This window comes from Clarias gariepinus, chromosome 15 (genome assembly GCF_024256425.1).
Source record: "Clarias gariepinus isolate MV-2021 ecotype Netherlands chromosome 15, CGAR_prim_01v2, whole genome shotgun sequence".
NCBI lineage: Eukaryota > Metazoa > Chordata > Actinopteri > Siluriformes > Clariidae > Clarias > Clarias gariepinus.
Window position 1 is genome coordinate 3323438 of NC_071114.1, and position 144179 is coordinate 3467616.

Here is a 144179-nt window from a genome sequence, read left to right on the forward strand (position 1 = left end):
CAGATGTACACCAGCACTGTGTGGAAATATAAAGGAACAATAAAATGGGAAGTGAGGTGGTAATACACAACTGCTTCTGTAACACACAGTTAAACCTCACAGCGACTCCATCAGCGCCTCACGCTGGCAGACATGTTCACACTCACATTAGTGAAGACAGAGTGCGGTGCAGAATGACATTAGCCATAACTGCCTCAGGGATTTACCCCGGGTGGCAAAAGCCTCAGTGCAAATCTCTTCGTCTACTAATAAAACTAATGTCCACAAGGAATGCTGGGAAATAAATATCATATAAACTCAGTGATAATCTCGCATAGGGGCAAATGTGATTTGGTTACAGAGAGAGAGAGAGTGTGCGTGTGTGTGTGTGTGTGTGTGTGTGTGGGAGAGGCTTTAGTGTTTATTGGAAGCTGGTTGGGATTACATGTTTCAGTATATCCTCTCCTCACGTCACCATGTGAATAAATAACTTCCTCTAGGAAGACAGAATAAGGCCAGGACAACAACCTTAACACTGTGTGCTGCGGGTGAAGGTTTTTAAACTTCTACTTCTTCATCGAACAAAATGCTCATGTCTTACTTTAGGATCAGAGCTTTATTCAATTTAAGTGCTAGATATACAAAGATGTTGTACAATATATAACCAAAAGAGCATTCTCCTTGGAGATGTTCTAAATTAAACATGTATGTATGTATGAATGTCTGCACCAACTCTGAGCTCTGTATGAAACCACAGGAACGACAGATGGAAGATGTTTCTCCACCACATACAGCGGTCATTTTATGTGAATTTTGCAGTTTACAGTCACAGATTAAATAAGTGTTTTATTATTTCCTTAAGGTCACACCACATGACACTCATATCCAGCAACTCCTGTACATAGCAGTACTGAAAGGTTTTATGTTTCAAAGTCTAATAAATCCCGATGCTTGCAAGGATGTTGCTGTTTGTTGTTTTCAAAGCTGCACTAATGTTCAGTCACACCACATGCGTCTGGACTCAAATAAATAAATCATAACCAGCATGTAAAACAGAAGGGGGCCATATAAATTAAAGATAGTCTTTAGATTAAAGATATGTTTCATATTACATTATGTGCTTTACTTAAACAGAAAAAAAGTTGGGAACAGGAGAAACTCCCTTATGGAAAAATAATGCAATATATTTAATAATAAATTTCCATATATGGGAAACTAGTGCTTAGATTTATTAATATATTAAACATTATATTTATATTTATAATTGTTTTATTTAAACATTATTAAAACTTAAATAATAATGAATTTATTAAAATTAAACTCGCAAATGTCAAACTTACTTTTTTATTCTGTACAAATGTCATTACCAATAAAGAACTAAAATACAATATACAGAATATTTTTTTTATCAAGAAGTGAAGCATCGAGATAGTGTTTATGTTCAGTGATTTCTGTCTACACTTTTTTTTTTTTGATTATACATTTAATCAAAGCATCACAAAACCTCCGTATGTTATGTACAGGAAACAGAATTGAGCGATTCTTTCTCAACGACTCTTCTACTCTGAGTTGTTCATTCTTTTGTCACGTGACTCCCATAGACGCTACGCGGTGCAATAGATTCAAAAGAACGAACGACTCAGAATAGAAGATACGAGAGGTGAGCTACTCATTCTGTTTATTATATATATATATGCTTATATATTTATTCTATAAATAAGAACCAGTATTTTGTTGATCTTGGTAATTATATACACTTTACTTTAAAAGCCACCTCAGAACCTTCAAGAAGAACAACAATCTCAACAAAGAAACTGCAGGAGAACGCTCCGGAGTCTCCATCAGCACCACATCATCAGTCAGGTGAGCAACAGCTGACGAGCAAGCTCAAGCCCACCTCTCAACCTTCAGACAGTTGGGAATGGAGGAACTGAATGGAGTATGGAATAAATCCATTAGGTAAATCTCAAATGTTTTAATACATTTTCATGTTCCATTAGATACTAAGCAGCTTTAGGAGTTGCAGACTTTGGACAAACTTGTTGGACATCCACCAAAAGAGAAAGCTGATGTAGCCGGTGAAGAAAAACTTTTCCAGCTCTGCTCCTGTAACGCTTACATACAGAAACCAACCAATTTTCCCTTTTAAAAAATTTCATCTCCTTTCTGACTGATTTGTTTCACTAGAAGATCGTCACAATGCTGTAGACTTTGTGTAACTCCTGTATAAATCATACTTTGAGTTGAGAGAAATTTTGTATCACTTAATGTCTTGATTTGCCAGATTTTGCTGGTGTCTGTTATATTATGTAAATTAAAAATTTATTACACAATAAAAACTGTATATTGTATTTTGCACAAGTTTTTCATTAATTTTTTTTTTTTTTTTTGTATGGGCTCGGTTTACAAATTAGTGGTACTCGTAAACTGTAATATTTGATAATATTATTAACCTGCTGGTTTTAATGTTGTGGGAGACAGAGGACAGTATGGACACTGACGGATCTCAGGTGGTGTTTTTTGTGGCTCATTACTGTATGCTGTTAATTGAGAATTTTTTGATATGTTCAATAAAACTATAATGTTTCTCATTTGTGTTTCATGCATCTCATTTATATCTGGCTTTAATCTCATTATAGTCATGTATATGGCTCATTTGCATAAGCATATTATAAAGAAATAGATACATTTAATCAAATTCAATATATTGTTGAGTATATTGTTAAATATAAAATTACTTACTTTAAAATATATATTTAAATATAGAGAAGGATGGGGCGGGTGTTGCTGTCTCCGACAACTTTCACGCGCACATACCAGTTGACACAAGCATGCAGGTAATTTTCACACACACAAACACACACACACACATATACAAACACAAAATAAAAGATGCTTTACGCACGGATGTTTACTAAAAGTGACACGTGCGCACTGAGACCGGGCAGGGGAGGCGATCTGCCTAAAGTTTAACCTGCACCATAGGTGTGATGTTATGAACAGTTATGTGCTGGATTTAATCAACTACTTTAAAATAAGCTAAAGCTCACTAACTCACTTCATCATCAGGGTCACGGGGTCCTGGAGCCTATCCATCGTAGAGCACACACATACACTCATTCACACACTATGGGCAATTTGGGAACGCCAATTAGCTAATCTGCAGGTCTTTGGACTGTGGGAGGAAACCGAAGTACCCGGAGGAAACCTAAGCTAAAGCTGACCAGATTATTTTTAGCTCTAACGGCGTACTAATCTAGTATACACTCTTATACTTAATAATGGTAAAAAAACAATGCTATAATATTTCCTGAATTGATGCATTGATGCAACAGAAAACAGTCCAGACCAGGAAAATACACACGTACGAATTCAAGCGTTTTTACACACCGAGCTCACAGGCACTGAGAGTTTAGTACGTGTGGTCAGGTGTGGGCGACATGCCACGTTACTTCTAAGGTTCATTTTTACGACAGAAGAGGAGGACATGCTGTGTGCAGGACACACACTGCTGTTTCGGTCCTCGGAGAAAGCAAAGAAAACACTTTACTACAAGCGGCTGTAAATTAATAAAACGCCTCATTTTCTTTTTGTTTAGGGATTCAATTAAAATGCCTCATAGCCCTCTGAGAATCAATACTAACAATATCACATCACATCTGAAAACATGCAAAAGTGCCACACACACACACACACACACACACAGCCAACGATGCACAGTCTTTATGTGAAAACACTTGTAGTGACTATAACCTCAACAACAGATTCTGGATATAAACCTGTGTGTTCAGAGTGAAAACGCTTTTACACACTACAAACACACCTCGACATCTCTGTGACAGAAACATTAATATAAACAGTATTAACACACCTGAAGTGAACACACACGGTCCTGCGCAGGTGAAGCTCTCAGATCAGGAAAGGCAACTGTTGCACATCTGCAGCTAATGGCTTAAACACACACACACACACACACGCACACACACGCACGCACACACACACACAGCCACATGGGTGTGTGTTTATGTTTGAATGTAGACAATCAGAGAAGCAGGAAGTGCACTATGTGAAAGTGAACTATGAACTGTACATTCATGTGCACTTCCTGTTAACTGATCGAACCACTGCAGGTTTAATGATACACACATTTCTGATGTACAGTGAGTGACCTCAGGTGATACACACACACAAACACACTTGTGTACTGGGCTTGTGAGGACGTCCCAATGACACAGCGGGACTATATTTCTGTCCTCTCCTAGGTGACACCTGACACTGTGATTATCAGAACTCGGATTTTCTCTCGTGTCCGTCATGATCCTATAACACTGTACGCTTAAAATGTAAATAAAATGTACATGTAGCTTGTTGAAAGAATGACAAAAGACTTAAATCCAATCGACGAGTAACAGTGAACAATAATAATAGAGCAAAACCTTTATATATCTTGTTACATTTATAAAAATCAGTAGCCCATTAAAAACGTCTAATCCAACACGCCATCAGATGGAGTGTTTAGGTTCCCAGGAAACGTTTTAATTACCGTGACCTGAAAAAGTATTTATATCCCTTGAATTTTTTCGCATTTTGTCACAATTACAAGCACAAACGTAAATGTATTTTATTGGGATTTTATGTGATAGACCAACAGGAAGTGGCACATAATTGAAGTGGAAGGAAAATGACAAATGCACACTACACTTTTCACATTTTTATTTGTAAAAAAATTTGAAAAACACTTCATCATTTTCCTTCCACTTCACTTTGCGTTGGTTTGCCATATAAAATTCCAATAAAATACATTTGACGATTGTGGCTGTAACAAGACAAAATGTGGAAAAGTTCAAGGGGTGTGAATACTTCTGCAAGGCACTGCACGTCTTTTTACAGTGCTGTTAACACTTCTGTTGCAGGCCAGAAATTAAACATTTTAAAAGTGTCTTTGCAGCTTCACTGCACATAAGGTGCGTCCCTCTGTCCCTCTGTCCCTCTGTCCCCCTCCGAATAACTTCACAGCAGTGTCTGCGGTAAGGAAGCCCGTCTCTGCTGGCACGCTGGGCAAAACACAGGCGACTTATGGCAACACAGCCTAGTCAGGGTACAGCTCGCAGAACTCAACATTATCACGTTATATCACGGTACATCATCATCATCATCATCATCATCATCACGGCCACTGCTCTCAGCCTCAGTGAGAGGTGAAGCTGCTCATTCAGTCGTCACTTCATCATCAAAAATGACCTTTTTAATGGCACCTTTGTTTATTTCTAAAACTCTAGTAGTACTAGGCTGTTTCGCTATCAAAACTAACGTCCTGTTAAGGGATACTCTGCGTTCTAGCTGCGCGTTATAGGAGCATTATTACTGAAACGCCTGACCTTGTACTGTGGTTTTTTACACATTTTACCCAGAAATAATTGGTAACTCTTGGCTAATGGAAACCCTGATATACACTGCCTGGTCAAAAATGTCACACACACACACACACACACACACACACACACACACTATGATTTCATTCATTGACCTTTAGCTTCGATTTAGCCTTCCCAAGCATGCATAGTTTTTTCTGACCATATTTCTCCAAAGTTGAAAGAAAGTTGACTGGTGAGCGCTGTCCTTCTATAACGCTTTAACACGTTTTGATAACGTGTTAAAGGGTTATCGTGTAAAATAAAAGGGGATGTTTGCTTCAAAAATCTCCCAAGTAAAATGTGAAGCAGAATAAACTGTAATATTCTGTTTCATTTCAGCAACACAGTCAGCAGACTAGACATGCGGTGTGTGAGGTGACGAACAGGGATCTTCTGTAAACGGTATGTGACTGTGCATGTGTGTCCTTCTTTACCTCCTAAACATACAGTAGTGCCAGTGAAAGGATGCGACTGAATTATTGCTTGGACTTTCAATTAAAACTAAACAGTTTTAAAAAAAGTTGTGAAAGTTGTGTCAATTTTCACACAAGCCTGTTTACGGCTGCAGCTGAACCATTAAAACAAACCTTGGAGCCAAAAAGTGGTGAAGAATATGAACAAATGAAGGCTGTGATAGTAGAGCCAGCGTCCTGTAAATCTCTCCTCCCCGTCATTCCGTCCGACACAAGCTTACTGTTTGTGCATACAAAAATACAGCATGTTTCACTACTGCCCCGCCCATAAATCTGTTCTACTGCTGCCACTGACATGTCAGATAGTGCTACCACTGGTTAAACTACAGGGATTATATTCTGCTAACAATAAAGATGTTAAAAAAAGTTACCTGTGATAAAACTGTATTATATTTTTGCAGTTCACTTCTGAATCTATTTCCGAATCTCTTATTACCAAACCTATTTTTTCAGAGTGAGCTAGCAAGAGAGCGCATGTTCATACCAATTCACCTGCAGGCATCAGGGAGCCAACATCAGTACACAGGAGGCGTCCCGGATCTTCCAGGTGACATAAACTGGGTAAGAAATTTAGCCAGTGTTCGCTACGCTGTGCTGTAGTTATAATATCAGAATAATCTGATAGCTTTGAGGAATTCTCCAGTAATCGTCTGTTAAAACAGTTTAACAGACGATCTTTGTTAACACAGCAGCACATGTTTTTGGCCTTTGGTCTGACATGGGCAGGGTTAAAAACTGTACCACAGTCAGCCACTAGAGGGCCTCCGAAACATTTTAACTTCATTTTTTTTCTCCTGTGTTTAAACCCACCCATACACCCAGCCACTGGTACATACTGACAGCACGGTTCCCCGCCCTGGCGCATGTAGTGTCACTGACAATTACCAGGGTTGCTGCTGTTATTAAAATTAATGCATGACACTTTATGATGTAGTTTATTTAGTATCTTAAACTGGAGCACACAGTGTCATGCACAGTTAACTCAGGAGGCAATCATGGCAGGGGCTTATCTCCATAATTAACACTGTTAGCTCAGCACACACCTCCGATGTTATAAGGATGATGTAAGGTGTGAGTGAGTCAGCACCGGCAGCTCCGCACCACACCAGAGTGAAAGTGCTCGAGCAACCAGCGACACTCTGCTATAGTAAGACACGATCTTAAACGGACAGCTAGTGAACATTACGGCCAATCACAGTGCAGAAGACTGAAAAAGCATAACACTGTCTTTTATAAAGAGACTGTAATGTCATAAACTTACTGTGACCTTGTGCACTACACACTGTAGAGTGTGACTTCACCCCGTTAAACAAACCGTGTTTAAATAAAGGCAGTTACGTGTCAATATGAGCGCGGAGCAGAATGTCCTTATTAGGAACGGAAACACAGCAGACATCCACATGGGTTTTCGTCTCATGATGACACACACACACACACACACACACACACACACACACACACACACTTCAATTCAATTCAATTTTATTTGTATAGCGCTTTTAACGATTTACATCATCACAAAGCAGCTTCACACAATCAAAAGAACACACACACACACACACACACACACACACAATTCGTAAGAATTGTGACTATGTTTAAAGGTGTGTGTAAGTGTGTGTGTGCATGAGTAAAACACTCTTCAACCTCTACACACCCTGAGGATAGCCACCTGCCTCTGACTGCAGCTGGGTCCAGCACACACACACACACACACACACACACAGGGATCAAAGACACAGATAACCATACAGTCAGTCAAAACAATCACATACATTCTCTCTCTCTCTCTCTTATACACGCACGCACGCACGCACGCACACACACACACACACACTAACAATTGCACACATTAGCTGCCAGTCAGTGAATGTGAGAGAATCATACTAATTTACATCAGAAGTCTGTATTTCTTCATACACATACAGTCTTATGAAGACTTCCTTCACTACTATAATCATACAGATCACTAACCTGGTGCTGTACCTGACCCTAACCCCAGCCTTAATCTCGCTAACCAAGAGGAAATCATGGAGCCACAGGCTCGTCCTCACATGTCCCTGTCCTTGTAAGGACATTTTATCTGAATCAAGATATAAAATACCCCTACACACACACACACACACATTTATGTGCTCATCAGTGACCACTGTGAGAATGTGCTAGGCTGTATGTTCATGTGTATCAGCTCTAATATGCTATTTATGATTATTATGTTAATTATCACGATCAAAAAAAAGGATTGTGTTCGTTCTGAGCTTTCTGAGGTTTTTATTTATAAAACACCATTAACACACTCATTTCTGTTCCCTTAATATTTACATTGTATGCTAATGTTTGAAATACTTTATGTCCCAGGGTTCCTCGTGTCTGTGTTCATTTCTGACTCCTTGTTCCTTCTGCTGTCATATCGAGCCCTTCTGGAGACCCTGCCTGCACTTACACACTTGCACAATGTACCTGTACAGTAGAGCCTCTTACAGCAATAAGGGATCCCTATTAACTTTATGTAACAGGTACAACACGAATCCCCTAAAGACAGCTGTGGATGGTCTCACCTGGTCAGCCTAATAATCGTATTTTCAGTCTCATTCGTCATTCAGTAGATAACTTCTCTGGATAATTGACAAATTGGCTTCTATAGACATAAGCTTTAAATGCTTAAATAAACCAGGGTCGTTCAAGTCAATGAGGGACTTTTGATTGTACAGAATAAAAGAGCAATTCACCAAAGCCATGATCAACTGCCTGCTTTACATCTGAAACTCCGGCCCCCCAGGAACTCCTTCAATGGTCCGAAGATGTGTAAATATCTAAGTAGATTTTCAAGGATCAGGCTTTCCCCTCGCTGAATGTTCATGGGAACGACTGCAGTGGGCTCTGATCCAGCTTAGCCGGGATTCTTCATTCATGGACCTACAGCCTTCTTTAAAATGTTCAGATGTTCAAATGTTTAACTGCAGATAAGAATCTCATCACCATACTGTGCTTAAAGTCTTCTGTAAATGTCAATCATCCTTATGCCTTTATTCACCAGAAATTTCCTCACAAGTTCCAGTTTGATTTAAACGCCCCTCACACACACACACACACACACACACACACACACACACACACACACACACACACACACACACACACACACAGCTTAAGGCTAAAAGCTCTAATGAATTTAAACATTCCCTCAATCACCATGCTAAAGGTCTTTTCCACAGGCCCGGTACTGTTTGTAGAATGTATAATTACACTATCTGGTGTCACTACGATAAGAACGGGTCGCTTTAGAGTCTGGTTCCTCTGGAGGGTTCCTCCTCTTCCGTCAGCACAGGGAGAGTCTCCTCAGGTTTTATTCTGGCCTCTGGCTTCGTTCATTAGGATCTAAATCTAAATGTGTTAAATCTCACGCTGGAAGTCTTTACAGCTGCTTTGTGATAATGTCCATTGTTAAAAGAGTTATAAATTAAACTGAACTGAACTGAAAACACACACACACACACACACACACACAGTGCCTCATTAGCATACAGGCTGTGTCAGCTCCCTGGAGTGTGTGTAGTGCCCTGACTGCACTATCTCTGTTTAGCCACGCAGATCAGCTGCTCTGAGATCAGTCAGGTTAGTCTGGGCTTCTTCCCCCTGATTATAACTCCATGATGGTTAATGTGATAACACACACACGATCACTCGTCACTCACAACACACACAGGAACGGCTACACACAGGGGACTGAACTAAACTGTAGTGTGTGTGTACTGATGAAAAACCATGCTAAGTTACTTTTAGTGATTATGTGCTTGATGTACGGTGTGTGTGTGTGTGTGTGTGTGTGTGTGTAGGGATGTTTGGGTTGCCAGGTTTTACATTTTACATTTTACACAAAACCAGAGGAAAGAGAAGTCCTTACAAAGCATGTACAGGAGCAGCGTGCCCTTAATGTTATATATACAAGTGTGTGTGTGTGTGTGTGTGTGTGTGTGTGTGTGTGTGTGTGTGTGTGTGTTTTCATCATTCCATTATCTTCTTTTATGTTGGTTCTTGTTCCCTCAGTGCAGCTCTAAGGGAGCAGAGTGAGTTTAATTATGGAGAACCTGAGCTTCCCAAGGGTTTCTCTCTCTCTCTCTGTCTTTGTTGTGTGTGTGTGTGTGTGTGTGTGTGTGTGTGTGTGTGTGTGTGTGTGTGTGTGTGTTTAGAAGGAATATCTTAATCTCATTCTAATGCCACTGTAACTCAAGCTCCTGAGTATTACTGATAAACAGGGTGCATACACACAAACACACACACACACACACACACACACACACACACACACACACACACACACACAAAAGGAATAAAGGAATATAATGTCGAACCAACTAAAGTGAAGCAAACAGGATATGCAGACAAAAAACAACATATAAACACATTTAGTTATTGTGGACTCCATCTCACTCCCTCCCTCACACACACACACACACACACACACACACACACACACACACACACACACACAGCATTCTGTGCATTTTATGGCTCATTAATGGAGGTCCAGATTAAAGGCGGATATGTACAGTTTTTCATCACACAGTAATGGATAATTAAAATCCTTATCACAGCAGCTGCAGGAGACAGACACACACACACACACACACACACACACACAATACTGCAGGCCTCAGTGTGTATAACTCCACTACATGTCTGGCACTGCACATTCTACACAGAGTTGATCTAAAACCGAGCTGTTCAGTGATTAGTGTGAGCTCAAGCCGGCTGTGTTTCAATCCACAGACGTCTGAGAGAGAGACAAAACACCAAACATGCACTCACGAACAGTATAAGTGTGTAGATTATTTTGTGTATAAATAGTAAGAGTGTGTTGGTTAGTATGTCTGTGCATATTATAGCGTGTAGGTTATTATTTATACGTACAGAACATCATGTAGGTTTATATAAATATCTACGTAAATAAAAGAAGGTTTTATCTGTACATTGGGTCGGAACTCACTCTTTCCAGGATATCTTTACATTTCATACATCGGAGGACCAGAAACCAGTCTCAGAAAATTGTATGTCTGTCAGCATCACGTAAAACTGTCCGAACAGTGAGCGACTGTGCCAGTGTTTCAGGATTTGCCTCAAGTTAAACCTGCGCTGTAAATGAAATCAAAATGTTGAGTAGAAGTAAGTAATCAGCAGTTATGTGCCAGACTACATCACAGCATCAAGTACAAATATAGCACTTTTGCCCTCGGGTGGGCGTGGCTCTACCCATCACTCAACAGAGCCGATCAACACGGTAGTTTAGTGTGTATACACAGAGTCACAAAAATAACAGCAAATCACCTACAATCTGACAAAATACTCAAACAAATGCACAACACAGCATGGCTTCCTCCAACAACATGAGATGTACACTATGAAAACTCAAGCTTTCGTCATAAATTAAATTATAATGTTGAGTAGGAAGGAAGTTATGAGGCACAAACTCAACGCGGGTGCTAACGCTAGTATACAATATAGTAAGATACAGTACATTACTGTGTGTGTGTGTACAGTAGGAGTGTGTGGATGGTCTACAGAACATGACCAGAACACACATGATAACCATCACGTCGAGCGTTACTTTTTTCTGGTAATATTATCTTGTGTACAACTTTATAATACAGCCAAATAAATCGAGTTACTTCAAATAAATACAAAAATAAAATGAGATCTTTCTCTTTAAAACCTCCCTGACTTTGACACTAAACTATGTGTTTTACATCTCAACACAGTCGTGTGTAAATGTGTGCAGGTGATAAAAGGTCCCTGAGACGTCCCGGCTGAATGACTGCACTGGGGATAAACCCACGGTGTGGGATCGTTCAACACACTGCTAAGGTTTCAAAATGCGAGGCTGACCAATTTTTTTAAGCTGAAAAAGACAAGGTCACAATGCAGCATCTTGGTGAGGCTAACTAGCACTAGCCTTTAAGCTCCGTTAGTTATGTTAGTGTTTGTGGATCCTTAATTATTTCCTGTAATGAAGCTGAATGTTGGTTGAAGAGGTTCATTATGATTCTCCCAGGTGTGTTATGGCTCAGTGGGAACTCACTTAAAGCTTATTTACTGTTCCCCCGTGTCTGTCTATGTGTGTGTGTGTGTGTGTGTGTGTGTGTGTGTGTCTGTCTGTCTGTCTGTGTGTGTGTGTTATTTTCTGTTCTCCGTTAGCTAACATGCTGACCTAAATAACTAAGTAGCTAGCCATACCCGAGGAATCCAATACCAGTCTATACAGACATAGAAAAGAAAAGAAAAATACGGAGCAAAACAATGCATTTAATACAGTTACAACGTTCCCCAAGTGATCCAGAGAGAAAGGAGAAGTGTAACACAATGCCAAGAACTGTGTGTGTTTACTATCTGCATTCAGATTTAGCCGTTGTCCTTTTTTCCCACTGACCTTAGCACCATGCTCCATTAAACAGCCTACGGCAGCACATCCACACCCCCGGCAGCTTCATCACCCCGAGTCTATTCCTCTAGACCACGACTGTTGTCCATCCCGTATGCGCCGTCGTTATTTTGTTAGTACCTGCTCAAAATAATTTCTAATAATTAATATAATTATAATACTATTATGTATTTATTATACATTAATATTTAATTAATTTTGAATAATCTAGTAGTAAATTTAGTAGCCGAATTTAAAGCACCATGACCGTGACCAGGCAGGTAATAGAGGTACTTAATGAACACGGTCTTTGTTTGTCAAGCTTCACATCTGACCACTGGCTCAGAAAAAATTCTCAATTTTGCTGTTTCCCACATGATTCCAGTTCCTGGTTCCCTGGTCAGATGTGCAGCGAAGCCGTGGAGGTTCTTACACTCCAAATCCAAGCTACAAAACTGAAATTGTGTTTTTGTTTGGAAAACTCCTAGAGTATAATGCATACTTATATTTTTAAACACAGAGATGCAATAAGATAAAATCTTAACTTGTATAGTGAAAGTTTTACTCAGAAAAAAATCATTATAAATAAAAAAAAATTATAAATAAACTCACAAATACAAAGGATTAAATGCTTATGCTAAGATGCATATAAATATATATATATTTGCACATAAATAATATATATATATATATATATAAATAATAAATACAAATTGAAATAAAACAAGTTTTTGATTGAAACATGATGAAAATAGTTTGAGTCAATTTATTTTTTACGGAAACTCGTGATGACGTCATGCTTGCATGATCGGCACAGTAGTATGAGTAACAATTCTATAATTTTATACTCTAATTAGAGATGGGAATCATCAGACATGTCTCAATATGATATTCATACGATACCTCTGTGCCAAATACTTATTAAAATAAGTATGCAATTCCAAGTATGATTTTATAAATTTCCCGATTCAATATTACATTTTCCCCTGGTTTTATTACAATATTAAACCTTCAAAAAGGTTTAATAAGTAATTAAATGTTGCCCAAGTGCAGCATTTAAACACTACACACTAACGTCATATACAAGAGTTTACTCAACTGCCAATTAAACTAAAAGCTACTGAGCAGCGTGTATCTCTGTCATCCAACATAATTATGATTTCTAAACTAATTATTTCACTCCTACTGTACCACCACACGGGAAGAAAATGTGTGAATAGTTTAAAGTGCCGCACCTGTAGGATTATAAAGAAACTGCAACGTTTTACACGGGTGTGTGTGGCTTCAAATGCGGGCACGCGGGGCTTTTAATGCACGTGACTTTCAACTAATTAGGTGTTTTGGGGCTGGTCTAGGTGTGTGTAATGAGTGGGTTTGAGACGAATCCTGAGAAGCTTCTGCGCTCAGTAAAGAATGGTTTATATATCTGAGGCTGACCACCGGTCACGGCCAATCACACTGAAAACCAGACAATAAAAGTTCCTGTAACTTAAATGTTCCAGTAAGGGTTCTGTGTAGATTGACAGAACACACTCACACACACACCAGTTATTGATTAGTGAAGGTACTACAACCACATAAATGCAACACACGTCTCGCAAGAACAAAGGACTCAACACAAATCTTATAACAGACACAGCCCTGACATCAGACCAGACGTCTGCGTGTCCTCCAAGGTCTTCCTCACAAGGCATGAAGTCACTGACGCCTGTATAATGAAACAGCTGTGTTATATCACAACAACCTTAAAACAGAAAAAAAACTAAAATACAGTGAAAATAAACGTGTGTGTATGTTTGTGTGCACACGTGTGAGGTGTGTCTATGTGTGGGGTGTGTGTGTCTGTGAATCTGTGTGTATGAATACGGGACTACTACATAAGTATTTGAATGTGTGAATATGGAAATATGTAAATGTATGCAAATTGTGAATAGGCAATTTCTCACTGCATGTGTTTCTTTTTGTTTTCTGTGTGTGTGTGCGTGTGTGTGTGCGTGTGTGTGTGTGTGTGTGTGTGCGTGCATGCTCGCATGTGCCTGTGTGTGTGTGTGTGTGTGTGCGCATGCTCGCATGTGCCTGGGTGTGTGCGTGTGTGTGTGCATGTGTGTGGAGTCAATGTGGGGGCTGGGCTGTTTTGTGTGTTCACACACATTTATCACACCCTCTGTTCTGGAACCTTCGGCGAGGTCGTCTACAGTGATGCTGCGTTAGAGACGGTTCTCTCAGCCAATTAGAGCGCGAGCCTTAGAGTGAGCCAATCAGAGAGCTGGTGGTGGGAGCAGGACTGATGAGGGAGTGAAGCAGCAGTGACACTTCAGCACTCTCACACACACACACACACTCTTCAACACCCCTCATAACAGTGGATCTGAGATTAGATCTTTCTCCACAATGTGACTCTATAGATTTCCTTTTTTATAGAAAAGGAGAGATGATTTCTGCTACGTATTTAGCATTGACTTTTATAATGTTTAAATTCTTTTTAAAAAGCTTCAGCATTCTTCGTTTATTAAAGAATGGCCTGCTGCGTTCCAGGTGGAGGCTTCATGTACATGTTGTGGTTATTAAAGTCATGAAGATCTTTTCTTGGAGAGTAGAGGAGTGTGATAATTACCCGTTTGTGTGTGTGTGTGTGTGTGTGTGTGTGTGTGTGTGTGTGTGATGAGCTGATGGCAGCAATAATCTGCCTTTGCAGTCATCTCCAGGAGGTTTTCACAATATTTAATGGACAGAGACAGAAAAAGAGAATACGAGTGTCAGGTACTGAGAGGAGGGGGTGGGTGTGGGTTTTCAGAAATGCAAAGTCAGTGGGGAAAAGGCGGTGAAATGGGCAATGGGAAGGGCAATTAGTGGGGATCATGTCCTCGTCCCTGAGGCAGGTGTATATTATTAATTCATACCTCTGTGAAAGCACTGCTCATGCACTCGTCCACACTGTGAGCTTCTCTCCTGTTTAAACCTTTGGGATGCAACCGGAACACAGATTTTTTTTTTCTCAATTGTGAAATGTGTAAATTTATTATAAAATGCTGCAGCAGGCCACAAACATGGAACAGAATTTTATTACACACTATTTAAAAAAAAAAATGTTGTTTAATTGTCTTTCTATTCTCACTTTCCACTTCACTTATTTGTTCTTCTTAATCCTCGTTGAACTGATCCAGTCCCAGCTGAGTTAACGCTTTATGTGTTTTGACATGAGAGGCTTCAGAATTAAACTCCTCGTTCAGTTCTGTGTTTAATGGCTGTATAATTGATCATTTCCACCATTGTACAGTTGTTCTTAAAGTGGAACCTGCTCCTCACACACAACTGACAGGATAACTTTACACAAGAACATTTCTTGCAATAAACCATAGTCTTAAACGTCCATGTCAAGTTAACAGGAGTCTAAGAGCTCCCCCAAAGTGTGTGTGTGTGTGTGTGTGTGTGTGTGTGTGTGTGTGTTAATGCCCCTGCTGAAATACCCCCACACATAATATACTTTCCATCTCCCTCTGTTTCACTCCTTCTCCAAATGTACCATTTCAGTGTTTATGTAAATGAGCTCCTGCTGGGCCACGCCCCTCCAGGGAACAGCAGAGCCCAGCAACAAGCCTGGGGAGTGGCTCTTCTTATATTTTATGACTAAAAATCACGAGTGAGGGCCTGTCCACACGGAGACGCGTTTCGCTGTATACGTATACATTTTTTATCGTATTGGCGTTTCATCCACACGGATCCGGCGTCCCAAAGTGGATAAATCTGAAAACGACACCCTCGCGTCTTCGTGTGTACGGCCAATCCGTATATTTTGTGAAACGATGATGTCATCACATCACGTGTCGGCTGCGTCCCACGTAACAGCAACAACAATAATGGCGGACTACATGATTGTGTTCGTGTTGCTACAAAGCCTACTAGCTTTATTACAGCAAAATCTATTGCTTCTATGCAACTGTTATGAGCAACAAGCGATAATGGACAACACCATCTTGGTTCGTATACAGCGCGAAGGTTATGCGCATGCTCAAAGTCTTCTTCTCCGTGTATAGTGTATCTCTATGGCAGAATTACAGCGCCCCATACTGGTCTGGCATATATACTACACCGTTTTCAGTGGTTTCGTGTGTACGCAGATATTTCTTGAGACGACGCCGTGTTCACGAAAAAAAATGATCGGATAGGGAACGCACCGGCTTCGTGTGGACGGAGTCTAAAATGCCTCCGATTTGCCTTTTTTTTTCTAAACTCTGTGAGAAAGTTATTCTCAAACCCACTCATTACACACACTTACACCAGGCTCACAACACCACGAGCGCTAACTAGTTGAAAATCGTGTGCATTAGAAACCCCTGCAGCCACTCGCTCTACGCGCTCACTGTTGAGTTTCGAGATTTTGGAGGGTAAAACAACATTTACCGAGAGGGTAAAACATCTCCGTTTCTTTATAATCCTACAGGGAAACTATTTACACATTTTCATTCTGTGTGGTAGAAGTGAATTATTTGCTAAGTTTTATTTATTGTTAGAAATAATAATTATGGTGGATGACAGAGATACCTGCCAGTCAATCATTAACTCTTTCATTTTAAGTTATTTTTTTTATTGTTTAAAAATGCTTCACTTGGCATTTAAAAAAAAAAAAAAACTAGTGTTACTGTATAAGGGCTCATTAATTAATTAATAAACTTTTTTTTAATCTTTAAAACTGTAATAAAATCAGGTGAAAACGTTAGATCAAACATACTTATAAAATAGAAATTTTATTTGAAAAAGCCACTGAGAATCGTGATAATATCGTATCAGGACGTGACTGGTGATGCCCATCCCTACTGGAGACTCACCTGCACGTCTAAAGATGACAAAGTCACTGGCTCGATCAGTGGGGGGGGGTCGACCAGGGAAGGGTCTTTTAGGGCAGGGGCAATCAAGGTCGGACAAAAAAAAGTTATACACATGGGTATTGTATTACTTTCCACCTGCATATTAGTTGCACTGACAAGAATGTTAAAGGTCTTAAATTTTGCTCTATAGCTTTATACAATCAAAAACTTTAGCAAATCCTTCAGAACTTTTAAGAATTTAATTTATTCTCTTCACGATTGTCATTTGTTGTAGGAATTGGTAAAACTAATAAAACACTAGATTTAATTTTAATTTTTAAGAACATTTTTTTTTCAGAACTTATTCTCAGAAATCTATTTGGTTAAGCATTGTAAATGGTTGTAAATACATACAGTTTGTATTAATAATACTGTATTAATACCTGTAATAATCAGCACAAAGCAAGAAGACATTATAATTTGATAGCTGATGGACGCACGTCCTGTTTGACATTCCCGTGTGACTGCAGTTCCCAGAAACCTAAATGTGACCGTGCTCACTGATGAATTATTAAAGATGAGAGAGGAGGGGGTCCATGTGCAGCTCTTTCTGTGGTTTTAAGAGGATTAAGCTCAAGGTTGTTTCTTCTACGCCAGAAGGCTACACTTTCCATCCACTTTAATAGAAACACCTCTACACCAGGTCCTTAAGGGTTATCTAAGTCCTTAAGCATGTGGTATCACGCTGGTTCAGGTCAACAGCTTCAGTTAATGTTCACAATAAACATCAGAATGTCTTTTCACACACAGCACTGTAGACTGTAGGGCTTAAACATAATGGTGCAGAAAAAAAACATTGTGTGTGCAGAAGGTTTTACAGACAAAGACTTTGCAGATGAGAGAGATCAGATGGGAATGACCAGACTGGTCTGAGTGTACAGGAAGTCAATATTAAATCAAATTATCAAATGCTGACTCTTTATTACTATGATAAAGAAAATCATATCAGAACACAACGCATCAAAGCTTGAAGTTGATGGGCTACAACAGCAGAAGATCACTTTGAGTTCCACTGCAGTCAGCCAAGAACAAAATCTGAAGCTACTGTGGGCAGATGTGTCCATGCCCGTGATGATCTCAGATTCCAGTGGCTGGCTTCCAGAAGAGAAACTCAATATGATCTTCTACTGATGTAGCTTATTCACCTCAAGGTCTAACCTTCTGTGCATGCTGAGAGGCTTTCCTGCTCACTACAGTCATTAGAGTTACTATCCTGGCTTGAGCAGGTCAGATACAGTGTGTGTGTGACCTGTTCCTGTTAAAATAGACGGTGAGTGCAGATGTTGAACCTCTTGGTGAAGAAACCAAAGACACTATCATCAACATCTTCACAGATACATGTGTGTTTAGTGAATATACTTAGGATGAGAGGACACACCCTTGTGGCACTCCAGTAGCTTTTTATTGGAACTGAGATGATGACAGATGTCTTGAAGCCTGACAGAACAGCGTTCAGCTCCAGTGAGCAGATGAATTTGTCAAAAGATGGCAGACAGCTGAAAGGCAGTGTTTGAAATATGTTACTTGGAATTCTATGTTTATTACTAGAGTACACCTCACCTTATGAGGTGTACTCTTATAATGCTGCAGTGTTTAAAAATGTGATTACTGATGACTGTGCAATCCAAACTGTGTTGCAGCACTGCAGCACCCTACTGCAGTCATCCTGAAAAGTGTGAGTCTGGCCAAAATAACTAGGCCTAAGCTTTGTGCACTGCGTCCCAGACGTCTCCAGAGAAAGGGCTACCGGCACCACTCTGCTTGTGCCTTCACCAGTGGAGCTTCAGCAACATCCATTTCTAGGTTATTCGAAATATCTGTAGTATTTTTAGATTTGTTTATAAGTTTGGCATATATAAGGTGTAAGGGTACACTTATATGTGTGACACAGACACACTTATTTCAGCTGGACAAACACTCATCCCCACTCAGGCCTCCTGCAGCAACAGGAATGATGCCGTATATGACAGTGTCTGTAGTAACAATAGTGTGTGTGTATGTGTGTGTTTTTGATAACATTATATTATGATACTATATTATGTAACTGAACATCACCCAGGCTTCAGCATCTAAACCAACACGCTGCCCCTTGGCGCCTCCATAAATAATTGAATAGAGGAAAAAGCCGAGGCCGAGGTTCATCGATCAAGGCCATTATCCTATCACGTTATGTTCCTCAAGGGCAGAGACGAGTTGAGATGGGTGGAGTCAGAGCTGTCAATCACAATCCACTGCCGAGGATGACAGTCGGAGCTAAAAGTCGTTCTCTCAATGTACGTTAGAAAAAGAACGAGACTGTCTTTGTGGAGAAATATTATCTAATACTGGTGACTGTGTCCTCTACGCATCAAGGTCGTGGCAGTGCTGTAATGTTAACCATTAAAAAGTCCCATGAGAGGAAAGACGACTAAAATAAAACAGGAGATAGGAAGTCCAGAAATGTGATACATGCACATAATACACTTCTCTCCCACACACACACACATACAGAGAGAGAGAGAGAGAGAAAGCCTTTGCAGATAAAATACAACTCAAAATTCAATTAATCACTTCAGCTTTTAATTTGGATTTTTCCAAAGCACACGGCTATATAATATCATTATATTTAATACCCACAAACATGTAGTTCTCCCAATCTGGGTGAATAGAGATTCTAAATAAGACCCAAAATGTACTCTCTAGCATGCTGTCTGCTATCATTCTTTCCTGAATCCATCAGAAGACAGTAACATGAGCTCAGGATCAAACCGGTGAGCGTGGAGCAGTGAGGCAGCGACGCCAGCCACCGTTAGTCTTCAGCTCTTATAATGTCATCTGGTTTTGATCTTCGCTGAATCAAACACAGTTAATTCACAATCAGGATGTATGCAGTGGACATACATCTCTATTCAAAACACACTGAGTTTAATTTAAATTTCATGTAAAATAGTAGTTTTCCATTTATCTGTCTGTCCATGTAGCTGTTCATCTGTTTATCAGTTCGTCAGTCATGCACATACACATTAATCCACCATACATCCATCCAGACATTTATGCTTTCCTCTGTTCGGACCACCTGTCCCCCGATAAACAGAATGTGGGGTGGATGTGTGTGTGTGTGTGTGTGTGTGTGTGTTTGTGACAGATGGTGTTTGGGGCCTACAAGAATTAGAGACCTGGTGGTTTACTCCCTGACCCCGCCCACCTGTCCTCCCACCCTTCAGACCCACACATACACATATGTTTGTCTTACTGTATGTAATCTGCCTTACTTATTGCCATCATTATTAATATAGTTAATGAATGCTATATTACATAACCCCAGTAACCGAAGCCAGCTTACCTTGAGAGGACCAGAGACATCTCTGTCCTTGTGGGGACATTTGAGTAAGAAGGACACAACTAATAATGTATGAGTGGAGTATTTGCAGGTCAGCTGAAAAAAAGGTGGGTCTGTCTACAACCTCACTCCTTCACAACCTCCAGAACAGCCTCCACAGGAACAACCGGCCAGTTTACAGCCTCGGCCCCGCTGCCTCCGATACGCACAGCAGCATATCCGTCGGGTTCTTACGGGGCACTTCCCCACTGTGGACACACTATATGTGGTCGGGACTGCAGATATCTAGTAACACTTATCCTAGTGGCACTGCTTACTGAGCTGTTCATACACATTTTAAAATGTAATTATATAGATATCAAGGAGGCAACAAGCTAACTTACATTTAATGGCCACTGAGTGACTGAAAACACACCAAAGATCAATACAGACAAATAGACAGTTCCATCAGCACAGGAAACATACACTAATTAACCGTCTGGAGTGATTTAAAGGCCAATAAGCAGTTTTGAACACAGATGCTAAGGATGTAAAGTGCTGAAATTCAATAGGGATTGATGACCTTACTGACCTTTACCATATGGCAGGGTACAGAGAAATGGCAACACATATTTTATTTGCCACCACACGTCTATAAATCATTTTATTTATGATAGATATAACAGCCGTTTTATAAGCTATAATGTGGATAAATAAAATAAATAAAATTGTATAAATAAATAAATAAAAAGGACAGCTATCTCAAATTATGGCATCTAAAAAAAACAGCTAACTGTACATCAGCATCTATAACATTGAAACAAGTTTTAATTAAAAGTGCAAAACCCTTGTGTAAAATTATTATTTAATAATACAACCCTGGCACTCCTCCTGTGCAGGAAAAACTCATAAAAACCCCTGGGGTAGAAATACCAACACTGCGCACACGTCATGTATGAAAAGGTGGGTCACTCTAAAACCTCACACCTTTACAAGAGGCCAGTTTACAGCCTCGGCCCTGCTGCCTCCGATATGCACAGCAGTAGCTGCCCTGAGTACCCTGGTCTTTGTTTGTTCAGCTTCATAGCTGGTCTGATGTAGGTCTAAATAAGATATTAAAAGCGTTCCATAGCATGGCTGGTGATTAGTAACTGCTGATGCTGAATTCTCAGTGTTTGGAACAGACGAGAGGGGAAATGAGGTCGCTGCCGAGGTTTTCACTAAAACAACCAGTTTATAAACTGGCGAAGTGTATCTTTCGGCACTTCGCAGCCTGTCGCAGTAAAAAAATAATTTTCTTAATTGTTTTAGTTAATCAACATAATTTTTTTTATTTACTACTGTAAGAATATATGAGGGGGTCAAGGCTTTTGCACAGTACACCAAATTAACTTCATAATATGACCTTTGCCTATATTTTTTATGAGTTTATGCTGAGTTTAACTTTGTGTAGTTAAGCAATGTCCAAACTACTAGAGCTCCACTGTCCTAATCACAACTAATACTACAATTCTGTGGTAACAATATTTAATAAAACACAATGTGCATGCTTCACTTATTCACTCATTTACACTCACTGATTCATTTATTCACTTACCCACTCATTCACTCACCCATTACACTTACTCATACACTAACTCACTTATACACTTACTCGCTCACTCACTTACTTACTCAATCACATATTTACTCATTCACTCATTCACTCACCCATTCACTCAGCCCCACACTCACTCATTTACTTAATCATTCATTAACTTATTTACTTTGCACACCCACATGTTCACTTCATTTAGTCACACAACCTCTCACTCTTTCATTCACTCATTCAGTCACTTATTCACTCCTTCCCTTCTCTCATTTTCAGTCACTGAGTCTATTCCTGGCCAGTGGCTATGAGGCAGGAAGAACCCTGGATGGAACGCCAGTCTGAATGCACACACACCTTCACACAGGGGCGAGCTCTCTTAGCCAGAACACCAACTGGCATGTTTAAACTCACTGTTTTTAAGATTTTGTTATCATATAAGAAGAATGATAAGATTAATATAACCATACTTATAGGCTTAGAATAGTATACATTACTATAACTGTAATCTTGTTCCAATTATGTTACAGATAAAACCATACATTCTGACCAGGGGTGCAATATAAGGTATAACTCACATATCCTTCCTGTTTTTTCGTAGTATATGCTATATATAAGGATTTTTAAAAGGATTTGCACAGCATGATGTGATGAATGGGTTGTGTTCTGAGCCCCCTGCTGTACTCTTTCTACACGTATTACTGCATGACCACTACCAAGTCCACCACCGTCATCAAGCTTGCTGACGACACTGCAGTGGTGGGCCTGATCACCAACAACGATGAGACGATTGCCAATCCGGAGAACTGGTGCCAAATGAACAATCTCCTCCTGAACGTCAGCAAGACAAAGGAGTTGATAGTGGACTTCATTACAAAGCAGGAGAGGAACTTCCAGACCCCAGTCATCAACAGGAGCCCAGTGGAGAGAGTGGACAGCTTTCGATACCTCGGTGTTCACATCACGCAGGACCTGTCACGGTCCTGTCACATCAACACCGTGGTAAAAAAAGGCCCGGCAGCGTCTCTACCACCTCAGACGCTTGAGAGACTTCAGACTGCTCTCCAAGGTGCTCAGGAATTTCTACTCCTGTACCATAGAGAGCATCCTGACGGGAAACATCACAACCTGGTTTGGGAACAGCACCATGCAGGACAGACGAGCTCTACAGAGGGTGGTGCGATCAGATGTGCATATTTGCACACACCCCCAGTCATTTTTTTCTTCATTTACACTAAATTTCTATATTTTACACAAAATTTCAATTTTTTTCTATTATTTCTATATTTTGCTATATTTTAATTTCCTTATTTGTACAAAATATTTAATTTTTTTTCCTAGTTACATTTATTTTCTATTGTATTTCTTTTTATTCATATTTATTTCTTATCTATAAGCTTTTATTTTTTAAGGTCACAGCCGTATAAGCATTTCACTGCATATTGTACTGTCTATGACTGTGAATTTGAATCACATTAACAAGCATGACTATCTGCTGTAGTTGTTAAATGTAAAGAGCTCACAAAGACTGGATTAGAAATGATTTACATTCTCATCATAGTGTCATCTCAGCTCCCTATTCTGCTCTAATGCATTCCCATCAAACTCAAGCCCCTGGGAACGTGTCAGTAATCAGTTTTATGATTAAACAGTTGTTTGATAATCAGTCATGCCCGTAGCTCTGCTCTCGCTGCACTGACTGCCCATTAAACTCACACACAGGTGCTACAAGAAATGTAGTAGAAATATGAAAGTGGGAAAATAGAAAGTGTACAACGTCTCTTTTTTTACACCTGAGGAGGTCACTCAGCCAAGTCATCCATCCACCAATCTCCCTCTCCTCCGCTTCCACTCTCTAAAGCAAAATGTCATTAGTGTAAATCCTCTTACCTTCTTCTGCTCCTCTGGTCCATGAATCACCTGTTTCTTCCGATGCTGCTGAGCTGGCAGCGTCTTTGATCCTGAGTCTGACATCTTCCTAGAAATTCTTCAGTTATAAAAATCCAACTGCAGAATTCGATAATACTGTCATTCGACCATCAAAGCCACTCGGTTCGACCCCTCACCATTGCCATGCCAAGGCACAGTGTCATTTATTCATGTAAACTGTTGCCCTGTGGCTAAAGTTCAGCTCAGCCTCTCTGTCTTCTACTGGTCCGGACATCCAAACTTCGTCCTTATGCATTTTTTCCGTAATTGTTTGGAAGCCTGACACTTGGTTAATCCACGTACAGATCAGGACAACACACTCCGGTATTAACGTCCCTGAGCGGCATCTTGGGAGTCCCAAGAGAAAAAGAGACAAGAGAGACTGTGATAAATTAAGAGATAAGAAACATAAGTAAAGGCATTGTGCTTGTGTGCGTGTGTGGTAGGTGGTATATAATCAGTTGTACCATATTCACATTATCACATAATGTTATAAAGGAACATTTCAAGAAATCAAGAATAGCTCTGAATTTTTGTTGGAAAGAAAAAAAGACTGAGACAGAGAGCCAGAGTCATGCTGGTACTGTCTATGGTTTTACACAAAATTTACATCAGTTCGATGGTGCCTGATGGATTACGTTAGCGCTTGCAGTGTTGTCGTTTTTTTTTAATACAATGCGTTCGTTTTTTTCTATACAGTTATGGACACTCAGCAGTCATTGAGAATAGTGTGAAAACAATGTGATGTGGAGCGCATAGACACATGTTTTATCACTACAATAACATCACCACATCATAACTCCATTTAAACCAGGACAAACAGTTAGATATGAAAACACATTATCTAAATATAACGTAACTACAGGAGCTTGAAAACATTATGAATGATTATTACGAGCAGCCCGAGTTCACTTAGAGACAAGTACGGAGGTCTGACTGAGGGTTTTATATTACATTACACACTTATACACACACACACACACACACACTTCTATGACTTGGAGATATTTCTATTGACTTCTGTTACTGTAACTCCAGCACATTACCTGAAAGAGAGAGAGAGAGAGGGAGAGAGAGAGAGAGAGAGGGAAAGAGAGAGAGAGAGAGAGAGAGGGAAAGAGAGAGAGAGAGAGAGAGAGGAGAGAGAGGGAAAGAGAGAGAGAGAGAGAGAGAGGAGAGAGCTTCTGTGAGGCTTCAGGTCAGCCCAGGCCAGTGACGTCACTGACACAGGTTAGTTTAATTTGTCATCATCATGAAACCTTATGCAACCCGAAGCCCGTTACACACACACACACACACACACACGGAGAGAGAGAGAGAGACCGCAGTAAATCAGAAAGATGCATCATGTCTAAAAACTTGGTAATAAAACAAATCACAAATAAACCTCTGACTCTCACACACACACACACACACACACACACACCGCGTTAAACTTACCCCGATCAGGGTGTGATACACACTCGGCTGTTAGTCGAGGCTTAAATCCCCCTAGAACCCCTCAGACCCCATACACAGGGATTTACACTAAAGATCTCACCCGTGTTCGTGTCAGGCGCGCGCCCTGGGCTCATCACGCTGGGTGTGTGTGTGAGTGTGTGTGTGTGTGTGTGTGTTAGTTCCAGGTCTGTCGGAGGATGCGCTGCTACGGCACAAGCAGCATCACACACTCTCCATCACACACACACACACACACACACACTGGGAGGAGGAGGAGGAGGAACCCCGCCATACCCACCCAAGGACCCGCTCATGTGTCTCTGCGTCGCCGCGTTACGTCACTGCGTTCTCCCTGTTCGACTCTGTTCCCATGGCAACTGGCAACCAGAACGCGCGTGTCGCCATCTAGCGGAGAAGTAGGAGGTGGTGCAGTGAGGTATTCTTCTGGTGTTCATACAGTGTGTACCAATCACGTCACTGTCACACCCATAGGAGCTTCCTACCCAGACGTTGTGTGTGTGTGTGTGTGTGTGTGTGTGTGGCATACACACCCTTTACTGGAATTCCTTATTCAGTCCCATCTTCATGCTGGAGGTTGGAGGTTGTGAGCCACCATCGTACCCGGTTCAGTGCATTGTTCATATGAGGTGTCATTCCAGCTAAAAATATTATCAAGACATTATTTTCTAGGTCATTATTTTCTCTGCTTCTTTTTCCTTAATTTTTTCTTCTAGTAGTTCTGTTTGAATAGAACTATTCTATTGGCATAGTGATAAGCACTGTCACCTGGAGAGAGGGCTTCTGTGAGGCTCCATGTTACCCCGGAGTGCGACATCATCGCTACCAGGCCAGTGACATCACTAGTTAGTTTCATTTGTCAAGCCTTGTCCTGGGTTTGATTCCCATGTTGCGTCTGTGTTGCATGTTCTCTCCATACTTGGTGGAGTTCCTCCAGATACACCAGTTTCCTCCTACAGTCCAAAATCATGCAGATTATTCTACTTGCCGTTCCCAAATTGCCTGTAGTGTGTGAATGTTGACCGGATGTTGCTCCATAGTACAAAATGAGCATAAAATACAATGGTCACTTTCATTCCACTAAGGAACTAAGAGGGTCAAACCCTTATCCAGCATGACAGTGGTCCTATGCGCAAAGCCCAGCTCCATAAAGACGTGGTCTGACCTGGGTTGCATCACTATGCTTGTGTTACTCGACCTCAGTGCAGCTTTTGACACCACTGGTCATAGTATTCTCCTTCACAGATTAGAAAACATGGTAGGAATTAAGGGTACAGCCCTCTCCAGGCTCAGATCCTATTTGACCAATTGTTATCAGTATGTAGATTTAAATGGTAATTATTCTGCATGTTCTCCAGTGGAGTTTGGTGTTCCACAGTGCTCTGTTTTAGGGCCACTGCTTTTTTTCCCTTTAATGCTTCCTTTGGGCAACATAATCCGTAAGCATGGTATTAGTTTTTATTGTTATACTGATGACACACAGTTATATGTCTCAGCAAAACCTGATGAGATAAACCAGCTTACTAAAGTTGAGCAATGTGTGCAGGATATGGATGCTAAATAACTTCCTTCTGCTTAATCCTGATAGGACAAAAGTTCTAGTCATAGGACCACATACAGCTAGAAGCAAGATTTTAGATCACACTGTAACTTTAGATGGCCTTTCTGTTCCATCGAGTGCAACAGTAAAAGACCTCGGTGTGATTAAAGATTCCAGCCTTTCATTTGAAGCTCATGTAGATAATATTACCAGGATAGCATTCTTTCACCTACAAGTTAAGGAATATATTGTCACTAAACGATGCAGAAACACTAGTTCATGCTTTTATCACCTCTAGGTTGGACTATTGTAAAGCCTTACTGTCTGTTTGTTCAACAAGATGCATAAACAAGTTTCAGTTAGTCCAGAATGCAGCAGCACTAGAACCAGAAGATACGAGCACATCTGCTAGTGTCTTACGATCCGCCACGCCTACTTCGATCAAAGGATGCAGGCTGCTTGTCAGTACCACGTATTATGAAAATTACAGCAGGGGACAGAGCTTTTTCTTACAAAGCCCCAAAGTTATGATGCTTGTCTGCTGCTACAGGTATGCTCAAAGATATCTCCCGAGTTCTTGGACAGTCCGCTCTGCCTGCCCATTTGACTCGGGGTGGTACGGGATAATAACGGGCCAGGGCATCTGCCTTTTTATTTTTTTAACCTTGAGTCTTCTATTCGTCGGCCTTACGCACACGAACGAGGTTGTAAGCGCTGCGGAAATTGAGTTTTGTAAAAAGGGAAGCGCCTCGAAGTTGGTCAATAGCGGCCAGAACCAGCGGCAGCGGGTGCTTATACTGTGCACTGCTTATACTGTGACTGCATTGAGACCTCGGTAATCAATACAGGGCCTTAAGCCTCCGCCTTTTTTTCCATAAAAAAGAAACCTGCCGATGCGGGAGACGTGGACCTGCTAATGAGTGCCTGCCGAAGAGCCTCATCCACGTATTCCTCCATCGCTCTGGTCTCCTCCTGGGACAACTCCTGGTGTTTTCCCCGGCAAGAGCTCGATCGCGCAGTCCCACGGACGGTGGGGAGGAAGTCTCGCTGCTGCCCTAACACTAAACACATCTTTAAAAGTCGCATACTCTGGCAGCACGTTAAGTGATACTTGGTTATTCTGGCTTTCAATGGTGGTAGTTTGGACCATCAATGGTAACGGTTTACACGATTTAGCGCATCTATAAGACCAGGATCGGATGCAAGAATTTGTCCAATCAAAATTGGGATTATGAAAGCTGAGCCAGAGTAGACCCAGCATGACCGACTAGTCCAACCGAGGAAGCACAAAAAATTTATCTCTTCGGAATGGACGGGAAAAGTTAAACAAAGGGGCGCGGAGATTAATTTAAGTGGCGACTGTTCTAGTAGACTGTCGTCCAGAGCTTTAATAGATATTGGGTACGAGAGCTTCGACACTGGAGCTTGCAGCAAGGAAAGGACAGGAGATGAAATAAAGTTACCAGCCGACCTGGAATCTATTAAAGGAAAAACAGACAAGGTACAGTATTATTAATAAATGAAAGTTGTGCATTTAAACAAAAAAGGTGAGTGCGTGCGAGGTGGGGTGAGGTGAGTTACTTTAAGTAATGGGCATGAGCTGACTTGATGTTTCTCTCCCCCACAGTACAAGCATAGCCCCGATGTCATTCTTCTTGCTCTCCCCGTGGCAGAGAGGCGGAATGTGCCCACATCCATAGGCTCGGTGGGAGACCCTTCATGCTCGGCGTGCAGCATCTGATGAGGGCTCACCTTACGGCGGGACTCGGGGTGTCTGGATGGTCGTTGCTGATTTCGCAGGTGCTGATCAAGCTTAATGGCTAAAGCAATGCACTCTTCGAGAGTTAAGTCAGTATCCCTGCAAGCGAGTTTCAGTTGGATCTCCGGGTTCAAGCCATCCCGGAATCTAGCTAACAAGCTCCTCACGTTGTAATCCGCCACAGGAGTGTTCCCTTGTCGGATCCTCATCAGTTGCTGCTCTCCGTATTTTCCTTGGTTGGGGTGATCGAAGACCGCGCAAAGGGCCTCGATGAAGTGATGGTATCTGGAGATTAGGGCACCTCCGGTGCTCCAAACAGCCGTGGCCCTGTACAGCGCTCGACCTGTCACTTGCTGGGTGACGAAGCTCACTTTCTGTAGCGCCGTTCTGTTCAGAAAGTCCGCAAGATACAACTCACAGGCGAGCAGGAAGCGTTAACATCCCTCTGGATCTCTCAGGTAGTGCAGGACGTGGGAGTGATGGCACTACAGGTAAATGCGGAGCGGCCGGAGGTGGTCTTGCCGTTACCAGATGACTGACGCTGCTTGCCGGGTCATGGATGGCTCATGCCAGGCTTTCAATCTCCCGTTGCTGATTGCGCAAGTAGTTGCACAGCCGCGCATTGTCCACCGGCAGGGGAATTCCTGCTGCGTCCTGAATGGTCCGTTCATCTGTCATGATCTGTGTTGTAAGAAGTGGACAAAAATGCAGGTTATTTTGTGAAGCACTCGTTTTCTACTTTATTTTTCTTATTTTGAAAGTCATTTAATCCTTAACACAGCGGCCGAACGCGGCCTCCTCAGGCTGGGTCTGCAGACGGGCCTTGAACAAATACAGAAGATTATTCACAGAACACAATAGAAGTCAGGAGAGTTTCTCACACGAGTGGCTTAAGTCTCAGTAAACCTTGACATAGATCAGCCTTCATTAGCTTACCCTGACCCTGCAGACTCTGCTCAGTCCTGAGGAGGAAATAAGAGAACACAGTGATTTAACGTGAGACATGGACAAACGTGAGGACAACAGTGAACGGACAAACTATTACGGGTTCGGCTGATTTAAATAGTGATACACAGGGAAGAGACATAGGTGCAAACAATCTATTACTGGGAGACATACGGACGTAGAGACACTAGGGGGAGACAAAGCGATGGCTCAGTAATCCGAAGAACCAAATCTTATTCCCCAGGACTGTGGTGGCAGGTGTGACAGCCACTGTCGCCCTCGGCTTGCTTACCAGGGACTATCTGACCATTTTGATTCATACACACTCACATTCCATACAAACTTAAATAATTCTTTCGATTGTGTAAAGCTGCTTTGCGACAATGACAATTGTTAAAATCGCTATACAAATAAAATTGAATTAAAATGAAATAGAATTGAATTAAGGTTGGAGTAGTTGAACTCGAGTGTCCTGCACATTTCGTCTCAAAGCAAAGAGTATAACCCAGAACATCTATGTGACACCATTCTCACCATCAGGACAATGCTAGAAGCATCAATGCTCTGGGGTCACCTTTCAGCTTAGAGGAAAGTCATGAAAATGCAGCAGTGGAACTAAATACACTTAAATTCTTTAAAAAAAAAACATTGTTTCAGTGAAAAGAGCGTGAAAACTCAACATTTCAACAGGACACACACTACAGAGGAATGGCTTTGAAAAAATTGTAATGATACAACCAAAGTCAAAGCCAGACTTGTTATAAATGAAAATCTGTGGTCAATGATCTGATACCTGATACACTCAAAATGATTATGGCTGTAAGTAGCTTTTACATGTTTTTCTGTTTTAGAAATTCGGTCCATAATTTTAATGTTGATACAAATAATTTTCAGTGTAACCAGCAACATTAACCAGCATCCCATTAACATGGGAGAGATGGAGAGCATCAGTTTATCTGAATACTGAATAAATTAAGTTTTTCTACATTCTGGAATAAAATTTAGGTATGTAAATAATCCCATACTAATATATTTATGTTTGATAAGAGATAAATTCTAGGTTTAACACTTTAAATCATGTTGGTAATCAACCCAGGGCCGCTGCTTTTCCACTGCTTGTTTATCTTCAACTGCCCTGTTTAGTGTTAAAGCTAACTCATCTATAACTGTCTCGGACAGGAAAGAAAGGTTCAGGTTATTTATATAAGAATTTTATTTATATAAATTTATATTTATATAAGTATTTTTTACTAAATAACCTTATGTTAAGCTTTTCTCCTTACAGTAATGAATTCAATAAAATCCACAGCCATTCTCCTGTAAGATTTCATTTAATGCATATGAAGCTGTTCTTTTCCTGAGAGGGAGGGAGGGAGAAAAATTATACAGTGCTCTTGTTAAATCTGTATGAACCTGGATCTCAGTAGAACCTTTTACCGCTGTGACATCGAGAGCATCCTCACAACCTGGAACGACAACAGCACCGCCTACAACCGCAAAGCTCTGCAGAGAGTGGTGCGGTGTGCCGAGAGGATAATTGGAGGTAAGCTTCCCTCCCCCCAGGACATCTACAGGAAGCGGTGCCTGAGGAAAGCGAGGAGGATCATCAAAGACTCCGGTCACAACCTTTTCAAACTACTTCCATCAGGCAGGAGGTACGGCAGTATCCGGTCCCGAACCAGCAGGCTAAGAGACAGCTTCTTCCACCAGGCCAGACTGCTGAACACTGACCAATAAGACTTCATATAGACACTACACTGTCACACTGTCACTTTATAGTCACTAAGACACTTTATGCACTCCATACTGCACATAATTGTCTTTTGCACAACATTCATTGCGGACATTCTTTATACATTCATATATATAAATAAATATATATTATTTTTGAATATATACTTGCATACTATTACTGTACATATTTATTTTCATGCATATCTTATAATTGTATACCACTATTGCTTGTGTAGCTTGCACACAAGAATTTCACTCTCATGTACTGTACCATGTAAATGTGATATGAACATCTTCAGTGTGACAGACACATCTGTTTCTCCTGTGGCCCACAAGGCTCACATTTATTTATTTAAAACAAACACACACAATAGTTCTTTATACATTTCCAATACAACACTGTATTTTTACAAAGCTAACCAGAGAATGCTAGCACCTCAATGCTAAGGTCAAGTTTATCAGTTTATTCAGACATCCATTCATGCACATACACCCACACACATACACACGTGGCTCTGTTTTTCCAAGGCAGTCCAAGTTAAAAATCAGAACCAGAAGGTCATAAAGGTAAAGCCAAAGCTACAAAACATTCAGATAATAAAAGTGATGTTGATGTTGGTCATTAGTGGTCATGGCCGTGATCTGAGGATGAGCTCAGTGCTCTTCAGAGCTCACATCCAGCTTTCTCTGAGGGATGTACAGGCTCTTACTCGCAGTGGGCGTGACCATGGTCGACACTGGCGTGTGGAAAAAGCACTGCTGAGGGGCGGGGCCACTTTTGGGTGTGGTCAGGGTCGGCTAAAGACACAAAGTTTATGAAATACCTTTTATTATATAGAATTCGTAATATAAAATTAAATGCCACAATAACACACTCTTTATGTGGAGCACAGTGTGCGTGAGTGTGTGTGTACCGTGCTCACCTGCTGCAGGCTGATGAGTGTAAGTGGCGAGACGGGTTTGATGAAGATCATGCCATGTGATGTGTGGAGCGGTGTGTGAGCGTGTGTGTGTGCGCACTGTATGGGGCTAGGCTGCTCCGCTGCTGGTGCGGCGCTGTGCGTGTTGTGGATCAGAGCAAGGTTCTGGAGAGTGAAGTTAAGGATGGAAGGGTTGGGGCTGACGCGCTGGGCGGGCCGCTGGACACGTAGAGGGGATGGGGTGAACTCCTGAGGAGGAGGAGCTATCGAACCTGCAAACCACAACACAAGGACACTCATAACACTGCACAGTGATAGAGTCAGGCAGAAGGTGTGTCTAAATCCTACGTGATACAGGGTTTCAATATTAAACAGTAATATCACTCAATACAGCAAGCCTTGAACACAGGAAACATCTGGAGCAAACACGCTCTGATCAACTGACTGCCACACACTCCACTCCACCGCCTCTCAGCGTCTCCAGGGGTACAATAGATTAAGAATTTGTACATTTTATGATTACATTACCAATCAGTAACTAAGTGTGTGTGAATGTGTGTGTGAGAAGGAGATTTACCTGCAGTTGGTGTGCGATAGATGTATGTCGGTGTTTTATTTGTCTCCCCGCTGGAGGTCGGAATCTCTTTAAAGCTAAGCAGAGGCTGTTGGGAAATTGGGATCAAATACCCTGTGGGGAGCAGAGTCTGACACACACACAAAAATTAAAAGCAGATCCATAAGAGGCATAATTAGTCAATCGCAGTAAGTCATGTGCTGTATTGTGTTTATTGTTTAGTGTTTTAGAGCTGTGTAAAGAAAAAAGGGCAGACTAGTTATATCTGTACAAGTTTTCTACACCTGCATGCGGCAGTTTCTCCCATTTTTCTGCCCTAAAGCTCAATCAGACCTTAGGGTGGATTTTCACAACTCTTGACACCCTGATCAGGCCCCGGGGGTTCCAGCGGGTATTTATAATGAGGTCACATGACACTCTCCATTCAGCTAATAATGTGAATTTTGATGGCACCTCATTGAACCGGAACTATTTTAAGAGTTTCACAACTGGGCTGAATCCTGGTGCAATTTAGGATCTATATCCACTAACAGGCTAGTTTATGTCTCATGCAGGGATTTTATATATTTTATGTAAGTAGGTTTGAAAGTAACTGTGAAAGAGAGACTCTCTCTACCTCTGTGCTGGCGTGTCCAGTTGAGTCGTGCGGAGTCGGCGTGGCCTGGCTCTGTATTTTCTCTTCCCGCTCCTCTGTCTCCAGGAAGTGCTGCAGCTCCATGCTGTGCACCACAGTGTCGAGATTATTATGGGGTGTTTTGTTGAATTCCGGCTCGAGGTGCAGAGCTCTGGCTGAGGCACGGCTGGAGTTCAGCGCTCCTCTACGATCTTTCAGACGAGCCTGAAGAATCTCACATAGCTTAGGTGAAGAGCTCTGGAACACACACGCACACACACCCACACTGTTATTCATAGGTAATTAGGTAATTCATGCTTAATGCATACAGTATATGTTCTTAGAGTGAGGAAGGCCGAAGGTTTTAGTTTATTATAACCTTTTAAACAGACACAGTTATGTCTAATTGTGTGTAATTGAGTTCTGAGGGTGGAAAGGTCAGAGTCGTGCTATTGTTTTATATTTGAGAGATAATGTACATACATACACACACAAACACACACACTCACCTTTGAATTCGTCTCAGTCCGTTGAATCTTAATTGGACTTTTTTCTAAACTCTCTAAACAGCTCCTTTTCAGAGCAGGACTTGCCGACTCGTACCCGTGCAGCTTCCTGTGGCCAGGCATTGTTACGGACGCAGGTGAAACCGTTGCATTCGGGCCTCTGGGGCTTTCGAAGGTCATGGAGCGCACTGCGGTGCTGGAGGGCAGAGGCCTGGCAACAGGGCGAGGACGGACAGGGGTGTGGCTGACATACACGGCATGGGGAACAAGGACAGGAACCAGGGAGCAACACGGAGGAGGTGCAAATGATAACTGCACCGTCCGGGGACATGCCTCTGTCCCTGGTGTAACCGCGGGGGGAATGGGGGACAGCACTGAGTCCTTCTGTTGCAGCTGAGCAGTCTCTTTCACATCACTCTGCTTCTGGACATTACTGAAATTTACAGCAGTAAGATGCAGTTTTAGTTAATTATATCCTTTACCAGCATTTTTTCACTTTACCTAAATTAGTAATGACCAGGATTAGTAAAAGCAATCAAATGTATATTTACAGGAATAATTTATAGGATTCATAATAATACCAACAACAATAATAACAATAATTGCATGATATAAATAATAGCATTAGAAATAATAATAAAAAAACATAAGGCTACACTATCCATAAAATAACTAATCTATTTAATAAATTATAATAATAATTTAAAATAAAACGCCACAGGCTCTACGGTTTTATTCCCAACATTTCTTATTGGAGAGAAATGATTAAAGGTTTTTACCCAGCCTGCTGGTCCAGCTGCATTTTACAAATCTCAGCGAGGTGGTCCATTTTACTCGGATAGAAAACTCCGTTAACTGCATCACCTGAAACAACAAGAGAACATAACAGAGCTATGAGCACTCTGGAGACAAACCTCTGTACTCAAGCTGGAAATTAGATCATGACATCACGCACTCACTTGTGATTTTAATGGGACTTGTCGGAGCAGAGTTAATCTTCCTCCGATCTTCCTGAATGCTTTTGGCCAGTTTGACCAGAGAATGATGTCGTGTGAAGCCACGCTTAGTGCTGGGAGAGCAAAAAAGATTTTTAGTACAGTTATCTACAGACGAGCGGGACTCCAGGGGTCGGGGGCCAGAAGGAGCTTCAACCTGAAAACCTAAAGAAAAGCAAAAGGGAAGGACAAGTCAGCAAATTATCTACAGCTGGAGTGTTTTGTATGAAGGTATAAGCTCTGTAACCCCACTAGGTGGCGCTGACCTTGTAAGGACAGATCATCTGGTCCAGTCCATTTAAACGCAGGTTTTCTTCCTCGTTCTTCCGTCACATGCACTTTCTTAATAAGCTTAAGACTGCTGAGGACGTTAGAGATGTCATATAGACGACGAATCTTAGCTAAAAACACAAAATGAAAAAGAATTCAATATATCCATAAGATGTTTTTCAAGCATTTCGTTCCTGACAGACATTATTAAAGCTCATGTAAACTGTATTTGACAGGATTTTAATATTTGTCAGAATACCCAAATACTCACTCTCACTCTGAACTGCTATGTTCAATTAAACTAATTTCATGTTGAATAATAATCTTATGTTTATTCTATACTGTATTTATCCAGAAGTGATGTAGTAATAGTATCTGCTGATGAAAGCGCTAATAAACTAAACCAAATCATGTGCACGAACTGGGGATATTACTGATTAACCATTAACCAATTAATCACAGTAAAGAAATTCATCAATTGAAAAATAACTTATCTAATAACTCTGGTTGCAGTTCAGCCCATACACAGTACTAGACATTGAGTGAGAACACAAAGACTAGAGAAGTGCTTCCAAAAGCCTCACTGCTGTTTTTTTATTCTGTTTATTTAAACTTTATTAATTTGTCTCATGTTACTAATTAGGTGGGATTGTGCTGCTAGAATTGTTTAAATAACAGTCAACCCCCCACAAAAGTGGATCTTGTTATCATTAATTATTAGTGATCATACAGTTACTGAATGTTTTTAACGATCAGTGAAATGAATAAGTGCTAAATGTAAAATCCTAACAGCAAAAGTTCCTGTTGTAAACTATTTTAAGTCAAAATGAACACAGTGTCTCAGTGTTGGCAGTGCGCATCCACTGTCAGGAGCTCTTCTTGAGGCATACACCTGAAATCCTCTCAACACAAGGTGGAAACATTTTCAAATAGTGGAACAGTTCCTGTTCCAAAAAAAACAGAATGAACTCTTGTACCTGTTACAACGAGAATTCCATACAAAACCATTTAGTCCCTGGATCCTGGGATATCGCACTAACCATAAGGACACACAAGGTGAAAACATGAAGACTTCCGCCACCTAGTGGCAGAGGCTTAAACATGAAGGAGTTCTACTGTAGGTGTTCACCTGGGGGCCTCATGTATCAACGCTGCCTACGCACAAAAACTTTGCTTACGCCAGTTTTCACGCTCACGGTCGGATTTACTAACAGTGAAATTAACGTGAGAATGTGCGTTCTTCCACGCCAACTTCATGTCTGGCGTACGTGTATTTCTTGTGTGTGTTTGTTTTATTTCCGTTGGCGACTCCTAGAGGCAATTATGTTAAATTGCGCACTACAAAGTATCGCACCAACACATGTAAAAAACATTGCTATTAATTTATAATTGATAAAATGAATTAATTGACACAATTTTTTTTTTTACCAATTATGTAATTTAGAACATATAAATGCATTTGCAAATGTATACATGGCATATACTTAGTCTATGGCAATGGCAGTGTTGGCCTTATTAGAGGACATTGTCAATGGCCAAATCCAAAGGGAACACGTTTTTAGGGATTACAGTGATTTTCTGGGCCACGATGATGACTGGCCGTTTCAGATTTCCAAGAGCTATCCTCTGGGAGCTCTGTGCTGAGTTGGGTCCAAATTTGGAAAGAGAGACAGCGAGGAGCCACGCATTACCCGTTCCCTTACAGGTGCTGACAACGCTTGGTTTCCTGGCAACTAGTTCTTTCCAAAGGGAACTAGCAGACCGCTTGGGGTTAAGCCAGTCGTCTTTGAGCCGTGCAATGCCAGTTGTATGGGACGGGATCATCCGCATGTCTAGCAGGTACCCTATATAAGGTTTCCATACCATGCAGATGACCAGCCAAACATTAAAGCGCAATTTGCAGCGATCGCCGGTTTTCCTAATGTAATCGGAGCGAACGCCTGCACGCACACTGCTATAAAGGCGCCATCTGAAGACGAATTTGCATACATGAATTGGAAACATTTCCAATTAATAAATGTGCTAATAATATGTGATGCTTAAATGCGCCTAACAAATATTGTGGCAAGGTGGCCTGGGACAACCCATGATTCATTCATCCTCACAAACAGCATGGTTGGGATGAGACTCCAGGGTGGCAGGGTGCGCGATGGGTGGCTTCTTGGTGAGTGATGTATTTAAAGATATTATTCAGATAAAGATATATATTATAAAAGTTTTTTTTTTATTTTGTTATTAATTCCGGAGGACAAACTTGCAAATACGTTTTTTTTTCGGTCTATCTCCGATCGGAGCACCTCCAATTCACATTCTGTGAAGTTTCTCTTCTTGCTTGCTTTTGCTATTGCTTTTTCGTTTGGTTTTGCCAAAGTGGAGTCATTACCATATTTATACGGAGGAGGAGGCAGGGAGGGGTTTTGCGCTCATGCATGTGCGGATTCGGATCAATTCGGATGTACAAAGAGAATATGCGTACTGCGTAATTTCACGTACGCAGTGTTTCATACATCAGATTTTTTTACTGCGTACGCCCATTTACAGCTTTGTCCGTATGCAATCTTTTAGTATGAATTCAACGCAAGTCTTACATGAGGCCCCTGGTGTATCTGACCTTAAGTCGCTGACCTTTGTGCTTTCTGACTGTCAGGTCAGGGGTTTTAAAACAATAATTATTTTTTGTGTGAGGAATATTGTATGGAACACATCCCTACTTAGGACTGATGTCTTTGTTTAAGATCCTTAGGTGGCTTGCCTGTGGTTTGAATTTGGACGTTTAGTGTATCGTGGTGTCCCTGCCTAGGTGAAGCACTTACTCGGGGATTAAGAAGGTAAACATGAAGTTTTTCTATAATTAGTAGAGACAATACTACACATGTAATAAACAAACCCTTATTTGAGCCAGGCCTCAGCACTACCCCTCTCTAACGATTCTGTGAGGAGCAATGAACACATTGGTGTTGAAGTGTGGTGTGTTACTCACTCTTAAACTTGCTCTTGTCTTGGTCCACCACCTGGTCTTCTCCGATCAGGATCTTGGCAGCGATTTCCAGGCTCACCACACGGGGACTCGACACGAGGAAGAGCATGACAAACTTTTGGCTCATCACACGCAGGGACTTGTCCTTACGGCTCGCTGTTCACAAGAAAGTGCAGTATAAGTACCGTCATACACGTATCGCTCTAAATGACAATAAAATCAGACTCGCTCAAGCGCTCTATCTAAAACAACACACTATAAGACATTATAGAGCGATTCTGTGAGGAGAGACAGTACAGTGTGCAGTTAATTATAATAAGTGTGTATGTGCTCCAGGCTTTTAATGGGAGAGATTTAGCTGCACACTCACCCCCTTTAGCATCGATGGAGGTTTCGCTAAGGCTCGCCTCCCTCTGTGTGATTTCTCCATCGGTGTCCTCGTTCTCTTTCTCCTCTCCCTCCATCTCCAGCATGTCCTCTGCGTGTCTTTGACGTATGTGCTGGATCTGCTGGTTATAGTGGTGTTTCTCTCCCTCTCTTTGTAGCAATGCTAAAGTGTGTGCTAGCTGAGCACGGCCGTGCCACGTGTAGCGGTTCTTAGCCAAACGGCTGACCATGTTCAGGCTCTCCAGGACATTCATGATGTCATAAATACGCCGCCGTTCCACATCTGAAAGAGGAAGCGAGAGAGAGAACATACAGTTTAACCCGATATCCACACAACTGCCATTGCTATTGATAATGTAATAACCTCAAGTATCACACTGTTAGGTGTCGCTTAAAAGCCCAAACCAGTTAATGTTAACAGGCTGCACGTGTGTGTGTTTAAAACATAAGCAAACACAACAGACTGTACACACTTTATGCAAGACTGTATGCCAGACATCAACCTGCAAATGTCTTTAAAGACACAGAGAATGTGTTGAAATACCCAAAACCCATATTATTATATTATTTATCCTGTTTTTAAGAGACTCACTCAGTTCAAGAGCAACGTCATCCAGACAAATGTCGTTGTTCACAGCTGGATTTGGATAATCTGGATATCGAGCTAAAAATTTGTGACACAGCAACCCCAGGCTCTTCTCTTTACGGCTGAGCTGCAGCCTCTCTGATTCTTCTCCTTGTTCTGCATCCTGTAAAAAAATTCAATAAAAAAATTCAAATTACACGTCAGAACAGACAGACAGTCGGGTTACATACACACACATACACCCGGCCCAGCATGCCTCAGTCAATGCATGTGGACATGTTAATGTGAAGTTTCCCAGACAGCACTATTCAGTATCACATTATTAATCTGTGTAAACACACCTAAAGTTATAAGATCTCTACCGGAGGCTCTTTAGTTAGGCTTTAACAACAGCAAGTAGTATAGCTATGTGGCAATATTACAGTGGAAGGCTTTTAATTTACTCATTTTGAAGAATTTTGTAAGATTTCTGAGTAAATTCTTCTGTGTAAGTTATATTTTATTCTGTGTTTTTCAGTCTCAGTTTGTTTTACAGAAGCATTGCTCAAAAGATGAAAAGTTGCTTTACATAGCTAAAGGGTCAGACCTTACAGACAGAAGTGTGTGTATGTGAACCCAGACTGGCTCTGATTCATCAAAATATTAATCAACTCCATAAGGGGTGGCACAAGTTTAAACCACAGAACAGTAATAAAGCATGAAGACCTTCAGGGAAAACACCAGCAGTGTGTTCGGACTATTTGTGTGTTACCAGCTCAGGGGTTGTCACACTAGGAGTTGTGACCTCAACTGATTTCAAATTGAAACGTAAACCTGAAACTTACCTAAGAATATTTAAGCTAAAAATACAGAGGATAACAAGACCTTTATGGGTTTGAAGGTTACATGAGAAGTTCTTGAATTTAAACACTAGCTATAATAAAACATCAGGTTAGTGTTAATGTTCAATAATATTCTAAAATCACACACAAAATCATGTGGTTTAGGAAACAACACTAATGGGATGTGTACACTGCTACTGTAATGAAGTGTGACATTTCTAGCAAAAAATGTATACAATAGTGTCACAACCATAAATATTTTTACCATGATAATGTTGATAATTTAGAGTACATTTGAGCTAAAATGAACTAATATAATTCATATAAAAAATAGATAATAAAGTTAATTTTAATGCTACATATCAGTGTTCACCCAATCTGTAGCAATCTACCCTTAAACTACAGCTGAAAGTCTGTTATTTTCATTTTCATTATTCATCTCCATGGTACACAGCTCAAACTAAAAAAGAATAAAACAAAAGAAAATCAGTCGAGCCCTAATACGGAACCCTGCAGTACACCTTTGCTAAAAACATACACACATGATACAATATTAATAAATGTGAACAGTTCTTAATCACCATCATTTCTTTTATAAGAAACTCAAAATAAATGTTTGCTATATTTAAATATGATTAGTGTGAGCATGACTTATTAATGCACACATACAGCGGAAAATAAACTACACATGAAGGGTGCCTGCAGTGTTTAATTCTTTACTCGTCACATTCTGAATCCTACATCAAGTGAGTTATTTTGGCCTCTAGCAAAACAACCACACAACAATCTGATTGAGGTGCGTAATAAAAAATATTATTTCTAACAATTAATAAAAAATGAGACATCTGCTAGGGAATCCTTTATATTCTTTATAACACTTTGTACACAGTACATAAATACAGCCAGTAAAACAAACCCTGGATGAATTAGCTTTCAGCATCTCAGTACCTGAGAGGAGTTTAAAGTTTCCTCCGTGCTGTTCTTCTCTTTCTCTCGGTTGCGTATCTCTGGACTTGCAGCACTGATCAGCATTTTTAGGTTGGATGTGGGTGTCCACGGCTCGCCTGTTGGCGTCTCTGAGCCCTTTGTGGGTGTGGATAGAGGTCCCATGACCTTCTGTGCTTCCAGAGATTTTCCTGAGATTTTCACCTGCGGCTCCACAAACACCACGTTCTTCTGTTAAAGAGGATGGACATTCACATCACTGGCACAATCAATAACTCATGCAGTGAGCTTGTTAGTCCTGGACAGGGGTTTAATCGTAAGTACAGTCTGGACATGCAGGTTAATTTAGATGCTGAACAGACAGACACTAACCCTCTCATGAGCTGCTTCTGAACTGCTGGGGTTGGTCTCAAGTTTATGGTTCAACTGCTGGACATCCAGTAAAGTGCTGCCCATTTTCCACCTGCAGTGTGGGGTAAAAGCACGGGTATTAGTTAGAATAGTCAGAGATGGGTTAGTCCCCTAGAGAGATTAGCTTTTCATTACGGCATTATACATTCTGTTAGAGATCATCACAGTGCTGTAATCAGTGTGTAATGCACACAGGTTTAGTGCTGCGGTACTAGCGCAGTACTAGCGCGCTCTCTCTCTCACACACACACACACACACACACACGCACGCACAGAAAGTTATTTTGACTTCAAATGGCCGCGGGCTGGTCAGCAGGGCGCCTGGCGCTAACTGACATCCGCTCTGCCGAAGCCTACGTGTACGGTACACGCCCACTTTACGAACACAACCCAATGAGCGCAAAGGACCAGTGTGTCGTCACACACGTAGCAGCCAATGAGCGTGCAGCGGGAAACGGAATTCCACAGGGGCGCGCGCTGGTGCGCACTTTTTTGAAATGTTGGCGCGGAATTTCCTGCGCGAGAGCCCGAAGTTTGGAGCTCGCACTTCTACCTGAGATAACGTTTAAGGCGCGAGGGTCTAAATCCTCAGGAACAACGGCGGCAACTATACAGGATTACGTCATCCTTTAATTCTCACAGACAATCAGTCCAGACTAACCAGACACCCTCTCTCTCACACACAAATTTGCCTGTGTAGCCGGGCTGGTTAAACCTCCAGCTAATTAACACACACACACACAGACAGTCAGGTATGTGTTTAAATGAAACCCTAGCTGTATGATTAGCTCATCTGCTCCAGCTGTGGTCCTGAACACTGACACCAGGTCCACATCTGCACTGAGAGCCGAATCAGTCCTAGTGTTAGCTGCTTCACTTGTTAGCATGTTTGCTAGTCCTGTTCACACAGCTGTAACGCACTGCAAATGTGATCTGTTATGGATCTGTAGTGTGTGTGTGATAAAGCTGGGTTAAAAAACACGCACACAACAAAAACAGATTAACACAGACACACACTCCTGCCCCGGGGCGACCCGAGCAACGGCGGCAGTCCGGATCAGGCCGGGGGGCAGAGCAGTGAGGTTCAGGATCCTACTGCGGTGTGTTCGGTTCTGTATAAATCTATAAGCACTACTTACCCGGGTCGGAACATCTTGTCTTCGGTTCGGTTAAAATCTGCCCCAGGGGTTCGACAGGTCCATGGAGAGGGCAGATCCCGCCTCGGTTCAACTGCTACACTGTTAGCACGCTAGCTAACTTGTAATAAAGCTGTAACAAGCAGCTGTAAAAATACACACACACACTTACAAACCCTAACTAACATTAAAGAAAAGTCCTAAGCACAGCTGAGACTAACAGGATGATAATTCCAGGACAGAAAGTGTTAATGCAGCTGAAACTCCCGCCTGTAAAGTGAACACTGCGCGCTTTATCCCGCCTATTACACACACACACACACACACACGCGCACGCACGCACACACATAGTCGGGGAGGAGGGGTGTGTGTGTGTGTGTGTGTGTGTGTGTGAGAAAGAGAGAGGGGGGGACTTTACACTATAGTAAAGGACTGAATTGTAATAACAGACACATCCCCTGTGTGTTATTTATCAAAATATTTATTATTATTATTATTGCTATAATTATTAATTACTTTTGTGCTGAATGTAAATAGAACAGAAGGTGTGCTGTGCGTACTGGGTGGGCGGAGCTTACAGAAATGTTCTGCTTACCTGAGAGTCGTGTTAAAATGGCTCACTGTGGCCCCGTCCCTTATGACGTCATCGAGGTGCCTGAGCGTGTAGTGGGCTTGGTCGAGTGAGTAATAGTGATCAGAGGAGACTTAAACATTGCAATGAAATAATGCTGATAGTTAGGGCTGCTCGATTATGGAAAACATCATAATCACGATTATTTTGGTCATGATTGAAATCACGATTATTTTACACAATTACTTATTCACTTTGGAAATATGTTGCATTTATTAAACAGAACAGTGAATTCTCATTTAAAACAGCTTAAGACACATAAAACAGATAAAGGCAAACAATATCAATGTAGTGCACGTCCACAATCTTTTGAAAACAAGTAATAAATAAAATATAAATATTAAATAAAATAATAAATAAATTATATATAATAAATTATTATGTCGAGATGGCAAAGCATAACGCTTGTCCAGAGTATTTATCATTTTCCTGAATCCTTCGTTCTCAACCGTACTAATAGGGCACATGTCTTTGGCTAAAAAGTATGTAACGGCATCTGTTATTTGTTTGTGCCTTTTTGAACTGGATGGATACGGAGTTGCACTGAAGAGCGTCTCTTTAATGGATGACTGTGTTGCCGAGGATGTTGTGGGGGTTGTTCGTCGTTCTTTCTGTTTCTTTATTAGTTGGTCATATGTCGGTCTGTGTTTAAATTTTAAATGGTTAAAAAGATTTGTGATGTTACCAACCGGTACCGACACAACCGCGTAGAAAATCTTGCACCTAATATGTTTTTGATCCACGTCCGCTTCCTCGAATCCAAACTGTCCCAAACAACAGAATTGCTTCTACCTCTTTTGTTGACCAAAGACTTCTGTGGCTGCTGTTTTTCTCTTCTTTTTTTAACCATCTTCACTCGCGCTGATTTTTAAATTCAATTCAATTCAATTTTATTTGTATAGCGCTTTTAGCAATTTTCATTGCCGCAAAGCAGCTTTACACAGTCAAAAGAATTATTTAAGTTTGTATGAAATGTGAATTTGTATGAATCAAAATGGTCAGCTTGTCCCTGGTGAGCAAGCCGAGGGCGACAGTGGCAAGGAAAAACTCCCTGAGATGATAATAGGAAGAAACCTTGAGAGGAACCAGACTCAACAGGGAACCCATCCTCATCTGGGTGCAACAGAAAGCAGTAAATGATCTGCATTTATACAGTGTGTAGGGTGGGAGGCAGTTCAGCTATAATAGATATAAATGCGATCAGATACCACATACGCAACTTCTCCGCTGACGGTATAGAGTGAGAGAGTTCGGGCTTCTGGAAGGGTGAAGGTGCGGATGCGCGCGCGCGTCAGAACGCAGGTCAAAATAACAAAAAAAAAACAAAAAGTGAATAATCGTTTTTCTTGATAACACCATTTTTGTGATCGTTGAGACCCGAAATCGAAATTCGATTAATTGCACAGCCCTACTGATAGTTATGGCACCCTGCTCTCTTAATACAAGTAAGGCGTGGCCATGAGTTAATGAGTGAGACTGTTACTCCCACAAGGGGTTTATCTGACTAGAGATTATGTAGATTGTTCTGCTCCTCTTGAGGATTACTCTTACTGTCAACGCCCCGCCTCACCTGTGGGACTGAGGAGCTAGTTGGATTCAACCTACCTCCAGGCCGCTTCCAGGCTTTCCAGTAGGTTCCCCTGGGCCAGAAGGCGTAGAGAGCAAGGGGAGGTGTTAGGCAGCACTAGTCCTGATTGGAGGTTATCTACTGTCCATGACACTGCTTGAGGTCTAAAGTCCTTTTGGCTAATAACTGACACTATCAACACTATTTGTATGTTTGACTTGTGGAACTAAAGCCCATCTTTCCAAACTAATGCACGTTTGAAATGAAAATTATTTGGTACATCAGAATGTAATTTTTTTTTACGGCTACTTAAATATTACTGCTTTTGGCTTTTTCAGCAGCGCTGAATTATTCTACCTTACTCATATATATATATACTGATATTTAAAAATGAATGCCATAATTTCTTGTGGGGCTTATCAATTATAAACTGGGGTGTTTAAATTGTTTAATGCTAAAATGGCTATTTTATATAATAAATATTTGTCTATTTTATATAGTAAATATTTTATATATGAATGGTAAACAGTTTAAGGAACCAAATCAATCTTTAGACAATTTGTGGTGTGAGTGATCAAATCTTAATCTGATCAGAGGATGTCTTGAGTCCACTGACGCTGGCCTTTGATGCAGTCAAGTGAAATCCAATCATGATCCAATCACTGTAAGCACACACTGACTCAAGTTGCCGAGTGGCCTCTTATTCAACTGCTAATAATAAGACCCCCATCAGGATCGCTGCCTCATGGATTTACTTGACTCGGTCATCCCATATATAACAATTAGCTGATCAGAGCCCACAGATTTTTTCAGTACGTTCTCAGAGGTCAACCATTTTACTTATTAATATTACTCTGTGCAAAGTTTTATATTGTACAATTAAAGACCATCATGCAGGGGTGTGCTTTCCAAAAGCGTTACCAACATAGTTCAACAATTCAGTGTTTATCGGAACCATAGTTCAAATGAACATTCGCAAACAGCGTCGCAAACTTACGTGGTTGGAACTACAGCCTTCGACCTGTGGTTAGAAGCATAGTTCCCTGCCGTGGCTGGGTGTGTTCTATTCACAGTTCACGACCCTACGCACTATTAGTTTCTAAAAATTTTTCCAACCACTTTGAGCGATTTAGAAAACTTAATGTTTGGGTGCTCAGATATTAGGTTATTTATTTTCCGGTTATTTTGATTACAAATTCACTTTGAAACAATATAACAGCGATACCATCGCAATTATTCTCCCTTCGAACGGCCCTATGGAAGCATTATTTATGCCGGTTGGAGCACAGCCTTGGTTTTGTTTGTGTGAAGAATAGGTGAGTTTTCAAGTAACTATCTTTGTTAAAACACCCCCAAAGAGAAATTTCTCATAACAATATTTGTAGTGTTAGAGGTTTTCACTTATAATGAATGTTATCCGTACTGTTCACGTATTCAACATATACAGTGCACAAAGTGTTAAGCACTAAGAAAAAAAAAATTTATACACTACCATAGTGTAAGCCTATTTAAAATATTACCCAAAATATATTCAACAACAATGGTATAAATAAGCATGTGGTTTTGTGTTGTGCTCTCAGAAGTAGAAGTAGAATATGGATTATTCATAGGTTTAAAAAAAATTATATATATATATATATATATATATATATATATATATATATATATAAACAAAATATTTATTAACACAAGTTCATTTGAGATTCATTTAAACAAAAAAATACAGGATACATTCTGCCTTGATGTGTGTTTGAAGGATCATCATTATCATCATCCTTCTCATCAGAAGTGTCATCTTCCTCATCCACAGCAGCACCAGAAAGACCCCCTCTTCTTCACCAAAAAGCAGGACATTTTCCTTGACTGCATTGTTGTGAATAATTGCAGTAACTACAATTACATAGCAGCTTTTGGAGGGGTTCAGTTTCAGGCCACCACTGGACTTGCTTGTTTGATCACACTTGCAAAGTCCCTCCACAGACTTCCTCTGGGCTTCTCTCATACCCATTTCCAGAAAAAAAAAATTTTTTGTGCGATTTCATTCCATGTTTTTTTTGTCAGAATTTGTAACTTTTTTAATTTGGAGAAAAGCCAGATTTGAGTGATCAAATCTTAATCTGATTACCCTTCAGTAAGCACAGTGAGTTTTCTTAAAAATCCTTAAGGCACATATTAACTAATAATTCAGTATTCCCTGCACAACTCTTGTTTTTTGTGTATGATAAATAAACTGTATTTGCTTTGACTTGTATTAGTATATCTAACTCATTTTGATAATTTATTACGTTACATTTATTACATTTATAAAATGTTAATGTATGCAAAAGTCTAAATAGTTTTAAGCCAATAATGTGATATCTCTGATTCCTCCAAGTAAATGTTCTTCATGCACGTACAGAAAATTCTATTCTGACATTGTTTACAGTTTGATATCAACCATCCACTTTTATTAAAGTAAGATTTGATGTACACACAATCTTATATGTTAAGGTATAATATATGCTATATTTTGCATTAAGATATTAAGATTATCATCATGTAATGCCGTGCAGTTTTATAGATCCTGTCTGCTCAACCTCACCCACAGTGTGGCACCTGAGATGAAGTCATCATTTATCACAGTCAATAAGTTTAAGACACACTCACAGTCCTAAATATAAGTTTATTTAAAAATATGTGATAGAGAGATCATTCGGGGCGCAAAATCCGTCCTGCATTCGGGCTGTCGTTTAGCACGCCGACGCTCTGTGGAGGCCACAGCTGCAACAAAACCCCACTGCATGTCAGTTTACAGGTTATATGCTATAGAAATTATTTGGATAAATAGAGTAGTTAATTTCACATTCCCTTTGTGTTTAGTTGAATGTACTGCTTGGCAAAAAATTTACAAGATAATTGAAATAATGTTAGCTAGGCTAATCAGCTACAAAAACACATTACTTTTACCAAGTGACTAATTGACTTAGTTTAACATTGTCTCTACAACAGTAGCTATCTAAAGCAGTGGTTTTCATCCCCGGTTCGGAAGGAACCCCTGTCCTATACAGTTAGTGATTTTTTTTTTTTTTGCTTAGAGAAATTTTTATTTAGAGAAGGCTGTTAATGACCTGATTACATAAAGCATGTGTGCTGAGAGCAGGAAAAACACGAAAATGTGCAGGACCAGAGGTTCTTTAGGACCAGGGTTGGAAACCACTGATCTAGGGTACCTAGGAACATTTTGATAGCAAGCTGTGTGTAACACTGTATTAATAATTTAGAGACATCTTCTGATAGAACAATGTTACATGTTAACATTTAAACAAGTTAAAGAGAAAAACTGATTTGAGTTGGGTAGTCACAGGTACACAGTGTTTAAGGCTGCACCCTAGAATAGTATGCTCTGTACCAAAAGTTAATGCCAGTGACTTAATATGAAATGATTTTAGGAAGCAAATCATCTGACTGTCCTAAGGAAATGTTGTTGTTGTTTTTTTTTGCCTTCCACCGGAGCATAAGCTCCAGCAAGCTTTCTTCCATTAGCAGGTAAGTTTGCTGATGAAGCTCCGGCTTAAATAAAGATCTGATATAAACATGCTGAAAAAAGCTCTGCAGGTCAGGTGGCCCTAAGCAAAAGGTTAAAAAAAAAAATCATAAATGCTGTGGGTAAATAGTGCAATCTGTTGTCCTGCGTTTTACCTTTACACACACTCGTCCCTGTATAAGTCCATAAGGTACAGGGCCGTAAGATCGCGAATCTGTAGAGTTCTGCAAATTATCACCTTCCAGCCATACATGACCTCTTGGTACCTAACACACACACACACACACACAGAGTCATAAATTGGCAAAATGTAATACTTATCCAATCTGCACCATTAATATGGATATACAGTATGTTCGAACAACACTTATCTCCATTGTTTAATCAAAGTTAAAGTCAATGCACTCCAATACTGGAGTGTCTCAGAACAACACACACATTAATCATTTAACATTATTACTTTTAAAACACTGTACTTTTGTAATGACACAATATGTGTGTGATCTTTCTCTCCTTCCTTCCAGCATGTTATAACAACAATCTGTGCATTAGAGTGTAAAAATATTAAACATGGCTAATAAGACCCTGTATGAGAGCTAATGTGCTCTGGTGTGAAGGGTTTGTCAGATCTCACAAACGTTCCACTCCAAATCTATGTCCCAGGAGACACACTATGAACTGATGTATGTATAATTCTCTGCTTTACTCCTATACAAAGCTGATGTGAAGTCCCGTGAGTGCAAACCAGTCACATCTGATTCACGCAGGCGCACAAATACACAGTCAAGAACACAGAACACAGTGACACACAGAGCTTATACTTACAAAAGAGTGTGTTTTAAATGTATCCATTGGTCCACTAGTACACACTTTATCTCCTTCCAGTCCAATAACTCGTTTACAGATGTTCATGTTTGGGTCGAATGGGCTTTTAGCAATCACAACGTCCCCCCTGAAAGTTTAAACACCCCCAACACACACAGTTTTGGTCTTTTTGTGTACATCACCTGAATGGATTTGAAATGAAGCACTTTAGATGTGACCACACTTCACTATAACAAAACAAACTGCACTCACTTCTCTATGCGGTACAAGTGCCTGCTGAAACGCTCGGAAAACACCACGTCACGATTTGTGATTGTCGGCTCCATTGATGGTCCTGAACACTGAAGGCAAACCAGAATTAGATTTTATAAACATCACACAGCACAAACCTCACAATCAGGCATGGTCATATCACTTCAACAAAAAATATCACTCTAGGGAAATCGATGTTCTGTGAACTTACCACGACAAACTCTCCGATGTACTCAAAGGTGCAGTGTGCGATGCATCCATACTGAACAGCATAGCCAAAAAAACCCAACACTTTGCTGAACAAACGCTGTGACATCACGCATTCCTGCAGAACATCTGCATCACACTCTGTAGGATCAACCACCACTGTAACACTTTACACTCACTTTCATGCACAGACACAACATCAGCAACATTCTTATTATTATTGTAGTACAAAGTTGTAGCTAGAACATCTTTTATGCATGTAAAATGTATGTTTGTGTACCTTAAAGTTCTTTAAAAAGAAATGGAAAATAAAGCCTAAGAAATCATCAGACTCCAGTAGGAGAAATGGAAGTTTAATTGTTATGACATTGTAAGCTGCTATTGTGTACAAGGCATATAAAAACTCTACAAAGCGCTGATAAAATACCAAGATTTCATTCAGCGTTAAAAGTGAAACCAAAGTGAAACCAAGATCATGACAAAATGTTTTCTATCATTAATGTAAAATTAGAATGTAAAACAAAAAAGTAAAAAAAAACTAGATTTTAGAGGAAAAAAATCCTTCAATAAACTGCTTTAATAACTTGAACTAATCACATTAAATCTCATGTAACTATTATACAGTGATCATTAATATAAATATTCTGGAAAATGAAAGCAAGTTTCTGTAGGACTTTCTTGCCATCTTTGTTTAGTATGATGCTGCAGCCACACACACACACACACACACACAGTTTCTGAGCATGTATACTCTCTCACTGTTCACACACAATATAGATCAGGAGAAAGGTAAAACATGAGATCTAGGTTAAAGGCAGAATGACGTCATCAGGGGGTTCCCACCAAAATATATATCTCCCCTCCCCCCGTTAATCTCTTTGTTTTAAGTATTTGCATTAGGTTTAATTTAAACATCTAAAACTTTATATAATATGAGAGATGGTTACGGTCAGGTCATTTTATATATTTTTATAAATATTTTTTATAGAGGTTAAGTCCCTTAAAACACGAGTGTGTGCATGAGAAGCAATAATTGTGTAATAATCTTACCTCAGGGTTACAGTAGTAAAATATTATTTACTTCCGTCCCTGTGACCTTTGACCTCGCGAATGTGAAGCTCTGATTGGCAGTGCGATTATACGTCATCCGCGGTCCTCTCTCAGACATGGCGGCGCACGGGGAGAGCGCGTCTAAAGGCACCCGTTTACCGGGAAGCGCTACCAGTTTCCAGAAGAAGTCTCGCAGTAAACTCATTCAGATTCCCGGAGCGAAAGCGTCCGTACACACGGGGCAGCTCACCGTCTCCTCCGGTGTCCCGTCACTGGACTGCGCTCTCGGTCAGTGTGTGTGTGTGTGTGTGTGTGTGTGAGAGAGAGAGAGAGAGTAGTGCAGGAGAAATGCAGATAATGTGTGTCTGTGTTAGACAGAGGTGTCAAGTAACGAAGTACAAATACTCCGTTATCTCACTTAAGTAGAAATTTTGGGTATCTATACTTTACTGCAGTAATTATTTTTCAGCCGACTTATTACTTCTACTCCTTACATTTTAAAAATAGCCTCGTTATTCCTATTTTATTTTAGCTTGTTATTTAAAAACAAACAACAACAACAACAACAAAAACATCCGGATAAACCGCGCCATCCGGACGGAGGGAATTTGATTGTGGTTGGATGAGAAGTATAAACACACCATTCCGACTCCCTATTGGTTGGTACGCGATCCATCATCACCTGCACATGACGTCACGTCACACACTCCAGCAAGGACATTTGAATAAAATAGCATTTTGGGTTGATAAGGTTGTGATAAGTAGATGAAGATGTCCGTGATAGAGACTCAAGATTCTAACAAAATGTCACAACCAAGCACCAGCGAGGAAGGGAACAGGAATGAGATAGATCGATATAATTTTTTTGGATTAATCACTTGGATTAATCCTTCATTCGGACAGCACTAATGTTTATTATAGACAACCATACAAGGGTAATTGTTACTAAGCCTGCCCTGGGTGCACTAATTTTCCTGTATGTTGCCCTCACAGATTCCTGCAGCTAAGCTTGGATGTACATTTACATTCCAATAAAGGTTACCGATGACACGCCTCTGAAGTTTGACTTTTTGCACCATTAAAATACTTATAGGCAACTAGTTATCATATCTTCTTCTCCATGAAACATGTTAATGCTCAGTAGTACACATATACGGTTCTTTAATGTATTTGCATTGTACTAAAATGCATTCTTTTTCAATTGCCATATACCTTATCCCAAATCACTATGGTCGTTAAAAATACAACAAAAAAACCAACACATTTTTCTTCTTTTTTTTATTAGGTGTTAGTGGAGTATATAGGCCCGTGGCACAGCCTAAGCTTTTATCCCTAATGCTTTTTTACCCCTCACATTACTTTTACTTTTATGCTTTAAGTAGTTTTAAAACCAGTACTTTTACACTTTTAATTGAGTAAAAAGCTTGAGTTGATACTTTAACTTCTAAAGAAGTCTTTTTAAACCCTAGTATCTATACTTCTACTCAAGTAATGAATGTGAATACCTTTTGACAACACTGGTGTTAGAGTAACTTTGTGAGAGACTTCGTGATTTTTAGAGGAAATGAGTGTGCGAGAGAGTACACAAGAGAGTGAAGATGCGAGTGAAGAGGTGTGTAAAGCAGTGAACAGCCTCAAAATAAATTTAGTATAAATAACCTGACTACCCGAAGTTTAGTTGTGATTGTGATAGCTGGTGACCTGCACAGCTCCTGTGTGATGTACAGAGACTCAGAGATCCAGAGAGGACAGAACTTGTAGTTTGTTTAATGTTTTTATTCGTAGTTCCAGAAGCACTGAGTTGTTGTTTTGTGTGTCATTAGGAGGAGGACTGGCAGTGGGAAGCCTGCTGCTTATCGGTAAGATCTTACTCAGACACCTTACAGTCTCCACATGACACACACATACACAGGCATCCAGTGTTCTTAGCAGCAGAGCGTATGAACAGATCCTTACCTGGGGCAGTCTGTGTTTCTGCAAGTGCGTTTATCACAGTCCTGTTACATACCTGTACAATTGGGATGTTTTGTGGATTTCCTCAAAGTACACTTCTACACAGATCAGGCATAACATTAAAACCACTGACTGGTGACAGAAATAATATTAATATGTGGCATTGGCACGTGACCTTTAGCGGGAGATATTAGGAAGTGAATAAATGGTCAGGTCTCATACTTGATGTGTTGCAAGCAGGGAAAATTGGTGGGTGTAAGGATCTGGGTGACCTAGACAAGGACCGGATTATGATGTCTAGACGACAGGATCAGAGTGTCTCTGTAACTCCAACTTTTGTCCTGCCCTTCACGGATCAGGACCTACGAAAAAGTTCTCCAAGAAAGGAGAAACAGTCCATAGGCAGCCTGGGGTCACTGATCACAAGGGGAGTAAAGACTGGCCTTTGTCATCTGATTCAACTGTACTTCAAACTGCTGCCTCTGTTAGAGAGGAATCAGGACACGGAATTGTGTCGCATATAAAGTATATAAGAACGCCCCCTGACATTCTACGTGTACCCCGGAAATTGTTGAAGGGGGTTTGGGTTAAACAAACAATACCTAAGGCATGGCGTAGGGCAGGAGGCATATGGATTCCAAAAGAGAAGGAATCCTGTAGCATCAGCAAATTTCAGCCTATAAGTCTCCTCAATGTTGAAGGCAAAATCTTTTACAGCGTCGTAGCCCAAAGGATGACCAGCTACCTGATGAAAAACAAGTTGGTGGATACAACAGTTAAAAAAGCTGGAATTCCAGGGATTTTAGTAAGTCTGGAGCACACCAGCATGATTTGGCACCAAATCCAAATGGCCAAGAGGAAGAAGAGTGACCTGCTTGTTGTTTTCCTCGATCTTGCAAATGCATTTGGCTCAGTTCCCCACAGTATCATATGGACAGCCTTCAACTTCTTTAGAATCCCGGAACCCATTACAAGTTTGATCAAGGCCTATTTTCATGACCTGCAGTTCTGCTTCACTACACCTGACTTTACCACCACATGGCAGAGACTTGAAATGGGTATCATGGCAGGATGCGCGATATCTCTACTAGCTTTCACCATGGCAATGGAAGTGACCATAAGAGCTTCAAAATGGGTAGTGGGTGGAAAACGGAGCTCAGTTGACACCTATTAGGGCTTTTATGGATGATATAACAGCATTGACAACAATGATACCGTGTACCAGACGCCTGCTAGAGAAGCTTAACGAAAACATCACCTGGGCTAGAATGAAGATCAAGCCATCAAAATCTAGAAGTATTTCGATCATTAAAGGGAAGATGGTAAATCTGAGGTTTCTCATTGATAGCGAGCCAATACCAACGGTATCTGAGAAACCTAAAAGCCTAGGAAGATACTATGATGCCAGTCTCACAGACCGAGATTAGGTCAATCAGTTTAAGCAAGATTTAAACAGGGACCTTGAGAAAATAGATTGCTCTATGCTGCCTGGCAAATTTAAGCTCTGGTGTCTCCAATTTGGCTCACTTCCGAGACTGTTGTGGCCATTGACAGTAACTGACGTTCCTATCACAGCGGTCGAAAAGATGGAAAGAAATGTCAGCTCCTTTGCGAAAAAAATGGCTAGGTGTCCCAAAATGCCTGAGCAGCATTAGTCTGTACGGGCACGGCATTCTCGATCTGCCACTCTCAAGCCATGTGGAAGAGTTTAAATGCTTCAAAGCAAGACTGGAGATGACACTCTCAGAGTCCAACTATCCAGCGATCCAACTATAAGAGGAGTTTCACCATCATTAACTACAGGCCGTAAATGGACACCCAAAGAAGCTGTACTACTGGCAAAGTCAGCCCTACAGCATGCTGAGATCATGAGTCAGGTACAAGAAGGAAGAGGAGGACTGGGCTTTGCTCAGAACAGACCCCGATGGAACAAGGCAACTCCATCAGAACGACGAAGATTGGTAGTCCGTTAAGTTCGACGGCAGGAGGTGGCAGCAAGATATACTAAGGCTTTGTCACAAGCCAAACAGGGGCAGTGGACGAACTGGGACGTAATAAAAAAAAAAAAGGGAAGATCAGCTGGAAGGACATGTGGGAATTGAAAGCAAGTAGAATCAGCTTCCTACTCAGAGCAACATATCACGTCCTCCCCTCACCCAAAAATCTCCATCAGTGGAGGGATGAAAATCCCGCATGCCCTCTGTGCTCAACGCCAGCCTCCCTCAGACACATTCTTACCGCCTGTAAAGTAAGCCTCTACCAAGGCAGATACACTTGGAGACATAACCAAGTTCTCAAATCATTAGCCGTAGCGATCGAATCTAAGAGAATGGCCAACAATGACACGCCCCTTAGAAAAATCACAGGTTGCACAAAAGATACCATTTGTCCGTGAAGGGGAACAAGGACAACAAAAAAAAACCTTCACTGACAAGGGTTGGATCATTAGAAGGGGCACGAGACTGGGTATTGAGGGCAGATTTGGGCCATCAGCTGTCCATTCCATTGGAAATAGTCACCTCAACCTTAAAACCAGACCTGGTACTATGGTCCAAATCTATACACAATGTATATTTTATAGAGCTGACAGTGCCATGGGAGGATACAATAGACGAGGCAAATGAAAGAAAGAGGTTGCGATATACTGAGCTGAAGCTTAAGGCAGAACAACGGGGCTGGAAAGCAATAGTGTAGGAGGTTGGTTGCCATGGCTTTATAGCTACATCCACCATTAGGCTTTTGAAAGAACTGGGGATCTGTGGCCAAGCTCTGCACCACACCATCAAAGAGACTTCAGAGGCTGCTGAGCGCAGTAGTTTAATGGCTGTGGATTAGAAGGAAAGATCATAGCTGGGCCCCAAGGCGTTAGGGACACACACCCAGGTCAGCCTGGATGGGCCTGCCTTAGCAGAGGGTGTATTGTGAGTAAAAGGCCGAAACACCCTATGATGCTTTGGAACACAACTGATGATGTGCCCCTATTGCCTGTTGGTGGCCTGGCAAAACATCATTATTCTTGTATGTAAAGGGACCATTTCCATCTTGTCCTATATTTGAAAGTGAAAATTTAAATCCCCAATATAATAATTCTCTCTAATTCTCTCTCAGGGAACCGACGCACGCCTTGAAGAGAGTCTTTATAAGTGCACTTGTAGATTAAATATTTGTCATCCACCAACAAGTTTTGTTACAGTACAGGTAGGTCAATGGCACGTGTGTAAATTATGGCTGTTGCGCAAATAATTATAAAAAGCAGGGGGTTGTTAGAATATTAACTGACAACTGACCTCATGCTTAATAATGTAGAGATGTGGACATGGCAGATGTAAGTTCTCAGTAAAACAATATATTAAAAAAGATGAGTCAAGGTATGTGTGTGTGTGTGTGTGTGTGTGTTTTGCAGAGGAGGATGAGTATGGCAGTTACTCGCGTACACTGTTGCAGTATTTCTTGGCAGAAGGGGTGATGTGTGGACATGAACTCTTCATTGCTTCTGCCCAAGATCATCCTGATGACATCATAAAGGTATAGACAGGTGTTTACTGACACTGTGCACTATCAGAGGTTACTCTAAGGGGCTGGGGAGATTTTTCTTTTCATTAGAAAACTTCAAAATATACTGTGGAACCTTGGATTGCAAGCATAATTCATTCCAGAAGCGTGATTGTATGTCAAACAAGCGAGCACACACATGCTCACACAAATACACAAATAGCAATGATCGGGCCCAAGCAATAAGGGGGACCGAGCTTCACCAAGTGGACATTGTTTAGTACTGCTTAGTACGGAAGTCACATCAAAACCATGTCAAGTCAAAGGGCTGATGAATTAAAAAATTTGTGGGAAGCTGCATAAGCGTCACACAGTCATAAAAATAAGGGAACATCCTCAAAAGCTATTACTCTGTATTTACTATGTGTAAACAATTTTGAAACATTAGGACTTTTCACTCTTAAGATATAAGTGTTAATCTTCTTCTATTATGTTCTTACTTTAAATCGTCGCCATGCAACACCATTCAAGATAACACAAATTTATTTACAGATTCACATCAGTCATATGTCACAATAGTCATATCCATTCTCATAACATAAACTTAAGGTTTGATGTACATTAATTAATGTACACAGAAGTTATTAGCCACATGCTTTTTTTCTTTTAATAGCCATAAGTTTAAGGGTTTCATCACGGCACCATTTAAGATATGAAACAACCCTTCACATTTGTGTATCCTCAGCTTGCATTAATTTTTTATATGAAATGCACAGATCTAAAAGTCTAACAACACTGAATCTATGTAAAATAGAGCCTATTGCAAAACATTATGAGTGGAAATGAAAAATTAGTGTATTTATTTTGTATTTTGCATGATGAAAATGCAACTGTTACTAAAATGTTTTACAAATCTATGTATTAATCATGTAATCACATAATTAATTTAATAGCAAATCCTGTATTTTTTTATTTTACGTTTAATTAGTTAATAACCAATAAAAAAACAACATCTCTTCATATATTGGTCAGACAAAACAAATAGAAATTACAAACTAAAAATAAATTATTTTATATAAAGGCCAAATTTAATCATAAAATACAAATATAAAACAATTTTAAGTGGCCGTTATCTATCATCCAATCACTTAAAAAAATCTTCAGTATGGCCATTTTTTTTCAGAACGAATTGAAAACAATTTATTCTAGTCACAAATGCGTAACGCATCGGACGGCTTCACATTATTTTCAAACGAATGAAAATCTGCACCATGTGTAAAGCATTTCCAACCGTTATTTTAGCATTTTTAGCACGTTAATGACAAGCTAATGACTAAAAATTTTAATGAATTAAACTAAACTGATATAAATGTAAACACACACACACTATATATATATATATATATATATATATATATATAATAGCAATAATAATAGCCTAATACTTGTACAATAAAACAAGATATTGTCAAATGTGTGTGCATAGACTTTTAGCCCACCTGTCTTTGTACCGTGGGTCAAGTAAAGTGGCAGCGGAGTGAAGCAGTTCATCTTTGATGTAACTAAAGCGTGTGTTAACTTCTTGAACTAGTGTACTTTTCATTGTTTTAATTCCTGTGTATGTGTCTCTCTCCTGAGACAGCAAACGTTTCAGAAATGAAACTTTTGGAATGAAATTCGCTGTGGTTGAACTGGTCGAGCATCACATCTTTAAATGATGACAGTACGCACAATGGTTTTTCCAGTAATGCCCACTGGTATGCAGTCAGCATTGCAGGTAGCTCATGGTCGGGAGCATATGCGCATAAGGTTCGCTTCTGTTCAAGGATGCTCTGAATCATATAGTATGTATTGTTCCATCTGGTTTTGACGTCTTGCTGAAGACGTTTCAGGGGCATTTGAAATTCGCACTGAATGTCCTCCGAGTATGTGAATGGTGAATGTTTGAAGTGCCCCGCAATTTTTCTGCCACTTGCAATTGCGCCGGTCACGCTCCGTTGAGACAAAAATCCCTCGTTAACAATAAGCTGTAATGAGTGAGCTATACAACGAAACTAGGGACTCCCAAATCATCCATCCTTTTTTCATATTGCTGGCATTGTCCCGCAAAATCACGTGTACTTTGGATATAGGAATTTTTCATCCATCAAGCATTTCTTTGATTGATTCTGAAATCGTCCTGCTGGTGTGTGACCCTCTCATTTCCTTTTTACATCAACATCTTCAGCTCTGCTACCTCTGCCTCCTGTCTTTTCTTCAGTGCCATTGTCTCTAAGCCGTAGAGCATTGCTGGGCTTACCACTGTCCTGTACACCTTTCCTTTCATTCTCGCTGATGATCTTTTATCGCACAACTCACCTGACACTTTTCTTCACCCATTCCAACCTGCCAGCCCGCCTTTTCACCTCCTTTGAACACTCTCCGTTGCTCTGGCCCGTTGATCCTTAAGATCCTGCACCTTCTTTACCTCTGCTCCCTGTATCCTCACCGTTCCTCTTGGGTCCCTCTGATTCACACACATGTATTCCGTCTCGCTGTGGCTAACCTTCATTCCTCTGCTTTCCAGAGCATACCTCCACCTTTTCAAAGTTTCCTCCACCTGTTCCCTGCTCTCTCTACAAAGCACAATGCCATCTGCAAACATCATAGTCCATGGAGACTCCTGTCTTACCTCATTTCAGAATAACTCCTACTCCATTTCTTCTCCTATCCACACCATGGTAAAACAATTTGAACCCTGATCCTAAGCTTCTAGCCTTGCTACCTTTCCACCTGGTCTCCTGGACACACAGTATATCCACCTTCCTTCTCTGCATCATATCAACCAACTCTCTTCCCTTCCCTGTCATGGTCTCAACATTCAAAGTCCCTACTATCACTCCTAAACTCTTGCCTTTCCTCTTCTCTCTCTGCTTTCAAACACACCTTCCTCCTCTCCTTCTTCGACCAACAGTAGCCCAATTTCCACTGGCACCCTGTAGGTCAACAGCACCAAACGGGGCACGACCGATGTGGTATGGGAATTATATTTGTGATTCGTATCATTGATTTGGTCATTGACATTAAAATGTTTTACGTCGGATGCCCTTCCTGACACAACCCTCTGTATTTATCCAGACTTGGGACTGACACAACAAGCCGCCCCCAAGTTGCATTAATTTTTAATTCAACCAATGTGCCGTTAAATTTAGAAAAGACATGGAGCACACATCAGAGTCCAGATATCTGTGGTGAGACTGAAGGACCAAACATCTTTTAATTGGTCTGCAAAATGTGTGGACACTCTGGAATACAGTTTAGGCAAAGCGGTCTCAGAAACGTATGTTCGAGATGGCAAACTATCACCAATATCCGATACATTCAAGAAGCTCAAAAATAAATAAATGATAATCCTTAGCAGAACAAAGGAGCCTTTCGCACTACCTGTGCTTGTACAGTACAGACAAAAGGTTAAGGTCCAAATGCCTGAAACGCCACAGAAAACCATTGTGTTGGCTAAAAAAAAAAAAAAAAAGTCCCAGTTAAAGAAAGAAAAATCACAAAACCTAATAAACACTCTTCTGGAGGAAGCTGCACATGATTAATATACCTATTTAGGACAAAATACAGTGGGAGAATGACCAGGTTACAGTTGGTCACAAACAACATCTTAAAAAGCTCTATACAATTTTGGAAGAACATTTTACAGACAGATAGATCAAAGATCAACTTGTATCAGAAGAAAAGAGAATAGAGAAGGAAAGGAAAGTCGCAAGAATCTTATGGTGTGAGTGTGTACAGCACCAGTGGAACTACTTATCATGTATTTACTGATGATGTGCCTGTTGAGAAAAGCCTTATATAATGACCTGTAAAACCTGTTATAATGTGGTCTTATGTACAGTGTAGATGGACAACAAGCTGAAGCTTTCTCCAATAGTAACCAAAGATGTTTTTAAGGCAAAGAAGTGAAATGTTCTGCAATGACCAGGGGTGCGTTTCCCGTACAACGATGTAGCTCTTTGCTTAACCACCGTTGTACGATGCAACGTTGAGGAAAATAACTAACCAGTCACGACTGTTTCCCAACACCATAGTACCTGTGTCGCACTTCCATCGTTAAAACCATGTTGGTTTAATCTGTCGTTCTTCTTCTTCTTCTTCGATACTATGGCGGAGTAGTGCCATAAGCACATATCGCCCCCTACTGTAAAGTGTTTTTTCTCTCTCTTCGGCTCGCATTCAATGCGCTTTCGCAGTGACGTTACGTAGAAGTGGTGTAATGATGTCACGAACGCAACATTCATTATTTGTACAATAAAACATACATAGGCATACACAGTTTAAATGTGCTCTTTTCAAATAACAAAGTCTATAACTTTTAGTTATATTTCATTTAAACTCATTTTTATTTGTTATTGATACATAAGTACAATTAAAATAAAAAGAAATTATGGGTTTTGAAAATGCTGGGATTGTGTTGTGAACACCTGTTACCTATTTTGCTCAAGATCATTTCCTATATAAGTCCCTTTACATGAAGCCATGTTTTAATGAGAGTTGATCTGAAAAAATGACACGGAAACCGCAATTTACTAAAAAAGAGCTTGCAGTTCTTTTGGAGGGGGTGGGAAACAATCAAATCTTGCTTTTCTCCAAGTTAAAAAACACAGTTACAAATTCTGGAAAAAAAAAAAAACATGGAATGAAATCGCACAAAAAATGAATGCTTCTGGAAATGGGTATGAGAGAAGCCCAGAGAAAGTCAGAAACAAGTGGAGGGACTTAGCAAGTGTGACCAAATAAACAAGTCCAGTGGTGGCCTGAAACCGAACCCCTCCAAAAGCTAAATGTAATAGTTACTGCAATTCTCCACAACATTGCAGTCGAGGAAAATTTCCCGCTTTTTGATAAGGAAGAGGGGGTCTTTCTGGTGCTGCTGTGAATGAGGAAGATGACACTTCTGATGAGGATATATATATATATATATATTTTTTTTACCTATGAATAGTCCATATTCTACTTCTACTTCTGAGAGCACAACAAAGATACTCATTTAAAAACTCACCTTTTCTTCGCACAAACGAAACCAAGGCTGTAACGAAACCAACCGGCATAAATAATGCTTTCGTAGGGCACTTCGAAGGGAGAATAATTGCAATGGTATCGCTGTTATATCGTTTCAAACTGAATTTGTTATCAAAATAACTGAAAAATTAATAGCCTAATATCTGAGCACCAAAACATTAAGTTTTCCAAATCGCTCAAAGTGGTTATAAGAACCTAATAGAGCGTAGGGTCGTGAACTGTGAATAGAACACACCCAGCCGCGGCAGTGAACTATGCTTCTAACCACAGGTCGAAGGCTGTAGTTCCAACTACGTAAGTTTGCGACGCTGTTTCCGAATGTTCGTTTGAACTATGGTTTCGAGAAACACCGAATTGTTGAACTATGTTGGTAACGACGGAACTTGCGGCCATAGTTGGCTAACGATGCTTTTGGGAAACGCACCCCAGATCAGTCACCAAAACTGAAGGCAGACCTCTTAGGCACAACCAATGACATGTTGTTGGTGTATGGCTTCTGTTCTGTCTTAACATGCACCTGTGGCTGAGACAGAAAAAAATAATTGTATTAATATAAAAAAAAAAACACATCAGTGACATTTTACCTTTACATTTATAAAAAATATCAACTGCATTCTTCTTAAAAAGGCCCATGCATTTGTCACTTATTTTAATCTAAACACTCTCTAGGAATGTACAGTAAGAAGCAGCCATTTCAAACTTTAACTCTATGGAGCTTAGTTTTAAAAGTCTGGACGCGCATAAACAAACTGCTCACAACACGCCAATGCCCTGGGAATTGGTGCTGCCTGAGTATACATTAGCATCTGCTCTTAAGAATCTTCTTGTCTTGTTGAGTTCATGAGCCAATAAGAGCGCAGTGACTTCATGCACTGACACACACCAACACTTGGAATAAACTCACTCTAATTACACACTTAACAGGCTGCTGTTTTTATTGCCATTGTGAGGTCAGAGTGAACCGGGTTGTTTTCTTTTAAATGCTAGTGCCATGTCTGTGTGTGCGTGCGCTGGCTGTGGTAAGCCATTTCACTTCGACACAGAGCACATTTTATTTGGTGTTTCTTTAAAGAAGAATCAATCATGTCAACACATTGGTGCAACCCTATTACAGACATGTAATATAAAAATTACAACAATTAAAAAATGTGCTTTCATGTACATTAATTTAGTCACATTATTTAATTATAATTTTATTACCTTTGCAGCGTTGCGAATGTAATGCCACAAATTTTTTATTTTGAAAAGCTGGCCTTTATAGGAACCTGCTTCTATACATTAAATCAGTAGCCTCACCTGTTTTTCTACTTGTCACACCGCTATTAGTCCTAATTTGCGCCGTCCCAACATTTTTTCTGAAATGTGTTTTTTTCAGAATAAATAAATGTGTCTAAAAGAACGACAAAGTTGATTGTCTAAAGCATGAATCACCTTGTCTTAATACTGTTTTTGTTGCAGTGCAAGTGAAAGTTACATTTATAAGTGTTTGTTATTGTTGGCTATTTGGGCTTTCATAAGGCATGTGATTAAATTTTAATTTTAGTGAAACCTCGGATTGCGAGTAATGCAGTTTGCGAGTGTTCCGCAAGACAAGATCAAGATAAGAAAAAAATAAATTTTTTAAATAAATTTTGACTTAGAAAACGAACTTGTCTTGGTTTACGAGTACCGAGTATCATGTATCACGTATGCACTTCTTGTTTTCTCGTTGAGCGTCACGTGATCACAACTGAGCCAACGGCTTTTCTCTCTCTTGTGCTACGGAATTGTGGGTAATTGTCTCCCCTGCTGGGTCTTAGTGCAAGTTTTTTTACTGGTGTAATCAACATCCGTGCACGTGTGTACTGTTTACTATAACACTGTGACCATGTGTGTGTGTAAAACATATTTTATTTTGTCTGTATTTATGTGTGTACAGCGCGCGTGTTAAGCAAAAGCAAGTCTCATTAGAGAGGTTAAAGATTCATTTTCTCTTTCTGTATCAGCCTGCTCTATGTGTTTATGCCCCACACACATACACACACAGACTCCTACGTTCACTTTCACAGACACACACACACTCTTTCTCTCTGCTCTACACAGAAACACTGCTCTGTCGTAAAGTGCAGGTTTATTTGTTTTATTTTTACTTTACAGCAGTGATTCTGTTTGTGTGTCGCTCAATTGAATGTCATTAGAGAGATTTCTTGTTTATTTTTCCAATAAACCAGTGTTTCCGTTGTGTGTGCGTGTGTGTGAGAGAGTGGATTATAATGTACGACACACAGTGACTTAGATATTCATTATTAGAGTAAAAATGTAAAGTGTTTAACCTCTGTGCTGCAGGGTCTTCCGTCTCCCCTTCAGGATGAAGACTCGGAGGTTAAAATTTCATCATCATCAAATCCAGAACATCAAGATGCCATGAAAATCGCCTGGCGCTATCAGAACCTTCCTAAGGTCCAGGTAAACATGCTTCTATCAAATGACAAAGAAAAATGATAAATCGGTGAAGTATTAAAAAGTGCTTGAAGGCTTAGTCTCATCTTTAACCTTTCGTCCAGACTGTGCTCTCCTCGTCATCCCGGTTTGGTCATTACTATGACCTCTCCAAACATATGGAGCAAGATCTTCTGCAAAATGCCAAGATTCACACTTTTTACCTACCTGAGGAGGAAACGGCACCCTTACATCACAGGTACACACTTAAGCCCAGTTCCCACGGTCGCTGTCTCGGGGCGAGCCGTAGTGATGTGAAGCTTACTTTTATTTTTAATTTTTTTTCAAAAAATTTGGATACAAAAATTCTATTTAACTATGAGTGACATCAGGTATGATGTCAATTAAAGACATAGTCTTTATAAAAAAAATTAGTCAATAATTCGAGATTAGTATAGTAGCGCAGTTTGCTCCATTCTGAGTGTCCATGTGACAGTTGCTGAATGCATTCCAACTCCCTGTGCCAAAAACTTTTAATTGCCCTTTTTTTTTTGTAGATTACAAGCATGATCACACCTTTATATCGCACCTTTTTGTTACTGGAAAGGACTCTTCAGATACAAAAATATCATGCTTTACTGTAATTCTTACCTCGGTATAACCACACCAGTATTCTATCTCTCTCTCTCTGTTTCACTCTCAGTGGTGTTCTTGGCCCTTATGCTGAGTTGCTGCACTCTATCCAGTTCTTAATCAAACAAAATGGGTTCGATGGATCAAAATTACAGGTCAGTGCTTTTAAGTTAAATTGTGTATATTTTTTTTACTTTAGACTACAGTAATATATCTGACACACCAACTCACTAATACCTTATAATACATACACAAAATTAACCTATAATTACAGTTTCAGTTGTCCCAGGTCGAGCAGTATTGCCACTGCCGGCCTGAGTGTACCATTTGGTGCACTGGGTCTAAACTGGGCCTGGGAGCCTTCATCCTGTCAGAGAACACTCATGGAGGATCATGAGTGAACCTTATGACTATGCCACCAAGGGCTTAATACTAATGAGAAGGGAGAGGTCAGACTAACGTCTGTTCCTAGAGTACACAAGCCTGTTCAGCTCTTACACTTAATCCACAAAGGTGACCTTGATCACACTTATATTTATTTTGATATACAGTTAATTGGATTGCAAGCAAAATTTGTTCCACATACAAACACAAAATAAAAAATGCTTTATGCGCACATGCGTGGTTACAGTGTTATAGTAAACAGTACATGTGCACACAGATGTTGACTATACGAGTGACACGTGCACTGAGACTGAGCATGGGAGACGATTACCCAATACTGCTCGTATTTCAAGACCTCACCCGTTTACTGAGTCAAAATTAATTTAAAATTATTACCCGTCTTGCAAAACACCTGCAGACCAAGGTTTTACTGTACACCTCAGATGTTCTCTCCCCACGTGTATCTGAAGTGAGAGTGTGAGAGGGCAGGACAGGAGCAATTCTAACAGTTACTTCAATGTGGTCCTAATCATGGAGCACTTGTTTTATAAAATAATCTTCTCCAATAGACAGTGCTTATAACTGTTAGCATTTATTATTACAGTCTCTCTTTCTGTCTCTCTCTCTGTCTCTCTCTCTCTGTGTAAGGTGAAGACTTGCAATGTGCTGCGACTTGCTCTTTCCTCTCTGGGGTCTGTACTGTGGGGTGATAATGTGAGTGTTAGCTCCGCCCACAGCCACGCCCTGTTGAGCTTTCTTTATGCCCTCCGAGCCCTCCTACGCGCCTCTCTTTCTGTTGCTATGGTGACAGTACCCACTCACCTGACCAGGGTAAGAGGTGTGTGTGTGTGTGTGTGTGTTGGAGATTAAGAACTTAGTTAACTATTTTAAGCAAGAAAAACATTGTTTTTACAGCATGGTAACAGTAGGAACAAAGTCTAAAGTTACATCAGGGTCCTAGTTTAAACAAACTAAATTTGTGTAATGTTAAATTAAGTAAACAACCATGTCTAATATTTATTTGCTTAATGTTACATGCTAAAATCCCAGTCACAGTGCTGTGCTCAGTAATATGGGCTGAGGGGGTAATCCAGTGGTACAGGTTTAGAAGGACGCTTTGTAATGTTAAGATTTGAATGATGAGAGAAAGATGGTTGTATATTGTTTCTCTTGCAGTTGAACACAGAGACATCAAAACACACAAGTGAGCCCTGTCTCTAGTCCTTGTAATTAGCATGCTGTGTGCCTATTGGCTCACTGACACTGAGATTTACTAATCGGCCACAGAAATTCTGTACAAGCCATTTTTAATAGTTGATGGTATCACAGCAATTCTGTGCCATAACTGTATCCCTACATAGTTCCAGTGACTGCGGGGATTTGTTTGTTCACTTCAGAGAGCATTAGTGAGGTCCGGCCCTGATTTTAGCTGACGAGGTCTGAGGTGCAGTCGGTATTTCAGGTCCTCCCAAAGTTGTCGAATTTTTTTCAGGCCCCACGAAAGTGTGAAATAGCAAACTCTCCACATAGTGCAATGCAGTCATCATGTCTGTGGACTGGGATAGACTGCATGCGTCATTATTTATAAGTAGGTAACATGGGAATGTAATTATTAAAGACTTAATACAAATCAATAACTCTGGGTCAGCTTCTCTCTGTGTTCCTCTAGCTGTGTCTCATTTTATCTGTATTTGTTTCCTTTTGTAGAATAAATTAATAAGGGAAAGGATAATCAGGTTGAGTGACACAGCTGTCGCTTTGAGATCATTCTCAGATGCAGAGAGAAACAGCAACCCTCTTTATAAGGACTACCATGGTGAGATGTGCAATACACACACACACACACACACACAAAGCGTTGCACATAGGGTAATCTTTTCAGTAAGACATTTAGACACACTAACAATATAGAGTGTGATAACAGAATTGTTAAGTGAAGGAAAGCAATACAAGGAAAGCAAAGGTAAGGTTCCTGATATCCACCTTCAGTTTGTGTGTGTGTGTGTGTGTGTGTGTGTTAAATCTATACACACACTGAAGGATCAGTTGATCAAACGTTGTTTTTCTTTGTAAAGATTGTCAGCTAAAAAGTATTTTGGTTCTGACGTGTTTGTCACTGTGACCTGGATATAGATATAGATTTTACAGCGGCATAATTACCTGGTTAATCATGATCTTCACCCAGAAATGATGACACACTCAATTACTTAATTAAAAAGTTTATAGACTTGAACCCTTCTGAAAACATCCAGTCAGAACTAAAGAGGGCATCCACAGTTCTGCACGCTTGAAGCATCTTCAAATCTTGTGTTTGGAGGCTTCCTGATCCCTCCACAGGAGTGACATTGTTAGACAAGAAGGAAGCTCAGTGTTTCAGTGTTGTTCTCCCAAGAGGAGGAGGGGACAGGAGTATTACCAAATTATAGGCCTTGAAACCCATATGGCAATTTAACTATTTGAAAGATATGTTTGACAACATACAGCGCCCTCCACAATTATTGGCACCCCTTGTAAAGATTAGGAAAAATCCACCTGTTGGTGAAGCAACTTGATTTTACACTGAAAAAAGTGATGACAAGTCCAACCTTAAATTGAAATAAATGTATTCAAAGATAAACAAATTCCTCAATGACAAAATTCTCAACAAAACACATGGCAGAATTATTGACACCCCTAAAAAAATTATAATGAACCCAATGTAAACTTAAGCATGTTTCCTATTTAAAATGTACATGTTTAAGTTAATAACGTGTAGGAATCTTTAAGCTGTTATCCACGACTTTCTGTTTAACTGGGGACACACAGAGGCCCAGTGGCTTAGGCATTCATTAATATAAAAAAGAACAGAGAACACAAACCATATAAGGAGTGCGGTCACCTCTATAACTGAGGCAGTGGTTATAAAACTAGCTTTACTTATTATTACTGAAATCATCAGTAAAAATAGTACATTCTCTGAAAATCCTGGACTTTTTTTAAAACTAGGAAATAACACATATGGCACGGCCAGAGTCAGTTGTTATTTTAAGACATGAAGGGACAGCCTTTCTGGAACAGTTCTTGTAAGAACAATATTAAGTGTATTTGTAAAACCCATCAAGTTCCATGATGAAACTGTCTCTCATGAAGACCTTCCCAGGAAAGCAAGACCAAACCTGAGCTCTGCTGCAGAGGAGAAGTTCATTTAGAGTCACCAGCCTCAGAAATCACCAATTAACAACCAGCACCTCAGATTAGAGCCGTTATGAAGCTTTACAGAGCAGATATACATCTCAATATCAAGTGTTCAAAGGAGATTATTGTGTGTTTTGGATAAACGCCTTCAGTGTTGTTTTACAGCTTAGAAAGAAATAAAAATCAGCAACGACTATGGAGTTAGAAGGAGTGTACAAACTTTGAAATGGTAGTGTGTGTGTATATATATATATATATATATATATATATATATATATATATATATATATATATGAATATGTGTGCATGTGTCTGCGTGCGTGTGTGTGTGTGTGTGTGCGCATGAGGGCTGCAGGTCTTCTGCATGTTATACAGGTTCCTCGACTGAACTGTTTGGGGTGTGAAGTTCCAGATACGAAGGACCTTGCATTCAGGCTGAAGAGAAAACAGTTTACCATTGAGGTGCATACACATGCGCGCACACACACACGCATGCACACACACACGCACACGCAAACACAAATGCACACACACGCTTATTAAACTTTTCACATTGGGTTAAACCACTTTGCCCATGTCAAAAAAGTTATACCTTGATTGAATGCTTTGAGCATGTAAACACTCACTGTAGCAGATCAGCATTCATGTAAAGTCTAGCTGGAATCTCATTCAGATTTGAGAAATATTATCCACATAACAGCAGCTACTGTTCTACACCTGAGTATTTAAAACAATACTTATATTAATGATTGTTAGGTTGATCATTTGATTAAAATAATACTGAAATGGAGAAAAGTGTGTGCGATCAGAACTTAAGACAGGAATCTCCTTCAGCTTTCAGATACGCAGATACAAATGTCACAAAAATATAAGCCCAGATTCATCACTCTTACCTTTTTTTATCTTCCGATTTTCTCCCTAATTTAGTCGTGTCCAATTCCTTCTCGTCACTAGGGGGGGCTCCCACATTAAGGTTACCTAATACCATTCAGCCAGGAGGGCCAAAGGCCGTCAAGCGTTTCCTCCGAACCATGTGACACCAGCCGATCTCCTTTTTCCGAATTGCTTGCTTATGCACCGGTGGAGGCGGCATAACCGGAGGACAGTGCTATCTGCTTCCTCCGTGTGCACGAGCTCACAGAGGCCCCGAATGGCGTAGAGCCGTGGTTAATGTGAAAGCACTAAGTACCTCTCATCCCTCCCCTCTAAGAGAGCTCGGCCAATTTAGCTTTCTCGAGACCTCCGGCTGTGAGAGGTAACACCATCACCCGCGCACCAAACCAGCGATCCCCGGATGATAGGGCGAGCACTTTACCACTGCGCCACTCAAGCCACATTAACTTTGTTTCTGTCTGCCTGATACGCCCCCTTCTCTCTCTCTCTCTCTCTCTCTCTCTCTCTCTCTCTTTTTCCAGAGGATGTATTTGCCCCCTGATCTCTCTGACTCAGTAAGTCGGGTCAGTAAGGTACAGGTTACTCCGGTTTGTACTTCAGAAGGAAACAAACACCTGGACTTCTAGAGTATCTCTCACCATCAAATAAAATAAAAGACTTTATCCAGAAAGAACATAGTGTAATATTTTTATTTCTGATAATAGTTAATATACTGTTTATATCACTGTTTATATTTTTGACCTGTGATGAAGAGGGTAGTGCTGTTGTTTTTTCTGTGTGCATACACACACACACACCCCTAATGTGTACAGCCCTAGTGAGCAACTTAACATAGCCAGTCCTCCTTCCTGTTTGTTTATAGTAAGAGACATTAGCCCAAACTTGGACCTAAACCCAGGATCCTGGAGCAGTGAGGTGGTAACACTTCATCCTGCATCTACACACCACACACCCTGGAGCTGTCATCATCATCAGATCAAAGCTGCCAACTTCAGAGGCAATTCGGAATGGCTAGATTAAATTAGGTGTATCAGTTACTAAGGAGACGGCGTGTTGTTTAAGACGCCATAACGTTATCAGATGTGTGTTCTTACTGAAAGTGCTTCTGTGACTGGGTGTGAATGTGGGTTTAGTCAGACAGCTGCTCTCTCCTCAGTACTGCGGACCGTACAGACCTACTCTCACCCACGCTGAGACACACAGTTAGTGTCATTAACCACTGGACAACACCTGGGACACGCCCACTCATACATAGAGTTACACAGCACAGTGCTGTTACTGTCTAGTATCACCACTTATCACGCCTCTCATCCAGTCAGATTACTCGGTCGGAACTAACTGGGGTATAAATATATATTCAAGTTCAAAACATGCCTCAAGGCACAAAACACTGCCTTCAGGTATGGTGATTGATAACCTTGCTTAATGTCTGTAAAATTTTAACTTTCATTCATTCTCAGCAAATTATACAGGAGTTCATTAAGTGGTGCTGTTTGTATGAATTGTTTTGAGAAACACAATTTCGCAAATATAAGAAAGGTGAAGAGAAACTTCCCAAAGCGACTAAAAAACTTAAAATTAGAGGCAATTGAATGTCTGAAGCAATGAATGTCTAACATGAACCAAATTATATTATTCAGGCCTTAGACTGTCTTTTATACAATATTAAAAGTAGTTTGTTTTGGGGGTCTTTAATGTCCTCTTGAAGTGTGTGTGTGTGTTGGGTGTGTCTGTGTGCTATTTGCTCAGGCTGTAAAAGTCTTTACTACACACTTATCAGTGTTACTGTGAAGGTGGCGGGGGAGGGAGTTCGGTAAGGTAATAAACACATGAACTTTTCTGAAGGGTGTATATTAAAATATCCTCAGCCAAAGTTACATGCAAAAAAAAAAAAGCATTTGAGATTCGGCATACATTATTATTAGGAACTGCACTGTCTAACTGTTGTTGCTACTTTAGAGTTTTATAGCCAATTGTAATTCTTTTGTTTTTTTTATTTACTTTGGAACATTTCTCAGATCATCCTTAACATACAAGTGTACACATTGCTCAAAGGTTACCTGCAATTTGTTTCAAATCCTCAGTTTATCTCTCAAAAAAAAAAATGGGCAGAACTTGAGCAGTATGAGGAATTACAGTGCCATTATTCTACACTTCCTTGTTTCTGTTTTATCAGGACAAATTCTCTTCTAGATCAAACTAGATATTTTATGCATCTCTGTAGGCTTCTGCTGTGACATTCATGTTAGCCGGCTATTCAAGATCCACCTGAGAGCAGTTTATCCATTCAAGACACATTTACAGAGAAAAAGGCTAATTCGAAATATTAAGGAAAATACAGTATGTTTGACACATTATAATAGATTGTTCAACCTTTTAGCATGTAATAACAGAGAAAACAAACTAATGCTTTGAATTTTGGAGGAGAGACTACTGCACAGAAGCAAGATAATCCATTTTGATTAACATCACATAAGCAACTGATAATGTAGAAAACAACAGAAAGTTCTAATTGTTTGCAAGAAAGTATAAATGAATTTGTAATTTGTTTAAAAGAATGAGAAATTAATTTTATGAAGTGCCCAGATGATGTGTCATAAACTCATATCTGATATAATTATTCTATAACTTACTACCAATAAACTAGGCTTAAGAAAAATCCAACTATTTGCCTGTGTGAGACAGCTGCAGGCAAGGTTTGTATATTTTATGGAAACGGAAAACAGAAACTTAGTCATAACAATAAACACTGGATCACTGAGTCAAAACATCTGGTAATGACAGGCACATTACTCTGAGTGATGGTAGTGTGATGCAGCTTCCATTTCCTAAGTTTTGTTTCAGTCAGTGATTAACCTGTTACATATAATTTTATATCGGTCCCTAATTATGAAAATCTATTTCCTAATCTTTAATTGCCTTATAAAGCTGATGGTCTCTTCACCGACAGTTCAACAAGGGGTTTTGTTGACAATTATTAGTAAAATGTTTCCTTATTAAGACAATGTCTTTCAGGGACTTTTGGGGCTTGAACACTATGTAAGCAGAATTTTTTAGCTTTTGGAATTGTTTAGTTTGCTGCAGGTGTTTGTTTAAATTGAGCAAGTAGCGAATTAGTAGCTTATTTTAAAGTAGATTATTATATCCGGCACATAACTGTTCATAACATCACTTTTACTCAACATTTATATTTAACTTATGCAAGTTAAACTTCAGGCAAAAACCTAAGCACTACAAAGGTTTCATTAAATACTGTCCAGCGGTTGATTTAAGAAACGCCCACAGTTTGACACATGCGCAGTATGCTGTCAGATCACCCAGTTTATAATTTGCAAGAAAGCTGCTCATAAACTTCCCTTCTACTCCACAGTTTGATTTCACTTATGCCACAGAAAATAAATATGTTATTTTAGGCAAATACCAAAGTACTACCATTGCCATTAAATTCTGTCAATCAGATTTGTGTGATGCTGTGACAAACTCTGGCTGTAACAGACATACAGGCACTCAGACAGACAGAACATTTTCTGAGATTGGTTTCTGGTCCTCCAATGTATGAAACATAAAAAAATATAATTGAAAGTGAATTTTGACCAATGTACAAACAAAACCTTTCTTTTATTTATATAGATAATCTGAAATTTCAGTGGCACTAAATACTTTTGCAAGTCATTCTAGTATATAAAATGCATGTCTTCAGGCTATATTAATTGTTCATTGTATCATTTAAAACTAGAGAACACAGAGCCACTAACTTTGACAATAAGTTGATAAGTGACATATTATAGTCTATGTGGGCTGAAGGGGTGGGAGGGAGATAGATACTGAGCCATAAACTGGTTATATTTAAGAGCTAAATTTACCAAGCAGAAGCTGCAGTTGTATGTTTGTATGAACAGCTCATCAATTTACTAAAGGTAAGACTCCTTTAAAGCTTAGACTTATTCCATTTTTTATAGCTTTTAATAAAAAAAATGAGAACTAGTTCTGTTGGAGGCAGAAATTTTGACATCATACTAAACCATAGCATTAAGATCCTTGCTGATATTTTGTTTAATACTTGACCTGATTTAAAAGCTTTAAAATGGTCACAAACATCTCAGAGAAATTTTTATTCCACACTTGTTATGTCGAACTCTCGGTGTTAATGTGTCATTAGAGTGCAACAAGTGGCCAGATTAGAGTTTGAATTACATTTATTAAATGTAAAATGTAATAAAAATAGTGAAAATATGATGACCAGGATGTGTTAATTGTTTGGTTGTTTCAGTCTTCTCTGCCCTTTTTGTCTTTTTCTAGTTATAACAGTGATTTTTCACATTTTGCCATGACTGTTTTGAGAACAGTGAAACATTGTTTTAAAGCTAACAGTCATGTACTTTATTTAAGGTGTGGCAGTGGTGAGATGTTATATTAATCAATGCATCCCTAACAAATGCCAGTGACCTTTGAGACTAAGGGTGTGGTGTAGTTAATCATGTGCTAGATTTTATATAGCTTTTCTGTCGGTCTTAAATTCCAATGCATTTGACATCATTGAGAATTGATTACATTAGAAATGAAATATGTAAACACATATCTGAAGTATATGTAAAAAAAAAACTATATGCCCTATAGGAAAGTTAAAATGGCATTGGTATCTGAATTTTTGGGTCAGCTCACACTTGGGTTTGGAGGGGTGAGTATGCAAGAACTATCTGCAAATACATAATATTATTTTATCATTCTATTCTATTCTATTTAATTTTATTCTATAAGAGATGTACCAAAAAAAATGCAAAAGTGGGCATAACCTTTGTTAACAACTGACAGCTAATATAATTGCACATGTTAAGACAAAAAGAGATTTCAAAGCAGATTCGAGGGTTGGGTTTAACGTTGCTGCAAATGCTTGGCTTGTGATGCAGACTATGTTGAGTAGCAGAGTATAGAGGAAGAGTAACTCTACCAACATGTGCAATTTGAATGATGCATTTAATTAAAAAAAAAAAAGTTATACTCACTTTTCCATTACTTTCAGTACAGCCCAGTGTATATGTGTACAATACAGCATATGTGTGTATGTATATTTATACAGTCAGAGCTATATATTTTTTTTTGACAATGATACATTTTTGGCATTTGGACTCTTCACACCACCACACTGAAAATGTGCATCTTGAGACTTAAGTCTAATCTGTTTTTACTTCGTAAAGCCATGTCTGGACTGTAGACTTTAACAATGACATGCCTACCTCCTCAAAAGTGTTCTTGATTTGGCTAGATGTTGTGAATGGGTTTTTCCTTACCATGGACATAATTCTGTGCTTATCCATTTTTTATATTCTGTGGTCTTCCAGACTTTTTGGATGTTGCTGTTGCTAAGCTCGCCAGTTAATTCATTCTTTTTAATACTGTTCCAAACTGTTGTATTGGCCAAACTGTTGTATATTTTCCCTCTGTCTGCCAAGGTACCTCTTTGGACCGCTTGTGGAGAGTTTGAGTAAACAGCTACCAAATGCAAATGGAACACTCAGAAACACCTTCAGGCTCAATACTACCTGCTTGATTAGTCACAGAGTAATGAGGTGTATAAGGAAAAGACCACACAAAATCATGCAACTGCTTAACAGTCATCTGTTTCATTATTTATTAATCCCCCCCCCCCCGCAAATGTGTTTGTTGTGTATGAAAATAGCTGTAATTCCTGAATTAAAGCTAAAATACTTAACTTTACTCACATATTGGGTGTTTTATTTCAAATTCAATGTGGTGTTGTACAGAGGACAAATGGCAAAAAAAAAAAATCTTTGTTCCAAAATGTATGGACCGAACCCATATTTTTTCCAATTAAAACACTCAGGGGAGAGAACCACGGTTCCCTACAGTGTTCCCAGCTGTGAATTTTGATCCCGAGAAAGATGCAACCTGGATTGATACAGCCATCAAAACCAAAGGTAAGATAAGCCTTTTTTATTATTATTATTTTATTATTGTTAAACTACATTATTACATACATCACTACATACTACATAATTGTTTTTGACCGGTTTGCCCCAGTGCTTAGGTTTCAAGGTTTGCATAATCTAATTTAATTCATTAGAATGAATAATTATTTTGATCCCCTTAATATTTCTGTTGACTGTTTGTTATCAGGATGTATACAAGGCTATCAGGGTATGAGTATAATCATGTAGATTTGCTTATTCTGTTAAGTATATTCTGTACTGATTATTCTGTGTAGGGTTGCAGGTGTGTTAAGCCTATGCCAAGGGTTGGTGCCACCTCTTCACAGGGCACAGGAACTAACACAATAATACATTTACACTACAGACACTTTAGAAACACCAGTCAGCCTACGCTACATGTATTTGGGTACCTGAAAAAAACCCACAAAGCACAGGAAGAACATGCAAATCTCAAACTTCAAACTGTTAAGCTTGTGTTATCTTTGAAGATCTATGGATCTGCCCCTCAGCAGTATGTGATGATATGTGAAAACTACTGTGTGTAAAATGATTGGAACAACTTCTGCAATAATTAAGATGGTTCTATCTTAGAGAGATGAGACTGTCATGAGACTGACACCAGATATGTACATTAATATTAGTCTTTTCCCCCCCCCTCTATTCCAGGTGTGGATGAGGACTTAATCATTGACATTCTAACCAAACGCACCTACAGTCAGAGGAGAGAAATTGCATTTGAATACGAGAAGAAAGCCAGAAAGGTATAATTTACAGAAACCTCCATGTTCAGACACTTTCAAAGGCAATCCCTTTTTAACCTCTAACTACCATTACACCATTGCCAGACAGTGTATGCTTCATGCTTAATTTGGTACGGCACCAGAAAAGTCTTTTTCCCTATTTTACTCCAGTTCTCATATTACACTAGAGGCAAGCAGCTCACCCAACAAAACTGAAAGATTGGGCTAACCCCCTAGCCTACACATATGAAAGTGATCTGATATATTATCTCATTCTAATTTAGTTGTTGCACCAGGGAAAGCTGCCAATTTATAGGCAGAATTTCTCATTTTTACTATGGATGTTTTAGAGCCACACCACATGACAACTTACTTATGGCAAGAAGCACTTGCACCATGCACTCTGAGTAAGGGAGGCAGGAAAACTAAATTGAAGTGCAAGGACATAATCATGAGCTTGCTGGGGCAGTAATAAATCCCATTAAGCAGAGGTTAAGTACATGCTCTGGTACAAATCTGTCTTTTATCCCCACATTTTCACGTACAGTACATTCATCCCAACAGTTCAGGAAGTGATGCTGTAAAATCTGTGAGTAGTATTGCAAGATTACAGGTTCACTCAAAATGAACTTTATCAACATACATGCTGCATCTTTCTCTCTCTCTCTCTCTCTCTCTCTCTCTCTCTCATACACACACACACGCACATACTGAATATCCCTCATCATCAAGATTTACATTTTTGGAAAGCCTGTGTATGGACCCATATCTGTGTGACACTGGATAATGCAATTCTAAGTTCTTACTCTTGTATGTTTTTATTTATGTATATGTGTATGAAACACATCTGTTTTTAGCAAGTGCAGTCATTAGGATATCTAGACGAGACTGTCCACTGACATCTCATATATATGTAATTTACAGCAATTTGTTGGAGTGGAAGAGTGATAACACCCTGACAACTCAAATTATACCTCTCAACTTGTCTTTGTGCATAACTTTGACAATACAACATAAAAACATGTTCTAAAAATCTTGGTGATATTTACAAACTGAAAAGGGTTGGTCAAATAAGATATTTGTAAAATAAAGTCTGTATTATAAGAACATGTCTGTTTTAAAGAGATTTCACAGATGAGATGAAAAGCACAGATGAGACAGTTGTCAGTACAATTATACTTTATTTGTGTTTTTGATTGCTGCAGGATATGATTAGTGCTCTGAAGGGGGCGCTGTCAGGCTCTCTAGAAAATGTCATTCTAGGCCTAATGAAAAACACGGTACAGTTTGATGCATTTGAGCTCCGAGCTTCAATGAAGGTGAGTTTCAGTGACACATTTAAAGTATGTATGCCAGCTCTGTACTTTAAAGAACCAGGTTCACATGTGCAATATATCCATCTGTAAAGAAATCTGTTAATTTTACTTTAAAAATTCTTCAAATGGAGCACATGGACAAAGGCCCATACCTGTGGCTAAGAATATAGTTTTATCATCACTTTAGCTTAATAAATACATACACACACACGTACACACACACGCACATATATACATGAATCAATGCATGGCATGGAGGCTCTGCTGCACTGCTGAGGCATCACTGAAGACCAGGTTGCTTTGATAGCAGCCTTCAGAATTTTTCATTTAAATCACAAATAGCGTTAAATGGAAAGGTAGTGCGATATGTAGGGTTTACAATCACTTGTTCCACACACCAAGTAGGGCCCTCTTTATTTGGGGTTCGAGTGGATTTGAGATTAAGCCTTCTGTTAGAAGCTTAAACAAACATATTAGCATGAACAAAAATAACAGATGACTTAGAAGCAGCTACATATACTTAAACAGTACTTAAGCAGTTACTGTCCATTTTCACCACTAGAAAAATTTAATTACTTGGTCACAACTTACCATTGTATAATATTACATAATCGATTACATAACATAAAATTATTTTGTCCTATTGCCTTAGCATTTAGCTAACTATGCAGTATATCTAGTATAGTTATACTGATATTTGTGTTTAAGGGAGTGTTATAATCTCTGTAGGGTCTTGGCACTGATGAGGAGAGTTTGATCGAGATGGTCTGTTCTCGTAGCAATGAGGAGCTGCTGGAGATTAAAAAAGTTTACAAGGAATGTAAGTAAAACACTTTTTCTCTCATGGTGATATAGCACATAGGAATTTGGGCTCCTCTCCTTTTTACCACATACTGCATTGTTGGGCTGCTTTCACACTAATCAATACTGTGTGTCACCATACAATGGCCAAGGGAAGCAGTTGGAAATTTGGTGGAATGTAGCTGCTTTTGAAAAGTGCTACTACTGGCCTTTTTTTTTTCCCCGCAGTGGGGCCTTGACCATTTTTTAAGTGTTTGACCATATTTTTCTACTTATTGGATTTAAATAGAAGAAAATAAGAGATTTAGAATCTCATTTAGAAATATGATTTATTAATTTATATGTCCATATTTCAAAAGTTTAGATAATGTATATTATACTGTATATTTAAAGAAGCACAAGCACTGTACATGAAGATGTATTTACATGTGTTAGAAGAAGTGTGAAATATTTACTAAACATAATACTTTTGCCTTGTCATAGTGTTCAAGAAGGACTTGGAGAAAGATGTGTCCGGAGATACTTCTGGAGATTTTTGTAGGTTGCTGCTGTCTCTGGTTGAGGTAAACAACTACATTTATAATTATTTGTTTTGTTAATTTTTTTTTTTTTTTACTCAAAGTGCCTTACAGTGAAACAGTAATAATTGAATCCTGGATTACATTTTAAAGGCTAAAAGAGAAGAGCCAAGCAACATAGTGGACTATGAAAAAATTGACAATGATGCCAGAGTAAGTATTTTATAATATGAACAAGCTTTCACAGAGTAGCAGATGGGATGTAATGGACACTTTTAAATTATTGTAGGCCCTCTATGAGGCAGGCGTAAAGAGGAAGGGCACAGATGTGACCACTTGGATATCAATTTTCTCCGAAAGAAGTGTGCCACACCTCCAGAAAGGTAAAAAAAAAAATTGTAGCATGTTTCTTTGGCAGCTTGACCATGAAAGTCAAAATTATTTTTTCTTCTCTTAGTGTTTCAGAGGTATAACAGTTACAGCCCATATGACATAAAGGAGAGCATTCGAAAGGAAGTGAAAGGAGATCTGGAAAAATCCTTCCTTACATTGGGTAACTAAGTATGTTTGTCTTCCCTGAACATTCACTCACATATGCATACACAGAACCCATGCACTACTTTTTTTCTGTAGTGGAGTGCTTCGAAAACAAACAGCTTTACTTTGCCAGCAAACTCAATGAAGCTATGAAGGTAAGCATTTTTATTTAGCCTGGAAGTAGCTGGAACACTGAAAATGCTCTGTGTTATGTGTATATTTGTGATTAAAGGTATTTAAATCTACTCATTTAGAATAAAAGTCTCAAGGAGAAGGTTGTGACCCGCATTGTGGTTTCACGCTGTGAAGTGGACCTCATGAAAATCCGCATGGAGTTCAAGAAAAATTTTGGAAAATCACTCTACCAGACTATCTCAGTTAGTATACATAGCATATCTCTTTCATACAGACACACACAAACACTGACTCTTCTTTCCCATTTCTTTTTTTCTTAGGAGCACACAAAGGGTGACTACCAGAGAGCTCTGTTGAATCTGTGTGGTGGAGATGATTAGCAAAAATATTGGAGAAAGTAGAGATGCTTTGCTTACAGTTTTTCAAATAGCCAGTAAGAACATATACAGTATAGAGCTTTCATCTGCTCTTGTATTATTTATATTTTAAAGTTAAATTGTATAATTAATTAAATATTTTATAATTTTTAAAAGTTTTCCAAAATTCCTGGCATTAAAGTTGGAACTTAAATTTTTAAGCACAGCAATGATCAATCATCATTTGATTATTTAATTTTGTCTTATCTGATAGCAATTTTATTAGAAAATGATCTCTATGTACTGTACCTTCTGTGAATTAAAGCAAAGTGAAGCAGTATGTATATGCACTGGATTGGACAAGTAGCAGTCCAAAGCAAAGAGGGGAAAAAATAAAAAAGGAAAACTCATGCTATAAAGTGCAGTCCAAATAACAGAGATTTGTAAAGTAATTTCAGTAAGCGCCAGTAGGTTAAACTTTTTTCTATATTTAATTTAATTCAATTTTATTTGTATAGCGCTTTTACAAATGTCATTGTCCCAAAGCAGCTTCACACAATCAAAAGAATTATTTAAGTTTGTATGCAATGTAAATGTGTATGAATCAAAATGGTCAGATAATCCCTGATGAACAAGCCGAGGGCGACAGTGGCAAGGAAAAACTCCCTGAGATGGCAATAGGAAGAAACCTTGAGAGAAACCAGACTCAACAGGGAACCCATCCTCATCTGGGTGAAAATATATATCCTAATAAAGCCTGAAAAATTATGGTTCCTTAATTAAACTTACAGTAGAATAAAGTTTATCAACAAGGATAAAATAAGACACATTTATTTTAAGCTGTGTTGATTGATTCACAATGTCAATTGATGTATTGATTATCATGCAGAAAAATATTCCACTTTAAATACCACTAGTAGTGTTTCAGCAGGACCATGACTATAACTAGCCAATGTTAACCAATAAAAATGAAAAGGTACCTTGGAACTGCTGCAAAGGGGAAAAATCAATCATGTAACACTAGTGTGATAACAAAAACCAGACCCATGTACCCTGTTAATTAATACTAATTAACAGGTTAGCTTCTATCAATGCTCGCTAGCTAATGAGCATTTAAAACCAGTTACAGAAGCACTTCCAGCAAGAAAACACATCTTTAAAAAAACACACTGTCTCCTTAGCAATCGCTTCTTTTCTTTCTTAAGTTTCTCAGGACTGTCCACCACCTCCATGGTTTAACCCCTTCCGGGCTGTGCAAACATACCTACACCACATAACAACTGTGCTGATATTCAGCACAACAGCATGACCTTGAGTGTGATATTAGTTATATGATGCTTCTTGAAAAACTAGCATATCATGGAAAAAGTTATTTTAAATTTTTTGGCAATTTAATTTAAAGAAGTGGAACTCTCATATTTTCTAAATTAATTACATGTAAAGTGAAAAATTATATATATATATATATATATATATATATATATATATATATATATATATATAGCTGTCCAGCTTAGAGGAGACAAAGGCATGAACAAGTTTTTTTAATGAAACTGCAAGACTGAGGGTGGAATAAAGCTTAACTATGCGCTTTAGGTAAAGAAATTAGTTTTTACAAAAGCATTTGATGTGTTTATCAAATTTGAGATTAAGATGAAACTGAATGCCCAGGTTAGACCCTGTGGAGTATAAGTCGATGCCAAGACCAGAGAATGTGTGGCTTATGGGAAGCCCTTAAGTTTTTGAGTTATAAAGCTGCAGGAAATGTTACAGTTAAACCTTGGATTGTGACCATGATTTGTTCCAGAAGCGTGCTTGTATATCAAATCACTCGTATATCTAAGTGAATTTCCCCATAAAAAATAAGGGGAACTCTAATGATTCGTTCTACAACCCAAAAATATTCCTATAAAAATAAATAATACAAAATATAAAGTAAAAAATAAAACCAATTTACCTGCACTTTGAAAAGAATTGTAGCTGTAGTGAATAGTGATCGAGATCACACACATCAGCTTGTCAACAGAAAATCTCACTCACACAAATATACAAACACAAAATAAAAAATGCTTTATGAGTACTGTACTGTACACACATGGTCACAATGTTATAATAAACAGTATATACATGCCGGATGTTAACTATACGATTGATGCACGGGCACTGAAACCGAGCATACGAGACGATTACCCACAATACTGCTCGTATTTCAAGACATTTTTCTGAGTTAACTGGTCAGTGGGGGTGCAGTCTAATAAAACACAAAACTCAGGAAAAGCACAGCAAGAGCCGTCCTCTTTTTCATTTGATGTTAGTTTTTTTGGTTTGCCATTATTTTTATTTACTTTCTATTTATTTATTTAAGTTTAACCTGTAAAACCCAAGTAGCACAAATCTGTGCAGACAACACATCAGTGATAACAATGTAAATTTACCAGTATTGGAATGACATTGCAAAAATGTAGACCTCTGTAAATGTAAAAATTTGCATATTTTTATTTTTATTTTTGGTCATAGGAAAAACTGAAAACAACCATAAAACATGTGATCATGTGTATCTGTGCTTTTTTTTGCCTATTTTGCCATTTTTTTCAGTCATGTTCGTATAGTTGGTTAAATTAACTGAAATTCAGTTCATCATATTGCCTATTTTGTGCTGAAAAAAGGATATATCACCCTATATGGCTCAATCCTGAGTCCTATATATAGTTATTAAAAAACAGCTAAACAAATAATGGCAAAAATGCTCTGAGCTTCAAGGGCTAATTCTTTTATTTTTGTTACTTTCTTGACACATTTTCATACATACAATGTACATTACAATATCAACAGAATTGTAATTAACTGTAATTCATTATTTTTTTTAAATTATTAAGCAGTACCATACCACATAAAAACTTTCTTAATTACAAATATTTTCCTAGAAGGTCTGTATGGTTTTCTCCTTGCCATTTTCATGCTTACATGCTATTAGTTTTCCTTGCTGCAGTTAACATGCAAGACCAAAATACCTTGGCCCAGTAAGTTAAATAAAAATTAACATCCGATTAATCTTTTAATATTATTGTTATGAATAATGAAGTTAATATGAAGACAGGATGATTATATGCTTCGAGTGTTGCCGCTACTTCAGGTATTTGTCCACGCGGCTTTCCGTACTCTTCGTGCAGCCCATGCGGAAGTGAACCGACCGGGCAGCTAGCTAAGCTAAATACAAAACATCCCAAACGGTGTTCTGTGTACTGAGCGCTCTGTATTAGTTCCTGTATAAAACACGCAATGGCGTATCAGCTGTACAGAAACACGACACTCGGAAACAGTTTACAGGAGAGTCTCGATGAACTTATACAGGTAAACTTAACAAACACTCGCCTTTCTACACTGCTAGCTTATTTACACATGAGACGCCGTGCAGTCACTTCGCCATAGTTTATAAAGTAAAGCATTCTGTGGATGTACATTATCTATGTAGAAGTAGCAGTTGAAAGTAAACATCTGGGAACGCTGAGAGTGTAATAGTTAAATACATCGGCGGTGAAGATGCCTTTCAGCACGAGCAGTGTGCTAGTTATTTTAAACCCACCTCATTCGGCGTCTGCAGGAGCGACCTAAAGCGGTGTGATAAACAGCTGGACCGATCAACCGAGGGATGGATTGTATGACTGGTGTAGAGAATCTTTAATACAGCAATCTGCAGTGAGATTTCTGTGAGATCCTCCGTGTAAACAGCATGTCCTGTAAGATTCAGACCAGCCTGTCTCAGGAAACGGGTGTACTGTAGTTAGTATTTTATTAGTTTATTTGTGCAGCTGAGAGTGTGTGTCCGGTTAGTGTGAACGCTGATCAGTCATACCAAAGCGTTTACCCTTCATTGTGTGTGTGTAAGAAAGAGCGAGACACTGAAACTTAGGGCTGTGCAATTAATCAAATCTCGATTTCAATTTCGATTTCGGGTCTCAACGATCACAAAAATGGTGTAATCTAAAAAAACAAAAAAACAAAATCCGATTATTCACTTTTTTTGAAGTTTTTTTTTTACCTGCGTTCTGACGCGCGCGCGCATCCGCACTTTCACCCTTCCAGAAGCCCGAACTCTCTCACTCTATACCGTCAGCGGAGAAGTTGCGTATGTGGTATCTGATCGCATTTAAAAATCAGCGCGAGTGAAGATGGTTAAAAAAAAAGAAGAGAAAAACAGCAGCCACAGAAGTCTTTGGTCAACAAAAGAGGTAGAAGCAATTCTGTTGTTTGGGACAGTTTGGATTCGAGGAAGCGGACGTGGATCAAAAACATATTAGGTGCAAGATTTTCTACGCGGTTGTGTCGGTACCGGTTGGTAACATCACAAATCTTTTTAACCATTTAAAATTTAAACACAGACCGACATATGACCAACTAATAAAGAAACAGAAAGAACGACGAACAACCCCCACAACATCCTCGGCAACACAGTCATCCATTAAAGAGACGCTCTTCAGTGCAACTCCGTATCCATCCAGCTCAGAAAGGCACAAACAAATAACAGATGCCGTTACATACTTTTTAGCCAAAGACATGTGCCCTATTAGTACGGTTGAGAACGAAGGATTCAGGAAAATGATAAATACTCTGGACAAGCGTTATGCTTTGCCATCTCGACATAATAATTTATTATATATAATTTATTTATTATTTTATTTAATATTTATATTTTATTTATTACTTGTTTTCAAAAGATTGTGGACGTGCACTACATTGTTGATCTTGTTTGTCTTTATCTGTCTTAATCTGTTTTAAGGAGAATTCACTGTTCTGTTCAATAAATGCAACATATTTCCAAAGTCAATAAGTAATCCTGTAAAATAATCGTGATTTCCATCATGACCAAAATAATCGTGATTATGATTTTTTTCCATAATCGAGCAGCCATACTGAAACTGTGACACTTGAACCATTAAAAAGGTCACGTCTGTAACACCGGTGTATATTTATCATGTGATAAACTATATTCAGTTTTTCACTGTGTTCTTGTTAGGTTGAAATGGCCCAGGATAAAGAGTACTTTTCATATGGAATTAAATTTGTGTTAACATTGAACAGAAGTAAAAAAAAAAAAAAAAAGAAAAATGAGTAAAAATCCAACCTATAAAACTACAGTACCATTAAAGTTTTACATTTTACTTGTTCCTTCCTTTAGTATCACAAATGTACCCCTCTGGGTCAGGGGTTACAGGATGGCGTTCTCATGGACCAGCTGATTCAAAACTAACAAAACCATGTCTCCACAAGTATTAATAAGGCAAAGCCATGCTTGAAAATCTTGAGTGTTTATAATTCCTTATAGAAGCAAATAATTTTTCACCCATGGCACACGTATAGTGTCTTGAAATAGAATTCATACTCCTTGAACTTTTCCACATTTTGTCATGTTACAACCACAAACGTAAATGTATTTTATTGGGACTTTATGTGCTAGACCAACACGAAGTGTCAATGATAAATATTAATGGTAAAATGATGATTTATGGTAGAATGGTTTTTAAAACTTTTTACAAATAAATATCTGAAAAGTGTGGAGTGCATTTGTATTCACTCCCTTTACTCTGATCCCTCTAATTAAATCCAGTGTACCCAATTTCTTTCAGAAGTGCAAATAGAGTAGGGCTGTAGCCATAGAATATGATAAAATATCCATCAAATCTATACACAGCTAACTGTTTGCGTCTCCTTCCGCTTTTTTTGGGTGACGTCAACGCTGCTTCTTCGTCGGTGTTTAGTGGCGGCTTGCATCCGGAAGCGCGCTGTGTTACGCCAAACAAATAATTGCGCAAAAACATTAACGCAAGCTTTTAAAAATAATTAAAAGAATCCTTTTGTTTGTAATCGAATTACCCGAGTTACTCGAGGAATCATTTTAGCCCTAAAATAGAGTCCACTTGTGTGTAATTTAATATCAGTATAAATACAGCTGTTTTGTCTGATCATTAGTGAACAAACAGCATCATGAAGCTAAAGAAACACACCAGACAGCTCAGGGATAAAGTTACAGTGGTGTGAAAAACTCCTGATTTCTTATTCCCTTGCATGTTTGTCACACTTAAATGTTTCTGCTCATCAAAAACCGTTAACTATTAGTCAAAGATAACATAATTGAACACAAAATGCAGTTTTTAAATGAAGGTTTACGTTATTAAGAGAGAAAAAAAAACTTCAAATCTACATGGCCCTGTGTGAAAAAGGGATTGCCCCCCTTGTTAAAAAATAACTTAACTGTGGTTTATCACAGCTGAGTTCAATTTCTGTAGTCACCCCCAGGCCTGATTACTGCCACACCTGTTTTAATCAAGAAATCACTTAAATAGAAGCTACCTGACACAGAGAAGTAGACCAAAAGCACCTCAAAAGCTAGACATCATGCCAAGATCCAAAGAAATTCAGGAACAAATGAGAACAAAAGTAATTGAGATCTATCAGTCTGGTAAAGGTTATAAAGCCATTTCTAAAGCTTTGGGACTCCAGCGAACCACAGTGAGAGCCATTATCCACAAATGGCAAAAACATGGAACAGTGGTGAACCTTCCCAGGAGTGGCCGGCCGACCAAAATTACCCCAAGAGCGCAGAGACAACTCATCCGAGAGGCCACAAAAGACCCCAGAACAACATCTAAAGAACTGCAGGCCTCACTTGCCTCAATTAAGGTCAGTGTTCACGACTCCACCATAAGAAAGAGACTGGGCAAAAACGGCCTGCATGGCAGATTTCCAAGGCACAAACCACTTTTAAGCAAAAAGAACATTAAGGCTCGTCTCAATTTTGCTAAAAAACATCTCGATGATTGCCAAGACTTTTGGAAAAATACTTTGTGGACCGACGAGACAAAAGTTTAACTTTTTGGAAGGTGCGTGTCCCGTTACATCTGGCGTAAAAGTAACACAGCATTTCAGAAAAAGAACATCATACCAACAGTAAAATCTGGTGGTGGTAGTGTGATGGTTTTGGGTTGTTTGCTGCTTCAGGACCTGGAAGGCTTGCTGTGATAGATGGAACCATGAATTCTACTGTCTACCAAAAAATCCTGAAGGAGAATGTCCGGCCATCTGTTCGTCAACTCAAGCTGAAGCGATCTTGGGTGCTGCAGCAGGACAATGACCCAAAACACACCAGCAAATCCACCTCTGAATGGCTGAAGAAAAACAAAATGAAGACTTTGGAGTGGCCTAGTCAAAGTCCTGACCTGAATCCTATTGAGATGTTGTGGCATGACCTTAAAAAAGGCGGTTCATGCTAGAAAACCCTCAAATAAAGCTGAATTACAACAATTCTGCAAAGATGAGTGGGCCAAAATTCCTCCAGAGCGCTGAAAAAGACTCGTTGCAAGTTATTGCAAACGCTTGATTGCAGTTATTGCTGCTAAGGGTGGCCCAACCAGTTATTAGGTTCAGGGGGCAATTATTTTTTCACACAGGGCCATGTAGGTTTGGATTTTTTTTTCTCCCTAAATAATAAAAACATTTAAAAACTGCATTTTGTGTTTACTTGTGTTATCTTTGACTAAAAGTTAAATGTGTTTGATGATCAGAAACATTTTGTGTGACAAACATGCAAAAGAATAAGAAATCAGGAAGGGGGCAAATAGTTTTTCACACCACTGTATGTAGAAGTTTAATGCAGGGTTAGGTTATAAAAAAAAAATATATATCCAAGCTTTAATCATCTCATGGAGCACTGACTGGGGCAGAGGTTTACCTTACAGCAGGACAATGACCCTAAACATACAGCCAGAGCTACAATGGAATGGTTTAGATCAGATCATATTCATGTGTAAAAAAGGCATAGGCAAAGTCCAGACCTAAATTCAATTAAGAATCTATGACTTGAAAAATGATGCTTTCCATCTAATCTGACTGAGCTGATTGAATCTGATTAAGTAACTGCAGATAAAATGTTTGTTCTACATGTAAATTGTAAACCTCTGAATATAGAAATGTAAACGTTATAATGCTTTTTTAGCCAGAAAAAAATTAGTGCCCCAGTGAACTCGTTCTGATCGTCTGAGAGAATTTTAAATCTGCTGGACAGTGGGGATGCAGTCCTGTAAAACCCTAAACTCAGAAGGAGCTGGCTTACAAGGAGGCAGCGCTGCAGTAGTCATCCATTTTTCCGTTTCATGTTATTTTTTGGTTTGCCATTATTTTTATTAACTTTTTGTTTGTTCATACTTTTATTTTTTTTATTTTTTGTAAAGGTTTTCTTTGTGACACAATACATTTTCTTTTTTTTCATGAACCTTAAAGCACAATGTAAAAAAAAAAAAAAGCTGTCTCAATGTAAAAAAAAAATCAATAAAAAGTTGCACAGCTTTTTAAAATTGATTTAACTTTTAGAGAAAATTGCTGGACAAACAGTGTTTTATATTGCTGTTTAGTTACCAAGTTCAAAATCTTAAGTTGACTCAACTTGTCTCTAATTCAAATATTTAAGTCAGATAAAGTAGTAATGCTTGTGAGCTCAATTAATTATATTTCTCTAGGGTTGACTTAGCCTACTTAAAAAGCTAAGTTGTCTCACAGTAAAGCCCATTGATGTAGTTGGTTCAAGTGATTTGTTTTTCTATAAAAAAACAAATTAGACTAACAGTTAAAACACACAAACATTACTTAAAAACTTTGTTCTTTCAAAACTAGTAAAAGTTAAAACAGTATAAAACAGTATAAACCTGTTATCTTCTGCCTTAAGATCAGTAAAATACCTGGAGAACACCCAGCTGCTTGGTGTCAGACACTTACAAAAAAAAGTCTATGGCAACAAACAAGGGAGCATGTCTCTCCAGTCTATTAAAAATGGTCTGGATGGCTTCATAGGTGTGCGACCAGTCATTTTGGAATTCAATCTACAGAGCACAGACCTGACCAAACATCACTCCTAAAACTGTCTCCAACACCATGGCAACTTTTGCTCATCCAGTAGTTCCAAAAATTAAGATATTAATTTAAAATAAGAATATATACTACTTGTGTGTTTGTGTGTGTGTAAAAGACTGTTATTAGAATTCTAATAAAAGTTAAAGTTATGTAGCGTTACATATTCTATCAAATATCTTCAAATATTAGAAATAATAGTGTTAGCGCTGTAGCTGAAGCTAGCTAAATAGCTGAAGTGCTGCCTCTTTAACTGTTAAACACTTCTGGGTTTTTCCTCAAACTTTCGTTAGTTTCGTGTGTGCTGGGGTGGAGCAGGATGCTACTGCTGGGCAAAAGTCAGGAGAAATGGGGGCAAAAATAGATATATACGGTTATGAATGTTCAGCTTGCTAGCTCCTGTAAATCTAGCCCCAGCGTGTGCCTTTTGTCTCCTGCCCTATGTTGTATTCCAGTCACAGAAATAACCAGCTGCTTAACTTCTACCCTAAAAATAAATACATGCTGAATTTTTCTAAATCCAGACAAACTCTGCCAAATTTTGAAGGAATGTTCAGTCACAAACACTCTTCTAATGAAAACACGCTTGTTTATTATTATTTTTAATTAAGTCACATGATTGCATCTTAGGGAAGGTAAATTGCTGGTTCAACCTGAATCTATTAGCTTATTCAGTCTGTGTCTTAAAGTTTTCAAGTATCCAGTGGACCACACCAAACACCACTTTAAGAAGTTGGGCCAACAATCCAATATTAATCCATTTAACCTTTAAGAGTGTAAGAAATTCTGTAGAAAGATGTATTTTTCTCCATATTTATATACTGCTCCATCAGAAGCTCAGCATAACTGGGATAGCAGACTTACAGGTGCATATCAATAAGTATCATATTGAAAAAAAATTGTTAAATTATGTAGAAAAAAAATCTCAGATATGCCACATACCTCTCTTCATTTACCATTCCAATCTGCCTTTAAGGAACACCTAAAAAAAAAAAAAGTAAAAACACAGAAGACTGTAGTCACTTGCAACTGTTTTTGCAGATTATGCTGAGGAGCTTGGTGAGCTTTTGCACCAATCTGATTGACATAAATCATGTCACCAACATGATAGGATTATAAAAACTTCTTAAAGAAGTTAAATCATCACGGAATGTTAGATGTTTGTTCCCAAGTCAGCTGAAATCTGGACCAAGTACAAATCAAATGGGAAGGTTGTAAAAGGGAAGGGTGGACGGAAGATGTCAAGATAGAAACCTTATATCTTATGTTTTCCTCTTAATTGGTAAAATACTAAATTTTCAGAAGAAAATTGTTAAAGTAAATATAATCGTCATGTAATGCATCCCTTATTATAAGTGTCTTTGTACCTTTTTAACCTTGTACTGTGGACATTTATATTATTTTGTTTCTCAGACTCAGCAGATTACCCCACAACTAGCCCTGCAAGTACTGCTCCAGTTTGATAAAGCCATCAACACTGCACTGGCTAATCGGGTTCGCAACAGAGTCAACTTTAAAGTGAGTATAATTTGATGACATATTTAACAACATTGTCAGAATATTTGCCAGGCAATGCTAACAGAATGACTAAGATTTAAACATTTTCTATTCCTGTATGACCTGGCATGACCTTTTTTTCTTTTCTTTTCTCAGGGATCACTTAACACATATAGATTTTGTGACAATGTGTGGACATTTGTTTTGAATGACGTGGAGTTTCGAGAGGTCACTGACCTGGTGAAGGTGGATAAAGTGAAGATAGTAGCTTGTGATGGAAAAAGTAAGACCTTTATTTATGAATGACAATTAGTTATTCAATCCCTGGTTTTGTTAATTGTTAGGAATTGATTAGGTCAGGTCAGTAAGAGGGGTGTAATGAATAATTGACATGGTTTAGAAAGAATAAAATTTATTAGTTTGTGATTAATTGTCTGACTTGTAGAATTACAGAGGTAAAGTAAGACTGTATTTAAAAAAAAAAAAAAAATCCGAAGAGTGGTTTTGAAGCTCACTTATTTTACAATTTATGCTTTCTTTAGTTATTTTTACTGCAGTTTTGTCACTAGATGGTGACAAAACTATGGGTATGAGTACACTATGGGTACTCGTGACTTAATTAAAGATAATATTGTCCCGGCGAAGAAGTAAAAGTTTACATTGATGCCAAATTATAAACGTAAATATTAAAGTAAGACTGTGCTTAAAGCTGAACAAAGCCCTACTAATGATGGACAGCACGCAACTCCACTTATCACTTTACAAATCAAACAGAAAACCAAAGACTGCAACTCCATACCCCCTATGATCTCTGGGGGAAATAAATATAATTATAAACATTTGATATTTTTTTGTTTGGATGCGCAACAGTTGCAGTGAGTGATGCCTGAAGTCTGGAGCTCATGGACATGGCCTTTGATTTTCTGCAGCCACCTTAAGTTTCCGTGTTTGTGCATGTGTGTGTGTGTGTGTGTGTGTGTGTGTGTGTGTCTTTCTGCTTTCAGTTTAGTCTTCAATTAATGAAAAGCAGCTTATTTGGGATGAGGCCGGGTGATTGAGAGTCCGCCTTTAATATAATTACACTTCTTTGCCTTAGGTTACATTTGTTAGGACAGAGCTGGGTGGATGGCATCTTTTAGACTTAGGCAGTGATTCTTCTTTTTCTTCCAGAGTGTTTCTGACTTTCCAGTTTTCTTTTTTTTTTTGTATCTTGAATGAATTCTGAATTCTGTGAATTTTCACAGTTCACATGTGCATCTCTTTGGACTGCATATTGATAAGTTCCATAAACAACTGCCAAATGCAACTTTAACACTTGGATTCTTTGCAGATTAACTTTATTTATTTATTTATTTATTTATTTATTTTATTTTTACTGACATTGTTAGGTTGCCACACTTAGAGCAAAACTAACACTATTAGATGTGATTTGTTTTTGAAGTCTTTCATCAAGCATAAAATATCCTGATACAAATTGTCATTTAATGGCAGTACCTGCTAGAATTTGCACAACTTTCTTGTGGCCAGTTTTTTTGGGATGTTTTTTTTTTTTTTTTGTGCTAATTTTCCAGAAATGCACTTATGGTGTTTTTGTTTTACTTGGTTTTGTTGCAGACACTGGCTCTAACACAGCAGAGTAAGAAGGTGGGAGTGCATACATCATCAGAGAGAATACAAGAAGCGTGCCATACTGACAAAGGAAGAAGTGAAAGAAAGCTGGATTTAAAAGAGGAGACTGTATACATACTATTTATTACAAATGACAGCTCTCCATCTTCCACACAAAGCCTTGAACATGTTTTATATATACTTAGAAACAAAGCCCACATATTTCCCTTTCTGTTAATTATAATGTTTCTTTGTTTATCTAATAAATTCTTTTAAAATATTTGTTGTACTGTCTTTTAAATAAAGCATATTTGGTAGATTCGGTTGTAGAGACTCTGTGCCCCTTGAAAAAATGATTTTCCCAGCCTCCCACCGTGCTGCCACACATACATACATACATTTGGGCATTTGGCAGACGCTCTTATCCAGAGCGACTTACATTTTTATCTCATTACACATCTGAGCAGTTGAGGGTTAAGGGCTGGGCTCAAGGGCCCAACAGTGGCAACTTGGTGGTTATGGGGTTTGAACCTGGGATCTTCCGAACCGTAGTACAATGCCTTAACCACTGAGCTACCCCTGGCCCCCAGGGGCCCCCACACACCCCTTTTGATTGCCACAGCCAAACACACCAAGGTTGAAACCCATCTGACACAACTTTAAATATCAATTTACAACTTTTAATATCAAGATAAAAATACAGCATTAGTCCCAGAAAAAAAGTAGACAAAGAGTCGTTAAACTTAGCATTTATTTAATCTCAATTGTGACAGTGAAGGAAAGAGCAGTGATGTAAGAAAGAGCAGTGATGTAAGAAAGAGCAGTAAATGTTTAAAGTTAAATGTTTTACCAGATCAGCAAAACTCCTAAGCAGGTAAGACTGGCTGTCAGTGGCTACAGATGTCCAGGAAGCTCTCTATATAGTTTGGGTGTAAAAGCCAGTTCTAATGCAAAAACCACATGGTGTAAAGTAAACGTAAATCTGTTAAATTGTATGTTAAAATTTTACACTATGTCAGAATTAATTAGATTTTTTTTTTTTTTTTTCAGGCGGCATGATGTGAAACGTCATATGGGCAATTTAACACCTAAACTTTGTGCATATTCATATTTCAGTATCGTGCAAAAGTCTTAGTCACCATAGCAAAAACTTTGTTATACAGGGTTATAATTGCTGCATTAATATGTACAAAATTATTTTAAATTTTCAAATATAATTTAAAAATGAATAAATAATAGGACATGGATAATTTGGTTCTTCGAGCACACCTGTTGTTGATGATTAGTATAGCTGGGTTGAGTTGTCTATTGCGCGTTCGTGCGTTGGTTTAAAAGGTACCGAGCCCCCAGGGGTCATGAGGGGAAAAAGAACAAACAGAGCATGCGGATTAATAAATCATGCACGCGGAATAAACTATTTGTGTGCGCGGATTAATAAACCGAGAGGCAGGAGCTCATACAGCCAGCACAACAACTTTAAGGTATGTAACCAACTTTTAAATTAATATTTAACCATTTAACTTAATTTTGAAGGTTTGTGGATAATTTTGCATGTTCCACACATTCATGGAACATTTTATGAGGCTTTTCTGTCTCCTGCCCCATCTTTTGCTCCAGGCCACGGCGTAGCCTAACGCAGATTGCAGGTTATCATTGAAATTTAAATATAGTATAATAACACCATGTTTCCCCCAAACACGAACACACACACACGCACACACATACTATGGCTAAGTTTACACTGCAGATCTCGATGCCCAATTTGTAGTCTATATCTGATTTTTTTGATTGTCTGTTTACACGTTCTTTCAACTATAACTTGTATCCGATACACGTGTTCACACTTGCCATACCATCTAAAACATCGCGCATACTTAAAGGGAGGTTCTTGGACTACACACTAGCTAAGATAGACGAAGGTGAAGTATGCTTGACGCTCTGCGATATATGCAAAGTTCACGAAACGTCACAATGGTTTTAAAACGGAGGAGGAGAAAAAAACGGTATAATTGCAGCCTGCGCATATGCTTCATTCACCAAATACTGATTTCTTAATTTTATTTAGCCCAAATAAGCATTAAAAAGGGGGGCGGGTGCTGGGTGTTTCCACATAATTCCACACGCGCTTCCAAAGCAAAACTCCTAAGCAGGTAAGACTGGCTGTCAGTGGCTACAGATGTCCAGGAAGCTCTCTATATAGTTTGGGTGTAAAAGCCAGTTCTAATGCAAAAACCACGTAGTGTAAAGTAAACTTAAATCTGTTAAATTATGTGTTAAATTGAACACAATTTTATGTTAAAATTTTACACTATGTCAGAATTAATTTGATTTTTTTTTTCATTTTCAGGCGGCATGATGTGAAACGTCATATGGGCAATTTAACACCTAAACTTTGTGCATATTCATATTTCAGTATCGTGCAAAAGTCTTAGTCACCATAGCAAAAATTTTGTTATACATGGTTATAATTTCTGCACCGGAGAATAACATTACGTCATTAAATCACGAAAAAGTCGCAGTTTTAATGATGTACAGAACACAATGACTCAGGAAATCCGATCTGTCTATTTACACGACAATCACATTAAATCTGATTTATATCTGATTTATTTTCACATATGAAGGAGGCCAGAAACCGCTCTCAAATTATCGGAATGCTTGCGTTTTTTTTCCTGTTTACACGGACATAGAACATATCCGATATGTCACACAGGAGCGTTTCTAAGATTTTCAGTTAAGGGGGGCTCAGCCCCCATAGATATTTGACGTTTAGAATCAGTACTCATTCTGCGTCTTCTTGATCACACACGTTTACCGTATAAACCTTTTTCTATGTACAGGTACAATCAGAAAAATGTAACCAGAAAACAGCATATAACTTTAAACTTACATTGATTCGCAATATAAACAACACACCTATGAGGCTGGGATCACATAGGAGTAGGTCTCCAAATGAGCAGCAGGTTAGAATAGAACATATTTTTATTTCATGTGACTTAAAAAACCTTCCATCTACAGTTAAATATAAATATTAAAACTTTGATCATATTATCTAGTTTTATTTAGTGTTTTAGCTACATAAATAAGACAGTAGGTTCTCTATTCAACCCCTAAAATTTCATAGCTACTATTCAAATTCATTAATATAAACAAACATTGTTTTAATGTAATTAAACAAAGCATCTTTTTAATATTTTTTCTTTGTTGTTTTTATTCATTAAAAAAAAGTAACTTTTTCTAAATTAAAGTGACAAAAAACCCTACTCTAAGGCTATGTATGATTTGGGACATTATTTAATACAATACAATATTTACTACAAAAAAAGAGGATTTTTCTATCTCTGTAAATCACACTGCTATGCAGTTAAAACGAGTGCACCGAATGCTGTCTGTCACTATTTTTAATAATTTATGTGCATAACTCTATGGTAAATGCCATATGCACTGTGCAATGTTTTATAGACAGGTCTTCAAATTAAAACAGTAACGGCATGATTGTTTTATAAAGTTGGTTCATAGAGGATGTATTAAGGGCCTCATTTTTCCTAAAAGAAACAGCTGGTGTGATGAGGGTGAACACAGTGAAGATTAAACTGTTTAATCCGTCATGACATTTTGTAAACTGTATTTATGAGAAAGGACTGAACTGATGCAGATATAACAATTTATCGAAAAACACACAACTTGCCTTAATCCTCCCTTTGTAATGGTGAATTTAAGACTGAAAGACGGGGAGAACTTAAAGTGTCCGCCGCCGCTTTCATATCAAATTTAAAGGGGACGGTGGGCGACCAGCAGTGTGTGTGAAGTTTATGGAGAATTTTTAGGGGGGCTGAGTACAAATGTTAAAATGTAAAAATGGCCTAGCAACGGCCATGATGTCACATATGAGCAAAAAATCGGAATTGGGTCACATTTACCTGACAGTGTAAACGTAGCCTATGATAGCCTATAATCTCTTTTTCCATGAGGCTGTTGTTTACTTTTACCAGTTCCGGACCGCACTGAATTTTTTAAAAATATAATATTTATAATACGAATATTATTCGTATTCAGTCTGTAATTTACAGGACGGTCACTAACACTTGCAGTAGGCGAGGTGAGGTCGCCGGACTCTGATAGTGAATGACCGCCACAAATCCGATTAGAAGCCAGAGCGCGAATATCCAACGTCTAACTTCATACCAACGTCACCAGGGTCTAATCCGGTTTTGGTTATATTTTAACATTATGTATGCTGACTGTAACTAAACACAGTTTGTCCTTGTGTTACTCGCAGAAAATATCACATCACATATGCAGAGTGAATATTTTACAGTCTGTTTAATACCCCAATCTCACCTATGTGGTTTCGCGCAGTGGCTGTAAATATGGTTCATCATGATTATATTTCATGCATTATGTGATTACATTTCCATCTTTCCACGCGAAAAATTAAACATGATAAATATTAACATGCAAAAGCTCGCGGACCTTGCAGACGGTCACTCAAGGCGGCTCATGGTGCCTAACACCAGATCTCACCGCGAGTCAAACCGCATAGGTGTATAAGAGGGGGCACAGATAGATTGGTCTAATAGATGCATTCTGTCAAATTTTACTTTCATTGTAAACACTTTGACAACCTTGAAAATGGTATTGAGTTCATAAAAGATGAACTGGAGTGCTCAGGGCCTCTGCATGGCTACCAGTGAATGTACAGTAAATGTAAAGACAATGGATTACATACAAGATTTTCGTCTAATTCTTTCAAGTCTGGATCCAGTAGGCAGAGACTTGAGAAGGCAGAGGAGACTCAACAGAAGAGCTTACTTCGCCAAGGGTCCAAATTTTTCTATGGCATGTTGATTCATATGACAAGTTAAAGCCTTTTGGCATATGTATAAATGGGGCCATAGATGGATTCTCAAGGATGATTTTGTGGCTTAATGCATACAACACACAGTGATCCCAAAGTTATTGTCGATATTTTCTCGAGACAGTAAGAGAAACTGGTGGTTGTCTTAGCACTTTAAGAGCAAACATGGGAACCAAGAACAGCACTATCCAAGAAATTCAGCGGTCCTTGCGTCACAATGATTTTGACTTACAAAGTGGTAAAAGGAGTTCATCTATGGGCGAAGCACAAGTAACTGAAGAATTGAAAGCTGTTGGGGAATTCGTTCTTCGAGCGTGTGGAGTTTTGGCTGGAGCAACTCCATAGCCTCAAAAATGTAGGTGTTTTCAATGGGGAATTCCTAGATAAAAAATCTTATTATCTTCTGCTTTCTTGGTGTCATACAAGTAAGTCATTCCCACACAAAATAAGCTTCATTATAAAATAATTGAATAAATATTTAAATATTTATTTATTCTGGTTAGACTTCTATTATAATTTACTTGTACTCCTGATGACTTCAGACTGAATTGAATGCTGTCAAAGAGTGGAATAGTCACCTTATTCGTCCGTATGCCCTGAAGTCATGTATTTATTACCGGAACCATACAATACACTGGACTACTTGTGCCAGATTCCAGAGGATAAAGTAAAAAAAAAAAACAACTTTTTTGTTATGTTTTACAGTGACCATGCATTAGTTGTATGAGAAAGCCGCTTTCCTGAGCTCGTACAGCGCTAAGAACGCAGCAATTCGGGCATTCGCGGAACTTCCGTGTTCACGGACAATGGACAAGTGTGCTTACACCAACAATTCAAATCCTTTTCACCTCATGCCGAAATAATCAAGCATTAGTTACTGCTACTGCATGTGCTCTGTGTTTGCACAAAAAGCACACATCACAAGCAATTCTCAGGCGGACTCTGCTTCCGGGTTTTTCAGTGTTAGGCCCACGTCACCGACCAGCCCCTCCACGTCATCAGGGATTCCCCTCCTGTACCCGGAACTCCCCAAATGCTCACCAAGTTGCCACACCAACACACTGCCAGTTTTACTAGCATTACCAGGTGCTTTATCTTTTACATTAAAAGAACTATAAGCCACTTAGTGTGTTTTGAGTCTGCTTTTGGGTTAATTATTTCCTAGCCATGACGATTCATGCATTTTGGCATGCGTATATGTTGAAAAACAACTTTTTTGTTCTTTTTTCTTTATTTGTTCTCTTTATTTTTTTTTACATTTTGAGCACGAAAAAGAATATAAACAAATTTTGTATGTTATACATGACCATGCATTAGTTGTCACTAATACGTTCTTGAATATTCGGTTTCCCAAACTTAACCTTGCCTTAAATTCACCTTTAAAATACGTGCCTTATTATTAATATTTACTAATAGCTGCAGACATTTCCAATGCCGGCAGCCTGGTGGTTGCAGGTGTTTCTAATTAGTTCTGAAACCATACAAGGTCCTGCCAGCATATTGTACAAAGTCACAAAGCTTAAGTCACGAAATATGGAAGATAGGGTTCATAATCTTCTAGCAGACAAATGACAGGAAAAAATATATCCTAACAACCTTTCGTCAAAATAAAACTTGACAGTTTTATTGCCCCTTAGGTTTTTTTTATGACCCTTAGGAATGTGTAGGGTGGAGAGGCTCGATAAAAGGGGGGTAGTAATGGTGCTTATGCGTTAGACATCGTTCATCGTTTAATTTTTTATGTTGATATGAGAAGTTGATTCTTTTTTTTATTATTACTATTATTAAAAATTAATGCTTATGAGGGTATAATTTCTGAGTTGCCTTTGATGGCTGTGTATGAATCGTCTTTAACTAGAGCTCCGAAGAAACGTGTTATGTATCTGCATCAAACTCAGCGACCACCGCGTGAATCGCATCGGGAACAGCTGAGTTTAGATGGATCAGGGACACAAGTGGGGCTTCGTGTTTAAATACTTAGACAAGGAGATGTTTTTTTTTATCAACTGGAGAACGGTGAAACATTTAATCCGTGTGTGGAAAAAACAGCGATCACATCGAACGACTGGGGTGTATTGAGCTTACTGATTATTAGTCTACTTGAAGAAAGGAAGGAGAATAAAGGATCCTTACCAGAGAGTGAGAACCTAAATCAGCAGGATTTCGTCAAAAGCTATAATAACACCTACCATTCCAGTATAAAAATACGGTGTTTATGAAGATAAAAATCCCCTCATGAAAACTCTGAATGAAGGGTTTAGACAAATAGGATGTGACGTGTGTCTCTGTGTTTCATGTTAGGTGTGAACCCTGGTAAATGGTTTACGACAAAAATATCCCCATTTCCCGCCGACATGAAAGTGGGATTTTATCATCTCTATTTCTATACTGACGTTATCACCCCGCAGATCGTAGGTGACGCATACGCGCCTCTGCTCCGCGCAATTAAAATAGAGGGGAAATATGGTAAATTTCACTCGCTCGTACGGCACTCGTTTTTTTTTCCCCAAGACTGTTTTATTATACCTTTTGGTAAAAAAGGGTTTCAATGTTGCTAAGCCTCATCTAACAACTGCTGCTAAGGGCATTGCTTCAGAAGTGATTAGCAGAGCCATCAGGAAAACAGTTGAAGGCTCAGGAGATCAGGAGGGGTCAGGAATCGCAATTCTATCTCGGAAACGCCCCCGAAACACCGCCCTCCCCCCCCCTCCCCCACCGGTCAGCGTGTATCAAAGTCTAAAAAAAGAAGGGTATCCAAAAGAGGAAATCAGTTGGTGAAGGTAGATCTGCGGGAAGGAGGTCGACTGTGAGGTCTCGTGACATATTTCACAACTACGCTGATAGTGTACGTCCTACTCGACTATTACTGAGTCTGTCCCGACGGAGAGGAGAAAAATGAACAATCGTCAGCTGGAAAATTTTCTCTGTCATCTACTAGGAGATTCGTTCAGTGGCGTTTATGCCTCTGACCTTTGTTACCTAAAAGTTTTCATCGACCGGCCTATTTCGCAGCTGCAGAGAGAGGGCATGCGGAGTGGTGTACGAAGACGTGCTATCTTTTTACGGAGATGATGTGATGAAAAAAATGACAGAATGGTGTGGGAGTTTATGAACAGATATCAGAGTTGTATAAGGAATCGTCAATCCGTTCAATTTAATCACACTGTCTGCTCTCTAAAGATGTTTACCAAGTGTCAAAATATGTAATACTATTTTTCTTTCAAGTGTGTGTGTGTTACACTCTTTATTTCTAATATTTTTTTTTCATAAATCTTGATATATAGTCAAAGAGTGTGTTATTCCCTTTATTTTTATAAACCTTGATATACAGTATAATCAAAAGACTGTTACCTTTTTCTATTTTATTTTATTTCTAATATTATTCTTCATTTACCTTGATATATAATCAAAAAAGTGAAAAAAAAAGACATGATGTATTGTATTTGAATCAATAAAGATTTTATTTTCAAACTGACAAAAAACATTGTTTCACTCATTCATGAAAAATTAAACCATCGAGGCGAGAGATTTGCGAGTCGCAGCTTCTTCTTTCTCTTCTTTTCAAATACCGATAGTGGAGGTGTCTCGGTCCTTTTCGCGCACATTGCATGATGAATCGGCAAGGTGGTGGTATCAGCGTTGTAACTTTTGCCCGCCGAGCTGTCACCACCACCACCACCGTCTTTAAGCGATTCAATGTCCCGCCGCGCTTAGGTGTTAGGGATGGTCGATAAGGGAATATTCAGTATCAAGAGTGTCTGTAAAAAAGCGTCTCAACCCATGGGGCGCCTGATAAGAGACATCTTTCGTGTGCTTGTTAAATGTTTCATCAAATCGACTATGTGGGAACCGCTAAAAACCTTTTGAAACAAGGGTGAACGCAGTCGATTACGTCATTTAAAATAACGTCTTTCTTTTCTTTCTGATCCTCAATGAGCCCTTCAGATTCTTTAGGTAAAGTAAAGGTGATCTCTCGAGTCTCACCTTGCTTCTGTTTCTGAAGATCAAGGTATCTTTGCAGGAGAACGTTGTACTTTTTAATTTTCTCGTCTATGTCTTTCTGATCCAGGATCTCTCTCATCTTCTGATCCACCTCATTCTCGGCTGTCTCTCTGATATTTTCACTGTGCTTAACCTTATCGTTTAGATGGTTTAGTTGTTCAGGGGAGATGAGATACATTTTCTCGACGATTTTCTTATCGATGATCAGTCTAATGTGCTTCTTCTGTCGTTTGAGTTTCTCATACTGATGTCTTGACACGGGTATATTCCTTTTCAAGAGGTTTAAAGCAATCTCGCACAGAGCTCTAATGACATGATGATATTCCTGTGATGACGATACTGTGTGAAAATGTTACCAACTTCGGGATGATCGGAGGCTTCTAAAACGACGTCGTCCAAAATAACCAGATGATTTTTATCTTGAGGAAAAATAGTTTCATCATCAAACAAATCAGGCAGACCTTCTAAAAATGTTATCCTTTTATTCAACATTTTTTGCATTTCACTGTACATTGGCTGAAAAAATGTGTATATTCATACAATATTATCAGACTGTGTATCCAAAACATGTTTACACGTCCTGAGTATTTCGGTATCATTTCTGCAATACTACCTGGCTTCCTCTCTAAAATTTTAAGTCCCCTCACACATGGTGCTATACCATGTCAGAAACTTGCGTCTGTGTTTCTCGGTCATCTGATCGACCGCGTAATACTTGGGGCCTGGGTAAGCACCTAAATAGATCAGATTCGCCTCGGAGCTGAAACGATGTGGAAAATAGCCTTTTACCTTTTCGGAAAAACCTAGGGCTTTTGGGAGCTGCGACAGAGGAAATGGGAGAAAAGACGCAGAGTCGATAAATTTATGTTTATAAATGAATAGAATCTTTTTACTCCCCTGCATAAGGATCTCTGGTTTTATGCCAAGGTTGATCATCGCGTTGATTATAATGTACCCGTCGAATCCTTTAGAATTATGAGCAATAAAGATGGCTCGGGTGTAGCTGGGCCTCCGGAATCGCAGAACGAATTCTTTAGCGCAGTCAACCCCGTCAGCACACCACTCTTTACTTTTTACACGAAAAAGTTTTTGTGTTCACGAAAAACGGAGTGTGCGTGCCGTCCTGGTTTGGAAAGGTTTCAAAATCGTAAAGCACGATTTGCCTAGTGTATCATATATAGACGAGCATAGGGAGTATATAACACTGGTGCTGATCTGCTTCTGAAATAAACTCTTTTTTTTGACCGCAAATCTGACACTTGAAGCCTGGACATTTGTGAGAGCATTTCTTGACCGTATCACATTGACACGCGTAAAGACCAGCTCTCGAATGCCAATTTTTCTCCTTATGTTTAGATAAGCAGTAAGGACAGCGACAGGATCTATTGCACTCCTGGCACATTATATATTCCGGTTTGTGATGGCTGCACCTTGAATCCAAACACACGTTACAATGACCTTCACACATGTGCGACAGAGCGTTTTCATAGCCCTAGTAGCAGAAATCGCAAACCTTACGCACACCTAGAAAAGCTGTGACATTTTTTATACCATAGTAATGATTCTTAAAGAGAAATAAGAACAAAGTGGTGGATTTTCGAGGAGTAGAACTTTGGAAATTAGCCAGTGTCTCTCTCTCTCTCTTCGATTATGTAAAACACTACAATTTTACAATCCAACACACGTTCGAATTTAGGTATGTCTGAAAACGATACAGGGGTATGCTCAGACAATCCCGCTTTTATCCTTCAGGGACTTGTAACATGAAAGCGAGGCCGTTTCTCATGCTCTCGCCTCTTAACTCTAGCTGTATCACGTCTCCATGATCATTAGAGCATGGGGGATCAGCGGGGGGGTTCTACTATCGAGGTGTCAAGATCGTCACCTCCTTTTCCTAATTGCTCTGTCTCGAGCATCTGGATAATGTCTACCGGTAAGTTTACAGATTGAGAAGGGGGCGAAACAGAACAGAGCGGATCTGTGGAGGCTTCCTGTACAAGATTGTTTATGCTTGCCAAATGAAGTAACGTGTTTTCTATTAGAGCGAGTCGTGAAGCTAAAGACTCGGGGGCGTTATCTGATAATAATTAGTGACGTGCGTGATCTGGTGATGTCGGTGAATGGTGATGATGTACGTCCTCGTTTATAGACTCGGGCTGTCGGAGGGATTTTAGCTGATTTATCAATGACTAATATTCTATTTGCTGCTGTTGTAGAGGCTACCTCGTCATCTTCCAAGCCTCGTAAACTGTTTGTTAACTGTATTAGCGCAGCTTCTATTTCAGAAAGCTGAAATGTCAGAGACTTGTTATCTGTTTAATTGTTTATAGAGTTTATGTTATGAGTATTTACAGAGTCTGCACGGTGAAGGGATAATATCTCATTTATTAAAACTTGATGTTGTTGGTGATCCGCAACGTCGATGTTAGGAACCAAGGAAACGTTTATTGATAGTGTGTGTAACTCTGGTTGGGAACCCCGTGAATCAGACAAAGACAATGTCAAAGAGTGTTGGTTATCATTATTTACTCATTCTCTCATTATCCATATTTAACATTTCTGTAAAGTCAATGGTAGCAACATCAACATCATTAAAATTTACATGAAAGGCCATAGTTTTCAACACACTGTAAACACAAAAATAAAAAACACCGTAAACACCCAAGCACAAAAAAAAAAAAAAAAATCAACGAAGAAGCGAGTGAAAAGTTGCACTATACGCAATACCGACTGCCCAGAGAACCTCTTCCCTTGGAGGCTGATGATAACTGTGATACAGGTATAGCCCTGAAATGCTCCTGTAGCTCAATCTTCATCTTCTTCTTCTTCTACTTTGTCGAATATGACTCTCTATGTAGGAATATCAAAAGAGAAAGAAATTAGGCTGTAGAAAGTTTTTCTGCGCATGTGATAAAGATACATTGTTTAGCCTAGCCCCTGAAAAAAAAAACTCACCATGTGATGATGAGGACGAAGAGGACGACGTTGAAGTTCTACGACGACGAATGGGTCGGGATCTTTCACTTAACCCCCCTTGTTCACCTCGAGCTTGAAGAGGAGGCGCACCTGGTCGCTCGGATTGTTCCGGCAAGGAGCTGCTGCTTTTAGGCCCGTTCAAAGTTTTGCTCGTGGGCTTCCGCTCCGCCTGATGTTGGCACCTCTAAGGGTTCGGGCTCAAGGGCGCTTATCAGTTCAGCGTCTTCTACTACCAATGAAAGAAAAAGTAACCTTTTTTTTTTTTTCAAAGCACCAACATAAAAAATAAATAAATAAACGAGTAGATAATAACCCACCGTAACTAGGATTAGATTTTTTTCCCTCTAAATCTCGATAAACTCACCGATAACCTTAGGCGTAGATCGTGACGGCTCGGTTGTTTTAAAAATCAACGTTTCTAAATCTTGAAATAATGAAACTCAGTTTAGTTACAACAACAATTTTTCTAGAAAGTAAAAATAAAACAGACTACATATATACAATTACATAAGAGAAAAAACTCACCGTCTTGCCACCCGGCTTCTGATACCACGTCGCAAGGATCAATAGTCAGGTTGTTTACTGCAGAGTTTAAAAACGAATTCTTTTTTTTAAAAAAAAGGAAAACTTAAAACTCGTGTGGATAAATAACTATATTGAGCCAAACTCGGTACACTTCTCGATCTCATCGAACTGAACAATTTTCACCGGTCATTGGCCTAACTCAACAGGAGGTCAGATATTTTGGTAATTTGCTAAATCCTCCTAATTGACACAGATTTCATGCACTGCTCCACACACACTCACACACAAACACATACACACACACACACAATACACACTGCACACACATACTACAAACACACATCCCACACACACATACTGCACACACTACAAACACACATCCTATACACACAAACTACATACACGCATACTACACACACAAACTACACACGCAAACACAGAAACACATACAAACTACACACTTACCACACACACACACACACACACAACACACACAAACATCCTAAACACTCACAAGTGATCCACGTTTGAAAATGCATGAGGAGAACATCGGATTACGCGGGTTTAGGAGAGGTTGGGGTAATTGCAGAAGTATTATTATTTATTTTATTTTTATAAAAATTTTTTTAAACACCTGGGCCCTTTTGAGAGTCTTAAAATCTTCAAAAACACATAAAAAATTGGCACATACAGTGGTGTGAAAAACTATTTGCCCCCTTTCTGATTTCTTATTCTTTTGCATGTTTGTCACACAAAATGTTTCTGATCATCAAACACATTTAACTATTAGTCAAAGATAACACACGTAAACACAAAATGCAGTTTTTAAATGATGGTTTTTATTATTTAGGGAGAAAAAAAATCCAAACCTACATGGCCTTGTGTGAAAAAGTAATTGCCCCCTGAACCTAATAACTGGTTGGGCCACCCTTAGCAGCAATAACTGCAATCAAGCGTTTGCAATAACTTGCAACGAGTCTTTTACAGCGCTCTGGAGGAATTTTGGCCCACTCATCTTTGCAGAATTGTTGTAATTCAGCTTTATTTGAGGGTTTTCTAGCATGAACCGCCTTTTTAAGGTCATGCCACAACATCTCAATAGGATTCAGGTCAGGACTTTGACTAGGCCACTCCAAAGTCTTCATTTTGTTTTTCTTCAGCCATTCAGAGGTGGATTTGTTGGTGTGTTTTGGGTCATTGTCCTGCTGCAGCACCCAAGATCGCTTCAGCTTGAGTTGACGAACAGATGGCCGGACATTCTCCTTCAGGATTTTTTGGTAGACAGTAGAATTCATGGTTCCATCTATCACAGCAAGCCTCCCAGGTCCTGAAGCAGCAAAACAACCCAAAACCATCACACTACCACCACCATATTTTACTGTTGGTATGATGTTCTTTTTCTGAAATGCTGTGTTACTTTTACGCCAGATGTAACGGGACACGCACCTTCCAAAAAGTTTAACTTTTGTCTCGTCGGTCCACAAAGTATTTTCCCAAAAGTCTTGGCAATCATTATTTAGCAAAATTGAGACGAGCCTTAATGTTCTTTTTGCTTAAAAGTGGTTTGTGCCTTGGAAATCTGCCATGCAGGCCGTTTTTGCCCAGTCTCTTTCTTATGGTGGAGTCGTGAACACTGACCTTAATTGAGGCAAGTGAGGCCTGCAGTTCTTTAGATGTTGTTCTGGGGTCTTTTGTGGCCTCTCGGATGAGTTGTCTCTGCGCTCTTGGGGTAATTTTGGTCGGCCGGCCACTCCTGGGAAGGTTCACCACTGTTCCATGTTTTTGCCATTTGTGGATAATGGCTCTCACTGTGGTTCGCTGGAGTCCCAAAGCTTTAGAAATGGCTTTATAACCTTTACCAGACTGATAGATCTCAATTACTTTTGTTCTCATTTGTTCCTGAATTTCTTTGGATCTTGGCATGATGTCTAGCTTTTGAGGTGCTTTTGGTCTACTTCTCTGTGTCAGGTAGCTTCTATTTAAGTGATTTCTTGATTGAAACAGGTGTGGCAGTAATCAGGCCTGGGGGTGACTACAGAAATTGAACTCAGGTGTGATAAACCACAGTTAAGTTATTTTTTAACAAGGGGGGCAATCACTTTTTCACACAGGGCCATGTAAGTTTGGATTTTTTTCTCCCTAAATAGTAAAAAACATCATTTAAAAACTGCATTTTGTGTTAAATTATGTTATCTTTGACTAATAGTTAAATGTGTTTGATGATCAGAAACATTTTGTGTGACAAACATGGAAAAGAATAAGAAATCAGGAAGAAGAAATCAAATAGTTTTTCACACCACTGTAAGTGGTATCTGCTGTCATTTAAATGGCTGCATGTCTGCATGTTCTCAGCGGATATTGCTGCATAACTTATTCACACTCGCACAAATAAATGTCAAACTCGCTACACTTCTAGATCTCATCGAGCTGAATAATTTTTCTGTGCAAGTCTTTGGGCTTACTTAACAGAAGGTCAGATATTTTAAGTAATTTCCAAATCCACACAATGGACACACATTACATACACTACTCTACCTTATGCATCCTACAAAAACAATGACCGGCCTAAGCACCTGCGCCACTACAGTCGCCACAAAGCAATCACTTTTTATGACACACAGAAATACATGATGATGCCTTAAACTTGTGCCATATTTAGTATCATCTTCAGAGAGAGGTTCTTGGTGGACTATCAGACATGAGTATGGTATTTACGATGAAAATTTACGAGTATTCCTCGCCTGACTGTAAATGCTCCTGTCAACAACATGCCAACATGGTGGCAATGTACCCACCAGAATGCTGCACAGGACTGCCTTGAGCAAGCTTGAGGTGGGGTTTATCTTCATTGACCAGATTGTGGCCGGTGGTACGCAACCGAAATTAATCCTTGTTGTATCTTAAATGGTCCAATGTACTTCTCTTCCACCTTCAGCGGGAGGTCCTTGGGGAACTTACAGACCCACTGTCCTGGATGAGGCTCTGGCCCTTGGAGGCTCTTCCCTGACTTGGAGGAATACACAACATCAGCGACCAGCTACATCAACAAGTGCACCGATGCTTACCACTTTATATAGAGGGTCTATCGAGAGCACCTGAGCAGTTGTATCACTGTCTGGTTTGGGACTTTTGCCATCTCGGACCGCAAGACCCTACAGCGGGTAGTGAGGAAAGCAAATTCAAATTCAAATTCAAATTTTATTTGTCACATACACAAACATACACAGTACGAAATGTAGTGAAATGCATTATACAACTGCCATTGACCCTAAAAGAGAATTAAAGTTTACAAATAAGAAATAAATATAAATAAAAGAATACGATAGAAATTAAAGAAAAAAATTAATTAAACTAGGAAAAAATAGAACTAAAAATAAAAATAGAAATGTGCTAGGAAAAATAGAACTAAAAATAAAAATAGAAATATGATGTGCATAAAAATAGAAATATACTGTACAAATTGAATTATACTGTACTGGGTGTGCAAATATGCATAGAACAAAGTGTCTTTGTGCAGAGGTTATTAAAGTGACTTTGTGCACTGGTTCAGGATGTAAACGTAAACATGTAGTGTAGTTGTGAAGGTAGGTGAGCGTGTAATTGTCCATAGTGTTCATGGCTGTAAAAAGATTGATAGATTTGATCAATTATGAAAGCAGAGGAGATCACAGAGGTCTCTCTTCCCTCTATTGAAGACATCTACACTTTTGCATCTGCAAAGCCACCAACATTGTGGCTGATCGGACACACCCATCACACTGACTCTACACCCTCCTGCCATCTGAAAAAAGGTACTGAAGCATTCAGCCAATTACATCCAGACTGTGCAACAGCTTCTTTTCACAAGCCATTCGTCTCCTCAACAAAAAGGGACTGGACTGATAAAAAAAACCACAAACACATACACACAAAATCACTCAGATAACTCAACTGCCTCAAAGCATTGAGACTGAACTGATAAACAACACAGGCGCAAAGACACTGATCAACAAGCAATCTAACTAATTGTCCATACTGACTGAACTGATAAACTGATAAAACACACTGATCAACGACAATATAAAAATTGTTCACACCAACCTATAATTGCTCTTTTGCACAATATTCATTACTTGTTATTTGTTATTTGATATTTGCTACTACTTCAAAGTAATGTCGTGTTTACTGTTTCTCCTTCCACTACCTCATTACGTCTTCACCATGAAGTATTGAAATATGTCATTTTGTCGCGTTGTCACTTTTGTTTGTACATTTGCACAAGCACTTTATGTTGCCTCTTTTGTGTAGTACTTAAAAATGTCAATCTGTCTTGCCTCAGCTAGTTAGCTAATTAGGTTTCTTAGTTAGTTAGTTTTTGTTAATTTATGTTGTTAATTTATGTTGTATGTAGGGCCTTGCTCCTGGAGAAACGTTGTTTCGTTTCACTGACTACTGTTTATGGTTGAAATGACAATAAAAGCCCACTTGAACTTGCACTTGGTACCACACATAGCTCAAAACAACAGGATAAAGCCCCATGCTTTTTGACCCGAATGTAAAAGCCTACGCCTAGACATTAAGATCATTGCCGAGATGCTGGGGGCTGTTTCACTGTGTCTTTCCACTACATAAGCATTACCTTACACCAGTGGTTCTGGTCATTTCCCACTTAAGGGGGTGGGTAAATTTTCAAGCCCCACTTGTCAACAAAATGATAACAAAATCAGCCAAGTTTACTATTTATCAAAATATAAATTTCTTAACCAATAAGATCAAATAACACCAAGTTCAAAACAGATAAAATACACAAGCAATTGTTATAACAGACTTACTACGTCACTTATCTAGAGCTTACTTTCAAAGAAGTCGAGTGGCTTATTAACGTGTGTTGTCTCCAAGTGTCTTCCTACTTTGTTGGGTCTCATGCTGTCTGCTGCCAGCGGTTTAAGACACAAAACAGACACGGGTCTCTCCTCTGCCCCACCATCCCCACCATTAATCCAAGCGCAACATAGGCTTCATCATGTTTTCCTTTTGGCTGGCTTTTTGGTTGATTAGGCTGATAGTGCAGAATCACCTGCTTTTTTGTGGTCCATGTAACAAATGTATCCATTGACGTTATTATGCTCACTACATACAGTATGCTACTGACCTGGTTTGTGTCCGCGGTAAAGTTAGTTTGATATTCGCATTGTGGGAGATAATTCTCCCACCTGTTGATGTTGCTGTTAGTTTAAAATATCAATCAGTTAACAAACTACTTACACAGAGAAATTAAAGAAGTTTCAGACATCACGCAGAGCTGGATGAAGTTAGTCAGGCTTTTTATAAGAACCCAGATGAGCCAGCCTAGCAATGCTTTAGAGGGGATTTTCAGTCTCCTCCCCTGTACATTCATCTGTTTAGCCACATCAAAATCTGACTCCTCCTACTCTTATAATTTTTCTCATTATAATTCATTTTCTTTTATTTTTATTTTCTATTATCTTTAAACTTTTTGTATCTTTTTTATAAAAAAAATATAGGGTGGCGCTTATTTTCAAGGCTTTTTTCTTGTTTTTTTCTTTGGTTTGTTCTTCATTTCTCAAGAGACCAGCCATGGGTAAGCATCTTCTTTGCACTATTTTACTTATTTACCCTATAAGTAACCTGGTCCTTCTAAAAGACGGTGGTGTTCTTTTTAGTCAGTGAGGCCAGAGTCTAGCACTCCAGCTCCATCTATCAGAAAGCCTAGATGTAATGTAAGTGTTGGTACCCAAACTGATTTTAAAGTGTCTGTTAGTACACAGACCAACGAGAACGCTTCCATTGGTATTCAAACAGATTTTCCTCAGGCTCCTGTGCCTTTGTTAAATTGTGGTATTTCTGCCTTTATTCCCCTCACTGACCTTTCTCTTGGTGTTGTCTTAGCTCAGAGAAGATTTGATATGTAATTTCATTTCTTTTGATGCTTTTACTCTGGCCGCTTATGTTTTTTGTATTTTACGTTGGGCTTTTATACTTTGTATTTTATATTATTATCATGTAGATACACATTTTTATTCTGTGTCTACTCTTATTAAAATATGGTATTCATATAAGACTGGCTTTGTGTCTCTGATTTTTTCTATTCCTTGTTTGCGCGTACCAGTCTGCGCCTGTGGCTCTTTGCACATATGCTTTAGGGAAACTCCTGATCCTTTCAAGTTTGGTTTCGAGGGTGTAATTTATTACATAGGTTTCTGTGCACCTCGTTAGCTTCCCTCTTTATCTGTTTTTTTCTATTTCGAGGGTGTCATTTATTACATAGGTTTCTGTGCACCTCGTTAGATTCTCTCTTTATCTGGTTTCTTCTATTGCCCGATCATCCGTTCTTTTTTTTGTTTCTCGTATTACTCTGGTTTCTGTTCTGTTTCACTCATTACATTGGTTTCTGTTCTAGGTTTCAGGTATTTTCTAATCTCCTGGTACCACTATTCCTGACTTGCTCCTGTCCTCTCTTTTTGCTATAATGGTATACTTACAGGTCTTTTTATATTTCTGCCTGCATGAAAATATGTTGATTAAAACATGCTTACATATTTCCCCCTCTGCGACTTTTAAGTCGCATAATGGAAAGAAAAAAATACATAGGTAAAGGTAAATACATCAAAGAGAAAATAAAAGGTAAATACATAACTTTAGGTGATTACAGTTCCAGTATAGTAGTTCCATTATAATCAAGCGATAGGATTAGTATAGTAGTTCCACTTACATATTGCCCCCTCAGCCAAAAGAGCAACCTCAGAACACCGTCTACATCCAAGCGGGAGAATACATCTGGCACACACGGTGAGTAAATAAGGACTCATAAAGGAGTAAATAACGGGTACATATAATGAGTTCAGAGGTAGACGAAAAACCGTCAAGTTCAGCCAATTCAGAAGGTAAAAAATTCCACACCTTGCCAGCTTGTTTGTGCTCGACAGTGTATTCATCACCTGAATATATATATATATATATATATAGTCATGCATATACATGGGTCGATGGAAATCATTAAGACCAGTCAAATAGTGAGTTAGGGTCTCTGTATAACAAAGACAAAGTGTCCAGATTCTCACTCCCTTCATCCCTTATAAGTTTGCGGTCCTCCTCAGTGTAGTCAAGAATGTCTGTGCAATGCAAGAGGAATGAGAGCGGCATGAAAAACAGTTTGTCTCTTTTGTGACAAAGAAGATCTAACCAGTGCCCTGGCGTGGGCAATGCATCCAACGCTTGTTGTGTGGTGATAGGAGTATCTGTCCATAAAATGTCATCTCCCAATCATACCATAGTTATGGTTTTTGACGCTATCAGATAGGCATGTTCAAATGCAGTAGAGCAGCGACCAAACTTAAGGTATCTCCCTAGTTAGTATGATGTTGTCTCTAGAAGAAGTCCTCGGTTCTCATCAAGGGAAACCATGTCCTGTGCCTTTGCTGTAACCCAATTGAGGTCCTAAATCACTATGTCTGCCATGGTGATGAATTTCTTAGGCTGTGTTGGGTAGCGTGGATACCAGTCGACCAGATTATGTCGTAATGCATCCCATCATTTCGTGGGGGTCCGTGCCGTAGTCTGCCTCCAGATTTCGGTGCAGATCATACAGGAGATTTTCTACTGTGGATACGGCCTTGCTTCCCCCTCCGGTACAGGTTCTACAGGATCCATTCTGTAACACTCAGCAAAAAAAGAAACGTCCTCTGACTTTCAACTGTTTTTACTTTCAGTAAACTTAATGTGTAAATATTTGTATGAACACTAAAAAAGTCAACACCATAAGACATAAACTAAAAATGTTTCACAATGTGTCCCTGAATGAAGGGAGGCTCAAAATCAAAAGTACCAGTCAGTATCTGGTGTGGCCACCAGCTGCTTGAAGTACTGCAGTGCATCTCATGGACTTCCTATTGTGGACAGTCCGAGCACTGATGGAGGGATTGTGTGTTCCTGGTGTGACTCGGGCAGTTGTTGTGGCCATCCTGTACCTGTCACGCAGGTGTGATATTCGGATGTACCGATCCTGTGCAGGTGTTGTTACACGTGGTCTTCCATTGTGAGGATGATCAGCTGTCCTTCCTGTCTCCCTGTAGCGCGTCTCACAAGTGCAGACATGGCAATTTATTGCCCTAGTCACATCACCAGTCTTCATGCCTCCCTGCAGCATGCCTAATGCACGTTCACGCAGATGAGCAGGGACCCTGGGCATCTTTCTTTGGGTGTTTTTCACAGTCGGTAGACAAGTCTCTTTAGTGTCCTGCGTTTTTAGAACTGTGACCTTAAATGCCCACTTTCTGTAAGCTGTTAAGATCTTTACGACCATTCCACAGGTGCATGTTAATTAATTGATTATGGTTAATTGAACATGCATGAAAAACATTGTTTAAACCCTTTACAATGAAGATCGGTAAAGTTATTTTGATTTTTACAACATTATTGTTGAAATGTACAGTCCTAAAAAAAAGGACGTTCCTTTTTTTGCTGAGTATATTTATAGCAGAACAACAACACACTTCTACTGGAACTAGTTATATTTTCTATTGTTGTTATGTAATTACTAATCATGGATTAAATGGTTTAAATGACTGATTCAGAATGTACAAGGTAAAATTATGTTTTCTAAACAATTTTAGTATACATATAATCAACAAAGATGTAGTTCATCGTCTATGAAATTCATATGCAGCTGGTTGGTCTTTGTTCACTCATTTGCATGTAGATTGATTCATCTCCGTCGTCCTCATCATAGGTTGTTTGCCTGTCATATTCCACAAGAACTGTATACTGTCCTACCATTCTTATGATGCTTGCCCTTGCTAGTGGAATGACACAGCATGATAGGATGAGCAGGGTACCTAATACAACCAGGACAATTGTTCCCATCTTTGCTAGTAGTCCATACCAGTTGGAAGGGTTGAGCCAGTCAAACCAGGAAGTCCATGCTGTAGTTTTCTGAAACTCTTGGGTGACTCTGACGTTCATTTCTCAGCTTTCGCATAGCTTTTAAAATTTTGATTGTTACCCTCTGGTCCGGTGTGTCTTGGTATGTACGTGCAACATTCCTCTACAATCAGGGCACATACGCCTCGTTGAGGTGCTAGCATAGTGTCCAGGACGAATCTGTTTTGCATGGTTATTATCGTTGTCCTGTCAAATTTTTCTTGTACCAATACTTAGTGTGTGATTCCAAAATCTCTGTTGATTATACCATAACAGATTTATCAATCTTGCGTTTTTAGCGATCTGGCCCCATGGGAGGAAGAAAGTCATAAATCCTCCTGCTACTCTGTTTATGACTTTGTGTTCAGTACTGTAGGTACGCCTATTGGAATGCCACTCCATGTTACTGATATTCCCCCTTCTCTGTCAAACTCGTCCCATACCCTCAATTCTTTTTTACCAATTTTCTCCGTGAACTTGTGTCTCGTGTCTCTCTTTCATGACGCAAGCCTACCACCACTAATGGCGCTTTTCCACTGCGTGGTACGACTCGGCTCGGCACGGCTCGGCACGACACCGCACGGCTCAGTTCGACTCAGTTTGCGTTTCCACTGCAGTTTAGTACCGCTTTAGAGTGGCCGTGATTATTCACGTGTCGTCATAGTTGCGCCGCCTCTACTGCCGTGACATCATCTAAATGCGCCACAACAAACACACAACAATGGAGCATATGGACGGAATGGTGTTCTTCATTCTCGGCATGTGGATGTTTTTAACAGCAAGACGAAGGAGTTTGTTTCAAAAGAGGCTGATGGCAGCCAAAGAAAACACAGCTAAAAAAGACAAAAGAGTTTGGGAACTTTTACAACAACACGAAAACACAGACAACTTATCTCGGCGACGCACAAGGGTAAGCATCTAAAAAAAAGCTCATCACTAGCTAACTTTTATCACTGTTGCTAAGCATATAATAAACTTAACTGCCAGTGTTACATTAAAATGCAGATTCTGTATATTACAGATCGTGCTTCAGAGTGGTGGGATGTGATTGTTCCCGGTTTTACAAACACTCAGTGGCTGGAGAACTTTAGAATGTCTGAAGAAACATTCATCCACTTATGCAACAAACTGCGTCCAGCGATGGAGCGACGGGACACAAACCTCCGTGTAAGCATAACAACTGTGTGTCGGTGTGTTCAGGAGTTCTGTGCAGCAGCAGAAACCATGTTGGTCCCAGAGCTAATTCGTTAACCAGCACGCGTTGTGGTTAATGCCTTCGGTCGATTAAAAGGAAGATGGCGATGCATTATGAAAAATGACTGTGCTGTCAACCTTGTGTCATAAAAGTCATAAATCCTGGTGCTGACATGTTGTGCTCTACATAACCTTCGTGAGAGTCATGGTGAGGCCTATGAGAATGCTTGGGATTTACCCCCAGCAGCAGAGACTGTGGTGGCAGTGCCACAGGCTGTAGAGGAGGAGGGCAGGGATGTCCATGCAGGTCTGATGCGTTACTTGAGTAGCTAACTATTCACGTAGCATGTTCTGTAAAGTGTATTATCAATAAATTTTTAAACACCAGTTCAAACTTTACAGTGTATTCCTTTTTTTTTTGGTTTGTATTGTGTCGGCATTAACCATTTGTCTTTATCAGGAGGTACTTTACCTGCTCATACAATACTAAATCTTTAATATAGTCTTGGGCTACACGTATTTGATCAGATTGTTTTTATTAAAGCACAACACAATTTTACAGGTAAAAATATGACCAGAAAACACTAAAAATCTACAAGGTGCAAAAAATAAAAATATAAGTTGTGAAAATATAAACTGTAAACTTTAAACAGTGTGCACATGCACGTAGTGCACAAAGGACATACAACAGACAAGTAGAACAAAATAAATTTTAACGTTAACAGAAGAAACTGTTAACAGTGTGCAGACATGTAGTGCAAACATTATCAAAAAAACAAAAAAACAAAAAAAAAAACACCTATGGCATTAGTCAGCAAGAGAGTTCTATTCCCGTCGGCCACTCATTGCCTGGACAAGCATCCCCATAACATTGAGGAATGCTTGATTGAAAGCAGCCGTCTGAGAGTGTTCCTCTGCCCTTAAGGCCGCTTCCTGCTCCCTCGCTTGTTTGGCCTCTTCCAGTGCCATCTGCAAGTGGCGCTCCCTCTGGGCACGGTTCAGCTCCTGCTGCTCAATGTCTGCCACCTGCATCTCTCTTAATGCAGCAAGATGTTCCTGATGGTGCAGGCTCCGTTTCCTCTTGCCTGGAACAGAGCGTAGAAAATTGGAGTGAGAATGAGAGAAATTATTTTTGAAATTAATGTGATTTTACTCAATTACATTTACAGTATCTATGGTATTGTATAATATTATTTATGGTATTAAACTATTTATGGTAAGCAACAGTAATTCATGAGACACGGTTTATAAGGATATATATCCTATATTGTGATATCCTATTTGTACATATTATGATATATGAAGTATCAAATGTGTATTGTACCCGTTAACACACGCTGCGGTGTCGCCGTGCAGCTGGAGGGTGATGGTGTTGGCGGGCGTGGTGGAGACGCTGCTAGCACCGCTTGGGAAGAGGAGTCGTCGTCCTTGCATGTAGAAAGTGCAAGTGAATCGATCGTGCACAATGAGTCTGAAACGCAAAGTTGGGAATGCACAAATTACTGCAACACAACAACAACAAAAAAACCATGAACATCATGAACAATAGCACTACCACTGATACATGTTAGCTACTAGGGCTTCGTGCTTCATTAAGGCCTTGATTTTACAGTCAAATTGCGATATAAAATAAGATTCGACGGTCAATAAAATCAGTAAAGTTAGGATTTCAAGCGTTATAAAAACACAACGTACCATCCTCGATCGTGTTCTCCAACAACAATGGCGTGGCCGAGTTCAGGGCACCCTCCCTTTCTTTGCTCGTTGGTCTGCCTCCGTAGATTGCGTCCATTTGGCCGAACCACTTCCACGACCGCCTGTTTAAACCACTCCGGCTGTTGTGGTCCTTTATACTTCTGTAGTCGCTCTTCATTTTTTTTAAACTTGTCCCTACACTGTTTGTAAGTCCGATGGTAGCTGTGTGCGGCCAAGAGCTTAGCGACCTCCTGAAAAACTTTTTCATTCCGCGTCGCCCCATCAAGCTCTCGCTGGATCCGCTACCAACGAGAGGAACGTCTGTACTTCCTCAATAGACCATGAAACAGCCATTTTTTTAGTTAATACAGTACAAAAAGGTGCGTCCGATCCTTCGCTGGCTCTGCTAATAATACTAGCGGTTCTGTTGTGTCTCGTGTCGCAAGTTCAGTGACGCAGTAATGCCGATTTTTTCCGCCCAATCAGTGACCAGCAGAGTTTACACGTCACGTTTTGGTAACGGTTCGGCGCGCTTGGAACCTCGGCTGAGGTGGTACTAAAAAAAGGACCAGGTACCAGGTACTGTTCCCAGTGGAAAACCCCCCAAAAGTGAGCTGAACTGAACCGTGCCGTGCCGTACTATGCAGTGGAAAAGCGCCATAAGTCTCCTCCCAGTAGCTGAGGAGCACAGCATCCTCCCCAATTCTTTGGTAACATTTGTCCGACAGTAGTTCCATCACAGTACCAAAATAGTCTGCCAAGGGTGTGGTTCCTGCACTCATGTTGGGTTGCCGTATTTTCACCATTTCACTACACGATATGTTGTCGGTTTTACTGTCACAGACATGTTGCATTTCTATGGAGAAACCTGCTGCTGGTTGTGTTTCGTTGCAGCTTGATGATAGGTCTCCTACTTCCTCTGTCCCATTCGAACAGATGCATAGGGGATAGGTTTGTTGGATTGGTGTTATTTCTCGCTGGACGGCGTCCAATGTGGTCACAGGGCGATAAGTACACCTGCTTGTATTCTGCATCCATTTTGGGCCATAATGTACTGCAGCTGAATGCAAAAGACAGCTGATAGGGCATAACGCTGATGTACTATATTATGGGTTGTCTGTACATTCCTTTGTGCCCTGAGTGGGAATCACATGTAGGGGTTTATTACTTTTATCATGACACACGATGCAATCCCTTGAGGTCAATGAGTCTGCTGCGAATTTCAGCCATTGGAAGAACATGTCATTTTTCCATGTTACATCAATCTTCGCTAGGCTCTCGAGTGGCATCTTTGTCATCTGTGGGATGATCGTTACATATGACGTTGATTCTTCATCTGACATTCTAATCTGATTGTCTGCTCTTGTAGCATCCTTGCCAAACTGTCATATTTAAACATGCTCCTCTTCCCTTTTGCTGATTTGCTAAACGCGTACCAGTTATTAGGCAGTGGTTTTGCTTCAATCGTTCCTTCCGTCCTAGACATCTGATTCAATTTACTTTTTGCATCTAGTTCTATGTGAATGCGCACTTGTTCATCTGACTTTTGTGTCTTGTCCACCTTTATTTGGAACATTGCTGTCCAATCTCCTGATCTGTCCTCCATGAGCATTCTAGCTGTTCTTCTTGCCCTAGTTATTGAGGCTAATGCGCAACGCATTTGTCTTTCCTTAAGGTCCCAGTCTGGGCAGGTCTCTTCACTCAAAGTGGCTCTGCCATCAGTTAGATCTGGCAGTAAAATAGCTATTATGATTATAAGCATAAATTGAGGTTTATTTTGGGGGTAGTAACGGAGTGGTTTCTCCATTTGAATCACAAAGTCGACACGTAGGGCTATGGCCTGATAATCTACACAATATATATCTTGGTGTGTTTTTCGTTGGTTATGACGTTACAATTGGGGTCGCTTTAACTATTTTAATCACTATCTGATTCAGTGTCGGGTTCTAGCTGTTGCCGTGCTTCTTCGATTCTTGTACATTTTTCTTGTCATTGTTTGCCTCAAACTCTTGTTCTTCGGGCTGGTCCGGCTTGTTCTGCAGCAGCCTCTTCTTCAATGAGTTCCGCTTCCCATTCTCCTATGTTATCCTGGGGCCACTCCAGCTAATAGCCTTGTTCTTCTTGTTCTTCTGGTTCTTGTTCTTCTGGTTTTATCCACTGCAATCCTTCTGTGTGCTCGTAAGGGTTTGGTGCCTGTTGTCTGGGTCTTTCTCCGGTCTCCTGGGACCCCTAGGGGCCTGCTTATAGTCACAATGGTCCTGCCCTTGGAGATTCTTCAGGGACCTCTGGGGGAAACCTGTCTTGTACCTGGTCTGGGTTTGGTGCTTTGCAGCAGTGGTTCAAATGATACCACACGTCTTTTCCTTGTACTTTTACGGCGGTTGGAGTTGCCAATACTACTTTGTATGGCCCTTTTCTTCTAGCTTGGTTCCACCTTCTTCTGAATACTCAAATGAATACTCAGTCACCAGGTAGTCCTGTCGTCTGCTTCTTTCTCGGCTTCGTTAACTGGTGTTTGCCTATTGTCGTCAAATATCGTTGCTCCCTTAACCTGTTGGAAAATAACTTTGTGTATTTCAGATAAGTGTTTTACATAATGATCAAGTTCACTTTGTAGTTGTTCGAGAGATGGACCTTTATAGGGTCCTCGAACAAATGACGTCAGCATTGGTCTGCCAGTAAGCATTCCATGCGGTGTTTCCGTTAGTCTGTGATCTCATGCACATTAAAGCTAGCGGTAAAGCTTCTAGCCAATTCATGTTTGTTTCTGTGCAGATCTTAGCTAGTTTAATTTTAAGTACTCCATTCGCCCTTTCCAACATCCCTTGGGATTGGGGATGGTATACACATCCGAATCTGTGTGTACTTTTTGTATTACCTTGTTTGCAAAGTGCTTTCCGTTATGTTAGCTAAGGGTGTGTGGGATCCCAAATCTTGGTATTACCTCTCTACATAGTAATTTTGCTACAGCAGTTGCATTTTCCTTAGCTGTTGCTACAGCTTCTACCCATCTGCTGAACCTATCAACAACTACTAGGATGTATCGTTTCCCTTGGAATCTAGGTTCACCCATGTCTACGAAATCACACATTATGTGTCTAAAAGGTCCGTCTGGTTCTGGAATGTGTCCTACGGGTGAGGTTAAATGCTTTTCATTGTTGAATCTAGCACATATGTCACAAAATTAAGACAACGTTCGATAAACCATGGGGCCTAGATAGGGTGACCACCATGTCTTTTGGATTCTCCTTATTACCTCTCCTTTTGCTACATGGTCGTCTCCATGGGCTCGTCTTATTAAGGTCAGGAGGAAGCTCTGTGGTGCTACTAATCGCCCGTCCATACTTCGTCCACCATTGGTATCGTTATCTTTTTTTGCCCCCCTAGTGACCCATTTTCAAAATTTATTCGCCTGAGGCTGTCGCCTGCATGTCCGCTAGATAACCTATATCCGGGGCGGTGCGTAGTCCTCGGGTCTGAGAATTATTCTTTCTTCCGTGGCTGGGCATACATTTGGTCTAACAGGGCTGGTATCTGAGCTTGAACTAGAGCTCGACCCTGAGCTTGAGCTTGAGTTTGAACTAGAGCTTGATTCTTCTTCTACCTGCGGATCGTGTTAGGGTTAGGGCCCTGCCTGTGGGCCCTGCCTGTGGAGTTGGCTCTGCCTGAGGATCTAACTCTACTTATGGACCAGGTTCTACTTGTGGGGCTGATTCAGGCATCATGTTTATTCGTCTTACTGCTGGCTGCTTTCTTTGGTGCTTCATCTGCTGCTTCATTTCCATCGCTGATGACGTATCCTGTATGCATATGCTGAGTCAGTATATTTGGTACATGCCTTCCCTTCTTGTGCTATTCTGAATGTTTCTCCATCTAGTGTAGGTGTCACTACAACATAACCGGCTTTATTGCTGTCTCCTTCTCTGAAACATGATCCATCTACAAAGAATATACAGTCTGGATGTGTTAGAGGTTGATTTTCTAGGTCTTGCCATGTTTTTAAGTGCTCTGCTGATGCTAAATGACAGTCTCCTTTTGCTAGAGTCATTATGCGATCTGCTGCTACTGCTCGGTAGCAGGGTGGCATGCCTTCTTCAATATTATCAAGTGCTGTACTGTAGTAGGCAAGTGGTTGTTTTACTATACTAGGCCTTTGTTGTTGAGTCAGAACCCCTGTGGCAAAGCCGCCACGCTCTGAGACATACATGTGAAACGGTTTATTATACTCTGGACTAGCCAACGCTGGTGCCATGCAGAGTTCTCTTTTCAACTGTTCAAAGGCTTCAAATGCTTCGGGCGTCCACTCTAGTAGTGCACTATTTTTGGTCTGTCCAACTGCCTTGATTAGCGCCCTCAGGGGTGCTGTTTTTAATGCAAAATCACAAATCCAGTCTCTACTAAAGCCCACCATGCCTAAGGACAACATCTCTTTTATAGAACGTGGTTTGGGGGCTTTTAGTATTGCTTCTACATGTTTGAGAGATATGTGCTTAGATGTTTCTTTCAGTACTCTGCCTAAGTTCTCTACCTCCTGTCTGCAGAATTGCAGTTTTTCTTTACTTACTTTGTGGCCATTTTTAGCTAATACGGTCAACACCCAGAGTGAATCTGTTTTGCATTGTTCTCTGGTTGGGCTGGAAATTAGAAGATCATCGCAGTCCTGGATCAGGGTGCTCCTAATGTTTATCCAAGTCTTGCGTTAGCACTCTAATAAATATAGATGGGGTCTCGCAGTAGCCCTGAGGTAAGCGATTATATGTGTATTGTTGTCCCGCGTAGGTGAAGGCAAACAAGTGTTGTGATGCTGGATGCAGTGGAATGCTAAAGAAAGCTAAGTATTAGTCTATGATTGTATACCACTTCGTGTCTTCTGGTATATTGGACAATAGAGTGTGAGGATCAGGCACTATAGGCAATTCTGCCTTAACTATTTGATTTATGGCTCGCAGATCATGTACGAGTCTCCATTTATTGGAGTTGGGCTTCCTGATGGGAAAGATAGGAGTGTTGCAAGGGCTCTTAGTGGTTTTCAATACTCCAGCTTCTATTAAGCCTTCTATAGTGAGTTTTATCCCAGCTATGGCTTGTGGTGTTAGTGGGTATTGCCTTTGATAAGGTAATTTCGCATTCGGTCTTATTTTTATCAAGGCTTGTCCTCCAGATGTAACCACTTCTACATCAGTAGAATGTCTTGTCCATAGCTTATCTGGGATTGTTTTCAGTAATTCTTCGTCTACCTGTCCTAACATTCTTACTGACATTTGTGTGTGCGATGATAACAAGGTGTTACACATCCCGCTCTGAGGGTGTGTTGACAACAGCATGTTCACATCTATCTCTGTATGCGTTGCCCTCATTCTGTCTGTTCCTGAAAAGATTATCCTCAAGAATCTCTTATCTTGTGAGATGTGTACAGAGGGGTTAGAGGTTTGTACCCATCAGTCCTAGTTCTTTTGACTGCATTCCTTCTCCCATTAACACAGAGATGTGGGGTGCAGTGTGAGGTACTTGATGCCAGTGTTCCATTTGTCCAGTCAAATGCACAGTGATGGCTGCTCCTGCAGCACCTACGATTGTATCTCCTAATGCTACATAGGTGATTGTGTCTTCTATGACATCTGTCCACAGCTATGCATATTCTTCATCTTGGCTTCCTGTGTCGTAATACATGGTACAGTGTAATAGCAAGGTCACTCTTTTGCAGTCTGGTCATCGTTGAATTGTCTTCCCATACTTGAGCATGTTGAGCTCCTCTGCCTGTGCAAAGCAAATAGTATACTGTGTCCATGTTGTGTTGTTTTTCGACAGTCTGCAGGAACTGTCCTATTGTTACACACAGTCCTTTAGTATTACATTGGATCTTTGCTTTTAGTTTACACAACAAATCTTTTCCAAGTAAATTAACTGGGGTACTTGGTGAGAAGAGTAAGGGTGCCGTTATAGTGGTGTCTTCTAGTGTTATTAGTTGGGGCTCTGTAAAGTGCAATACTTGGGATAGTCCGAGAAGCCTCAGTTTTTATCGTATTGCTTGAGAGGGGGAGGTTCGAGCCTTCGCGTCCTACACGTGAGTATGTTGCACCTGTGTCAATCATAAATGGAATTGGTTACGAATTGTTTATAGACACCATGACAGTTGGTTCTTGTTGTGGATGCAGTGTTGAGACATACTGGCTTCTCTGGGCCTTGTCAATTCCAGTTTTGAAGTCCCATCCAGGGGGCTATCCACTGGTTTTGGGGTTGTCCCTGTGTCCAAGATCCAGGTGGTCCCATGTCCCCGGCAGGTGCCCGCGCTGCTCCATACAGTCCTCGAGGTTGGGGTCCCATTGGCATCCCTCCTGTCATCTGTGGACAGTTTCGTCTGAGGTGTCCCATTCCTCCACATTGCCAGCACTGCATGTCTTGGAGTCTTGGGTCCATTGGTCCTGGAGCACCCAATTATTGTCTCCTGGTTTGTTGTTGATATGGTCCCCTCTGACCTCGGACTCCATAGGGCCTAGGGCCTTGTCCTTGCCACCTCATAGGTGGAGCTGGTCCTTGCTGCTTTCCAGAATATGCATATGCTGGAGGGGCTGCTGGTTGTTGTACTTGCTGCACTTGCTGTACTTGCGGTATTTGCCCAGCAGAGGGTGGTATTGCCTGATTGTCTGGCACCATCACAGCTGCTTGGACTTTACCTCTCTCTTTTTCTTTTTTCTTTGCAGCAGCAAGTTCCCCTAGCTGTATCTTGTGCAGTTGGGTTGTGATTGATTCAGCTGCTTCCTTGTTTTCCCTCTTTTTCTTCCGATATTCATCCACATGATGCACAATGTGGGCTTGGAATTTGTCCCATGGTAGTGTGTTCAAACCCACCCCTCCCTCCAGGGCTGTCTGGACCTCCAAAGGCATGCATTTCTTTAGCATCATTCGGAACAGGCTTTTACTTGTATCTGTTTGGTCCCATGATCCCCCTGTTTCCTCTCTCCACTTGGTTTGAAAGTTATTGATGAATTTTACTGTATTCTCGTCTTCTCCTAGCGATACTGATTCCAGTTTTCCTGGGTCCAATTTCGTGGGATGGGCTCTTTGCAGAGCATTACATATCTCGGATCTGTATGCCCCGAATGCAATCTCCTGCATTTTGACTTGTCAGGGCATACAGACCAGCATCGTCTAATATTTCCATAGTTTTCACTTTCCTCATATGTGGGTATGTGCCAGTCTGGGCCACCATACCAGCATGATGATTGCCTTGAGCACACAGATCTCCTTATCACTCTTGGGTCTGTCAGTGCTCTCTCTGTTTTTTCCAGGGCACTCTTCGTGTACTGGGTCAGTTGGTCTTCACACAAGGCTAAGCTGTCTGCTTGAGTGCCTTGTTAATAGTGCCTTGTTAATAGATCTGTGATCAAATGTTCTTTACTTCTTGTATGTTTTTGATCACTGCGTCTTGAGGTACTCATCCGGCCCTTTCTTTCTGTTCTTTTCATTGCATTTTCTCTGGGTTAAATGTACATAAACCCCTGTACTTTTTTTCTTACTAGTTTTTCTTGTGCCTCTTCAGTCATTTCGTCTTTTACCTCAGACTCTGCCTCGTCCTTATCTGAATCAGACCAGCAGGATGACGATGGCGATGGGTAGGGTGGTCCAGGAATCTGCGGGTGGTTCTTTCTCTTCTCCCAGTTCCTCTTCCTCTAGGTCCTCCTCCTCTTCTCCTTCCTTTTCTCTTAATGGGGGGTCTTTCTTGTTCCATCTTTCTTTTGTCGGGCTTGGGGTGCAGTGTAGATTTGAACATTTGGGTTTTCTTCAGGAATAGCTCGCTTTGTTTCTCCATTCGCTCTAGCTCCTTTTTCCTTGATAACTCGTATGTTTTATTTGTCTTTTCTCCACTCTGCCATTTCTCTCTTTCTATGTGGTATCTGAGGGCTGTCGCTTCTTGCTCTTTACTTGCGGCTTCCTGATCGTCTCATTCAGGGTTGTATGGCGTCAGTTCAGGGTTGTATGGAGTCAGTTCAGGGTTGTATGGAGTCAGTTCAGGGTTGTATGGCGTCAGTTCAGGGTTGCATGGGGTCTTTTGAATCTATCCCGTCACTTCCCCGTTTAAGTCCCATGTTCCTTCCTTATTTTCCGTTAGCGTACATTCCCCTAGCCCTCCGTTGCATGTGTTTCTCAGTGTATGGTGGTGGTCTTTCTGCGTCTATACTCGTCTTGTTTCTCCTTTCCTCACGTGCTTCTTCCTTTTTAACTGATTTTGCATCCTGTTCTTTTTCTTCAGTTGATTTTATCTTTTCTTTTTCCTTCTTTTATAAACCATTCAATGATATCTAACTTATGCTCTAGCTTCATTCTTTCCTTACTGCTTTTTCCTTAAGTAGGGTGTCTGAGCATTTCTTTAACTTCATTGCAATGTTCCTTAGGCCATTGCAGTTCTTCTGTTGTCCCGTCATGCCATTTTGTCATGCATTTCCTGATGTACTTTTCTTCTTTGTGTTTAGCTATAATTATATCTGCTGGAGTCACTGGCTTTGGCCAAGTGCTCTTTCCGCAGTGGAACATCCTCTCCATCACACTTTTTTGTTCCTGTTTATGTGTTAAATGCCTGCGTTTCTTTTCTCTCTTATTCACTACCATTCGTCTGTTGTGTACCTTGTGATTGTTCCTGTAGTTCTTCAATGCCCGCTTTTCTTTTGTATATTCTCTGAGCGTTAATCGTCCACTGCTGTCATAATCAGAGGCACAACAAATTTGTCAAGGGTCTAAAAAATTATTTGTCCGTCGGGGCCCACTGGTATCAGAGTAAAATCACTTTGTTATTGTTAACCCACCACTCACGACACAGCACCAGCGGACCAGCCTCTGCTTCTATTAATCTGTACCTTCTTACTGTTCGTCCGTTTGGTCGCTCGTCTAGGCGTAACACGTCCCAACTTGGATATGTGCGTAGCAGTAAAATGAGTGGAGTAAGACTGGAGTGTCTGCCTATTCCATTTAAATCTAATGTACTGTTTATTACCTTTAAACAAATTTCTCTGGGCACTAATCTGATGAAGAAGGACATTTTTTCATTCTAAAATAGGATGTGAGGAATACAGTATGTATGTTAATGTCGGTTTTTAGCACGTCGGGTATCAGTGATAGCCTAAGCATCCACTCTCCCTTACTATTCTGTACTCTGAAAAATAAATCCTTTACTGGATTATTCAGCAACCATCTATATATGTTGTAACGTTTGGATTTATTTAAATCACTAGTTACTTTGCTACGGGGTCGAGAATCAAAATACGGATTTTTAAACAACACTTCCGGTATTGCACAATCGAGGCAGGACAAGACGCGACACAACAACAATTACTAAATCAAACCAAAGTGTATTAAACAAAACGAACCAACAAACAAACAAGGTGCACCAAAACCAATATATACAAATATAAACAATGTGTGTGATGAATGCGAGTGTGTAAGTGCGTGTATGATTGTCCAGAGTCAATGTTATTGTAATGGGTAAAATGCTGCACGGGAGAGATTGGCTCGGCCTCACCGGTATAGATGACAAATCCGGGAGCTCAAGTAACGGAACAATAGGTTAATTGTTAGTGTCCACAAGGAATAATCTGACCAGGGAAAAGTACTCCTTCTGAATCATCCAACAAACTCTCTCTCAAAAAAGCAGCGCGCTGTAGTAAATCTCTTCGCGTCACTCCGTAAATCTCTTCGCGAGGGAACCCTGAAGCGGCGTCGGGTCACGTGTGCTGGTGCCACGTGACCCCACGCCGCTTCCGGGTTCTCTCGCGATGCGATCACCAACAGTGTCTATGGGGACGATTAAAATCACCTAAGGCACTCTTCCTCGCCTAGGGCATATTAGCTCTTTAATCCTTACCCTGGTATTTAACATGTCCCTTTATGTGGCCACACTACAATGTCGTTCAGATGTGATTCCATTATCCTAAATATTTGTTCACATTTAGGTAATACTCCCACTTAACTTATCTGTTCGTCCCAGTTTATTTCTCTACAGTCAAATTTTATGCATTTTATCTTTTCCCTTATGATCTATTGTGTTGTGGAAAAATACTCAGAGTCAGGCTTTGCTTACAGAAGTTTACGACCTTTATTATCATGCAATAATGGCCGGAGCTGCACCATGGACACAACTGAATCTCTAGTCCGTTTCCACCATTATATATGCAGGGCCCGCTGTACATCCCTTCAACATCTGTTTCCCATTAGGGACCTTCTTTAGCTCACAATGAAGGTGTCCCAATGTAAAGCTCTGGTTTCCTATGCACGCGCACACAGAGAAGCCTATGTCTCAGCTTCGCACGCACATCCCCGATTATATACAGATATGGTACGTTCTACCCCCTAAAAGTAAGTAAAATCAAGTGAAATTAAATAAAAATTTTCTCCCATAATTGCAGGTGCGTCGCATCGGCCTATATCAAGTCACTATTGCTTTATCTATAATTTTCTTTATCTTATCAGTTCGTTGTTTTGTATATATATTTTACTCATGCATTTAAAATATCGTTTTTTTCTTTGGTTTGTTCTTCATTTCTCAAGAGACCAGCCCTGGGTAAGCATCTTCTTTTTCACTTATTTACCTTATTTTACCCAATTTAATATTTTTAAACATTTTATTTCATTTCATAGCTAACTGCGACTTCTCCATTGATGACTTCATCCCTTTGGATGATTCGGACAGCCAGGCCAGTACAGATCGTGTTCTTTCTGAGGACTACAACCCGACTGAACCTGTCATGGATCAGGCCTCCGTGAGTCCTATCCGAGCTGATTCTGAGTTGTCTGGATCTCTGATGCATTATCTACGAGATAAAGGGCTTACTTATTTTAAGAAAGGTGACTCCAAACCTGGTCCTTCTAAAAGACGGTGTCTGGATTTTGAGAGTCCTCATTGCTCTTTTCAGCCAGTCTAGTGCAGTGCAGAGTCTAGCACTCCAGCTCCACAGACCACAGGCAGTAAGGATGGGCGGACATGTCTCAGCCTCCCTCACTCTCAGCACTGGAGCCCCCCAGGGTTGTGTTCTGAGCCCCCTGCTGTACTCTCTGTACACCCACGACTGCGTGGCCACTACCAGCTCCACCACCATCATCAAGTTTGCTGACGACACTGTTGTGGTGGGCCTGATCACGAACAACGATGAGACGGCCTACCTGGAGGAGGTTGGAAATCTGGAGAACTGGTGCCAGAGAAACAATCTCCTCCTGAACGTCAGTAAGACAAAGGAGCTGATAGTGGACTTCAGTACAAAGCAGGTGAGGAACTACCAGACCCCCGTCATCAACAGGAGCCCAGTGGAGAGAGTGGACAGCTTCAGATACCTCGGTGTTCACATCACGCAGGACCTGGCATGGTCCTGTCACATCAACACCGTGGTAAAAAAGGCCCGGCAGCGTCTCTATCACCTCAGACGCTTGAGAGACTTTAGACTGCCCTCCAAGGTGCTCAGGAATTTCTACTCCTGCACCATAGAGAGCATCCTGACGGGAAATATCACGACCTGGTTCGGGAACAGCACCATGCAGGACAGACGAGCTCTACAGAGGGTGGTGCGATCAGCTGAGCGCATCATCCGCATCGAGCTCCCTGATCTGCACTCGATCTACAGCAAGCGGTGTTTGACCAAGGCCAGAAAGATCGTGAAGGACCTCAGCCACCCCAATAACGGACTGTTTACTCTGTTGCGGTCTGGGAAGCGATTCCGCTCCTTGAAGGCCAACACAGAGAGACTAAGGAGGAGCTTCTTCCCGCAGGCGATAAGGTCTCTCAACCACAACCACGAACTAACACAATCTTTTCATAATTGATCAAATCTATCAATCTTTTTACATCCATGAACACTATGGACAATTACACGCTCACCTTCCTTCATATCTACACTACATGTTGTACATTTACATCCTGGACCATTGCACAAAGACACTTTAATAACTTTGCACACCTACCTTCACAACTACACTACATGTTTACGTTTACATCCTGGACCAGTGCACAAAGACACTTTAATAACCTCTGCACAAAGACACTTTGTTCTATGCATATTTGCACACCCAGTACAGTATATTTCAATTTGTACAGTATATTTCTATTTTTATGCACATCATATTTCTATGTACAGTATATTTCTATTTTTATGCACATCATATTTCTATTTTTATTTTTAGTTCTATTTTTCCTAGCACATTTCTATTTTTATTTTTAGTTCTATTTTTTTCTAGTTTCATTTAATTTTTTTATTTAATTTCTATCGTATTCTTTTATTTATATTTATTTCTTATTTGTAAACTTTAATTCTCTTTTAGGGTCAATGGCAGTCGTATAATGCATTTCACTACATTTCGTACTGTGTATGTTTGTGTATGTGACAAATAAAATTTGAATTTTGAATTTGAGAAAGCCTAGATGTAATGTAAGTGTTGGTACCCAAACTGATTTTAAAGTGTCTGTTAGTACACAGACTAACGAGACCACTTCCATTGGTATTCAAACAGATTTTCCTTAGACTTCTGTGCCTTTGTTAAATTGTGGTTTTTCTTTCTATTTATTTCTTTTATCTATTTCTTTCTTTCTATTTATTTCTTTTATTCCCCTCACTGACCTTCCTCTTGGTGTTGTCTTAGCTCAGAGAAGATTTGTTATGTAATTTCATTTCTTTCGATGCTTTTACTCTGACCCCTTAGTTTTTTGTATTTTGGGCTTTCATACTTTGTATTTTATATTATTATCATGTAGATACACATTTTTATTCTGTGTCTACTCTTATTAAAATATGTTATTCATATAAGACTGGCTCTGTGTCTCTGATTTTTTCTATTCCTTGTTTGGGCGTACCAGTCTGCGCCCGTGGCTCTTTGCACATACGCTTTAGGGAAATTCCTGATCCTTTCAAGTTTGGGTTCGAGGGTGTAATTTTTTACATAGGTTTCTGTGCACCTCCTTAGCTTCTCTCTTTATCTGGTTTCTTCTATTGCCTAATCATCCGTTCTTTTTTATGTTTCTCTCATTGCTCTGGGTTCTGTTCTGTTTCACTCATTATGCTGGTTTCTGTTCTAGTTGCATGAGCAGTTTTCAGGTATTTTTTGCGTAAATAAACCTGCAAATAAGATACCCACGTATATTTCCTCTCTGCATTGTCTTTAAGCTACATCCGGCTTAAATTATACATGTTTAAAAGCATGCACCATTATTCTCTACGGCGCAACGAATGAATTAGGGATCATCGCAAAATGCCGCACACCAACAAAAAGCGTAGAACGATATTGATCTTCCCTTTTGTTCAGTGCCTGAAGGAACAAAAAGCAACTTTGTTGCCACACTGGAAACTAGAAATGCCAGACTAGTACTACCTGATAAAATAGTAATTTTTAACAAAAATACATAAAAATCAGCAGACACATTGAAATAAGAATTGACAATAACGTTGACTTTGACATTGCCTGATAAGGACAAATATGGTTCATAAAACACCACAATAAAGAGGAGGAGGAGTACAGTTTAGTAACCTTTGAAGTGGCACTTATTTAGTAAACAGAAACAATTTTAGCCAATAAAACATTTTATTTAGAGGCAGAGCTGCTCCGTTTAAGAGTATACTCCACCCAACCTGTACACTCAATCTGCTCATTCATTCATTTAAGCTGTAGTAGCAGTCCATGGAACAGAATCCTTCAAACTCTCGGTCAGAATAAAATGACGAGGCCTAAAACATTTCACGAGGCCTTAAAACATCTGTAGCGCAAAACGGACATCGATACAAACTGCCAACCCTTACTTCGAGGGAAAACCTGTTCGTGTTTCGTCTCACAGTAATATGTGTCTGTCGACAACAATTAAGCAAACAATTAAATGACGAAAATAAAGAAAAAAAATTATTTATATTTACTAACCACACCTAGCATTACCGCCGCTATGTTCTTCCACGCTAAAATAAAGGTACTTACCTATAAATTGGATTACCGCTGATGCGCCAACGCAGAAGCTCCTTTTACCAACGAGAAAGCTTTTGACACGCCCCTACCTTTCGGCACGCTGATTGGCCAATGCAAAAGCTCCATTTACCAATGAGAAACCTTTCAGCACGCCCCCTACCTTTCGACACGCCCTCAACCCCTGGACACGCCCTGACCTTTCGGCACGCCTATTGCTCCAGCCTGCAGTTATTCCTACTTGGATCAGATAGAAAGGTCTAACTTTACCAGTAGACACTGTACTGCCACCTACTGCATAGAATACGTATTGCACCATTAGACCTAACTCGATACTTCATGCGCTATTACTTACATCTGAATAAAGGAGCAACCAATCACACAGCTGGCTCCGCCCTATCGCTTTTGATTGACAGAACAACTCATTCTGCAGAAAATAGAAATAGGCCATCGTGAAAAACGGGATTTTGAAATAAAAACTGAATTGAAAAAATGACATTTTGAAATAAAAACAGCATGAATTAAATAAAATGCCTCTGCAATAGTCTCTGTTATTGGGAAAAATATTTTTTTATGCAGAGTGCAATATATTTCACAATAATAAGCTTTTTTTAAAAATATGTTACATGTATCTGAGTTGTTATCGTTGCTTAAGAGAAAGATTCTAAATTACGGCTTACTGCTTTTTTGCAGGGGTTCTCTGGAATAAACCTGGAGATAAACAGTGAGCCAAGGAGTGAATTACAGGTTCTGTGCTTGTTTCCCCCCACAGAAAGTTAATACCAAAATGTTACTTGTACTCAGGGGCGTTTCTGAAAAAAGATTTTCAGTTAAGGGGGGCTTAGCCCCCATAGATCACTCTAAAAAATAAAACTGTGCTGTACTCAATTTTTTTGGTGAAACATTTTTACACTTAAAAATATTGAGTTAATAAAAAAAATATAAAAATAATGTAAAATATACTTCATGAGTTAAGTACAAGTCAGTAAAAAAATTAAGTAGACCTGAATAACTATATTTAGTACAATGATGTACAAAATTAAGTAAATGTAATGAAAATCAGAAGTTAATGCAAAGTGAAAATGAGTAAAATAATTGAGTAGATATAATTGAAATAGAAGGTAGAAGATACTGAAAATTATACTATTATTTAACAAACAAATGTGCTACATTTACTAAATATTTTAACTGAATGAAAAAAAAAACAATACACACATTACCATTTTAATTAAACATTTATTTGCCAAATTTGACAAGACATGAAGTCTAAACTCAACCTGGTTTACATGCAAATGACATGTAACAAAATCATAAACAGAAAGCTGGATTTATGTTATTAGTAAACAGTCTCAGAAACAATACTTCTGCCACAAGTATTATACAGTTAACATGTGGAAAGTAGACTTTTGTATTAGAATCTAATGAGTCACATTTTACATCTGAAAGATTGCACACCTTCACTTTCAGCTTCCTGCAAACTGTGGGATCCATACAAATGTGTGTGCAGACCTTCTCAAATCTTAAAGAAGCAATAACAGTCTAAATGAAGACAGGACACTAAATATCCATGACCAACAGTACCATGCTTCACTCCATAATAATCAAAATTCCTTTTGATGATGCGACAAATGCACACAGTTTACACCGCCATCCCATAATGCTGGCACCTAAAAAAGGAACAATAGTATACAAGTAAGTACAAGTGTGACTGTTACTATAAAGTCTACCAGACTGATAAAATACAGTAGTACTTCCAGTCAAATAAATACTTTTTGGACTAATATACATCATCACACTGATCTATGAGTGGTGTTTAAGTCAAAGCGGCACTTGTGATGAAAGTTCTCTAAAACGAAGATTTTACGTAGCCTATTGCTGGTAAAATTCCGGTGAACATTCCAGTGGAATGCTTTTACACAAAACGGACTGCTTCGATCACCAAAGGCATTTTGCTCTTACAGAACAATGCACAACCTCATACATAGAGAAAAAAAATATATAGAGAAATAAAGAGGGTGTTCTGTTATTCTGCACAATCAATGGTCCCGCTTTGACTTGAACGTCCCTTGTACATGTTTTTGTCCTTTGTATAAAAATGATACCCAACTTTATTTCCGCATGACTATCAACTATATAAATTTTTTTATTTTGGTTAATGAAAAATCTAGTATACTCGAGTGGAAAACTTGTATAGTCTAGACTTATTATAGGTAAAGTGAAATATTTTTTTACCAACAATATCTTTATTAAGTTTTTTAATTTTTTATATACAGAAATTAGAGTGCTTCCACATCAAAATGAACATCCAGGGCAACTAAATTATTGTATAACAGTCAATCAACCTTTTATAAGATGATAGAGCAACATTTAGGTGGAAGTACAAAATATGACATGTAAATAATAACTTAATAAAAAAAAAAAAAAGAATAAAGCCCCCCCCCCCAAAAAAAATAATAAAAAATAAATAAAATAAAATAATAATAATAATAAGTTTCTCTATTTTCCAAGGGTTGCTCAACTTCACTTCAATTGTACTGTTTTACAAACTCAAATTTATTTAGTCTAGGATGCTGCAGAGGACCAACAACAATTACATCTCATCTGCCTCATTCACAATACTACTAAGATCCACATTTTCCATATACTGCATAAAGGGACCCCAAATGTTTTGAAAAAGTGACAGTTTTCCCTTGACAATGTAAGTAATTTTCTCCATAGGTAAAGTTGTGGACAATTCCTTTATCCAGTTAATGAGTTTTGGCTTGCTGGTCTTCCTCCATGAGAGTGCTATGACTCTTTTTGCCAACAGTAGACATAAGTCCATGGCGGTAATTATCTTTCTAGACATAAGATGCCCATCAGGATATAAACCTAAAATAAATAGTTTAGGGTCAAGATCTAATTGTATACCCAATATAGTATCCAGAACTTGTTTGATCTCTTTCCAAAACAGTTGTATTTTATTGCATTCCCAGATACAGTGGAAGAATGTCCCTTTCTCCTCTCCACACCTGAAACACAAGTCCGGAATATCACCACTATACTTATTAAGCTTTTCTGGAGTCACATATGTCCTCATTAGCCAATTATATTGCAGTACTTTAAGACGAGTACTGGTAGTTTGTGTTTGTGCCTCAGCACATACTTCCTCCCAGTCTTCGGAGGATAAGTCCTCCTGTAAGTCTTCCCTCCAGGCATTAAGTTTCCCTAAAGAAGATTCAGGGGAACCCTCTACTAATATGTTATATAGTTTGGAGATCTCCAAAGCAATCTTTTTTCATTTCTGTTTCCAATGTGGACAACGGAGGGATTGACAAGCACTGATTTTGAGATGATCTAATAAAGTTTCTCACTTGTAGATATTTAAATCGATGTTTGCATGGAATATCATACTTGGCAATCAACTCCTCAAATGACATCAAAGTCTCATCCTCTGATCCCATGAGGTCCCCTATTGTCTTTAAACCTTTGTCAGCCCACTTCCTAAAACCAGGGTCTGCTCTGCCTGGAGGGAAAAAATGATTACCCCATATTGGGCTGAAGCGTGCGAGAGGGGTGGATACACCCAGATATTTCTTAACCTGATGCCAGATTATAATCATATTTCTGACAATAGGATTTTTTGTCTTTTTTTTCAACATTTTGACTTTTGCTGAGTATAGGTACTGGGGAAGGGGAAGAGGTACTGAGCTGTTTTCAATATTCATCCAAGACGGGAGGAATTTAAAGTGAAATATTTTAAGCCTTGTTTTAATTTCTATCTTTGATTGGTTACACATTTAATACTTCTGTAACCTGTTTTATCTCCCTTCAACTTCTCTTCATTAGTGGTGTTGGTGCTGCGAAAGAGATATAGAAAATATATAACATGATTTACACAAACACGCAAAATCAATTGCTGCTTTTCGTTGAAAATTGGCAGACACAAATAAATGCGAAAAATAGTTTCTGATGCAGTGACTTCAATCAATGTTGGGATCACAGTGTTAATGTGCCTGAGAGGCTGCGCTTTCATAGAACTGAACTGTAGAACTGAACAGAAAACTGTAGATGGAAGTTTTTTTTTAAGTCACATAGGAGTAGGTCTCCAAATGAGCAGCAGGTAAGAATAGAACATCTTTTTTATTTCATGTGACTTAAAAAACCTTCCATCTACAGTTAAATATAAATATTAAAACTTTGATCATGTTATCTAGTTTATTTTAATGTTTTAGCTACATAAATAAGACAGTAGGTTCTCTATTCAACCCCTTAAAATTTCATAGCTACTAGGCTATTTATTCAAATTCATTAATATAGACAAACATTGTTTTAATGTAATTAAACAAAGCATCTTTTTAATATTCTTTTTTGTTGTTGTTTTTATTAATTAAAAAAGTAACTTTTTCTAAATCAAAGTGACAAAAAACCCTACTCTAAGGCTATTTATAATATGGGACATATAATACAATATTTACTACAAAAAAAGAGGATTTTTCTATCTCTGTAAATCACACTGATATGCAGTTAAAACGAGTGCACTGAATGCTGTCTGTCACTATTTTTTTATAATTTATGTGCATAACTCTATGGTAGTTAATGCCATATGCACTGTGCAATGTTTTATAAGACCAGTGATTCTCCACCTTTTTTTGAAGTAGGCCGCACTATGTCCAAGTTCAAGTCTCACGGGCCGTATATTATTTAAATATGACGTCATCAACGCTCAATGACCAGATATTATGCATCTAAAATTATTACAATTAGATGTATTATTATCATCAGAGAGTATAATTCTATACTTACCATTAATGGAACACCTGATGTTGTCAGGAGCCGACCAATTTGGTGAAATTCGGCTCAAAAGGAGTAACAGCACAATGAAGTTGTGACTGTAAGCTGTAGTCTGTAAAAACGTGACTTGATGCGCGTCATTGCAGAAAATGCGCGTTCGCAAATTGTATGTGGATCTAAATATGGAAAGCACTTTTGTACTTAATAATCTGAGGTTTTGTCCAGATATGTTTCGCCACATTTCTGCAAGTGAGGATGACTGCTGCGCGGTTTGGCCGTGTCCTCTTGCCTGAACATCCATCAGGTCATCTTCAAACGCGCGGCGTGACAAACCGAAAGTTGCAGCCAAGTACTTGATTTTTTTTCGCAGGGGAAGTAAATGGCTCTCTGATGAAATGTCCTGCATATTTTATTTTCTCAAAATCAGAAAAACGAGAGATGAATTTTTCTTGCATTTGACTGACAGTTTTACCGAATCGTTCTCTCTGTTGCATGTCCAGTACACCATCACACGCGTCATTCAGTTGTGGAAAGTGAGTTAGATCACTATCTTTAAGTTGTGCAGTGTACAGTCCTTGCTTCATTTTGAAACTCTCAACGCAGACCAACAGGTCCTCTAATAACAAATATGTCAATTTTGATCGTTAGTTGATGACTGTTTTAAATCTGTCAGAGCGCGCGCGCTTGTAATTGTGTGCGCGTTAAGTGTGTAATTGCATCAGTTCATAGTTGCGTCAGTTCTGCGCATATATGAAAACATGATCACCAAAATGTTTTTATGTGACAAAAATATAGTTCAAAGTTTGTTTACTACATTTAGTTGTTTAATACATTTTTTTAATGAATTGTAAAATCATTTATTATTATTTTATTTATTATTATTATTATTTTTTTTTTTTTTACTTGGTCAGCATCGCGGGCCGCAGGTTGAGAACCACTGATATAGACAGTTAAGTCCTTCAATTAAAACAGTAACGGCATGATTGTTTTATAAAGTAGACTATAGGTTCATAGAGGATGTATTAGGGACTTCATTTTCACTAGAGGAAACAGCTGGTGTGATAAGGATGGCCACAGTGAAGATTTAACTGATTAATCAGTTTAATTAATGACATTTTGTAAACTGTATTTATGAGAAAGGTCTGAACTGATGCAGATATAACAATTTATCGAAAAACACACACCTTGCCTTAATCCTCCCTCTCTAAGGGTAATTTGAATACCGCATTGAAAGACGGGGAGGAGCTGAAGTCTGTCGCCGCCGCTTTCATATCAAATTTAAAGGGGGCGATGGGCGACCAGGGGACGATGGAGAATTTTTAGGGGGGCTGGGTACAAATGCTAAAAATGGCCTAGCGACGCCCATGCTTGTACTGCATTGTTTTGTTATTACTTGTATTATTATTACTAAACATTTTACAATTTAAAATGCGTATAATGTTTTAAGGAAGTTTTTGTTTGAGCAGCCGTTATTATGCATTTTAATGCAAAAAAAATTAATTGCCACGATCATGCCTCTGATATGCAATTTAAGAATTATTTATGGCTATTGTTTTTACTTTTTTGATTAAAAAATTAAATTTGTTACACAAACAATCCTTGGGTCATTTTTTGACTCTACTTTTTAATAGAAGTAATTAGAAGTTAGAAGTTTTATATAATTTCTGACGTGTTAATTGTATATTTTAAAGATATTTACAGAGCAATACTTTTCTTCTTTTATTTGGAATTTTTAATATAAGATTTATATTTTATATATTTTTTTATTTTAAACATTGATAAATAACGTGTTGTTATGTAGTCATACCTTTGTTTAATAAACAGAGAAAATAAAAGTTAAACTGAAATAATCAGTTACGCATTTAATTTTTTACAGAAAACCGTAAAATAAATACTAAGATTAGAATTAGATTGCTGACAACTGTGCTGCCAGTAATCTACTGTTATTTAACAGGAACAAATTTTACATTGCAGACTATAAAAGCATTTCTATGGATATTATAATGTTTATGTGAAAAATAAAATTTGGATTTGATTTGAAACAAAAATTCACATTAACACAATTTATTATATAGACGTCATTTTAGCAACTTCTGCCATTTATTTTAACATTGCTTCCTTTTTAACTGTACATCAACACATAAGGGAATAAATCAGCTTTCTTGTAATGATTTCATATGAACATGTAGAAAACTTAATCTAATGGAAACTTCTTAATTTTGGATTAGCTGACCAAGGTGATTTAATGATTGTTTTGTAAACAGTACGGTGTGTAATCCTAATTCATTATTAGTGTGTCTAAAAAATATTTTTTCAGAACTTTATTTTACTTAACTATGTACAAGTGTTGCAAAGATCTCCATGATTCTTAGTTTAAACAACGTGAAGTACTCAGCTGCTTTGTGCGTCCGCTGCCCAAGAGTGAAAGATCTTATCACATAAAGCAGACAGTACACATATTAGTAGCATATGATAAACATATCAGTGTATTAAATAATGGACTTTTTAAAAAAAAATCACTTTGTTGACAATTTGTCAAAACAAATTGTATGGTGCATTAACTAATTATAAAAATGTTATAAACGTGTTTGAGGTCTTAGAACTTGATGTATGACTGTTGAAAGAATTCCTTGTCCTTGTTTCTTTTATTCCTTGCTGTTTTTATTCCTTGTTACCTTTTAAAAACGTCTTTTAAAACGTCTTTCTACTTAAAGATATAAGAATATTGTAGCGTTTTATCGCCGGGAAGGATGGTGGAGAGACGAGTGAGCTTCCTTGCTGCCCAATGCAAATGGCTGGGAGTAATTTATTTAACATAGCACAATAAGTCACACAACCACACATTCAACACAGATCAACAAGACACACTTCACTCAGGAGCCTACATCCAATTCAGCGTCAGCCTGAACTAGAGCACATTTCACTCGTCTCTCCAGCATTCTTTCCGGCGTAAAAACGCTACAATATGAAGCATTATTCGAATTGTTTCAGCATAAGACCGAAAGGAATGATTTCCAACACATTCATGCATTCTAGCATACATGTGGAAAAAAAACTTTCTTTCATTCGTTTTTCACATTTTAATACTGAAAAATACAAATAAACTTATATGTTTTACATGCTCATGCATTAGTTGTCTGAGAAAACCGCTTTCCTGAGCTCGTACAGCTCTAAGAACGCAGCAAACGCTTTATTTCAGTTTAACAAGGCAAAAAATCTAAAAAATGATAATTTTCACAAGATGTATGCATTTTGGCATGCATGTCGAAAAACAACTTTTTTGTTATTCTTTTTCACATTTCGATGCTTGAACAAACGTTTTGCCAATGCCATGAATCAGCAAGCGCTGTCTTGCTATTTTGTGGATTATAATTTATGTATTCATTTATCTTCCTTAAAACATCTGGAACTTCAAGATCTTATTCAACTGAAAACGTCTCGGGTTACTTTGCTGTAACCCTGTTCCCTGAAAAGGCGGGAACGAGATGCTGCGTGAAAACGCTACGGGAACATCTTGTCATGTTGCCGGTTGTGAAGCATGTGTGTACCAAACACGCCAAATTTTTGGCTTTTATAACCTCGGTCAGGTGACGTCATCTGATAGGACGCACCTGCAGGTTATAAATAGGAGTGAACCGGAAACATTCCTCAGATTGATTTGTCTGAACGGACGTCCGGTCACATAGGCAGTGCGGCATTGGGACGCAGCATCTCGTTCCCGCCTTTTCAGGGAACAGGGTTACAGCAAAGTAACCCGAGACGTTCCCTTTTAAAGGCTACACTCGATGCTGCGTGAAAACGCTATGGGAACGAGAGTGCCAACGCCGCCGCACTGCAAGTGTCTGGACTCCAAGGTTGTGTAGCGTGTGCGCACAAGGCCGAGAAGGTCTCAGAACTATGTCTGGGTAGCTGACTCAAGGACCCGTGGGCCCGGAGTAGCATGAACATCCAAACTATAAATGTAATAAATGTGTGCGGAGAGGACAACCCTCCGTATCACACACTTGCTGCAGGAGAATACCTCTTGCTAGTGCAATAGATGGGGCGATCCCCCTGGTTGAATGAGCCCTGATTCCTAGAGGCGAAGTGAGCCCACGCGCCTCATAGGAGAGAGCAATAGCCCAGTGTAGTGGGGGCCACCCCTGTTGCGGCCCCAGACCATGTAAAAGCTGCTTTGACTTACGCCACTAGCTGATGCGGTGGACGTAAATCTGAAGAGCACGTACTGGACAAAGTAGGTGAAGTCTTTCCTGCTCCGAAGCTGTAAAGGCGGAGGACAGAAGGCTTCAAAACAATAGGATGCATATTGGCAAATGTGTGCGGAGAGGACCAACCCTCCGCGTCACAGACTTGCTGCAAAGGAATACCTCTTGCTAGTGCAATTGATGAGGCGATTCCCCTGGTTGAATGAACCCTGATTCCTAGAGGCGAAGTGAACCCACGCGCCTCATAGGAGAGGGCAATAGCATCTCTAACGCAGCTTGCGGCTTCAAAACATGTAAAAGCTGCTCTGACTTACGCCACTGGCTAATGCGGTGGATGTAAATCTGAAGAGCACGTACTGGACACAGTAAGTGATGTCTCTCCTGCTCCGAAGCTGTAAAGGCGGAGGACAGAAGGCTTCAAAACAATAGGATGCATGTTGGCAAATGTGTGTGGAGAGGACCAACCCTCCGTGTCACATACTTGCTGCAAGGGAATACCTCTTGCTAATGCAATTGATGAGGCGATTCCCCTGGTTGAATGAGCCCTGATTCCTAGAGGCGAAGTGAGCCCACGCGCCTCATAGGAGAGGGCAATAGCTGTCCGATCCTCTTAGAGAGGTAACACCATTTAGAAAAACCATCTTAAGGGTCAGAAACCTGAGGCGCTGACTCTAGTGGTTCAACAAGGGGCACAAGCCAGAGGACAAATTTTCTCTGCAGAAACTCCAGCACTGAAACAATTCGGCAGTGGACTGGGTCTACCTGCTTCGTCATGCACCAACTTTTCAAATACATTCTATTTGAGGGGGAGTAGTAAAGGGGACATTTGCTGATCTTGCGAGGCAAAGAGGTCCACCTACGCTACATGAAATTTTTCAAGAATGTAAATCGCCCTGAGGGACAGGAATCTGGTGCGCTAGCTATTTAGCGGCGCGAGCACAGTCCGCCCTGGCGATTAATATACGAGACTGCCATAGTGTTGTCCACCCGCACTAGGACATGGTAGTCTCAACTGCTGGAGGAAGTGCTTTAGGGCCTGAAATATAGCCATGATTTTGAGGCAATTGATGTGCCGCGCAAAAAGATGGCCTCTCCAGCTCCCTTGGGCTGGACGGTCATTTAAGACCGCACCCCAGCCCATGAGGGAAGCGTCTGTCGTTAGCATCTGCGACGACAAGACGAACTTAGAGTGGGACCCAGAGTCAGAAACCGGGGTCTGAACCACATAGGAAGGGTACGAAGCACCTGGCGCGTAGCCCTTATTGGGGATTGGCCCTAGAGTAAAATCCCCTGGTTCTTAGCCACAACTGAAATGCTCTCATGTGCAGAAGGTCCAAAGGTGTCACCGTGGATACAGCTGCCATGAGAGCTAAGATCTCTGAAAGTGATGGTCACTTTCTGGTCTAGCTTGATTTCCTTGACGGTGTTGAGAATGGATTCGACACGAGCGGGAGACAGCTGTGCCCGCTTACGCTCAAATTCCATGTGACACCCAAAAATGTTGTCCTCTAAACAGGAAAGAGCATGCTTTCATGGCATTGGATCTCAATCCTAGGAAACAAAGATTAGCTAGAACGACATGCTGATGTCGAAGCGCTAGCTACGGAGACTGGGCCAGCCAGTCATGTAATTCAATACGGATGCTCTGGAGTCGTAAGAGCCAGAACTACATCCATGTATTTTGTGTATGTGCGGGTGAAAAAGCTAGACCAAATGGAAGGACCCGATACTGGTAAGCTTCGCCCCCGAAAGCGAACCTCAGGAACCTCCTGTGTTGTGGCAATATTTCCATTGATTTATTTTTAGATAGCGGTAAAGCCCGCAAAATCTAAAAAATTGGATGCAGCCCCCCGTTCCTATTGCACTTTCCGGTTTCATGGAAGTGGAACCACGCCATTGAAACGCGGAGGGTGATGTGAGAACTGAATCCTGTAGTTTCTCTGTACAGTACTTAGTGCCCAAGGAGATATACTTGGCAGTAGCTTCCACGCTGCCAGTTTCTCAGAAAGGGGCAAAGCTCAGCGGCTTGGTTAAACGGGGGGGATGTTAGATGTTCAGCATCCTGAAACACGGCAGGAAAAACCCGAAGAACTAACATTTTATTGGAGACTGGAGTTGCCCGAAACACCAGTGGTGGCGGAGCAAGAACACCAACCTCCTGGGGGTGCCAGGGAGAACACTTCATTCTTTAAAAGGAGTTCTGCGTGCCTCTCCTCATTGGGGGGCCACCCCCCACAGTCCTGGGCACATGAACCTCAGGGCTTCTTTGTGAAGACAATATAGTCTGACCTCTTTTGAGGCGAATTGCGTGACGCACCCCAATCTTGCGAGGGGGTGCCCAGCTCAAAAACACTCTCCTTGTGTGTTTCATGCCTCGCAACAGTCAGACCCGGTCGAGACTGGGTGGCCGACAGTCCCGACTCTTGAGCAAGGCGGGGAAGGAATTTCCTGAAGGCTTGTTATATAACTTCGCCTCATGAACCTAGTGGCGACCGAGTTAACGACATCGCCAAGTAGGCCGGGAGGCGAGATGGGGCATCGAGGAGGAATACACGATCCTACTCCTTAATGCCCCTGAGATTCAACCACGAGTGCCTCTCCGCGGAGACCATAGCAGCCATAAAACGGCCGATAGCACGAGCCGTCTGCTTTGTTGCACGAAGAGACAAGTCTGTGGCCTGGCGTAAATCCAATACGCCTTACCTTGCAGAGCCCCGCCAGTACTCAAGTCTCTCAGCAGGTCAGCCTGGTAGGCGTGCAAAACCGCCATGGTGTGCAATGCGCCAACCTGACCTGCTGCCTGAAAAGCTTTTCCCTCCAGGGAAGATAAAAAGTCTACACAGCTTGAAAGGAAATAATAGCTTTTCAGGAAAGATGATGTCCCAGAAGAGAGATAGCCTGGCAGCGTCTCTTCTATCTGGGTGTCATCATATAACTCCGCGTTTCTACCTCAATTATATTTAAATAAATAAATAAGTTGATGGCAGGAAAACACGGGATGAATACAGCTTACTCCATGAAAGGGTTAACTCATATGGAGATTGCTAAGGGGAGAGAGCGTCGTTGAGGCTCCGCCCCCGGCCACCCGACAGAACCTGCCGTCTATGTTTTTATTTTTATTATTTTTAAGTGCTTAGAGCCTATTACCATCTCCGCGGAAGCAAGAGAGGATGTTTATCCTTGCCCATTCACAAGAAGCGCGGCGCGCGCTTGCGAGCGGACAGAGGGATTTCCTGATCCGATGAGAACGCGAAAGAAAGGAGTTTTAAATCCGTCTCTCACTGCTCTGCCGGATGCACGTGTTTAAGCCCCAGGAATGCGCGGCGGCTCGAAGATTCTCAAGGAATGCGAGGCGCGCGCGTAGCACTTAATCGAAGCAGTAAAGTGTAGAGATCGCCCTCCGATATGGATTATACACACGGAGGGACATCTCGTTTAAACTCTGCCATTATCGGTGAGTTAAACACTTATTTTTGCTGGTTAGACACAACACGCTCACAACTAGACAAGGTGAAGACAAGAATCTGAGGAATGTTTCCGGTTCACTCCTATTTATAACCTGCAGGTGCGTCCTATCAGATGACGTCACCTGACCGAGGTTATAAAAGCCAAAAATTTGGCGTGTTTGGTACACACATGCTTCACAACCGGCAACATGACAAGATGTTCCCGTAGCGTTTTCACGCAGCATCGAGTGTAGCCTTTAAAAGGGAACACGTTTCACAGTCGCCTAACTCAGTGGTTCTCAAAGTATGTGGCGCCCCCCTAGTGGGGAATACAGACATGACAGGTTGGGCGCAATGAACGGGAGGGAATTAGTGGAAAATAATAGGAAAGTACCTATTTTAATTCATGCTTTTCTTTATTGACAATAAAGATCGGACACTCGAAACTAAACTCGAAATCACACGCAAAGAAATGGATCATTAATACAAGTTAATTAAATATAACATCAGAGAAAAAGTGAAATCATAGTGCAACAATAACGGTTTAACATCAGCATGTTAATTCCAGAGGAACAATATATAAGGAAACATTCGGTATTATATATGTCATTTCATTTATTCCAATGTGTATGCTGATGTTTCTGTATTTTTGTTAAACATTAATATTTTATTAGGCAGTACTAGTCTGGCATTTCTAGTTTCCAGTGTGGCAACAAAGTTACTTTTTGATCCTTCAGGCGCTGAACAGAAGGGAAGATCAATATCGTTCTATGCTTTTTGTTGGTGTGCGGCTTTTTGCGATGATCCCTAAATCATTCGTTGTGCCGTAGGGAATAATGGTGTTTATGCTTTTAAACATGTATAATTTAAGGCGGAGGGGGGGGCAGAGACCTCTGTGTGTTTTGTGTCTTAAACCGCTGGCAGCAGACAGCATGGGACAGAGTAGGAAGACACTTAAAGACAACACACCCCAGTCACGTTAATAAGCCACTTAACTTCTTTGAAAGAAAGCTCGAGATAAGTGACAAACTAAGCCTGTTATAACAATTGCACGTGTATTTTATCTGTTTTGAACTTGGTGTTATTTGATCTTATTGGTTTAGAAATAGATTTTTCAATAAATAGTACACTTGGCCGTTTCCGTTATCATTTTGTTGTCAGATGGGGCTTGAAAATTCGCCCAGCCCCTTAAGTGGGGAATGACAGAAAATGTTTGAGAACCACTGGCCTAACTCAACAAAGGTCAAATACAAATACACAAACAAAAACACGCGCACTACACACAGTACCAAGACACTACACATCCTACACAGACCCACACTGGACACTCATACTACACACACACACACACACACACAAACAAAAAGAACACACACATCAGACTTTATACGCAGATTACACAAACGATTTCCTGCTAAAGCCCCTGTGCCACTACAGTCACAATAAAAATTATAAAGACACGTCCAGCCATGATGGCTTAAACCCATGTCATATATGTTTAAGAGGTCTCAGTGTGCTGAAAAGGTACACAGGTTGTGTGGTACACCCAAGAGGCGATGGCACAGGTGCTTGGTCCCACTCATTGTTGCTTGTAACAATTTTTCTTCTTTTTATTTTAAAAGGACACAGGGATAACCTCTTGGATTCAACCTTCAACAGATGGTTCTTGGGGAACTCCTAAACCCACTGTAGTGTATGAGGGTCTGGGCCTTGGAGGCTTGCACTGGAAAAATCGGTAGACAGCCAAATTTTCTGCACAGAACAGATTCTAAGATCTTTGTGGTGGTATTGGGCCTGTTTTTTCCTGATCGTCAACCTGTCCACCTGTTTGTAAAACACTGGCATGTGATTGGTTCAGATACCACAACATACAGTGCTTCAGCGTCATCCACATGCTTTTCATTTCTGTGCCACAAGGGTGGATTCTAGGAAAGATCAAGGTCAGCAGCGATAAACTGAGCCGGGGGTTTAGGGTTAGTTCCAGGAATACAGACACATCCTGAACAAACACTATACATCCTACAATCACACATACTGCACACAAAAACATTACATAGGCATAGTACACCCATATAAACACACACGGTCATTACAAAGAAACATAACACACATCCTAAAAGTGACAGGTAGCAATGGCGGTTCAGAAAGACACATCCAAACATGACAATGACCTAAACTTATGTCATATTTGTTTAAGAGGTCTTAGTGTGCTGAAAAGGCACACAAGTTATGAGGTGCGCCCAAATGGCGATGGCACAGGTGCTTGGGCCAGCTCATCATAGCTTGTAACTATTTTTCTTCCTTTTTTTTAAAGGCTTCATGGCCCACTTCTTGGTTTTTACATTCCTTAGAGGCTTGCTCTGGAAACATGGGTAGATTGTAACAAAATTGGGTGCAGATTGATTGTAGGAAAAGATACTAGGATCTTTGTGGGGGAAGGGTGCACGTTTTGTTGGCCCTTACTCCTTGAGAATACCTCCTAAAAGTCTACCTGTTTGTGAAACACTGAGGAATGTGCTTGTGAGTGGTTGAGATAGCTCAGACTTTATGACTCTATCTGCTCGACAAAATGGCACAAGTATCCCATGAATTTCCACAAATATATTATTCCACATTATATTCATACACAAACATACACACAGACATACAGAAATACACACAAACACATAAACACATATACACAGACACACACACACACACA

At 39.7% G+C, this 144179-nt stretch overlaps 7 protein-coding genes across 9 annotated transcripts in view; 3 read left to right on the forward strand and 4 right to left on the reverse strand.

Annotated features, from left to right (window-relative positions):
• nav2a (neuron navigator 2a) overlaps window positions 1-24168 on the reverse strand; it is a 124786-nt gene extending 100618 nt beyond the window's left edge. For both annotated transcript variants that reach the window (XM_053513134.1, XM_053513132.1), the window contains exons 1-2: window positions 24099-24168; window positions 23923-24006 (exon numbers count right to left, since the gene is read on the reverse strand). In XM_053513134.1, coding sequence (XP_053369109.1) covers window positions 23923-24006; window positions 24099-24125 — 111 coding nt within the window. In that variant the 5' untranslated portion in view covers window positions 24126-24168. The remainder of the gene's footprint in view (window positions 1-23922; window positions 24007-24098) is intronic.
• A 7552-nt stretch (window positions 24169-31720) lies between these two features.
• e2f8 (E2F transcription factor 8) lies at window positions 31721-42848 on the reverse strand. The gene is made up of 14 exons (XM_053512546.1): window positions 42542-42848; window positions 41364-41454; window positions 40995-41222; window positions 39232-39388; window positions 38623-38922; window positions 38256-38408; window positions 35272-35406; window positions 34970-35170; window positions 34790-34874; window positions 34014-34443; window positions 33508-33762; window positions 32895-33021; window positions 32321-32589; window positions 31721-32195 (listed from the first exon to the last, which is right to left on the reverse strand). Exons 1-14 carry the CDS (start codon window positions 42553-42555, stop codon window positions 32052-32054), a joined length of 2589 nt encoding a protein of 862 aa, XP_053368521.1. The 5' UTR covers window positions 42556-42848; the 3' UTR covers window positions 31721-32051.
• Window positions 42849-47378: 4530 nt separating this feature from the next.
• On the reverse strand, window positions 47379-50716 carry immp1l (inner mitochondrial membrane peptidase subunit 1). Its single transcript, XM_053513488.1, has 6 exons — window positions 50594-50716; window positions 49548-49721; window positions 49337-49425; window positions 49085-49211; window positions 48415-48525; window positions 47379-47496 (listed from the first exon to the last, which is right to left on the reverse strand). Exons 2-6 carry the CDS (start codon window positions 49650-49652, stop codon window positions 47425-47427), a joined length of 504 nt encoding a protein of 167 aa, XP_053369463.1. The 5' UTR covers window positions 49653-49721; window positions 50594-50716; the 3' UTR covers window positions 47379-47424.
• On the forward strand, window positions 50710-69286 carry elp4 (elongator acetyltransferase complex subunit 4). Of its 2 annotated transcripts, none has more exons than XR_008365699.1 (10): window positions 50710-50881; window positions 52417-52452; window positions 55950-56071; window positions 63431-63550; window positions 63649-63782; window positions 64227-64311; window positions 65189-65371; window positions 66248-66356; window positions 68062-68176; window positions 69130-69277. XR_008365699.1 is itself a non-coding variant. In XM_053513487.1 (10 exons), the coding sequence occupies exons 1-10, from the start codon at window positions 50710-50712 to the stop codon at window positions 69232-69234; spliced, it is 1173 nt and encodes a 390-aa protein (XP_053369462.1). In that variant the 3' UTR covers window positions 69235-69286. The 2 variants fall into 2 exon arrangements, 1 of the variants encoding a protein (XP_053369462.1); XM_053513487.1 differs by having other exon boundaries at window positions 68070-68176; window positions 69130-69286.
• A 3183-nt stretch (window positions 69287-72469) lies between these two features.
• Window positions 72470-79129, forward strand: LOC128543445 (annexin A2-B-like). Its single transcript, XM_053513872.1, has 13 exons — window positions 72470-72525; window positions 73226-73286; window positions 74451-74544; window positions 75223-75317; window positions 76502-76615; window positions 77342-77432; window positions 77897-77976; window positions 78085-78144; window positions 78221-78314; window positions 78389-78484; window positions 78565-78623; window positions 78723-78845; window positions 78924-79129. Exons 2-13 carry the CDS (start codon window positions 73236-73238, stop codon window positions 78981-78983), a joined length of 1017 nt encoding a protein of 338 aa, XP_053369847.1. The 5' UTR covers window positions 72470-72525; window positions 73226-73235; the 3' UTR covers window positions 78984-79129.
• A 2996-nt stretch (window positions 79130-82125) lies between these two features.
• Window positions 82126-91242, forward strand: gtf2a2 (general transcription factor IIA, 2). The gene is made up of 4 exons (XM_053512511.1): window positions 82126-82310; window positions 89271-89375; window positions 89511-89637; window positions 90969-91242. The coding sequence occupies exons 1-4, from the start codon at window positions 82239-82241 to the stop codon at window positions 90992-90994; spliced, it is 330 nt and encodes a 109-aa protein (XP_053368486.1). The 5' UTR covers window positions 82126-82238; the 3' UTR covers window positions 90995-91242.
• Window positions 91243-114227: 22985 nt separating this feature from the next.
• LOC128543429 (uncharacterized) lies at window positions 114228-115528 on the reverse strand. The gene is made up of 3 exons (XM_053513853.1): window positions 115132-115528; window positions 114761-114907; window positions 114228-114521 (listed from the first exon to the last, which is right to left on the reverse strand). Exons 1-3 carry the CDS (start codon window positions 115412-115414, stop codon window positions 114262-114264), a joined length of 690 nt encoding a protein of 229 aa, XP_053369828.1. The 5' UTR covers window positions 115415-115528; the 3' UTR covers window positions 114228-114261.
• Between the last annotated feature and the right edge of the window lie 28651 nt (window positions 115529-144179).

Excerpts from the sequence above, each read along its gene's own strand:
- LOC128543429 (XM_053513853.1), bottom strand. The coding sequence starts at position 115,414 with ATGGGGCGACGCGGAATGAAAAAGTTTTTCAGGAGGTCGCTAAGCTCT. Across the intron at positions 114,908-115,131 it reads GGAGAACACGATCGAGGATG|ACTCATTGTGCACGATCGAT; the intron begins GTACGTTGTGTT and ends TTTGCGTTTCAG. Across the intron at positions 114,522-114,760 it reads ACCGCAGCGTGTGTTAACGG|GCAAGAGGAAACGGAGCCTG; the intron begins GTACAATACACA and ends GCTCTGTTCCAG.
- LOC128543445 (XM_053513872.1), top strand. The coding sequence starts at position 73,236 with ATGGCATTGGTATCTGAATTTTTGGGTCAGCTCACACTTGGGTTTGGA. Across the intron at positions 76,616-77,341 it reads AGCTCCGAGCTTCAATGAAG|GGTCTTGGCACTGATGAGGA; the intron begins GTGAGTTTCAGT and ends TAATCTCTGTAG. Across the intron at positions 77,433-77,896 it reads TAAAAAAGTTTACAAGGAAT|TGTTCAAGAAGGACTTGGAG; the intron begins GTAAGTAAAACA and ends GCCTTGTCATAG.
- gtf2a2 (XM_053512511.1), top strand. The coding sequence starts at position 82,239 with ATGGCGTATCAGCTGTACAGAAACACGACACTCGGAAACAGTTTACAG. Across the intron at positions 82,311-89,270 it reads GTCTCGATGAACTTATACAG|ACTCAGCAGATTACCCCACA; the intron begins GTAAACTTAACA and ends TTTGTTTCTCAG. Across the intron at positions 89,376-89,510 it reads GCAACAGAGTCAACTTTAAA|GGATCACTTAACACATATAG; the intron begins GTGAGTATAATT and ends TTCTTTTCTCAG.
- immp1l (XM_053513488.1), bottom strand. The coding sequence starts at position 49,652 with ATGTCACAGCGTTTGTTCAGCAAAGTGTTGGGTTTTTTTGGCTATGCT. Across the intron at positions 49,212-49,336 it reads CACTTGTACCGCATAGAGAA|GGGGGACGTTGTGATTGCTA; the intron begins GTGAGTGCAGTT and ends TTAAACTTTCAG. Across the intron at positions 48,526-49,084 it reads CATTTAAAACACACTCTTTT|GTACCAAGAGGTCATGTATG; the intron begins GTAAGTATAAGC and ends TGTGTGTGTTAG.
- elp4 (XM_053513487.1), top strand. The coding sequence starts at position 50,710 with ATGGCGGCGCACGGGGAGAGCGCGTCTAAAGGCACCCGTTTACCGGGA. Across the intron at positions 63,551-63,648 it reads AGAACCTTCCTAAGGTCCAG|ACTGTGCTCTCCTCGTCATC; the intron begins GTAAACATGCTT and ends CCTTTCGTCCAG. Across the intron at positions 66,357-68,069 it reads TCTTTATAAGGACTACCATG|GTCTTCTGCATGTTATACAG; the intron begins GTGAGATGTGCA and ends TGAGGGCTGCAG.
- e2f8 (XM_053512546.1), bottom strand. Across the intron at positions 38,923-39,231 it reads TGACGTTGCTCTTGAACTGA|ATGTGGAACGGCGGCGTATT; the intron begins GTGAGTCTCTTA and ends TTCCTCTTTCAG. Across the intron at positions 34,875-34,969 it reads AAGTCCCATTAAAATCACAA|GTGATGCAGTTAACGGAGTT; the intron begins GTGAGTGCGTGA and ends TTGTTGTTTCAG.